Source organism: Lissotriton helveticus, chromosome 11 (genome assembly GCF_964261635.1).
Source record: "Lissotriton helveticus chromosome 11, aLisHel1.1, whole genome shotgun sequence".
NCBI lineage: Eukaryota > Metazoa > Chordata > Amphibia > Caudata > Salamandridae > Lissotriton > Lissotriton helveticus.
This window is the reverse complement of record NC_136072.1, coordinates 761,278,702-761,422,880: the sequence shown is the minus strand read 5'-3', so window position 1 is coordinate 761,422,880 and position 144,179 is coordinate 761,278,702.

Below are 144,179 nucleotides of genomic sequence, written 5' to 3'. Positions count from 1 at the left end.
GTCTTATGCCCGGGACTCCTTATCTCGTAACTACGACTGCGAAGGTCATGTGCTGTGGACACTCATTGTTCCCCAGCTCCTTTCCAAACAGGGAGGCAAGGGCATGGCCTAACTTGAAAATTACTTCTATTCCAATAGATACTTTAAGCAGAATGAAAACAGTGCTTCTTCAGACGCCGACAAGGCTCACGTCATCAAAAGAAACATATGATCTCCTAGTCGCAAGGACGACTGCAGAGATTCACTCCTTATTATCAACTAATTCCCCCATACATTTCGCAGAAATCCTGAATGAAATCTTAAATATTTCTGATACCAGTGGAGTCTCAAAAGTATTTAAGACAGTATTTTCGATGGCATTAACACCATTCAAAGCCATACTGGGTATTTTTCCAGATTTCGTCCATTCGATTTTTGGCGGATTTCCCCTCATTTTAGGACTAATTGCAGGAATCCTATTCCTAGTCCTTATATTTCGTTATGGCAAACCGTGTCACAGACAAAACACCTGCGACAAGGGAAGAAACAATCCGAGCCATTGGATACCGGGACCGGATATCAAAAATCCTGGGACTCTCCCGGCTTAGAGACCTGAACATGACTTGGTTTCTTTCATTTCGACCAATGTGGCATCGATGTGTTTTACCTGTATTAAGGTGCTTGCTATGCGGAGAAGAATGCGTGTTGGACACCTGTCTGACGCTACAATCGGATGCGCCAATGGATGCAGAAACATTGTTGAGTCCAATAAAGGCTCATGCTTTGTGCTGCCCTCAACGGCTACCAATCCTGATGACGGCATTCGTGGAAACTTCACCACTACGATTGAGGGGTAGTGAAGTTCAAGATGAAAGCAGCATCGATCAGGTACGACCTTCTGTCAGCAATATTAATCAAAACGTCAATGGAGACAATCATGCGCACGAATGCATGGTTACACCTTTTTCCGAGTTAGTGGAACTCTCCCAGGAAGCTGTTGACAGCTTTTTCGACAGTCTAAATGATATGATGTTCTCACCAGAGCAGAAATAGAGACTTTTGAGCAAGCTCGCACACGGCGTTCCCTGAATTTGGCCTTCAACTAGAATAGCAAAATACCATGAACAATTTTCCCTCCAGTTCACGGACAGCAATTTTTTCAGCAGCCCCAAAATATTTTTACGATTTTTTCGGGACACTTATCTTCTGCTTAAAGTAAGAACTATTCTTAGAGAACTAAAATTTCTATTTTTAGATACTTTATAGACATTAGCTGCCCGCTGGTATGTTCATAAATATTTTATTCTGTGATGGAATGGTCTCGAACCTTTTTTCTGTATTAAGAGCCATTTCATGTGTAAATTCTCATATACCAATTAGCAATAATGTATACAAATGCGTGATTACTTTAGCATTATTCTACAGCTTGAGTGCATATAATACATGTGACTTTATTCGTATATTAGATAATTTCAAAATGCATTTATGTATTTTGGGGTGGTAAGGTATACATAATACTCTACAGTATGTTTTACTATGCCTAGATTCGTAAATATGTCCATAGTTAGCGTGGAGAGGGTGTGATGTATTCCTATAGGTTCTGTATCGATCCCCCTATTCCTGACCCTATTTTGGTTAACAAGTTAACTAGCAGCCATCCCATGAGGCAGAAAACCCCCATGATGCAGAAACCGTTATCTGATTAAGCCACACTACGGCACAGGAACGTGTTATCTGATTAGGTCATAACGCTTGCCATCTAATTAGACAAGCGATATTCCTCCAGCCCCTGATAAGGCATACGGAGTTCTCAAAACAAATCAAACCTATGACAACCTGGGAAAAACCCTGCGGCCATTGTTTTGATTTCACAGAGAACTTCAGCAAAAGAATGTGCTAATGACCAGGTCGTATGACATCCTTATTGACGTATCTATGTCCATCCTTACGTCAATCTCGGCACCTTAAAGGTATAAATATTACCGATATTGCCCTATGCAAACACACGCGGTGGTGACGAGATCGGAGCAGCCGGACTTGCCGAAGCCCAGAGCAGAGCAGACCCCGCTGGCGCAGCCCCGCCTTCCTGACGCGCTGAGAACGAGACGCTGCTTTCTCCTGCCGAGAAATCCAGCTCCGGCGCTTCCAAGCAGCCCTCGCAGGCAGCCTGGAATATCGAGACCAGAGACGAGAGATACCATCCCTCATTCATCCTAAATTCCAGGTACAGAACTGAATAACCCCTCGCAGAGAATTCTTGAGTCAGTCACTTGGCAAAATAAACTTAACTTAAACTGCTAACTTTCTATTCCCGCCCACGTATTAGGCTTAGGTCAGGTACACTGGGGTAGGCGTAGTTAGAAACACCAGTTGAGTACGATTAGTCAAATGTATATATGTATGTATCTATTTTATCCATTTTAAACCTTCATATGGCTTAGAAACCATATAAATGTTTTTACAGTATTATTTTATACTTCTGCTTTTAATGTATGCACTGTACTTAACCATAAGTATTGCGATAATATCGATCCATTTCTCTTGTATGAGAAAAGAGACTGATCAATAAATACCATCTTTTATTGAACACGCCCGTCTCTTCCTTTTCTCTACAATCTGGTGAGACTAAGAATGCACGTACTGACTGAGTAAAATAAGTCGTCTTTTGTTTTCACACGACTCTAGAGATACACTCTTGATTAGGGGAGAGCAAAGTTGTCATGTTCTATGGTTGTCAGAAACTAAATCCCTTCTTGTCTATCCAGGGAGGTTCAACTCCTCCTTGCCTATTCGAGAAAGTTTCTAGTGAACTCTGAGCTAGCTGGCAAACCCAAAACTTTAAGTCTAATATCGACAGTAGTAGACCTAGTTAACGTCTGGTCTAGGCCTATACTACTGAAGGTATTATTCCAATGCGCAGAGCCTATTGGGATAATAGGAACTACACTACAATACAGCGCTAGCATACCGATAATTTCCAGCAATAGCCGGCGAAAAAGAAATTCACGCTAAGTACGGCCAGCGCTAATTATCGCTGCCGCTTGCCCCCAAATTAAAGAAATGCAGGTACTGAGGGCCCCATTTCGGAGACTCCTTGCGCCTCAGGACGTCACTTTTTGTGATGTTCTGTGGCCCAGAAGTCTGCTTGATATTTATCAGGCAGCACTGACCACTTTTTTTTTTGGCTTAATGCTGCCTGATAAATATCAGTCCCTTTAACGCAGTGTTCTGCGTTAAAGTAGGTTACAATGGGTGTTACTAGGGGCGTTCTCAGCAGCATCAATGGCCTCTTGACACTGCCCCAGATTTACGAGAAATCGTAAATCTGAGGCAGTGTCAAAAGCATACGCCTCCCTAGAGGAGGCGTACGGGAGTCACAACGAGGAGTAATATCTTTATTTCTCCTAGTTTGTCCTTTTTCTATTATGTACTACATTCTGCAGCACACATAGAAAAGGAAAAAAGCCTCTTGTGATTGTTTTTGTACGGGGAACATCCTTTTCAGCGCATCTTTTACCACACAGTTCTTTTACAACGCAGGCTTTACCACGAAAACCATTACAACGCATTGCAATGGGGGGCGCTCCAGGATAAGTAATAGTTTAATTTACTATCCAACACCTTCCCTACTATCCACAGGGACTGGAGTTGGAATAGTAAATTCAAATCAAATCAAACAAGCTTTATTCGATTTTCAAGAAATCATAAAAGCATACAAGTAAAATTTATACAGGCAGTATAAAAGAATATTCAGATGGGAAAAATTACAAAAATGAGTTTTTCAAGAAATTATAAAAGCGTGCAAATACAATTTCTGCAAACAGAATAGACAAAATATTAACATATGCAAAATTTCAAAGATAGATGAAACATTTCTCCGAGAATTAGAGTCTATTTCAGTACTAAAAGCACATGACCTCATTTGACCCTGGTCGATCAATGTTGGCCCTTGTTGGTTAACTCATTGTATTTCTAAGTTTCATCACTGCCATTAAAAAGCGAGAGACAACAAAGATAACGTCCACATCTTCTAGATGCAATAATTTTGAATATGCAAGTTTACATGTTCTTATTCCCCACCGTTTAAGTAAGGGTAAAAGGAATGATTTCCTCGGGGTGGTATACAGTTTGCAAAAGAACATGATGTGTATATTACTCTGTGTTGAGTGGTCATCACATGGGCATATTAATTTCAATGAGGCCCAATCATTCTGTTTTGGCAAAGTGACCAAGCGAAAAAAGATCCCTAGACGCAGCCTGGCTAAAAGCATGCGAGCATAGGTTGCTTTTTCGATCCCTAAGTAGAGTTGCAAACCTTCAGTTGGAGTTATTTGCTGATAGCTCAGGATATTACCTTTGTGTTTCTTAGTGTCCCATCTTACACTCTCTAAGTGTATGAATAATAATTTTTTAAGGGCAGATCTAGTCAGGGTTTGTGTAGACTCTGGTTCGTCATAGAATTCAGGGTGTCCAATGTTAGAAAACATCATTTGGACGTATCGCAACCATTTGACTTTTGGTGCCCCATCCAAAGCCATGCAGTCTTTAATGAGGTTTCTGTTCAAATTGCAGTGTTCTGTGGTCCAGATCTTATGCCAGAGCAAACAGGGTAATATTTTTATAATATCACTAAGGTATTTAACACCGGCCTCAATGTGGGTCATAAATGTCGACGTAGTTTTAGGCACACCTAATAGGTAGCAAATAAAAATGTTCTCACATGTTTGCATTGAGGACACATTCTCGACACCCCAAATACCTGCACCATATGTGGCCGTAGCTATACACTTTGCCTGGTAAATCTGTAACATTTCTCGAGTGGGTTTGCCCCCAATTTTGGCAGCGAAGGTTCTTAAAGCGCCTATAGCACGAGCAAAGGCAAGTTTCCTGGCTGACACTGCGTGTTTCCACCTTCCCCACCTATCGAACACAATGCCCAAATAGCAAAAAGAGTCTGTAATTGCGATCTTTTGCTGATCTAAGTATATTGAACATGCTGGTCTATTTTTCTTTTGGGAACAGGGCATGGAGAAAGTTTTAGATATGTTCACCTTTAAATTTCTTTTACCCATGATAGATGAAAATTCATTTACAGCCTTCTGCAGACCTACTTTGGTCCTGGACATGATGGCCGCGTCATCGGCATATAAAAGGATGGGTACGGGCCTTCCATTAACAGTCGGGAAATCGCTTGACAGAGTTGTTAAGCTCTCAGCGATAGAGTTTATATACAATGTGAAAAGCAAGGGGGCAAGTATGCAGCCTTGCCTTACCCCTCTGTTTATGGCGAATTTCTGTGAACATTGCCCCTGGGTCCCGAATCTTACTCTGGCCCCTGCATCTCTGTATAATTCTTTAATGAATGTGAGGATGGTAGGGTCCACCCCAATGTCTTCCAGTGTCGACCAAAGCAGCGCGTGGTCCACACAATCAAATGCGGAGCTGAGGTCGACAAAGGTAACAAAAAGGTCCCCTTTTTTGGCCTGCGTGTATTTGGAGACTAATAGGGACAAGTTTAGACATTGCTCCAATGTCCCCAGACCCTTTCGGAACCCATATTGGCACTCCGAGATGACCCTCTTCTCCTCTTCCCAGTGTTGAATCCTCTTGAGGACTATCCTTCCAGCTATTTTCATAAGGCCGTCCAATAAAGATATTGGACGGTAACAAGCCGGGTCGTCCCTATTCCCCTTTTTAAATATGGGAACTACGATCGCGTCCGACCAGGTGGAAATAAAGCCACATTTATTTCCCATATTTAATACGTTGGTTAACAAGGGGACCCAGAAGTCTGGTTCTGATTTATAAACATCCACTGGGGTTTGATCCGGGCCCGGAGCTTTACCTGATGGACTTTCTCTGAGGGCATCTTCCACTTCTAATGTGGTGAATACTAATTCAATGGGATAAGGAGATACTGGGAAGACGGTGGGCTTGTCATCCTGGTTTATACTGTCTGTGAGGGAGATCACCTTCCGAGATTTCAGGGGATTACCCTGTGTATTATTTGAATAGAGGTTACCATAATGTTCTACCCAGAGCTCAGCCGTTATGGCCACCTCTACAGAGTTATCCCTATCTTTTGAGTTATAAACAGATCTTATGACTTTCCAGAAGGCGTTACTATCCTTAGACCTAGCTGCTTCCCCCAGAGATTCCCAGGCCTCTTGCTTCAAGGTCGCCCTCCGTTGATTGATTGCCAGCTTGTAGTCATGTCTCGCTTGGCAAATTTGTACCCTATCTTTCGGATCAGCGGACAAAACTTTCTTTAAGTTTTTCAGCGTGGAAGTGCATCCAGAGTCAAACCACCCTCGGGTATGGCTCCCATTGGCTTTGCAGTTTCTTGTCAAAGCGTTTTTTATGTGGCGCTGAATATTAGTGAAAGCAGCCATAATGCTCTCTGGGTCAGTGTCTTCCTGTAAGCAGGCAAATATGTTCATAGAACAAGAGCATATAAGGTTTTGGAAGAAGGATGCTGGATTCATTTTCTCCCATTTAATTACATACCCATTGGTCTTAGTTAGAGTAATCTTGATTGGATATGGGGACCCACTGGGTTCCTTTTCCTTGCTGTCCATGAGATTTACCCCAAAAGTAATGGGATAATGATCACTCATAGGGTCTTCCCCCGTTTCCCAAAAGGTTACAAAATCAGGGTGGGTAGATGATATAAGGGCAAAGTCAATTATGGATCCACAACCTCTTCCATTAAACGTTGGGGCAAAGGGAACCGGGGGGGAACATACCTGATTAATAAAATTGAGGTCAAAGGTGAAGATAACATTATTAAGGAAGGACCCCGTAGTGGAGTGGGAGAAGTGTAAGGGACCGTCCTCCCCTAGATCTGATAGGCCGCACAAACCTAACTCAGAAAACGGACAGACGGTGCAATTAAAGTCGCCCACCCACAGTATTATGTGATTCTCAGAGCCTTGATCTCTCAATTTATGAATGTAGTGAATCATAATGTTCAAGTTTGATTCCACTTCGTTAATCGGCAAGTTATTGTAAAAATTCACAAGGATCACCTTTTGCGAAGTGCCCCATTTAAATAATATAATTTGGTAATATTGGTTAGATTTGAATTTACAAACTTTAACATCCCCCGTATTCGAGATATATGTGCACAGGCCCCCCTTATTGCGCCCCTGAGCTGATGGCGCCGCTGGTGAATGAAGGGTTCGGTAGCCTAGCATGTGTACTTCCTCTATAAGCCATGTCTCTTGTAGGCATATAATGCCATGCTTCTGCACAATCTCTAGCCAAGGTTTATGGGTGATCTTGCTACCTAGGCCTGCTACGTTCCAGGAAAGGAGAGAGTGCATTGGTTTTCCAGTTTCCTGTGGATGTGGCTGTTGCCCTCTCTTCCCCATTGTACCTTTCAGATTTTGCAAGTACGTAAGGTCTGCCTGTCGTCTGGCCTGTGCAGGGAGAGCGTGCTGTTTAGGTGATTTTAAATCTGTCCCCATATCGCTAGGAACTTGGGGTGTGGGGTTTAGGTTTTCGCTCAGAGTGCTCTCTACTAAGGGATTTAGGGCGTTGGTGTGAAGAGGAGCGACCCTGATTCCCAGTCAATCCACCTGGTCGAGGCAGTCAAACCTGTTCCTAGTGGGCGCTCCTTCCCACCAGTTATTAGTTGGTTGCCAGCCGTCCCCATATCCTTTCCATCTACGGTTGTGGACTAATGACCAGACCCTAGATGGCTCAACGGTCTGTTTTGGAGGATAGAAAAAGGTTAGGGGTCTGGTGACAATAGAGTGCTCAGTATCCTGAGTTTCCCATCTAGTGATATGTTGAGCTGTGTGGGGGTCTGCAAATGAAACCACTATGCAGTCTCCAGGGATAGACTTGTTGGTACGACCCACCCATGGCACTCTCCTAACCATTAAAACCCCTGTCCTACCGGGATTAGGGGGCTGCCTGTTTATGTTGAGCCAGTGGATCACCTTATTCTTTAGGGACCATTGAGTCTCCACAGAATGCGGATCGAGTGGTGGTACACCAGCCAATATGGCAACATAAGGGCCAGCGTCAGGAGGGAGATCGATATATCCCCCGCGAAAATTCTGGCGACCATGGTGCTGGTTGGCTATGAGCTCAGTAGGGGGGATGGTAGTCTTATTAGGCTTAGAGATAGCATTAGTGATAGATTTGGATGAAGTCTGATTGTCGGGGCGTTTTAGCATTGGTGTTGGGAGCCTTGGTATTAGTGGAGAAGGAACGTTTAACTTAGACCGTGGTTTAGGTATTGGGGTCGGTTTTGGTGGGGGTAAGGGTAGGGGCAAAACCGGAGGTATTGTTTGAGGGGCAAGGGGACTAGCATTAGATACTGGGGCCGGATAAATACCATCGTCATCATCATGGTTAATACCCTCAGTGATATCAGGATAGCTTGATTCCAGTTGTTTTAGGCTGAGGGTAGCCAGGGAGACTAGGGTCTTATCCATATCGAGTAGATTGTTCTCGATGCGTGAAAGTCTGAGTTCTAGAGGTGACAATAGCTGTTTTAATGTGGCCCAGACTTTCTTAAGGAAATCTTCGTCATCATCCCCCTTATTATTGCCCTTCCCTATCTCAGTTTGTCCTCCCTCCATTGGGCTCTCACTATGGGTGGGGGAAGGCCCTTGGGTGAGGTCAGGGAGCACGTTTAGCTCACTGTGTTCCTCGGCCCCCCCATTTGGGTTGTTATCCAAGTTGGACGCTTGTATGGTATCCCCCACAATTGGTAGTGTTCGCCTGTTATTAAAAAACTGGAGCCTTGCAATTTTAGCTTTTTTGCGGGCATAGGCAGATCTTTTACGGGCATGGACAGATCTTGCACTATTTTTCTTTTTTGAAATTGGACCGTCTATAATTTTAAGTTTTTCAGCATGGCCAAACAAGTTGGCGGGGTTAAGACTAACCGGCAAGTTAGTCGCCGTTCCTGATCCAGTTCCAGTGCCAGTTCCAGTGGGCGCTGATCCCTCAAGACTTTCAGGGGATATAGTGAAAGAAATGGGTATGGGCTCTAGCGGAGGGGAAACAGGTAGGGGAACAGGGTGAATATCAGCATGAATTAACAGTGGGTAAGGGCAGGAAGGATGTTGTGGGGATACAGCCGACGCGATTTTCCCTAGGGAAGATTTTTTAGAATTGGCAAAGGTCTGAGAAAGCCTACGTGCTGCATCAAGCTCAAGTGACACCCTGGTCTGCAATTTGGAAATTTCAGCATCAGTTGCTAAATTAGTCTTTACAAGGAAATCATCCAATGTCCCGCTGGGCTTACTCAGCCCCATTGCAGTTTTACTGCGACTCCCCCGGGTATTCATGATATATTTAGGTTTCGGTACCAGCAATGTACTTACTGCTAAAAGAGGGACGAGTCAGGGCGCACGGTCCAAGGGGGGTGGGCCAGGCCAGTCCTCTATGTCCTCGAACGGCCTCAAACGGCCCAGTCTTTGCCCTGTCTTCGCCCGTGCTGCGTCCCGCGCTGCGGGAGGCGGAGCTTATGATATAGGGGGCGTGGGGGGCGGGCCAGCAGGGAGAGCGGACCGGAAGCTCTTCCTTGGTCTTGCAGGGACTTCTGGGAAATGAAGTCCCCGCACACTCGCAGCCCCGCTGACGCCTCGCGCCCACAGCCGCCTTACCGCCTGAGTGATTGCCCCGCAGTCTCTGTGTCCTCAGCTCCCGTCGATGCGGCACCCGCGAAGCGGGTGCGGCGAGGGGTGGGAGCGCTGCTGCTGCTGGGAACGCTGATGTGGGATTTAAATAAGAGCCTGTTAAAAAAGGGGGAAGCCGCTGTGCCTCTCAAGTTGCCGCTAAACAAAGTAGGTGGACCCTAGTAAATTAAACTATTCACTATCCAGCACCCCCTAAAGCAATGTGTTGTAATGGCTTGCGTGCTAAAACTTGCGTTGTAACATCATGCGTGGTAAAAGCATGCGTTGTAACAACGTACATCCTTTTTGTACAGCAAGGTTTCCCTTCCTGTACAAAATTAATCATACCCGCAACGCAGGCACCCTTGCACCATGGTTAAAAGGTGACTGTGTTGGCACACAGCAGCCCATTGTGGGCTTGCACAGGGGACAAGACAGGAATGCGCCTTACCTTATAGATAGGGCGCATTCCTGCCCTTTTCTTTTGCTGTGGGGAAGCGCAGCAGGAAGGCCTGCTGTGCTGCTCTATGGTAAAACCTCATAAATGAGGTTCCTAGTATATGTATGTACATGCCCTCTTAAAGCGCTGGTTAAATCTGCATGCTCTCCCCTATTCTCAGATACAAAACACAGCACTGGGAGGTACAATTGAACTGGGGGCAAAATGATAAGTTTCGGTGCTTTTTTCTAGGGCATAATTTTTTGACATACTTGGGGTGATAATCCAAGTTTCAGGGTTAAAAACCTTGTTGTTGAGAAGTTCTTGTCGATGCATGCCTACACAAACTGGAATTCGCTGTGAGTAGCTCCTTTCAGTGTCCTTCACATCGGTTGCATTAAGGGCATCTACCTGGATATCAAACACTATGCAGAACAAAAAAAATTGGAAAAAGGAACCATCCGCAATTCAAGCACGAATCTTCTCACAATCATGGGTCCCAACAACATATGCAATACATTATACACCAGTTAAGAAGTTAGAATGATTGGAAAACTGACGTGCATTTAATAAAGTAATTAGTTAACTATCTCAGCAAGTATGCAGTTTAGGAAAAAGACACAGGCTACAGAGTTTAAATAAGGCAAATGACGTCCACATACCATAACAAGGACACGATAATAACAGTGAACGAAAGGCGTGTATGAAAACGTCTGTAAAATGTCTGAGTGGTGCGGTACCTCGTTGGAAATAATAAAATAAGAATAGGGTCTCCTGGCACACCTTTCAGAGAAGTCTGCCCTAGTAAAGGTACTGAGTGAAGTATGTGTCAGTGGCCTCACATCACTCAATGACTCATAGGGATTTAGGACCTAATTCCAAGGTCGTAACTTGGTCAGTAAGATGGGGGGGTGGGGGGGAGGGGCTTTTCAGATTTTGCAACAATCATGCTGGTATATAACATTAAATACATACAGCAAGCAGGGTGGGGGAAACATCCTTTGGTACGAAGCTGTAATCACGCTGTGCTTTCGCAATGCAGGCAATAGAAGGAACGTGGCATTAGCACACATTCGTTCAGCACGCAAGTCGTTACAACGGCTTGCTTTAGAAGGTGTGCACTGGTTGAATGATGTCCAACACCTTCTTTACTGTTGCGCAGACTGAAGTTGGAATAGTAAATGATACTATTCCGAAGTCATTACAATGAATTACGTGCTGAACAAATGCGTACTAATGACGCATTTGTTCTAATGACGGCATGATGAAGGCATGCGTGCTAAACGCATGCGGGATTCCGTCGTACATCCACAGGGTAGATGAAAGGAGCTTAGGACAGCAGAAAGGGAGAAGAATGCAGATTGGTAGAATTACTGAGCGAGAGAAAATATTTTGTAAAATAATCAAAAAAAATTAGGACTTTCAGAACAGAGAGGGTGAGAGTGTGTGTATGTTTTTGACTGGGTGTATGTAAAAATTATTTGGGAAATCAGACGAACACCTCCCAATACCTGACTGAAAGCACCTGTACCCTAATAGATATCAGAAAATGTATTACGGGGGTGTAACACCTCAAACACGCCTATTGAAGGTACACCCCATCTCATGTAGGCACTTGCACGGGTCTCTCAGCTCTGCGGGTCAGCAAAGGCTGTGGCCTTCAAGTCCCTGGCATAGGATGACCAACCCAATTTAGATATCTGCTTTCCTGGGAACTTTGTAGTGTAGTTATCTTTTCCCTTGAGGCCGTTGCGCTTTTATCAGTGAAACATGACAAGCATGTCAACATGTGGATGTGGCCTTCTTGGTATTCTTTTGCTTTCTAGCAGCAAATCTTTAAGAAATGAGGTTTCAAGTTGCTAGGGTATGCACCTAATCCGCCAGGTTGAACCCACCACTCTAGCCAGGGCAAGTAAGTTGCACACCAAAGATAACCTGTGCTCACCCTTTGGTAGCTTAGAGCAGAGCAGGCAGGTGACTCATCAGATGCAATGTGTAAAGCATTTGCACAGCACACTTACACCAGTAATGCAATGAGTACACCATAAAAGTGACTCCACACAAGATGATATAAAAATATATAAAATCTGTTCCACACAAAACATAGACCAGAATGACATAATCATGAAAACTGTACATATTATGCAAGTACAGTGTAGTATGTGTTATCCTGACACAACAAGAATACAAAATACATAATTTGATTTTCAGAGTTTTATATAGAGCAAACTTGACCCAAAGTTATCAGGTGTCTGAGCGCTTTTCATGAGCACCAGTAGCGTTACACAAGGACCCATTCACTTTTGTTAGGCACGGGGAGATTAAGTGATTTGCCCAGAATCACAGTATGTTGAGCGTCATTGCCAAAACTGGGACCCAGTTTTCCAGATTTGAGATCGACCGCCCTAGCTATTGGACGACATCCTCTCCCAAATTATACATTACTAGCAGCCCGTACCGACGTTGTCCGGGGGCAATGAGGCTCACTGCGCAGTCCTCCGGAGCGCAACCGCCACCTTCAGGGCCCCCAAGCAGCCACACATGGTCCGCGTGCACAGACCTCTGGCAGCATGCCGCATCCCGAATCCCCGGCCCCCAACCACCTGTGCAGCCGTGGGCCAAAGACCGGGTGACACTCACCTACCTTAGCCAACCGCGGGCGCCGCCGCTCCCCAGCCTCGCGCTCCTGGTCACTCCTCCCCACGCTCCTGGCTGCTCCTACCCCTGGGCATGTCAGACCTCTACCTTAGCCCACCGCGGGTGCCGCCGCTCCTCAGCCTCGCTGTCCTGGCCGCTCCTCCTCGCGCTCCTGGCCGTTCCTCCTCGCGCTCCTGATTACTTACTTTACTTTACCAAAATGTCTGACCGTGATGTCTGCAAAAACACAGTTGATGGACAGAATGTAGAACAATGTCATACATTCACCCCGGTACAAGGATCTGGGCCTAAATCCATCGTTTTTTTGCACTCCACACCACCCTGGGTTAGACACTGGCTATATGCAAATCAGCTCTGACCCTGTGCCTCATGGGAACAGTCCAGTCCGAACTACCAATCCATCTCCTTCCCAGACCGGAATCAAGCATCCAAGGACCGGTATCTGGCTATCAGCCTTCATCAGCCTGGATAGCTTGACTCCAGTGGTGTGGAGAGCCTGGGACTCACGTCTGAGCATACCCAGCCCACTCGGGGTGAAAATTGCAAAAAACACAGTTGATGGACAGAATGTAGAACAATGTCATACATTCACCCCAGTACAAGGATCTGGGCCTAAATCCATTGTTTTTTTGCACTCCACACCACCCTGGGTTAGACACTGGTTATATGCAAATCAGCTCTGACCCTGTGCCTCATGGGAACAGTCCAGTCCGAACTACCAAGCCATGCCTTTCCCAGACCGGAATCAAGCATCCAAGGACCGGTTTCTGGCTATCGGCCTTCATCAGCCTGGATAGCTTGACTCCAGTGGTGTGGAGAGCCTGGGACTCACATCTGAGCATACCCAGCCCACTCGCGGTGAAAATTGCAAAAAACACAGTTGATGGACAGAATGTAGAACAGTGTCATACATTCAACCCAGTACAAGGATATGGGCCTAAATCCATTGTTTTTTTGCACTCCACACCACCCTGGGTTAGACACTGGTTATATGCAAATCAGCTCTGACCCTGTGCCTCATGGGAACAGTCCAGTCCGAACTACCAAGCCATGTCTTTCCCAGACCGGAATCAAGCATCCAAGGACCGGCTTCTGGCTATCAGCCTTCATCAGCCTGGATAGCTGACTCCAGTGGTGTGGAGAGCCTGGAACTCACGTCTGAGCATACCCAGCCCACTCGGGGTGAAAATTGCAAAAAACAGTTGATGGACAGAATGTAGAACAATGTCATACATTCACCCCAGTACAAGGATTTGGGCCTAAATCCATCGTTTTTTTGCACTCCACACCACCCTGGGTTATACACTGGCTATATGCAAATCAGCTCTGACCCTGTGCCTCATGGGAACAGTCCAGTCCGAACTACCAAGCCATGTCTTTCCCAGACCGGAATCAAGCATCCAAGGACCGGTTTCTGGCTATCAGCCTTCATCAGCCTGGATAGCTTGACTCCAGTGATGTGGAGAGCCTGGGACTCACGTCTGAGCATACCCAGCCCACTCGGGGTGAAAATGACTGTGATGTCAGCACGTTCCGCACGCACGTCGTTAGCGCACTTGCCCACCTCAGACATGGCGCTTCTTCCAAAGGACTACTTTGGCAAAGAACGTACTTTGCCCTTCTAACATATATATTTTTTGTTATATAGCCCATGTCCATCTGCTTACCCTGACAATTCCAATGATGTATTGGGTGTTTGGATTAGCGCTGTGGTTCCCGAGTTTTCCCGCCTCAAAGGTTTCCAGTTCTCTCTTTATAATAGTAGTATAGATGACATCAGGGAAAAAAATGCAGCAGTATGGGATTAAGAAGCGAAACATACAAATCACCAACTCTGGGCAAATAACTGCAAACTGTTTATGGTAAAGCACATCTCATCCTATGTTACACGTAGGCACAGCATAACTGCGCTTTTATTAGTGCTTATATTGAACTTTCTAGAGTGTAGTTTATACCAGACATAGACAATAAAACTATCACCCAAGCTTGGTTCTAATCATCATAATAAATGCTTGATGGCCCTGCTTTGTGTGGGCATGCATCGTCTTCCTTGAGGGACGATAATCTCACATGGAATAAACTAAATACACAACATGCTCCCAAATACCTTCACTTCTAGCAGGCGACTTGAGGTTATTAGTTTTGGTACAATGCTCCCTGTCGGTATTAATCAAGGGACTCTGTCGGCGCAGGAGGGTGAAGCACAACACCCAAAGGTCCTGGTAGGGTAGTTCAGGTTTTGATATCTATGCTGGCAGCCAAATGCGGCACAGGAGACCTCCTTCGATCTCCCCAGACATCACAACATTGAAAAAATTGTGCTGGTGGCCTGATGGCGGGTGGGAGAGAAAATGTAAACTCTCTCATTGTATCACTGTAAGAGTACAATGGCTACAGTGTGGTGACGCACTCACCCATGTTGTTTGCTTTGGTGGGTTGGAAGCAAAATGTAAATGGCAGCTATACACACTAATGCATGACCAAGGATTGCTAAAATCTCCTATTTAGCGGTATATATGTATGTATTTTTATATGTGTTATAATATAAGGCCACCATGCTGTATGGGGCAACATTTTACCCCAACCCAGTCGAACAGCAAATTGTGTAATCACAACGATCTGTCATATCAACCATATTTACTCAATGTTACTCCAATTTTTGTCCAAAGTTTCATCATTCTTCAAGTTATGTCCACATGTAGAGTCTCATGCCATTTCACAAGCTTCAAGTGTTTAAGATGTTCTCATCCGGACCTCGCTCAAAACACGATGAATATGTATGATAGGTTCAAAGCAGTGTTCTTTTATTTAAACCCAATGCATGTCGGGCTCCTCAGGCCCTTCGTCAGGGGTAACTGCCAACAATCACTTCCGACTGATGACCTCGAAAGGGCCTGAGGAGCCCGAAATGCATTGGGTTGGGCCAGATGGCAAGGCACGTACCCAGTGAGCATGCACTCTTTGAGGACTAACAGGGATAAAAGTGGATTAATTGTGAAGAGAATGGTGTGCATTGTACTACCTTTTTTGAAAATAACATAAGGCTTGCAGCTCACCTAAAGCTGTTTCCATGCAAGACAAAAAAACAGCACTAAAAAAAAGTAGCACACTAATGAAAAAAACAATAAAAAACTATGGGTGGGCGGAATATTCCGTTTCGCCAACGGAACTGGTGAATTAAGCAGAACTCATGGAATTTGATTCAAAGGAATTCTGTGGAGTTAAAAAAAACTCAACGAGATTCCGCAGGCAAATTTCACAAATTGCCGCAGGGAGGAATTTTTTTCCCTCAAGTACGAGTGAGATTTGGCAGCACCTAGCGCGATATCCAGTCATTAGGAGGACACCCAGTGAGATTTTTTTTTAACATGGGCACAACCACTCATGGTCAGAAGGTTGCCACTCAGTAGGAAATATACTTGAGCAGCAGCACAGTCTACTCAAGTAGCTGTGCCCTCTGGCACACCAAGTGGTGCAGTTCATTTTTCAGGGCAGAACACACTACCAGCACTAACTGCAGCACGAGCAGCGCAACATGCCTGTTTCTGCCTGTTGGTGGAACACCGCAGAATCTCACTGAGGTTTTATGTAACTCCACGGAATTCCATGGAATCAAATTCCACGAGTTCCACCCTCCCATACTAATACCTGGCCACAATCTGCCAACAGGATTACATTATACAAATCATCTTATGTATGTAAATGTTTCCAAAATTCCAATTCAAAGCAGGATGCAATCCTGCTTACTTGAAGAATATTAATGAGGTAGTTGTTAACCGGATCGCCGCTAGCGTTTTTCCCGATGTGTGCGGCATTTAAAAAAAAGCCGCGTTACATGACGAGCTGAGCTCGTCATGAGCATGCGAGCGGCGCAACTCATGACGAGCTCTGCTCGTCATGAGCGTGGAAGGGGTTAAATATGACTTCCTCTGATTGGATGTCACCACAGAGATGGTGTCTTGCTTGGGTCAGCAGATAGCCATATATATCTGTGAACATATTTATATAAAGTAAAAAGAAATGTATGCAGCTTGTTTTCTTAAATATATGTGGTAGAGTTTAGGAAAAGCTTGAGTGTTTTTAAATGTTTGGTGAGAGATTGCAGTGATCCCCTGAATCACTGCCTACTCTCCCCCAAAAATGTTTTTAACAATCACAAAGAGAAGGGATCCCAAGGGGACCACTTCCCTTTCGCAAATGGATTATCATTCCAACTTTAAAGTCAGACAATGTTCAATGTTTTGCAACCAGACTTCTATCACAAAAGATCAATACATAACATACCTTTCAGTATTTGGAAGGATTGCTAAAATCACTCAGCTTACAAATACCAAATTGATATCCAACTGTCTTTCCATTTTAGGGGTTGGTAAAAACTTCCTGACTCCTCAAATATGATAATGACATTTCAGAAAAGTATTTTAAGGGTTGCAAACACCAGAACGGTGTACATTTGACAGTTAAAATGCATAGGAAATCTAGCCGTATATTACAAAAATTGTGAAAATCTATGGCAATGTTGTGCTTTGGAAAATGGCTCAAGCATACACTGCTAACTTTAGGAACTCTCGCTTTGCTATAGGCTCGGTTCACATATTAAAGTAAATGAGGCATGGATGGCATACGAAATGCTGTAATGTATAAAGACTTGTCAGTGATCCTGCTAACAAGGAAGGTGTGACAAATCAGTAGCTCAGACTCAAGGTGGCAGAGAATCTGCAAAAATAGTCCAAAACAAGAAATCACTAAAAAAACAGCATCCAAAACTAGGATGGTGTTTTGGGCATGAAAAGGGCAGGCTCCCAAAAGCACACATTTTCTCAGTGTTCTTTAACCGCTTCACTGCTAGGCCTCCCCTCCCCCCATGCTAAGCCTTTTTTGGTGACTTGGGGTAGTTAGCGTTTAGGCCCCTGTAACTTTTTGGCCACATAAGGTATCCACGCCAAATATGCGTCATTTTCTTCCAACATTATGGGGATTTAAATGGTACCCAGGGTTTGTTGATTACCCTAGAGGGGACCCAGAAATTGGCCAAAATACAGCTAATTTTCTTTTTTTTTTTAAGTGGGATAAAAGAGTTACAGATGAAAGAGTCTGTTTTTCCCTGCAAATGGTATCAACAGAGGGATTGTGGTGCTGAAATCACAAACTTCCCAACTTTCAGGCACAAGCAGACGTTTGTCAGAAAACCAAAATGTTTTACACAGTTTTGGCATTTTACTGGGACATAGCCTCTTTTTGCTTTTTTTGTGCTTTCAACCACCTTCCAGTTAATGGTAAAAATGGGTATGAAAGCATGGATCCTGGCACGCTATACATTTCTAACAAGTAGACAAAATATTGAATTCAGCAGGTGGTCACTTGTGTAGATTCTCTAAGGTTTTCTTATAGAAACTAACTGAAGTAGTGTGGCTCACTGGTTAGAGGCGGCAGACCCGAGAGCAGAGGACGGCCCGGGACCAGGGTTCGATTCCCGGCGCGGCAGGTTTCTGGACCAGGGTCAGCGGACTCGATAATTCTCTCGCCTCGGTGCCCACTCTGATCAGCGATCACACTCGGCAACTCTGGGCATTAGCTTGCCTCATCTTCACTAACGGCCCCACCAGACCGCCGGGGATGCCTGGTCTCACCCTGGAGATACCCATTAAGGGACCATCTCTCAGGGAAGCCATGAAGGGTTTCGCAGCGGTCGAAGCGCCTTGGGACCCTACGGGTAAGTAGTGCGCTATATAAATGCCTATACATTTACATTTACATTTACAACTGTTGAAAATAGGAAAAGGTGAAAATGAGTTACAAAAACAAGCCATTTGTGCCAACATTTTCACTTGTAACTTCTACTAAGTATTACAGATGTTTGAAAGCAATATTCCGTTACATCCACTAAAATCTTTTGGTTGTGGGGCTATACAGGACTTGAGGTTCACCGAGAAACCGAGGAACCCAGAGCCAATAACTGAGCAGTATCTTGCAATGATTTTTTATTTTGTACCGGGTATATAGCAATTAATATGGGAAAATATAAACAGGGAAAAATTGGTATGAAAGACAGCTATGTATTTCTGAAATGGGAGCAAAATATGGTTTAAAAACAGTAGCTATTTGCACATCTCCGAAATTGTGGGTACCCATACTAGCATATGAATTATAGGGCATTTTTCAATGTCCATGCAGGGATCCAATAGGGAAGGGTGCCTTTGGAAAGGAGGGACTCTTCCCATCCAACGGATACCTCTCCCATTTTTCGGTGCTCTGGGGCTGAGATAGCCCCACAAGCACTGAACCTGTGAAACTGAAACTAAGTTTCAGTTTTGTTTTCATTGTAATGACGACAGCATGCCATACGCACGATCATCCTTACAATGAAAACCCTAACCATGCATTGAGAGGTTGGGGAAGCTCTTTCCCACCTTCCAAAGCAAAAAAAGAAATGGAAAATCCTGCTGCTGTTTACAGCAGAGGGATTTTTTAAAGTGTGCTCATGACGGAATGGTTCCATCATGAGCACACTTGCACTTGTGCTCATGACGGAACCATTCCGTTATGAGCATGGAAGGGGTTAAAGGGGTTGTTTGTGATTTGAAAGTCAGGGTCCAGGAAACTTACATAGTTTGGGGAAAACCACTCACAAGTTCATCTGATATCAGTTTCAGTGTTCAGTGGAGGGACTACGTGGGTACTGTGGGATTCTTAACTTCACAGACTCATAAGAAAGAAATGGTCAAAATAATTTGAGATCTGCAGCTTGGAGGGCACTCACAGGGATATGGGTACCCATTGCAACCAGTGTTTCACAAGAAGCTTTCAAAAAATTTAAAGTTCCCAAAACATTAAGCTTGATCAATGCTTCAAAAAGATCTGGGATTCGGCTTATTTATGAGTCGCAGTTAACAAACAACATCCTTACATCTACAGACACAAGAACAGACTCATGTTCCTCTTGTGCTGGAAAGTGAAAGTAGGTGCTCTCCAAAGTTAGGAATGCTAGGAGGATGAAGCACGTTCAAAACTCATGGGAACCTGGAATGCTCTTGATTTGTCCTTGGCACTATCTGTGACAGCAGTGTCGTTGGCAGGAACTGTCCTGCCTAGCTACAATGCCCTGCTGGTGACTCTCTTCCTTGAGGTGATCTTCAAGTGAGCATCATTCTGCGGCACTTTGCTGGAGTCTCTTTGTCAGAGACCTACTCCTTGACATGCATTACAGAATCTTCTTCCAGGGTCCTAGGCCTGCTGTTATCCTTGGAGTCTTGGACTATCTAGCAACATCCAGAAACCTTCCTAGGGTCCTACAATTTACATGTAGCTGGCTAAATAGGGTTAGTGTTTATCCTGTTTTAAAGGTACAGGGTCAACAACTTCCTAAATTTATTTTAGGAGTCAATCTCTCCTTAATCTCAGTAGAGTGAATTTTCCCAAGCTTTCATCCAAGTCTTTTGTAGAATAGAGAAGGTCACTTGTCCTAAATTTTAAACCAATTTGTTTTATCTTCTGAGACCAGGTTCCTTGAAACATGTTGCCTTCTTCTGCTGGTGAGGCTACGCACACTATGAATGAGGGGACATCAGATTTTGTTATAGAGCAGATGTATGGGCTGGCAGGATATCTATTTATATTCCATGCCCACCAAATGCCCTACGGGTCGCTAGAGCAGAGCTTCATTTATGGCAGGATGTAGGCTGTTAGATCAACATCCTGGCCAAGAGCAAATTGAAGGAGAGCTAACATTGTGTGCAGTGTTCAGCATGACCCTCGCTCAAAGCCCATCTATTTGAAAGTACACACAAATATTTTTTACTACACATGCAATTACGCTGAACACATCACCGTTACATAGTAAGACAACCAAACACCTCACACTAGCTATCTTTCACTTCCCAATCTCTTCTTTTCTCCGTTATTATTTATCTATTTTCTCTCGGCCTCATTTTACACCACTCACACAGGCACTCTAACCCTGAGTGATTACAGAGAAATACCCCTCCAGATTCAATAATACACTCTAAATCTCACATACTGTACATACCCAGTCTGCCAACTCCCACAATCACACAATGTCATACATGGGACACACCATTAGAAAACATCACACTTTATCATACACTTCTTATCCTCCCGTATTCCCCTTCCTCCTTAATCATTCCTCATTCTTCACATGTGCCTCTCCCCTTCTATCCCTACACCACTCTCCCTACACACAGACACACACACACACACACACAAACACACACACAAACACAGATACACGCACACACGCACACGTACACAAATGAACAAACCTACCTTCAATCTCACATTATACCTACACTGCTAACTCCTTCTAAAAATAATGTAACATTTGGAACTAACAACCATGCTTTCTATTGTTGCAGTGTATCCGCTAAATACTTTCCTCCATCTCCACTCTCCTTCTTTCTATGTCCTTACATCCCCCTTCCTCTGTTCTGTATCTTTGGACCTGCTAGAACTGGGGGTCTCTAGTTGGCATAGGTATGCACTCTTGTCCAAGTATTGTCTCTTGCTTCTAGTCAGGGTAAGGGGGGATACACACTTTAGATAACCCCGCCTCATGCCCTTGGTAGCTTGGCATTAGCAGGAAGGCTTATCTCAAAGGCAATGTGTAAAGCAATTGTACTCCAAACACACAGTAATATATTTAAAACACCACAAATGGACACCACATCAGTTTAGAAGAATAAAATATCTTTATCTAAACTCAGCAAGACCAAAACAACAAAAATCCGGCATACATGTAGTAAAAGAGCACTTAAAAACAGTTATTTAAAATATATTATGTGTAGAAAACAAACAGCTCCACCTGGAGCTACTTCGACATTGTGACAGCAATAAATCTAAAGTATTGTGCAGACTGCGAGGGCCATGGCGTTGGGCACAGAGTCACATGGACCACCAAACAACCAGTACCTTGGAAAGTGCAAATGTCGAGGCTGGCTCCCTGTCTGCCATAGGGAAGGCGAGGTGGTGTGTCCGCGAGAAGGTGATGTGTCGAATCCAGGACAGGGGAAGTCAGTTGCGTCAGCGCCACGATAACAGGATGCAGGCGCTGGTGATGACAGAGTCGGTGAGAGCGCTGGTGTCAGGAAGCCCGATAGCTGCATTCCGTCTGCAGGAACTGAAGGGCATTGCAGCTGTGGTGCAGGCAGGGTAGAGCATCCTGCACTTAATCAGTGGTGCCCCTGGCCTCAGTGCAGTGCACAGTGTCACAGCGACACCGTTGTCGATGTCGGACATGGTTTTCTTTGCTTTGCAACACCAACCCACAATTCTCAGGGCCCAGGAACTGCAATTGGCACCCTTGTGAAGGCAGGAGTCTACACAGGAGTCCAAGTGCTGGTAAGGCTGCTGCAGGTGAAGTCTTTGTCTCCCTGAGGCCAGCACACACAAGTCCTTGAAGATTCTTAGATTCTTCTTTGAGCAGACTTCTTAGCAAAGTTTCAGTCTTTCTCCTTTCCTTTGCTGAAGCAGCAACTGCAGGCCAACCCAATGCAGCACACAGCAAAAGGAGCAGTACTCCTCCTCACACCTCTCCAGCTCTTCTCCTCAGCAAAGTTTACTCTTGATTTCAGAAGTGATCTAAAGTTCTGGGGTTTAAGGTCCACTACTTATACCCCATTTTGTCTTTGTTTTACTTCGTGCCGGGGTCTCTGAGCCCAGTCCAAACCAGTTCTGTCTTCACTCTGGCTGTATGACCACAGGGGGTGGAGACAGCACTGTGGAAGGGAGACAGGCCCTATTCAGGTGCAAGGAAAACTCCTCCCACTACTCGAAATGCAGCCTAGGTCTATTTAGCTCAGCTCTGAGGTATCCAGGCAGGGCCAGGCACACTTCAAATCCCCATCCCCCATTGGTTGTATACAGTGAATGCACATCCCCAGCCTCTATCACTCCAAAACCAGACAATCAATACACAAAACAGCAGAGACACACACAATGGTTAAATAAGAAAATGCCGACTTTTTAAAAGTGGCATTTTCAAACACACAATTTTAAAACTATCTCCCTAAAAAGATGTGTTATAATATTTTGAGTTCAGAGAACCTACACCCCATTCATCCATCTTGTCCCAATGGAAAGTTATACATGCAAGATGTTACAAAGTAACTCCCATGTTAGCCTATGGGACAGATAACCTATCAATAGTGTAAAACGAAATACTATTTCACTAACAGGACATGTCACACAGACCAGTGCATGTCCTACCTTTCACACACACTGCACCCTGCCGATGGGAGTACCTCGGGCCTACGTGAGGGATGCTTTACATGTAAGAAAATTGAAGGTTATGGCCTGGCAAATGGGTGCACTTGCTAGGTCGGCATGGCATCTACAAACTACAGTGGTAGGTCTGTGATACATTTACAGGGCTATTCAGGTAGGTGGCACAACCAGTGCTGCAAGCCCACTAGTGATACAAAAGGGGATGATGGTCGGAGCGTTTCAACAAATCAAACACTCACCCCCAGTCAACTGATCTGGGTTTAATCCATCACCATTCTTTAGTTCACTCAGCCACCCCAGTTCAGAAATGGCTATATGCAAATCAGTCTGACCCTGTGCCTTATGGGAACAGTCCAGCCCGAACTGCCAAGCCATGTCTTCCCTGGACCGGAAACAAGCATCCTGGGACCGGTTTCGGATTTATAATCCTCATCAGCCAGGCTATCTTGAATCCAGTGGCCAAGTGAACAAGGGACTCACGTCTGAGCATACCCTGCCACACTTAGGGCGAACAAAGCGATACAAAAGGGTATGATGGACGGAGCGTTTCAACAAATCAAACACTCACCCCCAGTCAACTGATCTGGGTTTAATCCATCACCATTCTTTAGTTCACTCAGCCACCCCAGTTCAGAAATGGCTATATGCAAATCAGTCTGACCCTGTGCCTTATGGGAACAGTCCAGCCCGAACTGCCAAGCCATGTCTTCCCTGGACCGGAAACAAGCATCCTGGGACCGGTTTCGGATTCATAATCCTCATCAGCCAGGCTATCTTGAATCCAGTGGCCAAGTGAACAAAGGACTCACGTCTGAGCATACCCTGCCACACTTAGGGCGAACAAAGCGATACAAAAGGGGATGATGGACGGAGCGTTTCAACAAATCAAACACTCACCCCCAGTCAACTGATCTGGGTTTAATCCATCACCATTCTTTAGTTCACTCAGCCACCCCAGTTCAGAAATGGCTATATGCAAATCAGTCTGACCCTGTGCCTTATGGGAACAGTCCAGCCCGAACTGCCAAGCCATATCTTCCCTGGACCGGAAACAAGCATCCTGGGACCGGTTTCGGATTCATAATCCTCATCAGCCAGGCTATCTTGAATCCAGTGGCCAAGTGAACAAGGGACTCACGTCTGAGCATACCCTGCCACACTTAGGGCGAACAAAGCGATACAAAAGGGGATGATGGACGGAGCGTTTCAACAAATCAAACACTCACCCCCAGTCAACTGATCTGGGTTTAATCCATCACCATTCTTTAGTTCACTCTTCCACCCCAGTTCAGAAATGGCTATATGCAAATCAGTCTGACCCTGTGCCTTATGGGAACAGTCCAGCCCGAACTGCCAAGCCATGTCTTCCCTGGACAGGAAACAAGCATCCTGGGACCGGTTTCGGATTCATAATCCTCATCAGCCAGGCTATCTTGAATCCAGTGGCCAAGTGAACAAGGGACTCACGTCTGAGCATACCCTGCCACACTTAGGGCGAACAAAGCGATACAAAAGGGGATGATGGACGGAGCGTTTCAACAAATCAAACACTCACCCCCAGTCAACTGATCTGGGTTTAATCCATCACCATTCTTTAGTTCACTCAGCCACCCCAGTTCAGAAATGGCTATATGCAAATCAGTCTGACCCTGTGCCTTATGGGAACAGTCCAGCCCGAACTGCCAAGCCATGTCTTCCCTGGACCGGAAACACGCATCCTGGGACCGGTTTCGGATTCATAATCCTCATCAGCCAGGCTATCTTGAATCCAGTGGCCAAGTGAACAAGGGACTCACGTCTGAGCATACCCTGCCACACTTAGGGCGAACAAAGCGATACAAAAGGGGATGATGGACGGAGCGTTTCAACAAATCAAACACTCACCCCCAGTCAACTGATCTGGGTTTAATCCATCACCATTCTTTAGTTCACTCAGCCACCCCAGTTCAGAAATGGCTATATGCAAATCAGTCAGACCCTGTGCTTTATGGGAACAGTCCAGCCCGAACTGCCAAGCCATGTCTTCCCTGGACCGGAAACAAGCATCCTGGGACCGGTTTCGGATTCATAATCCTCATCAGCCAGGCTATCTTGAATCCAGTGGCCAAGTGAACAAGGGACTCACGTCTGAGCATACCCTGCCACACTTAGGGCGAACAAAGCGATACAAAAGGGGATGATGGACGGAGCGTTTCAACAAATCAAACACTCACCCCCAGTCAACTGATCTGGGTTTAATCCATCACCATTCTTTAGTTCACTCAGCCACCCCAGTTCAGAAATGGCTATATGCAAATCAGTCTGACCCTGTGCCTTATGGGAACAGTCCAGCCCGAACTGCCAAGCCATGTCTTCCCTGGGCCGGAAACAAGCATCCTGGGACCGGTTTCGGATTCATAATCCTCATCAGCCAGGCTATCTTGAATCCAGTGGCCAAGTGAACAAGGGACTCACGTCTGAGCATACCCTGCCACACTTAGGGCGAACAAAGCGATACAAAAGGGGATGATGGACAGAGTGTTTCAACAAATCAAACACTCACCCCCAGTCAACTGATCTGGGTTTAATCCATCACCATTCTTTAGTTCACTCAGCCACCCCAGTTCAGAAATGGCTATATGCAAATCAGTCTGACCCTGTGCCTTATGGGAACAGTCCAGCCCGAACTGCCAAGCCATGTCTTCCCTGGACCGGAAACAAGCATCCTGGGACCGGTTTCGGATTCATAATCCTCATCAGCCAGGCTATCTTGAATCCAGTGGCCAAGTGAACAAGGGACTCACGTCTGAGAATACCCTGCCACACTTAGGGCGAACAAAGCGATACAAAAGGGGATGATGGACGGAGCGTTTCAACAAATCAAACACTCACCCCCAGTCAACTGATCTGGGTTTAATCCATCACCATTCTTTAGTTCACTCAGCCACCCCAGTTCAGAAATGGCTATATGCAAATCAGTCTGACCCTGTGCCTTATGGGAACAGTCCAGCCCGAACTGCCAAGCCATGTCTTCCCTGGACCGGAAACAAGCATCCTGGGACCGGTTTCGGATTCATAATCCTCATCAGCCAGGCTATCTTGAATCCAGTGGCCAAGTGAACAAGGGACTCACGTCTGAGCATACCCTGCCACACTTAGGGCGAACAAAGCGATACAAAAGGGGATGATGGACGGAGCGTTTCAACAAATCAAACACTCACCCCCAGTCAACTGATCTGGGTTTAATCCATCACCATTCTTTAGTTCACTCAGCCACCCCAGTTCAGAAATGGCTATATGCAAATCAGTCTGACCCTGTGCCTTATGGGAACAGTCCAGCCCGAACTGCCAAGCCATGTCTTCCCTGGGCCGGAAACAAGCATCCTGGGACCGGTTTCGGATTCATAATCCTCATCAGCCAGGCTATCTTGAATCCAGTGGCCAAGTGAACAAGGGACTCACGTCTGAGCATACCCTGCCACACTTAGGGCGAACAAAGCGATACAAAAGGGGATGATGGACAGAGTGTTTCAACAAATCAAACACTCACCCCCAGTCAACTGATCTGGGTTTAATCCATCACCATTCTTTAGTTCACTCAGCCACCCCAGTTCAGAAATGGCTATATGCAAATCAGTCTGACCCTGTGCCTTATGGGAACAGTCCAGCCCGAACTGCCAAGCCATGTCTTCCCTGGACCGGAAACAAGCATCCTGGGACCGGTTTCGGATTCATAATCCTCATCAGCCAGGCTATTTTGAATCCAGTGGCCAAGTGAACAAGGGACTCACGTCTGAGAATACCCTGCCACACTTAGGGCGAACAAAGCGATACAAAAGGGGATGATGGACGGAGCGTTTCAACAAATCAAACACTCACCCCCAGTCAACTGATCTGGGTTTAATCCATCACCATTCTTTAGTTCACTCAGCCACCCCAGTTCAGAAATGGCTATATGCAAATCAGTCTGACCCTGTGCCTTATGGGAACAGTCCAGCCCGAACTGCCAAGCCATGTCTTCCCTGGACCGGAAACAAGCATCCTGGGACCGGTTTCGGATTCATAATCCTCATCAGCCAGGCTATCTTGAATCCAGTGGCCAAGTGAACAAGGGACTCACGTCTGAGCATACCCTGCCACACTTAGGGCGAACAAAGCGATACAAAAGGGGATGATGGACGGAGCGTTTCAACAAATCAAACACTCACCCCCAGTCAACTGATCTGGGTTTAATCCATCACCATTCTTTAGTTCACTCAGCCACCCCAGTTCAGAAATGGCTATATGCAAATCAGTCTGACCCTGTGCCTTATGGGAACAGTCCAGCCCGAACTGCCAAGCCATGTCTTCCCTGGACAGGAAACAAGCATCCTGGGACCGGTTTTGGATTCATAATCCTCATCAGGCAGGCTATCTTGAATCCAGTGGCCAAGTGAACAAGGGACTCACGTCTGAGCATACCCTGCCACACTTAGGGCAAACAAAGCGATACAAAAGCAAGCCCACTAGTAGCATTTGATTTACAGGCCCTAGCACACTCAATGCACTTTATTAGGGACTTACTAGTAAATCAAATATGTCATGGATATCCATTATAATCATAATTTATACAAAGAGCATACGCACTTTAGCAGGAATCAGCAGTGGTAAAGTGTCCAGAGTCCTAAAGCCAACAGAAACAGGTCAGGAAAAATAGGAGGAAGAAGCTAAACGTTTGGGGGATAACCAGCCGCGGCCCGTGGAGGGAGTTACGGTGGGGCAGGGAGGTGGGGAGGGGGGGGCGGGGTGGAGGGTGCTAAAAACAGGCATATGGATAATTGCAGGTAAGGAAATATTTTAATTAATAAAACAAATTTCGTAGCGCGCACTGCATCGCATTTTGCGATGCAAGGCGCGCTACGAAATTTGTTTTATTAATTAAATTGTTTACTTACCTGCAATTATCCATATGCTGGTTTTTAGCACCCTTCACCCCGCCCCTCCCCCTCCCCGCCTCCCTGCCCCACCGTAACTCCCTCCACCCGCCGCGGCTGGGAATAACCCTGTGAAAAGGGCCATTTCCAACACAACCCTCTTCCAGCCTAAAGCCAGGGTAGACCAATCAATAACTCAATGGGCTTCCCTGCTTGGGGCTATAGAACATGGAACCTTGCCTACACCAGCAGGGGTCTATATCTGTACTATGCCTTTCTGAACTCAGTTGGATCCCTCTATCCGTATTTTCAGGGCCCACCAAGCTAACCCATGGTGAACCGTTCTCGTCACCTGTAGACACCATCAAGCAGCGCCTAAGCTTGCTTTTCTCACTAATGTGTCTCAGCAGGCAGACAGTACCCACATGGCCAACACAGTGGTGTGACCCAGTCCATCCCGGGGTGTGACTCCTGTCCCCCTCTCATGGGTAGCTCTGTCCACCAGGACGACAAGCCACATTGGCCACTGACAGCTTTAAGTGTTGAGAGCCATGCCTCATACCTCTCAGGGCTCATTAATCTCAGTGGCATGAGAGTGGGGTGGGGCAGTAGCCCCAGGTACCTGGGACCCTTTGTCCACTCTCCCTCCTGCCAAGTCAGGAATGACATCCTGACACTGGCCCTCAAGACCATGGTCTGTTCCGTGATGCTCGACAGGCAACTGTGGTGGGCTCTCTTTCTCCACCCCCTATCCTCCTCCATGGGGCTCTGCACCCTCCCACCTGGATCGGTACCCCTTGACTCCAGAATTGTCAGGGCACCTGTGGCAGGTGTCCTGCATTATTCTCCCACCTGTTCAGGGTGCTATCCTGCAACTGATACACCAGCCAGTCAAAAGATCTGGGTTAAATCCATCGTTCTTTTGCCCACTACGCCACCCCTGTTTGGACCCAGCCATATGCAAATCAGTCTTGACCCTGTGCCCCATGGGAACAGTCAAGACTGAACTACCAGGCCAGGTCCTCCCTAGACGGGAAACAAGCATCCTGGGAAGGGTTTCAGGGTATGTCACCCTTCTCCAGCCAGGCTAGCTTGAATCCAGTGGCACAGAGAGCAAGGGACCCACGTCTGGGCATACCCATCCCACTTAGGGAAAAAGTGTTACAGCAAACAAATGATGGATGGAATACTGACAATGCAAACATTCTCCCCCAGTCAAAAGATCTGGGTTAAATCCATACCCAGCCATACGTAAATCAGTCTTGACCCTGTGCCCTGTGGGAATAGTCCAGATCGAACTGCCAGGCCAGGTCCTCCCTGGACCGGAAACAAGCATCCTGGGACCGGTTTCAGGGTATGTCACCCTTCTTCAGCCGGGCTAGCTTGAATCCAGTGCACAGTGAGCAAGGGACCCACCTCTGGTATTCAAAGGATAGCAGCTAAGCTATCTTTGAGGCGGCCAAGATGATAATCTGCCTCCTTGGCCTTGTTGGAGCTACATTGGCTCCCTATACTTCAAAGAGTTAAATTTAAGTCCCTTTGTATAGTTTTCAAGGCCTTGCATGGGTCTGGATCTCTTTAATGCAGAATAAATTTACCTGGTATGCACCTATTAGTTGCCTTCGCTCCTCTCCTGCCAGAATTGTGAAGGTGCCAAGATTAAAAAACAAAGTCAGGAGGTTGGGCCTTTAGCACCTCTGCTGCCCGACTTTAGAATCATCTTCTACTCAAGCTGAGACAGCTGGAAGATCTTCTTCTATTCAGGAAGAGACTAAAGACATGGCTCCATCCTAGTGCATGACTCTACTATTCTGATGAGACCCTCCGTAGCATGAGCCCAGATAGGCACACATATGTTAGCGCCAGGATGCCTGCTGGGTGACAGTGCGCTTTATAAGTGTTAGAAATAAATATGCAAATCAGTCTTCAACCTGTGCCCCATGGGAACAGTCCAGACCGAACTGCCATGCCAGGTCCTCCTTGGACCGGAAACAAGCATCCTGGGACCGGTTTCAGGGTATGTCACCCTGCTTCAGCCAGGCTAGCTGGAATCCAGTGGCACAGTGAGCAAGGGACCCACGTCTGGACATACCCTGGGCGCAGGGACAAGACTGATTTGCATACGGCTGGGTCCAAACTAGAATAGCATGGTGAGCAAAACAACTATGCATTTAGGCCCAGATCTCTGTACTGGGGTGAATGTATGACCTTGTTCTGTATTCTGTCCATCAATTGATCTTTTTACATTTGTCACGCCGAGTGGGACGGGCATGTCCAAACGTGGGTCCCTTGCTCTCCATGCCACTGGAGTCAAGCTATCCTAGCTGATGAGGGCTGAAAGCCCGAAACCGGTCCTAGGATGCTTGTTTCCAGTCCTGGGAGGACCTGACCTGGCAGTTTGGGCTGGACTGTTCCCATTGGGCGCAGGGTCAAGACTGATTTGCATGCGGCTGGGTCTAAATTGGAATAGCATGGTGAGCAAAAAAAGATGGATATAGGCCCAGATCTCTGTACTGGGGTGAATGTATGACATTGTTCTGCATTCCGTCCATCAATTGTTCTTTTTGCATTTGTCACCCTGAGTGGGACGGGTATGTCCAGATGTGGGTCCCGTGCTCTCAGAGCCACTGGAGTCAAGCTATCCTGGGCAATGAGGGCTGAAAGCCCGAAACTGGTCCTAGGATGCTTGTCTCCAGTCCAGGAAGGACCTGGCCTGGCAGTTTGGGCTGGACTGTTCCCATTGGGCACAGGGTCAAGACTGATTTGCTTACGGCTCGGTCCAAATTGGATAGCATGGTGAGCAAATAAACGATGGATTTAGGCCCGGATCTCTGTACTGAGGTGAATGTATGACATTGTTCTGCATTCTGTCCATCAATTGCTCTTTTTGCATTTGTCACCCCGAGTGGGACGGGTGTACTCAGCCGTGAGTCCCGTGCTCTCAATGCCACTGGAGTAAATCCTGGCTGATGAGGGCTGAAAGCTCGAAACCAGTCCTAGGATGTTTGTTTACAGTCAAGGGAGGACCTGGCTTGGGAGTTCAGGCTGAACTGTTCCCATTGGGCGCAGGGTCAAGACTGATTTGCATACGGCTGGGTCCAAACTGGAATAGCATGGTGGGCACAAAAATTATGGATTTAGGCCCAGATCTCTGTACTGGGGTGAATGTATGACATTGTTCTGCATTCTGTCCATCAATTGATCTTTTTGCATTTGTCACCCCGAGTGGGATAGGTATGTCCGGATTTGGGTCCTGTGCTCTCCATGCCACTGGAGTCAAGCTATCCTGGCTGATGAGGGCTGAAAGCCCGAAACCGGTCCTAGGATTCTTGTTTCCAGTCCAGGGAGGATCTGACCAGGCAGGTCGGGCTGGACTGTTCCCATTAGGCGCAGGGTCAAGGCTGATTTGCATACGCTGGGTCCAAACTGGAATAGCATGGTGAGCACAAAAAAACTATGGATATAGGACCAGATCTCTGTACTGGGGTGAATGTATGACATTGTTCTGCATTCTGTCCATCAACTGTTCTTTTTGCATGGGAGAGGTGAGGCATTATGTTCTCGAGGAGGCGACGTGTCGAATCCAGGACAGGGAAATTTGGGTGGGTCGGCTGTGAGGAATCAGTTCAGGTGAGGCAATGCGAAGTCAGTGAGTTTGTGGAGTCACCCTCAGCGGTTATTGGTGCCATGTTAATGGGATGCAGGCACTGGTGGTGACCGAGTCAGTGTGAGTAATGTCGTCGGCAAGGCTGAAAACTGCAGGCGCCGGCAGCCCTCGAATGGTGTCAGAGCTGCAATGCAGGCAAGGCGAGCATTGTGCACTTCATGAGCAGTGCCCCTGGCCGCGGTGCAGTTTGCAGCATCACAGTGGCGTCATTGACAGCATCAGAGATGGTTTTCTTTGCTTTGCAACACCAACCACATGATTATCAGGGCCCAAGAACTGGAATTGGCACCCTTTTAAATGCAGGAGTCCAGGTGGTGGAACAGTGGATTGCAGGTAAAGTCTTTGTGTCCTTGAGACTTCAAAACTGGAGGCCAGCCCACACAGGCCCTTGGGATTCTACTTCAAGCAGGAGTCTGAGCAAAGTTCCAGTCTTTGCCCTTTGCTTGGCAGAAGCAGCAACTGCAGGCCAACCCCATACAGCACACATCAAAAGGGGCAGTACTGCTCCTCACAGCTCTCCAGCTCTTCTCCTCGGCAAAGGATCCTCTTGAGTACAGAAATGATCTAAAATCCTGGGGTATAAAGTCCACTACGTACACCCCATTTTGTCTTTTCTTTTCTGTGTGCCGGGGTCCCTGAGCTAAGTCTGAACCATTCTGTCCTCACTGGGGCAGTATGACCACAGAGGGTGGAGACAGCATTGTGCACAGGAGACAGGCCTTATTCAGGTGCACGGAAAACTCCTCCCACTATTCTGAATGGAGCTATGGTCTATTCAGTTCAGCTCCGAGTCAACCAGGAAAGTCCAGACACACCTCAACCCCGGACTGTCTATAGTGAATGCACATCCCCAGCCCCTGTCACCACAAACCAGACAGTCAATACACAAACCAGCAGAGGAACACAGAATGGTTAAATAAGGAAACGCCTTTCTGAAAGTGGTATTTTTAAACACACAATTTTTAAACCCGCTTCCTAAAAATGTGTTATTAATTTCTGAGTTCAGAGAACCTAAACACTGTATTTCTCCATCTAGACCCTATGGAAAGTTATACTTTTAAGGTGTTACAAAGTGGCTCCCTTGTTAGCCTATTGGACAGATGGCCTTTCAATAGTGAAAAACAAAATACACAGTATTTCACTACCAGGACATGTCACACACAACAGTACATGTCCTACCATTCACCCACACTGCACCCTGCCCATGGGGTACCTTGGGCCTACCTGAGGGGTGCCTTACATGTAAGAAAAAGGAGAGTTATGGCCTGGCAAGGGGTGCAACTGCCTGGTCGACATGGCATTTACAACCTGTGCACGCAGACACTACAGTGGTAGGTCTGAGACACATTAACAGGGCTACCTAGGTGGGTGGCACAACCAGTGCTACAAGCCCACTAGTATCATTTGATTTACAGGCTCTGCCTGGCACACTCAGTGTACTTTACTAGGGTCTTAATAGTAAATCAAATATGCCAATCATAGATAACCAATTATAATTATAATACACACAGAGAGCATGTGCACTTTAGCACTGATCAGCAGTGGTAAAGTGCCCAGAGTCCTAAAGCCAACAAAAACGGGTTAGGAAAAATAGGAGGAAGAATCAAAATGTTTTTAGGAGAACCCTGTGAAAATGGCCATTTCCAAAAGGACCTATCCCATGTGTTACCATCAAGGCCCAAACTACTTTCTCCCGTCTCAAGCCCCCTCTCAATTTATTCTCTCTCTCACACACACTCACACATGCATACATGTATATTGTGAATAACATTCAGAACCAGTAAAAAAGTAATGTGTCCTTTATTTATAAGTTTCTCCTCTCACCACTTTTCTGTATTGCCACTGCCTTGCTAACTCCTCACATCCCTCTCTGAACACTTCTCTATCATTCTCCCCATCGACTCTTCTGCTAATTATACCCTAAAACTACTCCCTTTCTCCTCAATTCCCTGCTCTTATAAAACAACACCCCCACCTTCCTAACTTTCCTGATCTCTCATTCCCTTTGGCCTATTCAGCTCCTCCTTATCCTTTACTTCTGAGTGTTCTCTCTCTCTCCCCAGCATACCCTTCGCCCTCAAAACTGACCTACCAAAGTTTGGGTTTCATTTACGAGGCCCTTTGCACCTCCAAAACGTCACTTTTTGTGACGTTTCGATGTGCAGGAGCCTGCTCCATATTTACGAGGCAGCACTATCCCACCATTTTTGGGTTAATGCTGGCTCGGAAATATTGTTTCCTTTAACACAGTTTTCTGCGTTAAAGGGGTGTGCAATTGGTGTTGCTGGTGGCGTTCCCAGCAACAACCAGGGCTTTTTGACACTGCCCCAGATTTACTAGAAATCATAAAACTGAGGCAGCGCCAAAAACATACGACTCCCCAAGGGGGGCGTAAGGGATATACAACGAGGAGAAATATCTTTATTTCTCCTCATTTTCCCTTTTTCTATGTGTGCTGCATTTTGCAGCACACATAGAAGAAAGAAAAAAGCCTCTTGATTGTTTTGTGCAGGAAGGTTTCCCTTCCTGCACAAAAATAATCATCCCCACAATGCAGGCACCCTTGCACCAAGGTGCAAAAGTGCCTGCATTGGCGCACAGCAGGCAATTGTGAGCCAGCGCTGGGGAAAAGGACAGGAATGAGCTGTGTCTGATAGATGTGACACATTCCTGCCCTTTTCTTTTGCCATAGGGAAGCTCAGTAGGAAGGCCTGCGGAGCTGCCTTAAGGCAAAACCTCATGAATGACACACACACACACACACACACACCACCCCCCCGGAATTCTTCTATGTTCACCAGAGAACGGTGAGACATCCAACCGAGGAGCCCAGAACAGGGATTGCAGCTACAATTCATTGCTTCCAAGGTGAAATCACTCTAGCACAGCAATAATTCTGTGTTAATGCACGTTGTTTGCTGGTCACATGCACAGAACAGGACTGCACCTGGTGCACCCACTGAGAGCGTGTGTGGGCACAAAGGGATGCCATGCTCCAAATCAGTAATCCGACACCTGGACTTTGACCATGGACTTACAACATCACTCTTCCCTGTCCACTGTTACTCACAGGCTTTACCTTTCACAGGATGTTGCACTTCATAAAATAAAAATACAAAGTATAGATTTTGACCAACCACTGTTGTACAGTACGAGGTGGCCTATCCTCGTTTCCTTCCACTTGCATGGACCTTACAAAGGGAACCGAGCTCAAAAAGCTTTACATACATATCAGCCAGCAGCTTGCCTCTGTAGTGTATGTTTATAATGACATGCTGTTAGCTTCCGGTATGTCCTGTGCAAAGAGGAAACATGTCCAAACGGCTTTGTCAGTAAGAATATGGATCCTCGAAAACAGGGCACACAATGAATGTTTCTCTTGATAAATTACTGAACAAATCCTATGTACAGCCAAGCTTTGGCAATGCCTGTGTTTTTTATGGTAATAAGCATCTTTATATTGTGGCCATGACATTTCTTGACCTGTTTTTCGTTTCTTACACATTAAATAACACTACACTGACTAAGTTTAGAACAAAGGGACATGCTGAACGCTTGCTTGTTCGTGGCAGATTTCACCTTGAATAGCGAATTGGCTGCAATTACCCTGATCCCAACTTCCCTGTTCACTATTTATTTAATATCGATTGACAGAACAAGTATCTCACGCACCCCAACAGGATACACATGTTGCTTCTACCTACACCAATTACGAAGACATGCCTCACGCAAACACAAATAAACACGTTAGGCAGAACATCTGCCATACAACAGACACAAATCAGATATGCTATACGTGTTCCTATCACTTTAATCCACACATCACCAGCCACCAAGTTAGGTACTAAAAACAGAACAGAATTTTTAAAATTCTTCACTAACTTTACTTAACAGATCACATTTAATAGAAATCTCCCTAACCTCCATCTCAGGTGAAATATGTCTTAAAGGACCACAAAGTAAGTGCCCTAGTAATTCCAAGCTGCATGTACTATGAGGTAGCTAAAATGTCTGGTGAAAACTCGGAGGGGAAATGAGGAGTAATTGCTGAATTTGGGTAAAGTATTTCAAATTCGTCCAACAATTCCTCATTTTTCAGGGGACTCCTGGGAATCACTTGTGACACTACTAAATGAATGTATTATAAACCTAGAACAAATAAAAAAATGCTACATGATTAACGCAATTTTAAATTCAACATTTCATTAATTTAGATATATATATTTTTTTTAAAGTTTGAATTAAAAAATAAATTCCCATCTAGGTTAACAATATATTTTTATGTTGCATTAATAATCAATAAAAGTGGATATAGAGTCAATTAAAAGTAACTTAAACATATTTTAATAAAACAGATTTATGTTACATGAATTTTTAAAATGAAATTGGGTAGTTAAATATATTTTAATTGAGTATTAAATATGCACTATTTTTAGATAATGTTAGCATTACTTTATATATTGTTTTATATGTTTAATTCTTTCAAATAGTTTAATTTACCGCTATTTCCCATGGAGTTTTATTTTAGGTCACTTTCTCTTTTATTTTCAATGGGAGGGTTTTGCAGCAGCAGTGGTTGTCCATGTGTGGTGATGGATGCGCTCCAGCTTTGAGACAGAGTAATTTACATTTGTTTTGGGTCCCTTTTTGGCTGTAGTAACTTTATAAGTGCAATTTACTACTTTTGTGGGTGGATGTATGTCCCTCCCTTTTACCTTCCTAACCCTGCCTAAACACTTCCATACTTCTCCCTAATCTCCTCCAATTTAGTAATAATTTATTAGTAACTATGCCCCTTTTCCAGCCACTCTTCCTGAACCCTGCCACATTTACCACAAAGGCCATCATTAAGAGTGCCTGACTGGGAAGGCAATCATTATTGCACCTTTTAAAATCTGTTTCAACGGGGATCGGAGTTTTAAAGGTGAAATCATTTTTGCATTTTGCAAGTAGTGCCCTTTCAAATGAGGCATACCACGTGGAGACAGCATTTAACACAACACATCCCATATGTTTTCCCTTTTCACAGGCCATTTTTCCTGTTACATTTCTACAGGTTTAACCTGCTAGAATTTATCAGTGGAAAACTTTGCGGCGGGATAAATATTAGGGCTGAGCGGCAAATTCCGCTCCGCGGATGAAATTAGTGGAGTTTTGCGACTCCACGCTCTGTTTATGGTGCTAAGTTTGGCAAAACTCTGACTCTGCCATGTAGCGGAGTTGTTACCACTAAACACCTAAGTCATGTCAATGTAGGCGTAGGCTGCAGTGCTTCGCGAGGACAACAACTTCCGGTCCCACCATGTCACCTGACGTCACCTCCAGTGCAGGACTCAGGAACTCAGGAACTGCAGCTGGAAACAGAGTGAAGCAGAGCATCAAGAAGAATGTGAGTGCTGCCAGCGGACAGATGACCATGCCATCTCCTGCGGCTGCCAGTGTCAGAGCCTGGACTCTCTCTCACCCAAGGGACCCTCTGGCTCATCTTTGATGGGCAGGAACAGAAAAGGTAAGGATTCAGAGCCTACTGCTGCCTCCTCAGAGTCCCTGCACTGGAGCCTCCTAATGGATAAGGAATGGGCGATCCTTCTACCCTTGGCAGTGCCTGCATCTCTGCGGCAGGGGACCACGCAGGACATACAGAAGTGCCCCAGATTAGCGGTACACTGCGACATTTATAAATCCCAGTGTCTCTGAATGTAGATTTTCCTAGTTATTATGACGGAAAGTCTTAATTTTATTAAAGACACGGAGGCGAGTATTATGCTTTCTTATCTTGCAATTTATTCCATAGCAGCCAAGATAAGTGCAAGAAACTACAGTTCCCAGAGGGCCAGGCAACAACTGGGCCATGGGAATGAGAAAAAACGAGAGTACAGTAACCAATCAGCAGTCACATTATAGATAAGAGGACACACTGACTGCGCAGCTTCCTCTTTTCGCTGAGAGACAGTCAGATAACAATTGAAAATAAAGGAAAAATAGCCATGACCAGAAAGAACGCCAAAGTCCAGGAGCAGAAATCCTTAATCACTGGAATCCAGAGCCAAAGTCCAAGGAAAGGATCCGAAGAAGCCGGAAGGACCGGAGGGGAAATCCAAGCAGGAGATGAACGGAGCCGCTGGAGAGTAAATCTTCTATGATGAGGCCGGATTTGCTGTAGGGAGGGAGAACACATATTAATAGTGTAGCGGCGGGATAATACTCGCCTCCGTGTCTTTAATAAAATTAAGACTTTCCGTCATAATAACTAGGAAAATCTACATTTTATGGCAAGACCGGAGGCTCCTATTATGCTTATTCAAAGCAAGTCAATAACATCAGAAGCAACAGAATGAATAGGCTTACAGTAAAACATGCGGAAAATACTGTCATTGGACCAATCTGCTGATCTCAGTATGTCCTCTAAACGGGAGCCAGACCAAAAGGCCTTAGAAGCCATGGCTCCTCTAGCCGAATGTGCTCCGAAAACAGAGACATCAATACCGGCAAGGGACATAACCCAGCGAACCCACCTGGCAAGGGTAGGGGAGGAAACAGGGAGGTGGGGTTTACGAAAGGAAATAAGGAGTTGAGAACAAGAGGGCGTTCTGAGATCAGCGGTCTTTTGTTCATACATTTTTAAACACTGTCCCACACAAAGTTGGGGTTGGTCGGGAAAGTAGGGATAAAAAACAGAGTCTAGATAAGTCTTCGTGCGTCTGCGAATCTGGAACAGCACACCTGTAGGGGAAAATTGGCGAGAAGAAACATCCAAAGCTCTAACATCAGAAACCCTTTTAATAGACACCAAGCAAAGAAACATAGTAAGTTTGGCTGATAACATTTTGAGAGACAAAGCAGAATTAGAGGGCCAATTCAAAAACAGTTTAAGTACAACAGAAACATCCCACAAAGAGGTATACTTAGCCAACGGTGGTTTAGGGCATCGAACACCTTTGAGGAGGCGACAAATCAGAGGATGAGCACCCACAGGTTTCCCATCAATTAGGGCGTGATTGAGGGAAATGGCAGAGCGGTAGAGGTTGATAGTGCGATAGGCCTTCCCAGCGCTGGCCTGAGAAGCTAAGAAGTTGATAATAAATCTTAGAGGGGCTGAAAAGGGATCGTGAGACCTTTCCAGACACCAGCTTGCCCAAAGAGACCAGGCGGATTTGTAGGCTTTGGAAGTGCCTGGAGCCCAGGCCTGGCTGATAAAGTGAGCAGCCTCTTGTGAAATGAGGACGTTAGAAGGGGAAGGCCAGAAACTTTCCAAGCCGACAGAGTGAGGGAGTTGTCCAAGATCAGACTGTGGCGCTCGCCTTGAGGGTTGAGAAGCAGCTCGTCGAAGGACGGCAGAAGTACAGGAAAATCCATCGCCATTTCTAGAAGAACAGGGAACCAGATTTGAGCATGCCAGAAGGGGACTATCAGTACTAGAGAAGTTTCCTGACGGCGGACTTGCGCCAGCACTCTGTTGATCATTATGAAAGGAGGAAAGGCATAATTGAGGTGACGAGACCAATCCTGGAGGAAAGCATCCATGGCTAGAGCTAGGGGGTCTGGACGCCAACTGAAAAACTGAGGCAAGTGGGAATTGAGGCGAGAAGCAAAAAGATCGATAGAAAAGGGACCCCATAAAAGAGAAAAAGAGTGGAAGACGGAGGGACAAAGCCTCCAGTCGCTGGAGTCTCGCAGGAACCTCGAGTGCCAATCCGCCACAGAATTGAGTTCCGCTTGCAAAGAGAGATGATGGGCTAGGCAATATTCCCACAGACTTTTCGCTAAGTCCGCTAAAGGCTTGGACTTGGTTCCGCCGAGATGATTTATGTAGCGAACCGCAGAAACATTGTCCATACGTAAGAGTATGGAACAGCGGATCCTGTCTTTGGAAAGACTATTGATCGCAAAGGAACCAGCAAGCATCTCTAAACAATTTATGTGCAGTCTGGACTCCTCTCTTGACCATGCTCCTCCAGTCGAGATTGGACCACAGCGGGCGCTCCAACCCGATAGACTGGCATCGGATTCTAACACAAGATCTGGGGATGTGGCGAAGATAGTGCGCCCGTTCCACGCATCTAAATGGTCTATCCACCATTGCAGTTCTGTGCGGGACTCTTGGTCTAGAGCGATGACGTCTGAGTAAGCCAGACCTTGGCGAAGGTGCCTGATCTTTACGTGTTGGAGGGCTCGATAGTGCAGGGGGGCCGGAAATATTGTCTGAATAGAAGAGGAAAGAAGACCGACAATCCTGGCCAGAGATCTGAGGGAGATGAGAGAAAGATGGAGCACAGAGGCAATCTCCGTCTTGATTTTGGAAATCTTTAAAAGGGGGAGGCGTAAAGACGCCGCTACCGTGTCCACAAGGAAACCCAGAAATTCCATGTTCTGAGAGGGAATCAGAGAAGATTTCTCGATGTTTACAAGGAACCCCAAGTCCAGAAGAAGACACTGAGTGGTTTGGAGATCTGCGAGGAGACCCTGTTTGTCTAGATTCAGAATTAGAATATCGTCTAAGTATATTATGAGTCTGATACCAAGAGAGCGAAGGAAAGCGACCACTGGCTTCAGAAGTTTTGTGAAGCACCATGGTGCAGAGGAGAGACCAAAGGGAAGAGAGGTGAAACAGTAGGTCACTCCTGACCACTGGAATTGAAGGAACTTCCAGTGAGACTGGTGGATAGGAACAGTAAGATAGGCATCCTGGAGATCCAAGCGAACCATCCAATCGTTTTGCCGAAGGGTATCCCTCAGATGGAGGATCGTCTCCCTTTTGAAATGACGATACACTACAAAGTGGTTGAACCATTTTAGGTTTATGACAGTGCGTAATTTCTTGTTCTTCTTTTGGACTAGAAAAATGGAGCTTAAAAAGCCTGTAGAGTCGTAGGGAAAAAATTGAATTGCCTGTTTCTGCAATAAGGACTTTATCTCTGTGGAGATGAGGTTTGCCATGTGTGTAGAGAACACTAGAGGAGGAGGGAAAAAGGTCCGGACAGGAGGGGAGTAAAACTCTATAAGATAGCCTTGAACTGTGTTGATGACCCACGGGTCGGCACTGATGGAATGCCATTTTGGAAGAAACAGTTTTAATCGACCCCCTACAGGAGGGAAAGAAGAAAGGCTTACCTTGTTGATTGGAGTTGGCGTTGCGATAACGTTTGCGCCCTCTGCCGCGGAAACCACGTCCTCGTTGAGGATAGAAGTGCGGCTTGTAGTTTTGGGAGTTGTCGTAAGAACCTTTGGGGCCTTGATTGTAGGGACGGCCGGAAGAGCGACCCCTGCCTCGTCCGGCCCGTCCAAAAACCCGAGGGGCGAAAGTCTTTTTTATAGATTGTTGAGCATTGTCAAGAGAGGCAAAGGTAGAGACAAAGCGACTTATATCGCGAACCAAATTCTCCCTAAAGAGGAGGCCATTAGCCTTAGAGCCGGGGTCCATGGGAGCAAGGTTGGCAAGCTTGGGGTCCAACTTGATCAAAAGACCCTTACGTCTTTCGTGGGTAATGGCTGCGTTGGCATTGCCCAAGAGGCAGAAGGCACGCTGCACCCACATGGAAACGTCTTCAGCTGAAAGATCAGAGCCTTCAAGACGGGCAGACTCTGCCATGTCAAAGATACGGGCCAAGGGACCAACAATGTCCAGCAATTTGTCCTGGCATGTGGACCATGCCTTGTCAACCCCGCGTCGAGGGTCTTTGCCAAATTTAGAAAAGAAGGTAAGGAGAGGCTGATCAATAGAAGGGACAAGGGTGATATTATCAGGGAGGGCAGGTTTGGGACACTCAGACTTTAATCTGGAACGCACCGCTGCCTCCAGAGGGAGACGAAGACGGGCAGAAATATATTCACCAACGTGATGAGAGGGAAGCCATTCCGTCGAGTTGGGATGACGGATGGAGGAAGGGTCAAACATTGGGAGACCCTCCGAGTCATAAACTGGCTCAAAATTAAAGGAATCATTTTTGGGAAGTTTGGGGGGAGGGGGATCTGTGACATCAAAGATGTCGAATAAATCGTCAGCATCAGGCATGTCGTCATCCGTGTCCAAGATGGTGGAAATTATCAATTTCTTAGGAGACTCTGTGTGCTTAGATTTCTGTTTCTTTTTGCCCTCTGAACCGACAAACCCCTCCTTAGCAGGAGGCCTTGGAGGCACAACGTCCTCATCCATAGGCGAGTAAGACTCGCTAACCATTGCTGACGCCTCTTTAGGCTTTTGCACAGAAACAGAGTGTTCCACCTTTCTTTTTCTGCTATCCCCCGCAGATTGGGCCAAAACCTTGGACAACATGCTGACCATGGAATTTTCCATATTTTTAGACATCCTCTTCATAGAGACTTCCATAGCCTGTTCAACAGAATTGTTGATAAATCTATGCAGGTCCTGTTTAAGTGACCCATTATCCAAGTGAGAGGAATTCTCCTCAGAAGAGCTCTCCATAATATGCCAAGCAAGGTAGGTAAGGGTTAATATAAAAAATAAAAAATAAAAGCACAAGTTGTAACTGTGGTGAAACCCGGGATAGAACCTGGGTCCTCTAGCACTGCAGGCGAACGCTCTCCCAACTGAGCTATTGAAGCCTGCTAGGAAGGGGCGTGAACAGAGGCGGGCCGGCTCGAGCAAAGGGAGGAGACCGGCGTGAGGCAGGCAGGAAGCAGCTCCGGGAGCCGAGAACAATGCTTCCAAAGCGGGAAGCGGAATGCGGGACACAGCCGGGAGAAGCCTGAAGAAAGGCTGAACGCAGGCTCCGGCTCCGGTGAGTGGAATGTTCGCGAACAAGCGCGAGCAGCGCGGAGCGGGCCAGACCACTGCAAGGAGCGGGGAAAGGGGGAAAGGGAGGGACGGAACCTGAAGCGCGCGAAGCGCGAGTTAAAGCAGCGCAATAGCGCTCTAATGAAACCAACAGTTAAAACCTGTAAAATATGACACAAGCAGTAAAATAACACGTTTAAGCAACAACAAACACTGTGAGCATAGATAAGAGAACACTTATCTGACTGCGAGCAGCAAGAAAAGAGGAAGCTGCGCAGTCAGTGTGTCCTCTTATCTATAATGTGACTGCTGATTGGTTACTGTACTCTCGTTTTTTCTCATTCCCATGGCCCAGTTGTTGCCTGGCCCTCTGGGAACTGTAGTTTCTTGCGCTTATCTTGGCTGCTATGGAATAAATTGCAAGATAAGAAAGCATAATAGGAGCTTCCGGTCTTGCCATAAAATTAGCAGTTTCCTCTATCCTCTCACACCGCCTTTATGCAGTACATGCTAAAGGAGTAGCTGGTAACTCTCCTGCTAGCGTAACTTCAAATAACGCTGCAGAGGTTTTTTTTCACTTTCTGCTCAGGACTCATGTTTATCACACTACTCTTAATTCCAATCCCTGTGCAAACATGTAATTGCAAAGGGATCAGAATTTAGTTTTGAATTCGTAATCAGGGTCAAAGTAGTAAACTTACATGAGTGAGGATCTCCCCATAGAAAAGAAAAGAGGAGTGGGAATGAAAATGTACCCTTGGTTTGTAAATAGCATTTTGCAGTACTTTATTAGTACTATTGTGGCACTACAAAACATACCACAATATGCAGTGTGCGAATAGGCCTCTGAGTGCACAACCTTCAAAGCACACAATAAAGGACAATAGAGTTTTAACATTGATCAGAACATAATCTCTGAAAACATATCAACATAAAGAGTATGAAAAATTGTGATTTTCTTTGTGAAATCTTGTAAATGTTTGTGAAGATTGTACAAAATTGTTAAAAATGTAATTAAAATAATTTCACAGTATCATTTATGGGATTAACTAGAGGACCTACCTTCCATACAAAAGTCATGCATTATAGCAGCAAGGAGACTTACTCAAAGAGAAAATGTCTCCTGCATGAATTTTTTTGCTCAAGTCAGTTCTGTACTGGGGAAACATGTGAAAAGTTTCACTTCTGAGGAATTCATAGAATTGTATCATTTTTGCATATAGTAAATTTTTCACAATTAAGGATTTTGAAGGTTTAATAAAACATTTTTACATCGATAATCATTATGGATGGATTCAGACTGGGGTTTGAGACAAAAATCCAAAACATACATTTTAGACAGCCCACAGACCTACGAGGTCATACTAATTATACATGAGCACAACACATTCTAATACCATCATATACCACCTTTGAAACATCTGCCACCATTAGTTCCACCACCATTGCCACTACCTTCACCATTCCCACCACCACCATCACATCAATTACAACCATCACCTGTGCGTAAGATTATTGTCTGGTGGATCGTATTGTGATTTTGTGAATGAAAATGGGTGATATGGGCATGCCCCAGAGGGTTGGCCAAATAGTCATTGTGCACTTGGAGTGGGCGAACCACTTCTCCCCTCACCCTGCCCCGAGAGCACAGCAGCCCCACCCGCCCCACAAAGCTGCACAGCAGGTACAAATACAATATTAATAACCTCGAGTTATTATCAATGTATTTGTTCTTTCACTGCTTTGCAGCAGTGGAGCGACGCTTCTCCACCTTAGAGGAGTAGCGGAGTAGCCACCACTGCTTGTATGTAACAGTAAGTGACATCTATTGGCATCCACTAAAGTGCAGGTCTCTTCACTTCAGATTTTTTCAGATTTTTTTATTTTATTTAATCTGTTTATTATTTTGTTGCCATTTTTATAGTGACCCCTAGGTGTCACCGAAAGGCAGTAAACTCGTGTTGTGTGGCTCTGTTTGCTATGCTGCTTTTGGAGCCGGAAGAATAGCGAATCTCCCAACCCTTTGGGTAGGTCAAACACAGAAAGGGAGAAAAGCAGCAAATAAGAGGAAGGCAACAGAGATTGACACAGCCACCATCTAATCTTGAGCAAGGATTGCCTTTCTGCTGCATGGTACACAATGCTGAAGCAGTCTGTAGAGAGACCATAAAAAGGTAAGACCTTTTGGCTGTGTTGATCCCTGCTTAATAAATGATTGTGATCTGTATGAGTGCTGTATTGGCCCTGGCTGGTGCTTTCAGTGAATTGCTGAGATACATATCTGCCTTTCAAGACTAGGACAAGTTCTCCTCTGTTTTTTTTTGTTTTTTATTAAACAGATTTTTATTAAGTTTTAGCCAAACATCATACAGTCATGCATCATAGGCGGATCTTCATCAACTCGGATCTTTTCAGGACAAAAATCAACATTGGTCCGCATCCCCTGTCCCTATTCGAATCACCCTCCCTCCACCCATTCTACCCCCACCCCCCCTTTTCAGTGTGCCTCCTACTGTCTCTGCTAGAGAATGGTATAAACCCTTGTGCAGCAGCGCCCAACTCCTCCTGGGACATCCACTTTCACGCCCCTCAGCTGCATAACGACCTAGAGTAAGTGCAGAACATAGCATATAATCCTAGCGGTCCTTTGTTCCTTCCAACATAAATGCGGACATCATCACATGCACAAGGGTGTGTGACAAGTTCTCCTCTGTTAAAAGTAACGGGTAGGTAGAAAGCAATCAAAGGAATCCTGTTGATTGGACGAGAGACATTTATGTAGGCTGTACTCAGACTGTGTAAATGAGTTTGGTATGTGTAAGAGTTAAACGAGGTCAGATCTGACAAGGAGGAGCCTTCCAACTTCAGAGACAGAACTAATTCAACATTGGTTCCCCTGCAGGGGCTCTCTAGCACATCCACATTTGTCTTTCCACTATACTGCCAGCCCTTGAGGAAAGGTATACGCACTTTGAAGGTTCCACGACAGTGACAGAGTGCACACTAGGGTCTGTATTACAGACAGGGTGCAATGTCCCTGTTTGCGTCATGATGCACCTAAAAACAGGGGGCAACACATTCAGTGAAATATGGAGCAGCTGTTTCTCTGTGAAGGCGTCAACACCTCCTCCACTTTAGGGAGGGGTCAGAGAGTCCCATTCCAGTGGGTGCAGTGAGGGATTGGACCCAAGTGCAGCAGAATGCCTGGTGAGTAGACATGCTCTATTACTTACCGGTAATCTTCATTACTCCGGGTCCCGTTGTCCTCGTCCCATTCATTACAAAGTGGAGATGATCATCTCCCGACAGAAAACAACAAGAGGAATGCTGGGACACTAATACTGCAGCTCCCCCCGGGAGTACATAAGCAGTACTTACCCAGCAGCCCTCCTGTACTAACAAGCCCAGACAGGAAGGCCGGCCGCCCGGGAAGGAGGGAAGGGCATATGAATGGGACGAGGACGGGACTCGGAGTAATGAAGATTACCGGTAAGTAATAGAGCATTACCCCCAGGTCCCTTATGTCCTCGTCCCATTCATTACCAAGTGGAGAATACCAATGCAGAAAAACCGGCCTTCCGCAAGCACAAGCACACCCAGGAAACCACAACAAAGCAGCAACCCAAGGGAGCACCGAGAAGGATGAAAGGAAGACCGCAGGAAACAACCGGCCCGCAACCCAGAACAGGACAGCAGGGACAAGAACCAGAGACAAAGAAAAAGCCAGGGCTCCAAAAGAAAGGAGGCCGCCAACCCGAGAAACCGGCAACCGGGACCGAGACCAGGACACAAAGGAGCCACCAAAACAACCCACTGGAGAATGCCGCCAAGCCCAGAACCCGCAGGAAGGCCCACAGGACCCAGTAGACCCACAAGGAAACCGAAACACTCCGGAAGAAAGCCAAAGAAAGACCCGGCCAACAGAGCGCAGGCACAAGCACCCAGATCAAAAAGGAAGGAGAAAGCACAGCCCAGAAACCGGCCAAACTCCCAAAAGGACTCGACCCCAAGAGACCAGAGGAGGAAACCCGGCCAAGGAGGCCCAGGAAGCAACTAGAACCCAGGAGCCAAACAGGAACGAGAACCCGTCCCGAAAGACAGGGAGGGGGAAAGAACCCCAAAAAACCCAGAACCCAGCCGAAAGCCCACCAAGCAAGGAGAGGCCAACAAGACCGGAAACCAACAACAAAGAAAACCCAACAAGGGCGGGTACAGAGACATTGACCACAACCCCAGAAAACCCCAACCCCAAAGGGAGGGAACACAAGGCAGGAGGGGAGCACAGAGCAACTGGGAAACCCCAGCAGCCGCCCAACGAGGCACAGAGGGCAGCACAAAAGAAGGCGCCCACACGGCACAGGACCGCCCAGGAACCCCACACCCAGGCCAGGTAAGCAGCAAGGGCAGGAGCAGCGGAAAAAGAAAGCCCCAGGGAGCACAGCACCCAGACCACAACCACACGGCCCTAACCCAGCAACACTGGAGAGGAGCCAAGCAAACAGCAAAAAATCAGGGCAACAAACGCCAACAGAACCGGGAAGCCATGACCAGAGCCAAGCAACCCGACCACGCAAGAGGAACAGCTGGCCCAAGCAAACCCCAGAAGGAGAGCAGAAGACCAAGCAGCAGGAAAACCACAGACAACCTGCAGCCAGGAGGGAGGGACCCGAAGAGGCAAGAGCACCACAGAACCGCACCCCAACCAGAGCGGAGGGGGGTGGGGCACCCAAACAGACCCACACCGAGAACAAACCCCGGGGAAGCAAGGGAGGAAGAAGCGAGCCAGGACCACAGAACCAGGAAAGAACCAGGAAACGTCTGGCAATAAACCCCCAGAGCAGACCAAAAAAGGACAGCACAGCCCGAAAACCCAGGATGCACAGCCCGAGGCCACACACAACCAGCAAGAAGCCAGCAGAACCGGTCTACAGAACCCCACACAGGCCCACAGCACCGGGGAAACAAGCCCGGGAAGAGAACCATCAGCAGGAGAAGGCACAGAAGGTACCACCAGGAAGCGGTCCCAACGCAGAACACCCCGCCAGGACCCAAAGGGAGACCAGCAAGGAAGCAGAGCCCAAAAAGGAGCCCAACAGGCAGGAGCAGCACACCCCAGCCGAAACCTCAGCCAGGCACCCACCAAGGGAACCAGACGAGACCAGAACAACCCAGGTAGCAAACACCCCTGTGAGCAGAAATACCAAGAAGCCAATAGCACCCAGCAGCCCCAGGAGGCCAAGCAGGCACCAACCCGGCATGACCTGGCACAACCACCGAGCAGACAACGGAGCACGGGTACAGCACACCACTCCAGAGAACAAGTGGCACAACAGGACACGGCAGCAGCCAGGAGGCCTCAGCCAGGAACAAACCAGGCAGGCACCACGGCTGAAACAGGAGGGGCGGCCAGGAAACACCAGAAGCAAGCCAAAGGCAAGCATGGGGAGAGCAAGAGCAGAAGCATCCAGGCCAAGCACACCGAAGGCCCCGGGACAACACCAGAAGCCCCAGGCCGGAGCAAAGGGAAGCCCACTGTAGCAGGAAGACCCAGATGGGCGCCCAACCAGGCACCAACCAGGCCAGACCCAGCAAAACCACGGGGTACAGATGAGAACAGGTGCAGGCAGGGCGGAACAGAACAGAACAGCCGCACCCAAGGCAGCACAAGCCACCCAAGCGCAGGTAGAGGGGACAGAGCACCGGCAAGCATCCAAGGACAGGAACCAGGCGCAGCCCAAAGGACTTGAGGAACAGGGCCAGGAACCAGGTGCCCCAAACGCCGACCAACCCTACAGAAGCCAGGAAGCGGAGGCGAAGAACCAGGGCACACAACCGGAGCAAGGCCACAACAGCCAGCCCGCGGCGGAGACAAGGCCACCCACGGAGAAGGCAGTCGCCGAAGAAGCGAGAAACGACCCAAACAGAAGAGCAGCAGAAGGCAAGGCACAAGCAAGCAGGCAGGGAGATCCCAACAACACAGAGAAAACCCCAGGAGCAAGCAAATAAGGGAGAGCCAGCAAAAAAAAGGAACCAGTCCCCACAGAGGCGACAGGAACCCACGCCAACCCCGGAGGGGAAAACCCCCAAGCTCGAGCGGCCAAGAGCTGGGTCACCACCCGAAGAAGGGAACCAAAGCGAGAAGCCCTGCGACATGCCCGCCCCCAGGGAACAGACAAGAGCCGAGGCGGGCAGACAGCAAGGCAGCAGGCCAGGTACAGAAACGTGACCCCGCAGACCAAAAAGAGGAGCACGGGAACCACAGCGCCCGACCGACCAGCACCCACCAGACACCCACGCACCACGCGGGGGGGGGGAAGCACCAGAGAACACCAGTGCGTCCGAGCACCACAAACACACAGAAGCACCCGCCACTGAGCACACACAGGAAGCAAGCAGCGCGGGTACCGGTGTCAGCAGCAGGACAACCCAAAAAAGAAGAGGGGACGAAGCACAGCGCCGAACACATGCACCCCAAGTAGGAGGCCCCGGCACAAACCATGGCACCCCCAGGAGTCAATGACGCCGGAACACGGCACATCCAGAAGGACAGCCAGCCACCACTTCCAGGACCAGCCCACGAGACACACCTAGAAGAAGAAAAGGGGGCGAAACAGCCAGAGCGGGGGCCAACAGTACAACAAGGCCCCACCGGCACAGGGAAAAAACATCACGGACCCAGAGAAGGGCGCAAGCGAAGCCACAGCCATGCTCGAGCAGCCATAGAGATCCCAGTACACCGACAGTCAAGCGAGGGACAGGGAAAGGAACAGGGTACCCCAGCGCCCAAGACCACCAGCCATAAATCCTCCCAGCAGCACGCCAAAAAAGAAAGGCATCCCTGGGACACCAACCCCTCGCAACCCAACCGACCGAGCGCGGAAAGGCCAGGGCCAAACGAACGAGTCACACAGGGACCCCAGAAGAAATGATTGTGCGGGCTCCAGCCACGTGTGTGCCCAGCAGAACCATCACCGAAGACCCCACCAACACAACCACCATGCCCAGGAACGAGCTGGGGGCCTCCCTGGAGGGCGGAGGGTCCACAGGAAACGAATCGCATGGGACACATCCACACAGAAAAGCAGCACAAGTTGTAAAGGAAACATTCACCATGAAGGGCTTCTCAGAGCTGAATAACAGATGTGCATTGTCACCCATCTCAATGGCAAACATTTTATCGTACTGAGAAGGATAAGCGGCTGAGCGGACAGGCTGGGACCCGAACCTGTGACCATGAGGTCAAATACAGGCCCTAGAGCGGACGCAAGAATCCACCGAGCCATCAGGCCCCACTAGAGAGCGCAAACATCATACAGAGGACCCAAGAAAACATCCACAGTACCTGAGCCTGAAGCCCGGACCCCAAATCAGCAGCCCCAGCAAGAACGGGACATTACATCCATAGAGCCGATGTAACCCAATTCCCAGGCGTGCCATAAACAGAGGGGCAAACCTGAACATCCAGGACGGGTCAGAGAACTCCCAGCCAAGGCAGGGGAGCTGCCAGAAGCCGCTGCTGCAGCCGCAGAAGGGCAGCGCCGCCCCCGGTCCCGAGGCAGCCCGAGAGCAGGGAGGGGCTGCAGAGGCACAGAGCCGGGCCGGTGACAGGACATAGAACAATTTAGCAAGCACAGTGCGTGGCAACAGAGCCTCGCTACACAGAAACAAGTGCCAGGCACAGGGAGAAACAACACGAACAGCGTCATCACCGAGACTCGAACACTGCTGATTGTCTCAAGTAAATGCTGTTAGAAAGTAAAACCCCGCAAGCGGGACTCACCCAGAGTGGAGGCCAACCCCAGGAACAAGGCCCCCACTCCACTGTCACCACAGCCAGGAACAGCAAGAGTCCATCCAGCGAGGCATGACTCCCCAGCCAAGCTTGGGAAGACGAGCCCGCGACCCAGGACCAACTTCCCGGGAACTCCAGCCCCAGCCGCAAAGGACCGGTAGGTGCACGAAGTGCACAGCAGATTACCGGCTCCAAGACAGACTGACTCCCAGCAAGCCCGGCAGGCCAGGAAGCAGTCCAGGGAACCCCGCGTCCGCACAGCCAGGACGTCGGGCGGGGGAAGAAGAGAAGCACCCCCACTCCAGCCCAGCAGGAGCAGCACCAGCACACCATCCAATCTGTCGACAGACAGAAAAAAGAACAGGAGGGTTGCTGGGTAAGTACTGCTTATGTACTCCCGAGGTGAGGGGCAGTATTAGTGTCTCAGCATTCCTCTTGTTTTTTTCTGTCGGGAGATGATCATCTCCACTTTGCAATGAATGGGACGAGGACATAAGGACCCTGGTGGTAATGACCCTCTTTCCCCTCCATAGAGCTGCCCTTATTGGTGGCAGTGACAAAGCACCACCTTTTATATGCGCACTATAAGTGCGCCTCCCAAGGGTCTATTTGCCTTTTAGCCTTAATCCATAATACAGCGCAGGAGCAGAGGTAAGGCAATTCCCTCATTTGCGTGATCCCAAGCTTTCATGCAAATGAGGGAATGCCTTCTCAAGTGATGGAGCGAATCATGGGCAAAATTTAAAAAATATGGTTCAACCTATCACCTCACCACCAAATACAGAGTCAAGCCCCAGTCCCACACTGGCTTCTTTGGATAAATCATCTCAGGTGGTGGATCATTGCCACCATTTTTGAGTCAGGAGCTATTTCATCAAAGCCAGTCAAATCGCATTAACAGTTTTAAGTTCAGTCAATGATGAGAGTTTGAAATTGTTTTACATCTGTATTTCTAATAATGAAATGAGTACCTATTTTATTCTTTTTATTCAGATTATTCAATAAATTCAAGTTGTTTTACAGAAAGATCATAAAAAAGAATGGTTAGAAAAAATAATCAAATAATGGATTAAGCTTGTTCCATAAAGGGCCAAAACCCCTATTGTGAACAGTGAGCAGTGTGCCGTGTGCACGAAAGAGAGCAGTGAGCCGTGCACGGAGCGAAGGGGAGCAGCGGAGGGTGCAGCGCTGAGCTGGCGGTGAGGCGAGTCAGTGAGGCGAGGCGAGGTGCGGCAAGGACGCGAGGAGCCGAAGGACGAGCTGAACCCTGAAGCCTGAAAGCCCTGAGCTCCGAGCACTGACCAGAATCTACAGAGCCCCTGAGCTGCAAGAGGAGCTGAAGATGGCGACGACGACGGTGAGCGCGGTGTGCACAGGCGGGCGGGTGTGTGCTTGTGGCTCCATTCCCCGTGGCCGCAGCCCCTGCCTGCCCTGCCGTAGCCTACAACTCCCGGCGCTCAGCGTTTGACGTGCGCTTAGAGCTGCTGCTGCTGCTGGAGTGCTGCTGCTGCTGGAGCGCGGCAGGCGGGAGGCGGCAAGCTCGGGCTGGAGAACTGCCCACGGCCTCTCCCTGCATTAGCCCCCCATCGCCCTACCTTACTGCACCACTGCAACGGACCCAGCTGGTGAGTTGGGAGAGCCGGGGAGCGCCAGGGGAGAGCGTGCTTTCTGCGCACCTGCACCAGCGCCTCTCTACTCCTTCCTTCTGGGGCTGCCCCGCCAAAAACCTCTCCCACATCCACCATCAACAGTAGACACCACCATCAACAGTAAACAGCCAACAGTAAACACAACAAAACAGCAAAACAGCAAAACTGCAAGAACCCTAGCCCCTCTCTCCCTCTCTCTTCCTTCTTTCCCTACGGAATCAGGAGACAGAGGCGGGTGAGCCAGGCCAGGCTGAGAGGAACGCACAAGGGCCGCACAAGGGAAAAAAGCCAACCATTGGGAGCTCCCTAATCCCACAAGATATATTCAAGATGCACAAGATATGTACTTGTAAGTGATAACAAGTGGATAGCAAGCGGGAAAATATTCCCTATCAACACCAAAGGTTACGGAGTGGGTGAAGACAAAGGAGATAAAGGACACAAAAGGACATAAAAAAGGGGGCGAAAAGAAAGGGAAGAAAGGGAGGGAAGCTGCAAAATGAGGTCCAGGAAGCCAAGGAACTACACGGCACCGACGAACCTCCCCAAAAAATCAAGGAAAGCAAAGAATAACCCTAAAGGGGACCTAATGGACGTTAGGAACGAAGGAAACAGGAACGGGATGGACAAGGGAAAGAACGGAGACGACGAAGGTGACCTCTTCCTGATCTCTCCTCTCCACATCAGCCACGGGGGCTCCACAGCGCGTGAGTGCTCACATAACCCATCAGGGAGTAAAGCGTGCTTTCAACCAAAAATCTACACAAAATTTTCCTTCATCAAAGATCCCAGCACGGCCCTCTTTTTAAACAAAGCTAACACAAGCAATTTACCCACACCGCTCCAACCAACCAGAACCAACAGGGCACCACCCAAAAAGAAAGAACCATTGTCGAAGGAGGAGAAGACCGAAGAGAACCATAAAACAACGGAGCACAGTGCAGAGGTGGGCACTTCGACAATCAGAGGAGAGGTGAGCAAGGGGCCTCCAGGAGATCAACCAGCGCAGACCCAGGCCCAGGCCCTCGCTCAGGGGGAAAGACAGGACAGACAGGACCGGGGAGACCCAAGTACAAAAATAAAAACAACCATAAATGGAATCGAGCAAGCCGACAAAGAGGAAGACACAAGCTTGACTGCAATCTTCAACATTTTATTACGAGCGAGTAGGGAAAGGACCCCTACAACCCCCTTAACCCCCCAAATGTAAAAAACATAATAAGACACAACATTTACCACAATTGTACTAAGGAGGAATACTCCGAAAGCTCAGTAACCAACAGGAGAAGGCAAGGCTCATTAGGAAGCCCACTGGGAAGCGACAAGGGTCAGAGGGGCCCAGACATGGCCGAAATTCGGGGGGCTTTGGACTTATCCTTGCAGGATGATATGCAGAAGAGTGACCCTACGAAGTATGCTGACCTAATAATACAAGGAGAAATACCTCCCTGCGACCACACAATGACAACACTAGCGGACAGGGGGATGAGAGAACCTATAAGAAGTGCAGACACAGCACGGCAACTAAACACTACAACTGCTCAGGTAGTAAGAGTGCAGGGTCTAAGCTCACCCCAACTCAATGCCCCTCAACGGGGGACACAACACAAATTCCAAAAGCAAGAGGAAGCTGCAGTGCAAGGGCGTGCCTCTAAACTGACCGAATCTGTACTGGTAAGCCAACCATCTGCATCTAATACTCAACACAATAGGGTAGTAACACCAACCAGGCTAACGGATCTGGAAACCACGTACCCCACCACGGAAGAGTGGGAAGAACTGGTAGCATCTTTCCCGCAGCCTTCAAGAGGGATGTGCCAGAAGAAACCACCAGCGAAAACCTGTCAAAGGAACCACCAAAGGAAAAGAAGGATATCTGGACCTCCCTTCTGCATACAATGCAATTATCGGTAAACGCTATTCAATACCAGTCGGATAAGATGGACTTACAACTCTCCATCCTCAACTCCCTGTCAATATACGTTGCCAATATTGACGGCAAGCTAGCAGAGCTGAATGGCTTGGTAAAAAGGGCGCAAGCCGAGATCCAACTAATGCAATCCAACTGCTCCTGTATCTCAATTGTGGATAAACTGGCAACACTACCAACAGCAATGGATAACTTACTCTCAGATATCAGGGACGCAGTAAAAATCAATCGGCCCAGTAACCCCGTCAACATGAGAGACGAAACGGCACTGCTTTCGCAAACTGGACTTCTGCCTCCAACCCAGGAGAACCAAAGGACAGCACTAGACTGGTCCTCGCCAAGGGGAAAAGTAAACGTAATAAACAAACCAGCCGACAATAGAAAAGTGCATAAAGGACTCCAAACCCCACCGACAGAAAGCACAGTGCAACCAGAAAAAACCTGCTAAAAAGACGGAGTGACTGCACATTATCAACAAGGAAAAATGGGAAGAAAACAGAAAAGGAAGGGAAGAAACCAAAAGAAAACGCCAGCAGTAATAGCATGGTGTAAGGGCTCTACTAGTGAGAAAGCGACAGCCAATATACCACAACATAGGCCAACTGAGACGAGTGATGCAACTGACTCTGATTACAACATGCCAAAAAATAAAAACCAAACAGGGGTAACAAAACCCGACAGAAAGTTGACACCAGAAAGAAGGCCCACACCCAGCCCACCCCCCAAAAGGGAAATAGCAGCACCAAAGTCACCACAAGTAAGGCACAATCCCAACCGATAGGGGGCACAACCCACAAGAAGCCTTAAAACTAACTGATAAGGAAAACATCGAAAGAACCCCATCTAAAGACCAAGGGCACTCCAAAAATCCTGCCAAGCCAAAGGAAGATATACAACCAGGAGTAAGCACTGAAAAGTGCGTAACAACTTCACCAAGTGCCCCCAGACAAAATCTGACGAAAAGCAGTAAAATGATCGACAAACGACACACAGTAGGAACGGAGGAACATCAAGGCCAAGTGAAAGATCGAACCGGCAAGGAAGATAACAGCCGGGCACAGGATATGGGGCAAACTGGCACGACCTCATTAAAGTTCCACCCAGAGTATCAATCAAGGGAACCAATGGATATCCTAAACAGGGGGAACATCCTATGGCTATTGAAAACCATAGATAGCCTCAAAAATATATCATCTAGCGACTTGGAATCGGTAGAATTCATAGAACCGGAGGGAATACTTGGAGCAGAATCAACGAAAACAATATGGGCCACAGCGGAAAACCCGGAGAGACTACTAAAAGAAAAAGCAACGTTCGACTCCTGGGGAATAAAGTTACAACCTTCTTCTAAACCAGGATACCCCGACCCTCTACTAAATGCCAGCCAAAAAAGGATAAGAATAAACAAACAACTGCATCAAAATACAGTTCTAAGAGGGGCACGAAGCAAGACACCAGAGATTTTAGCCTATAGAGAACAGCCAAACAAGAGAACATCGACCTTCGACAATCTCCCCGCGTATAATTGGAGCTGGATTTCAAGGACCCTAAATACAAAAGAGTTAAATCCATGACAAAGTAATGTAAAAACAGCAAAAACACTCAGCACTGTCAGCTTATGCTCTTGGAACATCAATGGGCTAGGAGACAAGTTCACGGACGCAGATCTAAACAACTACCTGAAAAGATTCACCATCATCTCACTGCAAGAAACCTGGTCCGACTCCCCTCAAGCATTGTCAGGATTTAATCTGAATTTCCTACCGTCTACGCAGAGCTCACCGTTTGGACACAAGAAAGGAGGGCTCGCCACACACAGCGCAATACAATTGATTACTGAAGCAGTTCCACTGGTTTATAAACTAGCTCCTCCAAATGCATTGCAAGCCCTGCGACTGACACTCCGTGAGCAGAACAAAAACGAGGATATAATTCTAATAAACCTCTACTTGCACCCTAACGAGAAAATCAAGAGAGCACAACAGCTGAAGGAAGAACTCGTAAAATTAATAGAAACTGAGGACACGAACAGCATAATCATTACAGGGGATTTTAACCTAAATATGCTTAGCACCGCGGCCCCTGAAAACACTGACGAGGAGGACCTGTTTTCCTGGGAGCAAAACTATCAAGACATCACCTCGGGAGGTAGAAGTACGAAAACAGCCAGGAGCCTCTTGGCCAAATTGGAAGAGCTGGGCTTCAGAGCTCTGAACGGCAGACTCCCAGGCGATCAACCGCAGTCAGCAACATTCCATAGCACCACGGCAAGCTTAACAATTGAATTCACATTCATTACTCGCAGCATGTATGAAAGGGTGAGAGATTTTCATATCTGCACGATGGACTACAGTGATCACCTCCGGATCACTGACATAATATCGAGGGACATAATATCGAGCATCAAAAATATTGGCGAAAAAAATATCGACAGACAGAATATCGACTTTGTATCTACAAACTGGTAAGTACAAAAATATCGAGTAAAAAATATCGTTTAAAAAAATATAGTTTATAAAAATATCGACTTTATTAAACACAATGTTAAATTTAATTATTATTAAAAATTAATTACTAAAATATACTTTAAAAAACTTAAATTACCTTATAATAATTAAATAATTAATGAAAGTAATAAAAAAAATGTTTACAATCATATTCGTTAAAACATATATATATATAGTAACATAATATAATTAAATAATATGCAATATTATCACAGTAGGATAGCGGAAATGTAAAAATTACTATTCCCACTCCAGAGAGTGCAACAGTAGGGAAAGCGTTGGATAGCGTAGGGGTAAAATGTACTATTCCCACTCCAGAGAGTGCAACAGTAGGGAAAGCGTTGGATAGCGTAGGGGTACAAATTACTATTCCCACACCAGAGAGTGCAACAGTAGGGAAAGCGTTGGATATCGTAGAGGTAAAAATTACTATTCCCACTCCAAAGAGTGCAACATTAGGGAAAGCGTTGGATAGCGTAGGGGTAAAAATTACTATTCCCACTCCAGTGAGCGCAACAGTAGGGAAAGCGTTGGATAGCGTAGGGGTAAGAATTACTATTCCCACTCCAGTGGGTGCAACAGTAGGGAAAGCGTTGGATAGCGTAGGGGTAAAAATTACTATTTCCACTCCAGTTAGTGCAACAGTAGGGAAAGCGTTGGATAGCGTAGGGGTAAAAATTACTATTCCCACTCCAAAGAGTGCAACAGTAGGGAAAGCATTGGATAACATAGAGGTAAAAATTACTATTCCCACTCCAGTGTGTGCGACAGTAGGGAAAGCGTTGGATAGCGTAGGGGTAAAAATTACTATTCCCACTCCAGTGAGTGCAACAGTAGGGAAAGCGTTGGGTAACGTAGAGGTAACAATTACTATTCCGACTCCAGAGAGTGCAACAGTAGGGAAAGCGTTGGATAGCGTAGGGGTAAAAATTACTATTCCCACTCCAAAAAGTGCAACAGTAGGGAAAGCGTTGGATAGCATAGAGTTAAACATTACTATTCCCACTCCTGTGGGTGCAACAGTAGGGAAAGCGTTGGATAGCGTAGGGGTAAAAATTACTATTCCCACTCCAGTGAGTGCAACAGTAGGGAAAGCTTTGGATAACGTAGGGCTAAAAATTACTATTCCCACTCCAAAGAGTGCAACAGTAGGGAAAGCGTTGGATAGCGTAGGGGTTAAAATTACTATTCTCACTCCAAAGAGTGCAACAGTCGGGAAAGCATTGGATAGCATAGGGGTTAAAATTACTATTCCCACTCCAAAGAGTGCAACAGTAGGGAAAGCGTTGGATAGCGTAGAGTTAAACATTACTATTCCCACTCCTGTGGGTGCAACAGTAGGGAAAGCGTTGGATAGCGTAGGGGTAAAAATTACTATTCCCACTCCAGTGAGTGCAACAGTAGGGAAAGCTTTGGATAACGTAGGGCTAAAAATTACTATTCCCACTCCAAAGAGTGCAACAGTAGGGAAAGCGTTGGATAGCGTAGGGGTAAAAATTACTATTCCCACTCCAGAGAGTGCAACAGTAAAGAAAGTAAATAATTTGTATATTATTTAAAAACAGTAAAAATTAATATCTATAAAAAATTAAATAAAAGTAATTACCAATTTAATATAATATACTAATTAATCAATTAAAATTACAAATTACAATTAATGTTTACTATTAGTTACCTATTCAAATTAATTACAAATTAACAATTAATTAATTAACAATTAAAAATTAATTAACAATTCATTAAAATTAAAAACAATTAAATACATTGAATTATTTAATTAATTATAAATAAATTACTTCCCACCCTATTCCCCTATAAACTCACAGCCCGCTACAGAAAATAAATTAGTAAAATTAACATAATTAGCAATTAATCAATTACACAAAATTAATTGCCAATTAAAATGTAATTATTTACCAAATATAAATTAATTAACAATTAATTAAAAATGAATATCAATATATAAATTTACATATTTAATTAGTTATAATTCAATTACTTCCCACCCTATTCCCCTATAAACCCACAACCCGCTACAGAATTACATTACGCAAAAATTAAATAAACAAATTCATTAATTAAAATTAATTATAACATAAATACACACTTTTCACACATATAATAACATAACAAACACTATAAAAAATCGATATTATTAAAAATGTATTAAAAATTCGATATTTTTAATAACCTATATTATATACTTCGATATTTTAACTTTCTATATTTTTAACATTCGATATTACATTACTTACCTTCAAAACGATATTTTTGATGTCTATATTCTGTCCATTCGATATTTTGTCCAGCCTATATTTTGGACTCGATATTATGTCCATTCGATATTTTGTAGTCGATATTATGTCTGTTTACCATGACCTCCCACAGGAAACTACGATAGATGCACTCGTAATACCAAGCCTGCCAGGCGGTAGCAAATTAGGCTCGGAGTTTACAACAAACGAGAGACGAATAAAGTGCAAAACCAATGACCCAAAAAACCTCCTATTACAAGCAAAGCAAACACCAGAAGAGGCACAACTTGCATCCCCAAACCCAATCATATGCTGGGAGGCATTCACAAAAAACTTGAGAGACAAAGCCGAACAAAAAAGATAACCAAAAAAAGATGGAAAGGGAAACAACGTGAAACACCACAGCCAACACAATTTCAGGAAAGATATCCGGCTAAAAAGGCTGAAGACGCAGATTAATAACTATATGCGAAGAGCAAAAACAGATCCCACCCCTTGCTTGGCGTTGAGACAGCTAAAAAGCAGGCGCAGGAAACTAATATGGGAATTAAAAAAAGATGCCGACGAGGCCTTTTGGGGAAAAGTTTTACACGATGCGAAAACAAACAACAGCGCACAATTCTGGCAAAAGATTAACAACTTGATTAACGTGCAAAGCCAGGGGATCGAATCCCACGTGATGGAAGAGGCCTGGACAACTTACCTCAGCACACATTTTAACGACCCCCAAGAGCCGTGGACAGAATTATGCAACGCCAAAATCTGCTGTAAAGAACAGAATCCCTCAAACAAAGAAACCGTAGTAAGTGCAGAGGAACCACTAATCACGAACGCACAAATATGCAATAGGATCTCAAAAGGGAGAAGAGAGGGAGCACCTGGCCCAAATGGCATACCGCCAATTGTATTCAAACAAGAGCCAGAATACTGGGCCGCTGTCCTAAACCAACATTTGAAAAAATATGGTGGACTTTAAGCATGAGCGTAAAATCCGTTCCGCTCGCGGAATTTGCGGATTTTCGGCAAATTCGCAATCCGCGAACTCTAGCGAATTTGCCAAAAATCCGTAAATTCGCACGCAGCGGATTTTTTTTCTTGGTGATACAATTTTGCGGCGAGCGGCATTCACTTACCGTCATTCAGCGTTTGCAGAGTTGTTTTTCTCGATATTTTGCGAGTGCTGCGCCATCTTGCTGCGGGATCCCGCGGGAGTTTGTCGACCGCGATTACGTCATCGCGCCTTGCCACCTTGCACAGCACGCATCGCGGTAGTTCGCAATTGCGAACACGTAGGTGCAACGGGCATCAACAATCTCGCACTCGCGAAATACGGATTTTGCAATTCTGCACAAGAAATCCACCAGCAAACAGCATAAACCTTCAGAAAATGATGATTTTTATCAGAATCACTCCTCAGGTTGACATTTGCCTGCACTTTTTTTAGCAAGGAGTCCATTTTGGAAGGAAGTGCCCCACAGTCTCCAACTTCCTGTTCCTGTCCAGCAGGCTCCTCCCAGTGCTTTCTTCATGTGCTGGTCACTTTCATTTGGATCTTGACCTGGAAGGATTACTCTTTGTGGATGCTGCTGGATATTTGGATTTAAGGCCTTTTTGACTTTCTTTGGATCACTTTTGGATTAGAAATCAACTTTCACAAGTAAGTTTGTTTGGGGCATTACAGTTGCTGCAACTACAATTTTGGAACTTTTTCAGAACATTAAATAAAATATATTATGGGTGCATGATACAACTGTTTTGTTGAATTTAAACATAATTGAGGCCATGGATGGGCTGGGATTGTGCTGAATTTTGTGTTTTTTGTCGATATTTTTGGGGCTGCTGTTGTGACCTTTTGCCCAGGGGTAGTGAGTGGTGCATGGACTGAGTCTGTCTGTGGGGTCTCTTTAATGTAAACATCCTGGATGGCATTGGATTGTGGTGATTTTTGTGTGTTTTTCGTTTTTTTGGGGGGTATACTGTTGATGTGGACTGGCCATGTGGGTGGTGGTGGCCATTTTGAGTGCTTGTACAGGCAGGCCCTCCACATGTGCTTGGGGTGCAAGGGGCCAATTTTGAAGACAGGCAGTGTCTGAGGCCTGCACCCATTTTGCCTCGCTTTTATCCATTATGCCCAGGGGTAGTGAGTGGTGCATGGGCCTAGTCTTTCTGTGGGGTGTCTTCTTGAATTTAAACATCATTGAGGCCATGGGTGGGCTGGGATTGTGCTGAATTTTGTGGTTTTTGTCGATTTTTTGGGGCTGCTGGTGGGGCCTTTTGCCCAGGGGTAGTGAGTGGTGCGTGGACTGAGTCTGCCTGTGGGCTCTCACTCTCTTTAATGTAAACATCCTGGATGGCATTGGATTGTGGTGATTTTTGTGTGTTTTTTCGGGGTTTTTTGGGGTGTACTGTTGATGTGGACTGGCCATGTGGGTGGTGGTGGCCATCTTGAGTGCTGGTACAGGCAACATGTGCTTGGGGTGCACCCATTTTGCATAGCTTTCATCCATTATGCCCAGGGGTAGTGAGTGGTGCATGGGCCTAGTCTTTCTGTGGGGTGTCTTCTTGAATTTAAACATCATTGAGGGCATGGGTGGGCTGGGATTGTGCTGAATTTTGTGGTTTTTGTCGATTTTTTGGGGTGTATAACTGATGTTCCTCTGTCTTCCATTGCTTTTAGGTGCACAAGAGAACCACCAGTGCCAGGAAGAAGTCCTGCTGCGGTGTGTGCAGCACAACGTCACGTGTGGCCACAGACAACTCTGCAACTTGTGCAACTGCGGCCTGCTGTTCTATTTCTATTTTCTATTTCTATTTAAAATTATTTATACAGCGCACGTACACCAGCGGTTTCATGGCGCTAGATTGACAACGAGCTAAACATGAGGGGAAAGCTCAGATTATTGGTTAGAAAGATTTAGCAAAGAGATATGCCTTGAGCTGTTTCCGAAACAGTAGGTAGGAGGTAGAAGCTCTGAGCTGCGGAGGTAGTGAGTTCCAAAAGATCGGGGCGAGGGTCGCAAATTTGGAGCCTCCCCATTTCTTTCTCCGGAACCGTGGGACCGTAAGGAGGGATTGGGTGGAAGACCGCAGTTCCCTAGCGGGGACATAGGGCACAATCTCAGATGAGATGAAAGCCGGGGCCGTGCCCAGTCGCGCTTGGAAGGTGATAGAGGCAAGCTTGAACTGGACACGGGCACAGACAGGAAGCCAGTGTAGGGACTTTAGGAGGGGAGTGACATGGTGGGACTTGGGGAGTTTAAACACCAGGCGCGCCGCCTGGTTTTGGATCTGCTGCAACCGCCGAAGGCTATATGCAGGAATACCAGCATATAGGGCGTTGCCGTAATCCAGGCGGGACACGACCATGGCCAGGGTAATCAGTTTAAGTGCGTCAAATGAAAAAAAACGGGATACCTTGCGTATGGTACGCAGTGCCAGAAAGGAAGAAGAGACCACAGAGCTGACCTGGGAGTGAAGGGTGAGTTGGGGATTAAGCTTAATGCCAAGAGTTTTAACTGAGGTAGCGGGGACAGGAGGGGGACCAAGGGAAAGGGGCCAGAAAATGGGGGACCAGGGGCTGGATGAACCACCCGTCAACACCAGCTCTGTTTTGTCTGGGTTGAGTTTAAGATGATTGTGGTTCATCCAGTCACGGATGTGAATCATGATGGTTTGAAAATTATGAGCAGAGTCGGGGGAAGAGGAAAGGTTAAAGACAAGCTGGAGGTCGTCCGCATAATTAAACACGGCGACCTCCATTTGTTGCAGTGAAAAAATAAGAGGGGAGATGTACAAGTTGAATAAAAGGGGGGAAAGGGAGGAGCCTTGGGGGACCCCGCACTGGACGTTACAGAAGTCCGCAGTGAAGTCACCCAGGCGGACGGCCTGGGTGCGGTCCCTCAGGAAGGAGGATAACCAGACCAGCGCCGTGCCCTCGATCCCCGCCGCCCTGACACGGGAAAGCAAGATGGAATGATCCACCGTGTCAAAAGCGGCTGAGAGATCGAGGAGGACAAGGGCCTGAGATTGGTTGGTATCCATACCCTCCCTGAGGTTATCAAGGACCGCTAGCACTACGGACTCCGTAGAGTGTGCGGGGCGAAACCCGGCCTGGCGAGGGGCGAGGACCCCGTTCTTCTCCACGAAAGAACTCAAGGCAGAAGTAACATGGCGCTCGAGAACTTTCGCCAAGAACGGCAGGAGGGAAATGGGGCGAAAATTGGCTGGAACTGAGGGATCAGCGCCCGGTTTTTTCAGTATGGGAACAATGATGGCGGATTTCAATGAATTGGGTACCACGCCCTGAGAAAGAGAACTGTTTAGAGCGTGGAGAGGAAGGTCGGGACAGCTGAGGAAGATGTGACGGAGAATATGGGCCGGGCAAGAATCTAGTGGGGAACCAGATTTGACGAGTGGGATTATAGCAGTCAAGGATTCTTGGGTTAGAAGTGGGAGGGCAGTGAGGCGTTCCTTAGGGGAAGGGCACTGAGGGTCCACAAAAGAGAGGGGAGGAGGGGGAATGTTGGATTTAATAGTGGCAATTTTTTGAATAAAGAAATGATTAAGGGAGTGACAAAGATCCTGGGAGGGAGTGGGTTTAAGCGAGGTTCTGTCTGAGAACGCCAAGTTGTGGATAATCGAAAAGATTTCCTTCGATTTGTTTTCCGCTGCGAGTATTTTGGAGGAAAAATAGACGGTTTTTGCCTCCAAGATGTTTTTTTTGTAGAGAGTCAAGATGTTAATAAACTCTAGTCGCAAAAAGGGGCAATAGTTCTTCCTCCAAGCTCGCTCCGCCCGGCGAACTGCCAATTTAGTGGTTTTTAGATCTTGATTGAACCACTGATTGGCATCCTTCTCTCGTTTGGTTGAGACTCGTTTCAGAGGGGCAACCGAGTCACAGCCTGCCGAGAGCCAAAGATTAATGGCCTTGACCTGAGCATGAATGGGCAGATTATTCAGGGAGGGCAGGGAAGCGGTGAGTAAGGAAGCTAGACTCTCCGGGTCTACTCGGCCCCATGCACGCACCCAGATGTTTTTCGGGAGTGGGGGCTTGACCTGAGGGTGGATAAAGAGCGAGAAAGAGATAAGATGATGGTCAGACCAAGTACAGGGCAAAACAAAGGGAGACTCTACTGGGCAATTTAGGGACCAAATCTGGTCAAGGATATGACCCTTGATGTGGGTGGGGGAATGAATATGAGAAATGAAATTGAGAGAATGGAGTGTGTCTGAGAATTCTTTGGAGGATGAACATTCCGCTGGATCGGAGGGCCAAAAATTAAAATCACCCAGAAGCAAAATGGAGGAATTATTGACTGTAGTGGTAGCAAGAACTTCAAGGAAGTCCGGAAGGAATAATGACGCGGATTGAGGGGGACGATAGATAAGTATACAAGTAAGGGGGGGCGTGATGGAGGTAGTGCGGATGGCTAGATACTCCGTAGTGGCAATGTCAGGTAAGGATAAGGTTATGAAGGGGAGGTCGGTTCGGGCAATGACTGCCACCCCGCCCCCAGGTCTGCCATTTAAGCGATCAGCACGGATAGCGTAATATGGCGATGGAAGAGTAGCTAAGAGGACGGGGAGGGAGTCCTCGCAGAACCAAGTTTCCGTTAGGAAAAGCAAGTCAGGGGCATGAAGATCCAGTAGAACCGAAAGCTCATGAGCGTGAGCTACTGCAGACCTAGTGTTTATATAAAGGGCCGTAAGGGCTCTAGGGGTAGCAGGAGTGGCGCTACCTCTGGGAGGAGGAGAGGGGGCAGGTTGGGGGAAAGGAATGGCAGGAGGGGCAGGTGGAAATAGGCCAAGAGCCTTAATGCGTGAGCAAGTAGAGGCAGGTAATGACCAGGGGCCCTGAAGACAACGTAATTGAGAGGAGGAATAGCTGGTAGGGCGAGCAGAATGACATGCCCCTGGCCCCGGACGGTCGCGGACGAGCGCAGACGAGCTTGCCTTAAGCGCGCCTTCGGCGCGCAATCGTCGCGCCCGCTGCGCTCGTCCGCTGCGCTTCCTGGGGAGGCACATACTTATGGAAGGTAAGTAGGGGGCGGTGGGCGTGGCCTCCGAGGGGGGCGTGGCCTGTCGATTTCTCGAGGCGCTGGCGTTTTGCACGCCGATGTCACCGGGGGTCCGCTTGTCAGGTCAGCGGTTTTAAGGTGAGTGCAATTGGTTAAAAGAAGAACAAACAATCTTTCAGCAGAGCAATTTTAAAAAACATGGAGCTGTCTCCCGGCTTTTCGCCTCAGGAGCAGCCAGTTGTCAGATGGGCGCGCTTGTGATCAGCGTCCCTTAAGTACTGCGGGCGGTGGGCGTGGCCTCCGAGGGGGGCGTGGCCTGTCGATTTCTCGAGGCGCTGGCGTTTTGCACGCCGATGTCACCGGGGGTCCGCTTGTCAGGTCAGCGGTTTTAAGGTGAGTGCAATTGGTTAAAAGAAGAACAAACAATCTTTCAGCAGAGCAATTTTAAAAAACATGGAGCTGTCTCCCGGCTTTTCGCCTCAGGAGCAGCCAGTTGTCGGATGGGCGCGCTTGTGATCAGCGTCCCTTAAGTACTGCGGGCGGTGGGCGTGGCCTCCGAGGGGGGCGTGGCCTGTCGATTTCTCGAGGCGCTGGCGTTTTGCACGCCGATGTCACCGGGGGTCCGCTTGTCAGGTCAGCGGTTTTAAGGTGAGTGCAATTGGTTAAAAGAAGAACAAACAATCTTTCAGCAGAGCAATTTTAAAAAACATGGAGCTGTCTCCCGGCTTTTCGCCTCAGGAGCAGCCAGTTGTCAGATGGGCGCGCTTGTGATCAGCGTCCCTTAAGTACTGCGGGCGGTGGGCGTGGCCTCCGAGGGGGGCGTGGCCTGTCGATTTCTCGAGGCGCTGGCGTTTTGCACGCCGATGTCACCGGGGGTCCGCTTGTCAGGTCAGCGGTTTTAAGGTGAGTGCAATTGGTTAAAAGAAGAACAAACAATCTTTCAGCAGAGCAATTTTAAAAAACATGGAGCTGTCTCCCGGCTTTTCGCCTCAGGAGCAGCCAGTTGTCAGATGGGCGCGCTTGTGATCAGCGTCCCTTAAGTACTGCGGGCGGTGGGCGTGGCCTCCGAGGGGGGCGTGGCCTGTCGATTTCTCGAGGCGCTGGCGTTTTGCACGCCGATGTCACCGGGGGTCCGCTTGTCAGGTCAGCGGTTTTAAGGTGAGTGCAATTGGTTAAAAGAAGAACAAACAATCTTTCAGCAGAGCAATTTTAAAAAACATGGAGCTGTCTCCCGGCTTTTCGCCTCAGGAGCAGCCAGTTGTCAGATGACATCTGAAGAAGATGGCCCCAAAAAAAGTTCCCCGTAGCTCCTCTAGCAAGAAAGATGCCAGAAAGGAGCAGAAGAAGCAAGTTACCAAGCAAACTGGTGTGCCGCCTGCCACATTTTTGGGAATAAAAAAAAAGTACGCCTGCAGCAGCAGCGGGATCTGCTGGGGACCAAGCTGGGAGCAGCACCCCCGCTCCATTGGGCTCAGTGCCACCACCCCCACGCCAACTTAAGTCCAAGCCCTTGAGTGCTGCAGAGGCAGCCAGTCTACTTGTTCAATCACCATCGACCAGTAATGTTGGCTCATCGCAAGAAAGTAGCAGCAATGTCCCTCAATTAACACAGGTTGTTGTAACTCATCTGACGAGTGTTGAACAACCACAGCCGCAACAACAACCACATGTGCAAGTACAAGCCCAAGTACATGTGGAAGGAGAGGCGGCGCAAGGAGAGGAGCAAGCAGAGGTGCATGGAGGGGCACAACAAGTGCCCACAGTAGTTGTTCCTCCAGAAGTAGGGGCACATCTGGAAATCGACAATCAAGCCGAGGTATCATTCGAGGAAGCCACTCCTCCTGATGATCATTCATTGTCTTCCACATCCCGAGCAAGGAAAATATCAAGGGTGGTGGTGTCTACATCTTCTTCAAGCCCACCTCATTCTGATGATATGGATCTTACTTGGGAACCAGCACCACTGCCGTCTGAGAGTGAGGCTGAGGCACACCATGATCTGACAAAGGTAGCTAAGCGTAAAAGGAAGGTCGTCGAAACTCTCATAGTTATGGAGTGTGATGACGCTCAACAAGAAGTGGCGTATACTCCTGCTGCTGAAGACTCTCACGACGACGACGCAGTCATCACTAACGTCACTGAAGCCCCAGCGGGCATGCAGCAAACAGACATTTTGACCCTAGCCCGACAAGCTACTGAGCGTTATGATGAAGTCGACGAGGAGGCAATGGGAACACCACAATCATTGAAGTTAACTAGTACACCACCACCTACCGCTTCCATATTTCTTCCTCGCCAGAAGGGACCTCCATCCACCTCGACCTCAATTAGTGGTGGGCAAAGTGCACAACGTAGTAAAGTTCAGCAATACACATCCTCCACTTCATCTGGCATTAGCAGCATGACCACCACCAGTATCGCCTCCTCCGGCCCCCACAGACATTTCAAGTCCGCAGTTTGGGACTTCTTTAGTGTTTGCACAAAAAAGGAAAACCGAGCCATTTGTAGCATTTGTAAGCTTGCAGTTAGTCGTGGTAAGCTTGGTACCAACTATGGGACTGGAGGCCAGAGAGGTCATCTTGAGAGACAGCACACTGTCCAATGGTTTGCGCACCTAAAGGAGATCAAGGAAGCCCGAATTGCAAGTCGAGAAAACGTTTATGTTCCATCTGATGATGACGAGGAGGAAGAAGCGTCACACGCTTCACTTACACCCAGTACCCCTGTCAGCACACCCCCTGTGAGCCACACTAAGAGTGTGGGACAGAGTGAGACACCAATGCGAAAAAGTTCATCAGCGAGCGTAACTGGGTAGAAGAAGTCATCATCATCATCCCGTAAAATGGTCCAGGGCAACATTAGAACCATGTTGTTTTCAGACGCGCCATATGAACGCAACCACCCAACGGCGCGTCTGTATAACACTAAGCTGGCTAAAATGCTAGCGCTGGATCTTCTCCCTTTTTCTTTTGTAGAAGGGGTTGGTTTTCTAGAATTAGTGGCAGCTCTCTGCCCTAAATGGAAGGTTCCTAGCCGGTTCTATTTTGCCAGAGTTGCGGTTCCAGCACTACATGAAGATGTGCTGGAGGTGATTGGCGCAGCTTTGCAGAAGAGTGCTGTTCACACTATACATCTGACAACAGACATGTGGACCAGTGGCGCAGGCACTGATTACATGTGCATCACTGCACACTGGGTCTCTTTTTCAGGGGTTAAAGCAAAGCTAAATGCAGGTGCTGACCTGGACCAAGTTTTTAAAGCTGCTCGGAAACATGCAACACTAGCCATGTTTGGCTTGGAGAAACGTCATACAGCAGAAAACATTTTGAATGAGTTTAACACAAAGGTCTTTCACTGGCTGTCCCCCAAAAAACACGAGATTGGTTATGTTTCCACGGATAATGGCGCCAATGTAGTTAAGGCCATGGATCTGGGTAACTATTTCAGAGTGCCGTGTTTGGCGCACTGTATAAACCTGGTTGTTAAAAAATTCTTGGATAAAGACAGTCCAGCATGCGAGTTAGTGGTCACCTGCCGAAAAATGTGCAACCATTTCATCCATTCTTTTAAGGCCCGGAAGCATCTGAGGCGCATGCTACATGAACGTCGAATGCCAGTGAAAGCACTCATCCAGGAGGTGCCAACACGTTGGAACTCAACCTTCTACATGCTTGAGCGTCTGTATGAGCAGTTTACGGTACTTGATCAGTATTCCTTAACACTGGGTACAGCTCAGAAGGACCTGAGGCTAGATGCGGCGGAATGGGAGCTAGTTAAAAGCCTGACAGACATGCTTTGTCCTTGTGAGGTCTTCACGCGTGCAGTCAGCAGGGAGGACTGTAATTTGGGAAAAGCTATCCCATTGTTGCGCATGCTGGAGCACAAACTGAAGGCAGTGTCTTCTAAGTTTCAAAAAGATGAAGAAAAGCAAGAAGCTTTTGTTTTGGCGGAGAAATTATTAGAGCGCCTACTTGGCGATAAACGTCTTCAAAATATCCACTCAGAACAGCATTGCATTTGTGCTACTATTCTGCATCCACGCTACAAAATGGCGCTGGCAGGCAGTGCATTATTTCCTTTTGGTGATGAAGATGTTACACAGTACAAACATTGGCTAGCCTCGTCAGCCATGAGGTTTGAAAGAGAACGGCAGCAAATTCAAGCAAGAGGCAGTACATCAGCAACAGCAGGCCATCCCCAGTCAAAAGACTCCACTTCTGCACCTGTGGCTGTGGCAGAAGTGACCTCTCAGCCGTTAAAGACACCGGCAACCGGATCATCTGCACCAGACACAACAGAAATATCAGGTGATGATAGTGAAGAGGATTGGCTAGCTGAGATTGGGTTTGGTTCTCAAAAGGTCCAAGCAAAAAGTAAGCAAAGTGGAGGAAACGTGGAGAACCTTGAGTCAATGGTGCAGGACTATCTGAATGACTCAACAGAGGTCTATGTTAATGCTGACCCATTGGCGTATTGGCATGGGACAAAAGAATTGTGGCCAGAGATCACCAACCTGGCTATACATTACTTGTCTTGCCCACTCGCAAGTGTGTCTTCTGAACGTGTTTTCAGTGCTGCTGGTGGCATTGTAACTTGCAAACGGACCCGCCTCTCGCCCAAAAACGTGGAGAGGTTAACAATGATCAAGATGAATGAGCACCTCATACCACCAGATTACAAAGTACCAGATTGCACGACGGAAGAAGACGAGGAGGACAGCAACTTAGATGAGGGAATTTCTTCTGTGTTAGGTGACACTGACCTACTCCTGCCTGAATTCGCAGAGTATGAGGACGAACTCTTCTTCCCTGACACCGAGCCCTGAAAATGAGCCAATGAATCAAAAATGTTCTTTTTCGTACTTATTCACTTTTATTTCTGTGTTTCTGTCTTTCTTTGTTTTGCACAGTTAATATAATTAAAACTTTAATCACCTGTACTTTTGCTTTTTGGCTGTTTGGGGGTCTTCTACTTGTTTTCACCTGGGTTGACGGCTCTGGGGCCATTGCTGGGAAGGTCTAATACCGGATAAAACTGGTTTGGACAACATCCATGAGGAAAAAGTTTTTGCATTTTCTGACTTTTCCCTCGTTGTAGCGTTTTTGGGGGCCTGTTTGGGGGGCTTCATGTTGTTTGTGGGTGGGTTTCGGGGTCTGGGAGCACTGCTGGGTATGGATAGTTTTGATAGCAAGAGGTTTGAAGGGAATCCATGGAGGCAGAGGGGAGTTAGGGCCTAGCTGCAGAGCGCGCACTGAGTGATTTTGGAAATTTTCAGGAAAGCGACAAAGTCCCCATTTTTGTACTTTTGCTTTTTGGCTGTTTGGGGGTCTTCTACTTGTTTTCGCCTGGGTTGACGGCTCTGGGGCCATTGCTGGGAAGGTCTAATACCGGATAAAACTGGTTTGGACAACATCCATGAGGAAAAAGTTTTTGCATTTTCTGACTTTTCGCTCAATGTAGCATTTTCGGGGGCCTGTTTGTGGGGCTTCCTGGTGTTTGTGGGTGGGTTTCGGGGTCTGGGAGCACTGCTGGGTATTGATAGTTTTGATAGCAAGAGGTTTGAAGGGAATCCATGGAGGCAGAGGGGAGTTAGGGCCTATCTGCAGAGCGCGCACTGAGTGATTTTGGACATTTTCAGAAAAGCGACAAAGTCATCATTTTTGTACTTTTGCTTTTTGGCTGTTTGGGGGTCTTCTACTTGTTTTCGCCTGGGTTGACGGCTCTGGGGCCATTGCTGGGAAGGTCTAATACCGGATAAAACTGGTTTGGACAACATCCATGAGGAAAAAGTTTTTGCATTTTCTGACTTTTCGCTCAATGTAGCGTTTCGGGAGCCTGTTTGGGGGGCTTCCTGGTGTTTGTGGGTGGGTTTCAGGGTCTGGGAGCACTGCTGGGTATGGATAGTTTTGATAGCAAGAGGTTTGAAGGAAATCCATGGAGGCAGAGGGGAGTTAGGGCCTAGCTGCAGAGCGCGCACTGAGTGATTTTGGAAATTTTCAAAAAAGTGACAGTCATCATTTTTGTACTTTTGCTTTTTGGCTGTTTGGGGGTCTTCTACTTGTTTTAGCCAGGGTTGGCGGCTTTGGGGCCATTGCTGGGAAGGTCTAATACCGGATAAAACTGGTGTGGACAACATCCATGAGGAAAACGTTTTTGCATTTTCTGAGTTTTCGCTCAATGTAGCGTTTTTGGGGGCCTGTTTGAGGGGCTTCCTGGTGTTTGTGGGTGGGTTTCGGGGTCTGGGAGCACTGCTGGGTATGGATAGTTTTGATAGCAAGAGGTTTGAAGGAAATCCATGGAGGCAGAGGGGAGTTAGGGCCTAGCTGCAGAGCGCGCACTGAGTGATTTTGGAAATTTTCAGGAAAGTGACAAAGTCATCATTTTTGTACTTTTGCTTTTTGGCTGTTTGGGGGTCTTCTACTTGTTTTCGCCTGGGTTGACTGCTCTGGGGCCATTGCTGGGAAGGTCTAATACCGGATAAAACTGGTTTGGACAACATCCATGAGAAAAAAGTTTTTGCATTTTCTGACTTTTCGCTCAATGTAGCGTTTTCGGGGGCCTGTTTGGGGGGCTTCCTGGTGTTTGTGGGTGGGTTTCGGGGTCTGGGAGCACTGCTGGGTATGGATAGTTTTGATAGCAAGAGGTTTGAAGGAAATCCATGGAGGCAGAGGGGAGTTAGGGCCTAGCTGCAGAGCGCGCACTGAGTGATTTTGGAAATTTTCAGAAAAGTAACAAAGTCATCATTTTTTTACTTTTGCTTTTTGGCTGTTTGGGGGTCTTCTACTTGTTTTCGCCTGGGTTGACGGCTCTGGGGCCATTGCTGGGAAGGTCTAATACCGGATAAAACTGGTTTGGACAACATCCATGAGGAAAAAGTTTTTGCATTTTCTGACTTTTCGCTCAATGTAGCGTTTTCGGGGGCCTGTTTGGGGGGTTTCCTGGTGTTTGTGGGTGGGTTTCGGGGTCTTGGAGCATTGCTGGGTATGGATAGTTTTGATAGTAAGAGGTTTGAAGGGAATCCATGGAGGCAGAGAAGAGTTAGGTTCTAGCTGCAGAGCGCGCACTGAGTGATTTTGAAAATTTTCAGAAAAGTGAGTCATCATTTTTGTACTTTTGCTTTTTGTCTGTTTGGGGGTCTTCTACTTGTTTTCGCCTGGGTTGACGGCTCTGGGGCCATTGCTGGGAAGGTCTAATACCGGATAAAACTGGTTTGGACAACATCCATGAGGAAAAAGTGTTTGCATTTTCTGACTTTTCGCTCAAAGTAGCATTTTCGGGGGCCTGTTTGGGGGGCTTCCTTGTGTTTGTAGGTGGGTTTCAGGGTCTGGGAGCACTGCTGGGTATGGATAGTTTTGATAGCAAGAGGTTTAAAGGGAATTCATGGAGGCAGAGGGGAGTTAGGGCCTAGCTGCAGAGCGCGCACTGAGTGATTTTGGAAATTTTCAGAAAAGTGACAGTCATCATTTTTGTACTTTTGCTTTTTGGCTGTTTGGGGGTCTTCTACTTGTTTTCGCCTGGGTTGACGGCTCTGGGGCCATTGCTGGGAAGGTCTAATACCGGATAAAACTGGTTTGGACAACATCCATAAGGAAAAAGTTTTTGCATTTTCTGACTTTTCGCTCAATGTAGCGTTTTCGGGGGCCTGTTTGGGGGGCTTCCTGGTGTTTGTGGGTGGGGTTCGGGGTCTTGGAGCACTGCTGGGTATGGATAGTTTTGATAGCAAGAGGTTTGAAGGGAATCCATGGAGGCAGAGGGGAGTTAGGGCCTAGCTGCAGAGCGCGCACTGAGTGATTTTGGAAATTTTCAGAAAAGTGACAAAGTCATCATTTTTGTACTTTTGCTTTTTGGCTGTTTGGGGGTCTTCTACTTGTTTTTGCCTGGGTTGACGGCTCTTGGGCCATTGCTGGGAAGGTCTAATACCGGATAAAACTGGTTTGGACAACATCCATGAGGAAAAGCCTTTTGGCACTTTTTGTAACTTAGGGTTCGTTAGGGTTAGCCCTAGCAGCAGGATTGCATGTGTTTCGGAGTGTTCTTGATTTTTGCAACTGAGTTCTGGGGTCTTAGAGCACTCGTGGGAATGTGTAATTTTGGTTGCAAGTGATTTGAAGAAAATCCATGGTGGGAAAGGGGGGATCACTTACTCTGTGAGAGGCACTTAGTGTTGAAAACATTTAGCCATTTACATTTAAAGGAAGAAAATGACACAGACTTAAGTTTCAGGAAAACAAACTTACTGTTAAACCCCCACCCACCAGACTCAAAAGCAGTAAAAAACAGGTATGCTCAGATAAAGTTTCAAAAAGTATATTTGTGTAGCCCTAACAAAATAATCTCCCGCAAGACCCTCCCTAACCCCAACGATTGTCCTTCAAAAGTCATAAAAAGAACCCAACTCCCAAATCCCACCCCCCAAAAGTCTCTAAAAAAGGGGCAAGGGACACTACGGCAGGATGCTGTTCACTGTAGCGGCCAGGGCATCATACTCCTTGCGGAGGGTGGCATGGTCGGAGCGGAGGCCCTCCACCAAGTTCTTATAAGTTAAGACCTCCTGCTCCAGGTAGTACACTCTGAGGAATAAGCGGCGCTGGCGTGCCTTGCAACTCCTGTGGGGGGCAGCTGATGTCTTTGCTGCTCGGCGGTGGCGGTTGGCTTTGGTGGCCCGGCTCCGTACTGCTGGAGCACTGCGCTGGCTGGCAGCCCGTGTGGGCCCGGAGGAGGATGCAGCTGTCGCAGTAGATGTACTAGTAGACTTCGTGTCCTCCTCCTCCAGGGCCAGCAGCCGCTGATATTCTGCGACAGTGGCATCCAGCCTCCGTTGCCGGGCCATTCGAGCCTGCTCCTTCCATGATGGTTTTTTGGATTTGGAAGGAGCAACTATATAAAGAAAGAAAGACATAGTCTGTAACCAATGCTCTTAAGATTAACACAAAATGATTGAGCAGAAAGTTGTGTCACAGTACAACTAGCAACTTGAAAGCACAGTACATAACTATTGAGGCCAGTATCTATCTAACCTCCCACTTCTTCATCCTTGCTCTAACATTAGTGTGAGTTTAAGGAACAAATTCTACGAGCACTATGGACTTCCATTACAGTCGACTATGACAGTACACCAGTCTTATTCTTCTTCTTCTCTCTTGTTTAGGAAAATTGGTACGTTATCTTCTGCAAGCCGGCATAATGCCAGCGCAGTGAACTTGCACCCGAGAAAAACAGACGCACACCATGATGAGTGAGACAGACTTGCGTTACTGTACCGGTACAGTACATGCAGGTGGTGAAGCTCATACTTTTCTATTACAGGTGGCACTGAGAATACTCTGTTAAAAAGGCTACTGCTTAATTAATTTAACTTCCACCCTACAGCGCAAATGAGTACTAGAGAAGGAAAAAGAAGAAACTAAATAATCTCATTATCTATCACTTCACATGGGATGTATTTGATTACATATGGGATGACTTTAGGTGCTTTGCTTTTTATTGAGTGAACAGTGATACACCCACACATGAATGACGTACTACTACTAAACTAAAATTATTAAGAGAGGTAGGGAGGGTCCACCGTAATAACCGGATATATGCTGTGCTTGCAGTTGCAATACAAACTACTGCTACTATTCAAGGTAGTATTTGGACAAAATTACAACTTCTTTTCCTTGCCTTTCCTACACTGGAACGGACGTGCGGGTGCGGTGTTACATGCTCTTCAAAGTAACACTTAGTTCATCCAGTGACCGTCTACTCTCTCTAGATACACATATGCTATCTAAGAGTCAGATAGTACCATGATCCAGGCATCCATCTATTCAAAGTATATGCACACATACAGTTTCTGTTTCACCCACCAAGGCTGTTCTCCTTCCACCCATTCTTGCTTCATCATTCACCCAGCCATGCACCATACCATATTCTTTCCTTCCCAGCCACCTCGGGGACCAAGCAAACACATATCATTCTTCTTTGCCAGTCATCATTAAATTTCTCGTTCTTCCACACTTACTTACACCCTTCTTTCCCTTTTCGTTCATCCCATCCATCAAGTTCATCTCAGATCTGATTGGCATTCTTCTCGCCAAAAACTTCACAGCTAAGTCGAAGTACATTTAGAGGAGGCTACTACCTGGTTGATTTATAATACACCCGTGCAGAAAGCACACTCTGCAGTCTTCAATCTCAATAAGTAAGGAATATATAGCTTACCTCTGCCCGCCACCACCGTGTGAACCCTCATAGGCACATTGGTGTCGTCCGGCACTTGCACCGCCTCCTCACCAGAAGTGTTGTCCTCCTCATCATCCAGCACCACCACCTCCGCGCTGGCCCCGCCACCAGATGTTCCACCTACAAAGTACATTTAAGATTGTTAGAATACACGACTCACTACTATATAATATTTGGTCTAGGAATAAAGAAATGTGAAAAAAAACAGAAAACAATGTAATAATTTGTGACTGTCTAATCTAAAATAAAAATGTTCCTTTTTCCAGGGAAGGCTCAGTGCATAGAGCTATTGCTGACTAGAATGGGAGTCCAATGGAATTGCCAAATGTGCAATCTTAGTTAGCTACATAGACAGACTAATAAGAATAATCTAGTAATACCACAGGGAGTCTTAGTCGAGGCAGGATAAGAATTTAGATACAGTCTACAAGTAGATCAAAGACGATTTAGAAAAAATCGAATGAGGAACGCTAGGAAAAAATAGTTACTCTATATTAAAATGAAAACTTACTGGGGCCAGCAAAGGAGCCTCGCCTGGCCGATCCTGGCCATCTACAGCAGCAGCAGCAACCACCTCCTCCTCTGTCCTCTTGCCCCTGGGGGGAGCTGATGTACAACATGAAAGAAAGAAAGACACGAAAACATGGATGATTGTTGTCAACCAAATCAAACATTTCAAAAGCACAATAACAAAATATTTTGGCGAAATAGCAAATAGACAACTATTCCACGGGATATATTGACCGATCCCATGTGGTCTACTACGTTATTAGTATTGCTTGATTTGCGGACCGTCGACTTGGAAAGTTCTTATGTAACTCACTAAACAAACTACTAAAAAGGTTCGCCTAGGACTGGCAGGCAGCAGTCCGCAGCACGCAAAGTGACAGACAAAGTCCATCGTGATTGCAGATCAGCGACAACACTAAAAAGTTTCCTACTACATTAACCAGTCATTAAAATACTCAAACTATCAATCCTCCACCACTATTTCTTCTTATCGCCATGTGTACAAAGGAAGGACTGGACTTGAGTCTGTAGGGGCTGATTTAGAAACCCCTTGCGGCTCTTTTGCTCCATTGTTGCGTGACTTTTGTGACGCAGCGGCAGGACAAAAGAGGTGCCATGGTGCAGTGTATATTAACAACGTGACGCATATGGGAGATGCTTCACGTTGTAAAGCCCTATGCCATCACGGGGCGTTCCGGCGCAAGGGAGGGCGTTCCTGCGCAGGAACGCATCCTAAAAGTGGCTGAGTGACATCTACAAGATTTTTTAATCTGTCACTTTGAGGACAATGATGCGTGACTCAAACCCTGCGCCTGCTTGAAGCAGACGTACGGCTTGACGCAGCATTGGGGAGATAGAGCACCCCAGAGCATTGCTGGAGCTGCACCATCGTTGCGACGCAACTCCAGCAATGCGCCGCCTTTACGGCACAGAAGCGTAACGCTTCGGTGACGTTTTGGGCACATGGTGCGCCGCATTGTAAATACGGTGCACCATGGGTGGTGGTGGCGTGGCGCACAATTACTGGCGCATCCCTGCTACTTTGCAGGGATGCGCCGGTAATTAAATATCTGATCCTTAGTGTCTAGCATTACACAGTTCTTTAAACTACACTCATGCATAATTTCACAGGCCAATGAAATGAACACAAAATCGAAAACAAATAAGCATAGTAGCAGCGCTACTGAGAAGGAGAGCAGTGCACCTGAAATGCACAGAAGATTTTGAAATATAATTTACCTACAATGTAATCAGCAGCATTATAGCTCTTGGTAAAAAACAAAAAGTTGCAAGATAATAACACACAGAGCAGGAGAAAACAGAGTAGTAAAGAAATAGCTACTACTACTCACCAAGCCCGGGGATCTCAAGGCCGAGCAGGTCCAGCAGATCGCGTTCCCGGTCCATGATATCCGTCCAACGGTGGGTGACTTGGTTGTAGGTGCGCCGGACCCGAGATTGTTGGTACATGGACCGGCACACATTCTCCCACCGCTTCCGGCGCTCCCGGAGCCCGTAACCGCTAGCGATCTTGCCGCCTGCCATGATGGTCCTGGGGAGGCGGCGCTGAACATAAAAAACTAGGGCGCCCACCTCCTCCGCGCTGAAGATCTCCCGGGCTTGGACATTCTCCCCCCTCAAATGCCCGCACGGGAGCCGGGCACGGGGTGCGGGACCCTTCCCCTTCTCAGGATGCTTCCCGGCTCCCTTTACCATGGTCTGGGCAGAAAGGAAGCTAAATAATAAAGAAGAAATAGAATAGGGAAGAAGAAAAGAAAAGAGTTTTAAAAAGTAGTTTAAAATTAACCAAAAGTAGCAGAAAACACAAAAATATAGAGCTAGAAAAATAGAGGCATAGATAATAAGTAAAATAGATTAAAAAAAACTTCAAACAAGCAAAGGATGGCAGACATTCAGAGAGGATACAGAAAGCATGCCCAGAACCATAGCAATGAATGAGAAACAAGATGGCCGCGCCCGTTCACGACCGCGTGGGTAAGTTTGCGCGAGATTTTCCTCGCGATCACACGCGAAATTGTACTAGCAAGCCGCACACTTTGCGAGATTACACATAGCGCCCGGAAACGGAATTACGTCACGCAAACAAGATGGCCGCGCCCATGTATGACCGCTAGGGTAACTTCGCAAACCTGTGATGATGAACCAGACGTAGAAACAACATAGTCGCGGCTGTTGCGAGCCGACAAGTAAGTTCGCAATTGCGAACTGGTACACAAACCTCGCTAACTGGCAGAAACCCTTGCGAACACAAAAAAAAAATGCACATTCGCGGGAGTTCGCGGATTTTGCGGATTGCGAATCCGTATATACGCAAGTTCGCGGATTGCCAATCCGCAAAATCCGCCCATGCTTAGTGGACTTCAACAATCCCTCGCTCAAGGAGGGGAGCAATTATCTCCCCAATATATAAAAAAGGAGACCGAAGCGACCCAAGAAGCTATCGTCTCATAGCCTTGCTTGATAACGAGGCAAAGTACTACGCCGGCCTCTTACTCCAAGAGCTAACATCATGGGCGGATGAAAAATTAGCAATCCCACTGAACTAAACCGGTTTTAGGAAAAATATGGGGACGACCACCAATATATTAGCCCTATCACTTTTGATTGACACAGCGCTGGAGGCAAAACAATCTTTATACCTGTGCTATATCGACTACAGCTCCGCCTTCGATCGCGTAAACAGAAAACTCCTGTGGCAAAAATTAAAGGGAATGAAAATCCCCTCAACACTGCTAAACCAAATAATTATTTTGCACAGCGATACCTGGGTCCAGGCCAAATTGGGAGCAGGAGATTTCCTAACCAAGAAAATCCCAACCAGCACAGGAGAAAAGCAAGGATGCGTGTTAGCGCCAACCCTATTCAACCTCTTTATGGCCGAACTATCAATCATTCTAAACGAAAACAACTCTCACGCGCCTAAACTAGGGGGCTTCCAGCTGTCCAATTTACTCTATGTGGACGACCTAGTGCTAATCAGCCGGACCCCGATAGGCCTACAGCGGCTCCTTGATGTCACCTCGCAATATTCCAAATCAAATAAACTCAACATCAATTATGACAAAACAAAAGTCATGTACTTCAACCACTGCAAAAAGAAATCAACACGTAGCTGGTTTATGGACAAAAAGAAATTGGATGTCACAAACAAATATCGCTACCTGGGTGTAATCATAGACCATAGGGGCAGCTTCATACCACAACGAGCGGAAATAAAAAAGAGAGGCCTAATGACAGCTGTAACATTAAGAAACCTGAGAAACAAAATTGCTGGGCCAAACCTCTCCCCACTAATAAAGCTGATCCAAGCCAAGCTGATCCCTTCCATCACCTACGGAAGTGAAGCAATGAGAGGCAGGGATGCTGAAACAGTAAATGGAGTATTAACAAGAGCGATGCGCATGATCTTTGGCCTTCCTCGGTACACTTCACCGGCGCAAATTTGTCTTGAATTTGGGCTAGTAAAAGAAGAGCTGGCACGCAAGGGAGTCTACCTCAAAAGTTGGTACAAAATCAGTAGGGGAGAGGCAAATACTCTTAATGCATTACTCTGGAAAGAACTTCAAACCAAAAGCAACAGCCCAGCAAGGCTTTTTCTGGAGGATGCAATAAAGCAGCTGGGGGCGCAACAACTGTGGGATCTTCAAGGAAACCTGAAAGGTTTTAAAAAAGCAGTAAACAACGTTGTCAGGAAAGAATCTCTTATACAGGACAAAGCTTCACTGACGGAGCGAGCTCATGGATGGCTAACCGTAAACACCTACAAAAAACCTGCACCGCAAATGTATCTTTTGACCAGTTTCACTAAAAAAACAAAAGAGCTATTCCTAAAATACCGGCTAGGAGTACTCCCCTTCACAGACCACATGGCACCCTGGCTGCGTCCTTTAAAACCAGCAAAATGCCGCCTGTGCGGGAATAACGAGGAAAACATCTTACACCTCATCACTACCTGCAAGGAGCTGCAGCCCGAACGCAGAAACTTGCTGAGACCAGTATTCAACAAAAAGGGGATTAGGTGATCCAGCGGGCTAAAGAAAATATATCATAAACAACGCTACCCAACTTCATAACCTATAAACAAAATTCTAAACTAAATATGGACCCATTTATAAACTTGATATATTTTGGGCCTACTGAATCAGGTGGTCAGAATAAATCTATATACACATTATCTACAAACTATATACATATTTATACATTTGCAGAAAGAATATTGTCATTAGAATAAAACCCAACCATTTAAACGACCACCATAGGCGACGTGATCTAGCTAATAGTAACCTACACTTCTGAATAACCAAGACCAGCTTGTTTGTCAAAAGTAAGATTTTATTTACTAAATTATGGTATATAAGTTGAAAGTTTTATGAATGAAATTTATTAGCAATATTGCAAGCATGATTATAATGAAATATGAGAAAATTACAATTTAAGTAAATGAAACAATTTTAAGGAAAAAATATAAAGTTTAGCATTTCTAAAACCTAATTCCCTAACTGAGCTAAATAGATAGAAATTAAAGTAAAGTTCTTTGAGGATTCTTACGTGCTCCACGCAAAGTCCAGCAGCACATCACCCTCATCGGAAAGTCAGAAAGCAGCAGCCAGCCCATCCCTAAGGGCATGACTTTTTATACCTTTCTACGCTAACTAAACTAGCAAAGGAAAATTTTCAGAAATCTTCGACGTCCCATTGGCTGAGAGTGACAAGTGACATGTCACCCAATTCTCAAAAAGTTCCACTAAATCATATTTCATAGAGACCATTGTTCCTTCCACGTGAAGCCAGAAGCTTCCTCATGTTGCAACAAATGTATTAAGTCATTTTGCAGCGTCCATTGACTTTCATTATACTTCCGCGGATGCCAAGTTAAGGATTGACAAAATGTTCACTTTCGACCTTGGCCATGTCCGACAGAATGATGTCAGCTCATCAGTTTTTGTTTTGTGAATGCAGCTTCAATAAACGTTTTAATTCAGAATGGGCGTCTCGTGACTTTCTGCAGAATTATATGTCAGCTCTTTTTCTGCGGTTCAAATGACTAGGCCCAAAAGCAGGCAACTTATGTTTTCTAGTATAAAACAAACACAAGAAAAGTATTAATGTAAGAAATAAAGTAGATTCTGTATCCACCCCATGGTTTACTAATTAATTAACCCACCCGATTAATCAAAATGTTACCTAGCCATTGCAAACAAATAAAGCAGCGTTTATATTTACCAGTCTCCGTTATTCCATGAGACCCATATGCACCTAGAATAGTAGAAATGACATCACACAGACAAGGAAAAGCAAAACAAGCACATGCTTCTTTTAAGTTTGCAGCAATTAGTAATGACAAAAACGAAAACAATAAATTATTTTATTATTTTGCACGAACAAAAAGATGCAACATTTATGCACGTTTATGTGCACACATGTTAGTCCCCCCACGTGTAAAGTTTAATCTAAGTTGTATTAGCACGACATATCACAAATCATTAATATTATTATTCATGTTATGGAAATGTGACTTTGCGAGTTTAAACAAAATTTTTTTTTCTATCTCGCTCCATCAACTCCCTCATCTGGTGATTAACAAATCACCACACCAGCACTCAAAATTTTGGTAAATTAAATTTTTAAGAAATCGATTCAAATTCATTTGTATCAGTAAACCTAAAAGTCTGTTTCTGCATAATCTTTGCAATTAACATGACGCTCTCTATGTAACTCCTGTAATTCGATCTCCCTTTCTTCTTCTTTTCTGAGTTTATAAATTCTTTTCTTTTCTTTCAACTGTTTCTTTCTTTTATGTAACAAACAACCTAATTTGGTCAAAATAAAAATGAATACTATTATAATCAAAGGTGAATGAATGAATGAAATATTATTTGTAACGCGCAGCTATGCCCAGTGGGCGTCAAGGCGCCTAAACCAAAAAATATAAAGCTGATAGCAGACAGAAACAGAACCTACTGGTATGCCTCAATAAAGAGCCAGGTTTTCAATGACTTCCTAAAGAGGTCAAGGGAAGGAAGTCGTTTGATTTCGAGGGGGAGTGAGTTCCAGGTGAGAGGTGCCAATATGGAAAAAGCTTTGGACCCCCATCTGGCCTTCTTGGCTCTGGGGATTACCAGTTGGTGTTGCTCGCTGGAACGTAAACATCTACTCGGAACATATCTAATAAGTAATGAACCAAGGGCATCAGCCGAGCCTGCAGTTAGAGCCTTATAGGTAAGGCAAAGGAGTTTGAAAATGATCCTTGACGGGATGGGGAGCCAGTGGAGGTTCTTCCTCGCTAGGGTCATAGAAGATAACCAGGGCAAAGCGAGAGCAAACCGCGCTGCCGCGTTCTGTATGACCTGTAGACGCTGGAGCAAGCCCTTGTTGGCCCCGGCGTACACTGCGTTACAGTAGTCGAGCCTTGAGCCAACAAGGGCAATCACCACCTGTTTCCGCGCCTGTGGGGACAGATAGTGTACAATCCTTTTCAGGGTCTTGATGACACCCCAACAGGTCGCCACCGTTCTATTCACCTGTAGCTCCATGGAGAGCTGGGTGTCAAAGATGACCCCTAGGTTTCTAGCAGATTTGGTAGGTATAGGGCAGCTACCTAGAGAAGGAGGCCACCAGTCATCTGACCATATGTCCTGGTCCTTGCCAAAGACCAGGACCTCTGTCTTGTCCCCGTTCAACTTCAGGGAGTTGGAGACCATCCACTCTGCAACAAGTTGCATGCAGGCCCTGAAGTTAGAAGCAGTTTCACTGACAGAGTGGGTCAGGGATACCATAATCTGCGTGTCGTCAGCATACGACACTACCTCCATCCCCTGAGATCTTACAAGTCTTGCAAGGGGGGCCACATAGATGTTGAACAGGGTCGGACTCAATGCCGACCCCTGTGGCACCCCACACTGCAAAGACTTGGCAGGGGAGAGGTATTCACCTAGCATGACACGCTGCTCTCGATGTTGTAGAAAGGAGCTCAGGAGACTGAGCGCTGGTCCGACTACCCCTGCCTCCCTTAACCTAGATGTTAAAGTCAAGGGAGACAGGGTGTCGAAAGCTGCTGAAAGATCAAGCAGCACCAGTACGGTGGTAAGACCCAGATCTACTTTTCTGCGGATGTTGTCCATGACTTTTGTCAAGGCAGACTCCGTGCTATGTAGCTTTCTAAAGCCATGTTGGGACCCATCCAGGAAGCCAGAGGCGTCAAGGAAGTTCGAAAGATGGAGATTCAAGTGGGTCTCCAACATCTTAGCAGGGGCTGGCAGCAGAGAGATGGGTCTAAAATTTTTCAGCACTCCAGGGTCTAAAGTGGTCTTTTTCAGAAGCGGCTTTACAATAGCTCTCTTCCAGAGTGATGGAAAAGTGCCCTGTTCCAGCGCTCCATTCATTACCTCAAGCATAGAGGGAAGAATTATCTCTCTGCAGTTTTTAAGTACCTTTAGGGGCAGAGGGTCAAGAGGGGATGAAGATTTAGTTTTATCCAGTAAGCTACTGAGATCTTCTAGCGTAAGAGCCGGGAAGTGTTCAAGGGATGGAGGGGAGTCTACATTCCAAGCTTCCAATCGTGTGATTTGCACGGAATCCTCCAAGCTGAGTAAGTTCCTCTGCGCCTTTAGGGCTATGTAGATATCGTCTATCTTATTATAGAAAAAATTCGATATATCATCACATAGCTCCTGGGAAGCAACAACTGGATCAGGAACCTGAAGAGAGCAAAGGGAGTCTACAATTTTAAAAAGCTCTTTGGAGGATGTTAACGAACAGGTTAAGTTGGAAAAATAGACCTGTTTTTCCTTGATGATTCGCTTTCTATACTCCCGTAGTAGACTCTTGTAACCTTCTCTATCTTTTAAATCCCAAGATTTACGCCAGCCACGTTCCTTCTGTCTACATTGTTGTCTGAGCAGCCTCAGATCGGCAGAGAACCAAGGGGCAGATGGCTTCTGTCTAGCTGCAAATTTCAGGGAAGGGGGGGCTAGCTCATCAGCAGCTTTGATAATGACATCAGTTAAGTCTTGAGCCGAGTCATCAACCTTCTGTTTAGTTGAAATACTGATGTTGCGGAAAAAAGGTGCAAGTGCTTCCTTAGTAAAGTTTTTGAAGCTCCTTTTAGATTGTTTTTTACCAGTGTCAGCCGTGACATCAGGACAAGGAATGTCTAGAGAAAGCGGGACTGCTAGATGATCTGACCATGTAATTGGTACCGGTAAACCGACTTCAAGTCTGGAATCGTTGGAGAAAGTCCCATCAAGGATGTGCCCCGCCTGATGGGTCGAGTGGAGAACAAGTTGGACAAGATCGCAAGCCTCCAAGGAATTAAGCAGAGAAGAGGTATCTTTAGATGCAGAATCCTCTAAATGGAAATTAATGTCACCCAGAATGGTAAAATGAGGCCTACCAAAATAAGGTTCTAAAATTCTAAAAAGTTCTGGGCAAAAATTGACTCTGGACCCGGGGGGTCTATAAAGCAGTATGCCGGAGAAAGAGCTCACCGGAGTGTGCGTAATACAAAAATAGAGTGCTTCGAAAGGATCTGTGGAGACTGATAAAGGTTTTATTATGCAGGAGAGAGTAGATTTAAAAAGAATGGCTATTCCACCTCCTCTACAACGTTCTCTGTCTAACCTTAGAAAGGAATAACCTTCAGGTATAGCCAGGAGAAGATCATGACCAGCGGACTCAGAAGCCCAAGTTTCTGTAACAAAAACCCAATCTGGATTTCTCAAGCTAACGAAGTCATGAAATTCGATCCCATGTTTAATCAGAGAACGAGCATTAACCAAAAAACCCTGTTTGGGTTGAGAAACATAACTGGTGGACTGAGGAGGGGTGGTACGCATAGGGGATTGACTAGAACAAATAAAAGAGCTGTTGCACGAGGGACAAAAACGAGCCCGGCTCAGAACTTCAGGTCTGAGCCGGTGATGGCAGCAAAGTGCACGAGGTCTCAGAGAACAAAGGGTATTGTAGAGATTCTCTGGTGGAGAGGGAGAATGAACGACGGAGAGCCCAGGGTCCAGCCCGTCCTGCAGCGCGTCCTCAGCGCGGACGGGCGCAGACGGGCTGAACTCTGGCGTAACTCCGGCGTCAGTCTGGCGTCCCCGCAGCGCGTATCCGCTGCGCGTCTGCATGACTCTCTTAAGTATCCGCCTAGCGTCCTCCTGGCGACTAGAGCGCGATACCAGCCAATCAGCGATAGTGTTAAGCCATCCCTATCCAAGATGGCGCTGAAAACGGACCTGCGCCGGGAAGCGGACCCGCCAAACAGCGGTGGGTGTCACCAAGTTAAATGCAGGTAAGGGCCAGGTGCAGCGAGCGCTATTAAAAACAGGGGATAATAAATGAGGAATAAAAATAAATGAAAAACGAGGCAATATTAAAAACGAGCAGCAGCTCGGTTCCTGCAGTGCATTAAGCGCATGCACAGTTCAACTGTCAGCTAGAAAGAGAGAGCAGAGGGTTTACCTCTCTTAAGTATCCGCCTAGCGTCCTCCTGGCGACTAGAGCGCGATACCAGCCAATCAGCGATAGTGTTAAGCCATCCCTATCCAAGATGGCGCTGAAAACGGACCTGCGCCGGGAAGCGGACCCGCCAAACAGCGGTGGGTGTCACCAAGTTAAATGCAGGTAAGGGCCAGGTGCAGCGAGCGCTATTAAAAACAGGGGATAATAAATGAGGAATAAAAATAAATGAAAAACGAGGCAATATTAAAAACGAGCAGCAGCTCGGTTCCTGCAGTGCATTAAGCGCATGCACAGTTCAACTGTCAGCTAGAAAGAGAGAGCAGAGGGTTTACCTCTCTTAAGTATCCGCCTAGCGTCCTCCTGGCGACTAGAGCGCGATACCAGCCAATCAGCGATAGTGTTAAGCCATCCCTATCCAAGATGGCGCTGAAAACGGACCTGCGCCGGGAAGCGGACCCGCCAAACAGCGGTGGGTGTCACCAAGTTAAATGCAGGTAAGGGCCAGGTGCAGCGAGCGCTATTAAAAACAGGGGATAATAAATGAGGAATAAAAATAAATGAAAAACGAGGCAATATTAAAAACGAGCAGCAGCTCGGTTCCTGCAGTGCATTAAGCGCATGCACAGTTCAACTGTCAGCTAGAAAGAGAGAGCAGAGGGTTTACCTCTCTTAAGTATCCGCCTAGCGTCCTCCTGGCGACTAGAGCGCGATACCAGCCAATCAGCGATAGTGTTAAGCCATCCCTATCCAAGATGGCGCTGAAAACGGACCTGCGCCGGGAAGCGGACCCGCCAAACAGCGGTGGGTGTCACCAAGTTAAATGCAGGTAAGGGCCAGGTGCAGCGAGCGCTATTAAAAACAGGGGATAATAAATGAGGAATAAAAATAAATGAAAAACGAGGCAATATTAAAAACGAGCAGCAGCTCGGTTCCTGCAGTGCATTAAGCGCATGCACAGTTCAACTGTCAGCTAGAAAAAAAAGGTGCCAGAATCTTGCCAAGAATTGAACTTCCGATATTATGAAACCAGTTTTTAATTGCTTGAAACCTTTTTGAAAGTTTCCCTGTAAAATCTTCTTCTTCTAAAGGAATTATCTCTGAATGCATTTGTGTAATATTCTTAATATACATTTCAATATTCTTACTTTCATCAGGTATATATGTACAGCAATGTTGGACATGTAAAATGCCACAGACTCCTCCCTCTTTTGCTAGGAGTATGTCTAAAGCAAGTCGGTCTTGAATTACCATAGATCTAATTGCAATAACTTCAACATTCACTAATTGAAATCCATCAGCAGTGTCAGTTGATAATCTATCAACTATAGTGGACAATTTTCTGATTCTCCCTGCATTTAGGGTTATACCAACAAAAGGTATTACAGCTTGAAAAATATCTCCCAGAACTTCGGTAAAAGTTTCTCTTTTAGCTCTATTTACATAATTATGAATTTTAAACAATCCTTCTGAATCTCTGTCAACATGAAACACTTTAGGAAAAACAATTCCCACATAACAAGTTCCATACCAATGGTCTGGAAGGTTGTAGTAGGCTTTGTCACCACAAACAAAATAAATCCCAGGAAAGATAGGATCTTTTCCACCTTTAAATCCCCAACCTCCCATAATCTGATAAGTATCTTCACAGTTACTTGCACCTACAAAATAATTATCAAAAAGTGTATTATCTCTTCTAATGCAAAGTTTTCCACTAACTGGTTTGTCTATGTGAATTGCAATATTTTCAAGCATTTTGCCATTTAATTTCTCATCCTCTTTTTGCCAGAAGGCTGACTTAGTCTGCTTGACTAATTCATTTCTCTTATAAATTGCTCTTCTCTCCTCAACCATATTCAAGAATTTCTTTCCTTCAGCACTTAATTTACATGTTAGATTATTCTTGTAAGCATACTCATATGTGAGTTCATTAGTAACAAGGAAATATTCTCTCATTTGTTTTGCTTTCTTATGCTTATTTAAAGCATTATCAATCTTAACATTAGCAAAAATTTCATCATAATTTGAATAGTAATATTCTAAACGACCAGTTTGATAAAATAAACTAGTTAATACACTACATGTTACAGCATAAGTGAGAGGAAGCATATTATATGTTACTCCCTCAGAAACAGAAGCAGGTAACTTAACACAGACATAACAGTCTTTTGCATCCATTACCTTGACATATTCACTCAATAGCTTTGTGAATGTATTACTTGAAAAATCACCTATAGATTTATCTTGATGAATGTTAGGCTGATGATCAATAACTTTTGCAGATGTACTATGTTTAGTTTGGCTAACCAGAGCTTTGCTTGTTATGTTAACTTTGTGTAATTCTCTATTCATTTCTAAAGGGATAATCACAGCTAGTACCAACCAGAGCAGAACTAAAATGAGCAGACATACCAGAGTCATCTTACAGCATCTTTTAAAAACAGAACACTTTGAAGTGCTCTCCTTAACATAAGGCATTTTTAGGTTAGTTTTAGCCTCTAAAATAAAAATAAATTTTAAAATTTATATACACCCCCCTTTTAAAATATATTTTTCTTTTATAACCCTAAACAAGATTTCTTCGACCTTATGTCATACATAAGTTTTCTTCAACTAAACAGTTTTTCTTCGACCTTGTGTCAACTAACAATTTTTCTTCAGCCTTTTGCCAATTTAATAATTCTGTACTTCAATCATTGTCACTAATTTCTTGGATTTCGTTTTCTTCTTCACTACTATCATATATGTCAATAACAGGTGGAATTACTAAGTAAGTCCACTCAGGAGACTTGTATTTCTGGTTTGGTCTTATTATTCTCTTCCCTTTTCTCGATATCACTTCAATTTTTCTTCCAACTCCAACTTCTTTTCCTGGACTCTTTTGACTACTTATTTCCTCTACTTGTTCTATTGGCTTTTTGATCAATCTTACTCTCAATCTTCCACCTGGCCAGTAGTCTGCTTTTCTCACGTACTTCTTCTTTGGTTCAGAATTATTTGATTCTGACTTCCAAGTCCTTTTCTTTCTCTTTTCACTTCCACCTTCCACGTCACTTTCTTCAGTTTCGTAGTCTGAAATTTCAATTGACTCAGGAACTTCTCTATTCGGCAATTTCACTCCTTCAGGAACTTCACTTTGTCTTCCATCACTGGTACTCGGTAATTCCTTCTCCTCCTCTTCCTCAATTACCTCTAACTTCCCAGATTTCGGATTTTTGTTCCTTACTTCAGAGTTTGTTCTCTGCCTTTCGATACTCTCCTGGTCTGAAACTTCTTTTGGTTCAGCTTCTTTGTCTTCAATAGAGACAACCGAATCCTCAGTTATCTTTCCTTTTAACAGATTCTCTTCACCTTCAGAATCTATTTCAATTATTTCCAAGTCTTTTCTTGTCAGATTTCCATTCACTGGTACAGTTTCCAGATGTCGACTTTCTTGTCGATCTTCAGAATCTGGAATTACTTCACCTTCTGTTCTGTCTTCTGCTTCAGAATCAGAATCATCTGTGGTATCACTTTCAACATCAGAACTCTCAGGAGTTGGTACTGGAATAGTATGACTAGGATGAATCCAACGTTTCAATCCTCTGCACTTTACAGCATTAGTAGTGATCAAGATTATCTGCCTAGGTTTCTGCCATCTAGGAGTTAGACAATTCCTTCTCCGATGTACTTTCGTTCTGACCCAATCGCCAGGTCTCAGATCATGAGTCAAAACTTTTTCATTTGATTGAGCTTCAGTTCCCACCTGATTAGACACAGAAGTTACCATATCAGATAACCTTTTACAGTAATCCAAAATTGCACTGTCATTTATGCTCAACAGTTTACCTACAGGTACAAAAGCTTGCCTCATAACTCTTCCCATTAAAATTTCATGAGGACTCAAACCTGTCTTTTTATCTGGTGTACTTCTTAATGACATCAAAACAAGTGGAAGAGCATCTGTCCACTTAATACCTGTCTCAAGACACATTTTTCCAATTCTGTTTTTGATTGTTCCATTTATTTGTTCAACTACACCTGATGCCTCTGGTCTGTATGCACAGTGTATTTTCTGCTCAATGCTCAAAGCTTCACAAATTAACTTCATCAGTTTGTTATCAAAATGGCTTCCTCCATCACTCTCAATAGTGACTGGAAAACCGTACCTTGGGATGATTTCTCTGAGCATTAGTTTTGCTACTGTAATTGAATCACAATGTCGTGTAGGGAAAGCCTCTACCCATCTTGAGAATAAGCATACAATTACAAGTACATATTTCAAACAGTTGTGTAAAGGCATTTCAATGAAATCTATTTGTAACCTGGTAAAGGGACCACCCTCTCGACCAATTGTTCCTGTCCCCACCACTGATTTTCTGTTTGGATTCATTTGTTGGCATGACAAACACCTTTGACAAAAAGATTCAGCAATGGTTCTAAATTTGGTATTGAACCATGTTTCTCTAAAAAGTCTGACCATAGAATCTCTTCCTAGATGTGCAGGACCATGATATAATCTGGCCATGTCAGCAATCAAGCAATTTGGTAAGACTACTCTGCCATCTTTGTAAACCCACACTCCATCTTCTTCACGTGGTCTACAATCTGATCTTAACCATAGGTCTTTTTCTTCATCTTCTGCTTCGTTTTGTAAATCTCTAATCTCATGCCATGTTTCTACAACAGTTGTTAGCATTAATGAATTTGAATCAGTTTCTTTACTCCTCTCCCGATTGTATGAATAATTTTTTCTTGCGCAGTACTTTGCTGTTTCGTCTGCGAAGGCATTTCCCTTGGAAATATAATCAGTTCCTCTAGTGTGCGCTGCACACTTGACAATTGCAATTTCTTTTGGCAATTGTATTGCTTCAATTAATCTTCTAATGAAAACTGCATTTTTAATTGGTGATCCTGTTGATGTCATGTATCCTCTCTGTGACCAGAGTTGTCCATAATCATGCACAACTCCGTACCCATACTGACTATCAGTAATGATGGTAACTCTTATATCCTTTGATATTTCACATGCACGAATTAAAGCAATCAATTCAGCCACTTGTGCTGAACGAACTCCTTCAAGACATGATGCTTCTTCAACATCTACAACTGTACAAACTGAGGGGTCGATCAGGATGGCGGACGGAAGAGCCACCGCGGCCCTGGAGTAGGCGGAAAAAGCCTTTTCCGTGTCCGCCTGCCGCGGATACTCCGTCCGCCATATCAGGATAGGAAAACGTGTCAAATTTCCGTCCGCGACGGAAAAACACGCTCCGCCGGCCAACTACACACGACCACGCGGCGGACGGAACACATCCGGACGCTCCGCCGTACGCACTGACGTCGAAGACCGTCCCCCAAATCAAGATGGCGGAAAACACACATAAAACCGCTGCGGAAAAACAACCTGTCTTAACACGGCGGAATCCCCACAGCGAACATAGGTGACACAGCCGAGATATCCACCGCAAGCTGACCACCACCATGGACCCGGCGCTACACGCTTTCCCGATGCTCTTCGCGATCCACCACGTCCTAGTCATGGCCTACTATGGACGACGACGCAGGTAAGGTACAAACCATTGGCTGTCTGGAGGGGAATACCAGCAAGGGACGTGACGTAGGGAGGGGGAGTGTCATGTTACCGAAACCACTGATGAGAAGCATATACGAATACACATTAGCAGTACGCAAGCAGGAATGACAACGACAGACCACGAGACTTGATAGACTACCTTTATTGTCAAATAATAGGGGTCAAATCACAGTGTATGCGTGAACATGGGCAAAGTGGGCACCAGAGCAGGTACAACATAGCAGGTAACGAGAGGGCAGCATGCAGTATCAGAGCATCAACAGGGCATTGTGCATTACAGAGCAGGTACATCAGAGGCAGGTAACGAGAGGGCAGCATGCAGTATCAGAGCATCAACAGGGCATTGTGCATTACAGAGCAGGTACATCAGAGGCAGGTAACGAGAGGGCAGTATGCAGTATCAGAGCATCAACAGGGCATTGTGCATTACAGAGCAGGTACATCAGAGGCAGGTAACGAGAGGGCAGTATGCAGTATCAGAGCATCAACAGGGCATTGTGCATTACAGAGCAGGTACATCAGAGGCAGGTAACGAGAGGGCAGTATGCAGTATCAGAGCATCAACAGGGCATTGTGCATTACAGAGCAGGTACATCAGAGGCAGGTAACGAGAGGGCAGTATGCAGTATCAGAGCATCAACAGGGCATTGTGCATTACAGAGCAGGTACATCAGAGGCAGGTAACGAGAGGGCAGTATCAGAGCATCAACAGGGCATTGTGCATTACAGAGCAGGTACATCAGAGGCAGGTAACGAGAGGGCAGTATGCAGTATCAGAGCATCAACAGGGCATTGTGCATTACAGAGCAGGTACATCATAGGCAGCACGTGAGAGGGGCAAAGTGCATCAACAGTCCATTGCACAGAACAGGCCCATCAGAGGCAGCACGTGAGAGGGGCAAAGTGCATCAACAGTCCATTGCACAGAACAGGCCCATCAGAGGCAGCACGTGAGAGGGGCAAAGTGCATCAACAGTCCATTGCACAGAACAGGCCCATCAGAGGCAGCACGTGAGAGGGCCAAAGTGCATCAACAGTCCATTGCACAGAACAGGCCCATCAGAGGCAGCACGTGAGAGGGGCAAAGTGCATCAACAGTCCATTGCACAGAACAGGCCCATCAGAGGCAGCACGTGAGAGGGGCAAAGTGCATCAACAGTCCATTGCACAGAACAGGCCCATCAGAGGCAGCACGTGAGAGGGGCAAAGTGCATCAACAGTCCATTGCACAGAACAGGCCCATCAGAGGCAGCACGTGAGAGGGGCAAAGTGCATCAACAGTCCATTGCACAGAACAGGCCCATCAGAGGCAGCACGTGAGAGGGGCAGTATGCAGTATCAGAGCATCAACAGGGCATTGTGCATTACAGAGCAGGTACATCAGAGGCAGGTAACGAGAGGGCAGTATCAGAGCATCAACAGGGCATTGTGCATTACAGAGCAGGTACATCAGAGGCAGGTAACGAGAGGGCAGTATGCAGTATCAGAGCATCAACAGGGCATTGTGCATTACAGAGCAGGTACATCAGAGGCAGGTAACGAGAGGGCAGTATGCAGTATCAGAGCATCAACAGGGCATTGTGCATTACAGAGCAGGTACATCAGAGGCAGCACAACTACGTGTCCCTACCAACCCGTCACAGGGACCACAAGAGTGCCACGCAGTTCTCAATGGACACACCATGTGAATTAACATTTGAGTGAAGTGTACAGCACGTCACATCACAGAATCAGGGGGGACTGCGTGAACTACCTGCCTCGGACACACTGGCAGCACCAGCAACAGGAGTGTGAGACACAGCCACAGCCCGAGTGACACACACATGGGCCACGGACCCAGACACACTGGCAGCACCAGCAACAGGAGTGTGAGACACAGCCACAGCCCGAGTGACACACACATGGGCCACGGACCCAGACACACTGGCAGCACCAGCAACAGGAGTGTGAGACACAGCCACAGCCCGAGTGACACACACATGGGCCACGGACCCAGACACACTGGCAGCACCAGCAACAGGAGTGTGAGACACAGCCACAGCCCGAGTGACACACACATGGGCCACGGACCCAGACACACTGGCAGCACCAGCAACAGGAGTGTGAGACACAGCCACAGATGTAGTCACTGACACGTGAGCCACTGACCCAGACAGACTGCCAGCACCAGAAACAGGAGTGTGCAACACAGCCACAGATCTTCTAACTGACACGTGAGCCATAGACCCAGATACACTGCCAGGACCTGCAACAGGAGAGGGCACAACTGACACTGTGCCACCATCTGATACATGAGAGTCAACTGCACCGGCGCCACTGGGACAACTGAAATGATGAGCCACAGGGCTGTATGGGCCAGGAGGCAGGGTGGGCCTGGGAGCTGGGGATAGCTCACCTAGAGCCAAATCGGGGTTTGCAGGTGTCAATGGTGTGTGTCTGCGTTTCTTAGGGAGGTGTGAGTGCACCCTGGACAGGACAGGACTGCCAAGTGGTGGGGACTCCAAAGAATCACCACCCAGCATAGGTGGAGCAACTGCTGCCGGGGATCTGGTTTCGGGGGACGTGCTGGAGCCTGCTTGTCGTTTGCTCTGTGCCTGCCGCCTGGACTCGGAATGATGTGTAATGGGGGATGCAACAACAGGGGACACCCTCCTCTGCTTCTGACTGGCCTGGATGGGAGTGGAGGTATGGGGGGACTCCGCCGCGGAGACATCAGTTTGGCGTTTAGTAGAAAACATCAGCCTCAGTGCAGCCAGGGGTGAAGTATGCCTGTCCTTGATTGCGCCATTGTCCATGCTAGATGCCTTGTCCGTAGGATGTGCCTTATCCTTAGGTGGAGTGTTGTCTCTGGATGTAGCCTGTGCCCTGCTCGCCGCCCTGTTCCTGCCAGCAGACTTGTCGTCTGTGGTGCACCTGCCTCCAGCAGACACCTGCTCCCTGTGTGTGTCGCTGCCCTTGGGAGTGTTCCTATCCACTGATGTGGGCCTGCTCTTGGGAGTCTCCCTGCTCTTAGTAGGTGCCTTAGTCTTCTCACTGTCCTTGGGAGTGTTCCTATCCACTGCTGTGGGCCTGCTCTTGGGAGTCTCCCTGCTCTTAGTAGGTGCCTTAGTCTTCTCACTGTCCTTGGGAGTGTTCCTATCCACTGATGTGGGCCTGCTCTTGGGAGTCTCCCTGCTCTTAGTAGGTGCCTTAGTCTTCTCACTGTCCTTGGGAGTGTTCCTATCCACTGATGTGGGCCTGCTCTTGGGAGTCTCCCTGCTCTTAGTAGGTGCCTTAGTCTTCTCACTGTCCTTGGGAGTGTTCCTATCCACTGCTGTGGGCCTGCTCTTGGGGGTCTCCCTGCTCTCAGTAGGTGCCTTAGTCTTCTCACTGTCCTTGGGAGTGTTCCTATCCACTGCTGTGGGCCTGCTCTTGGGGGTCTCCCTGCTCTCAGTAGGTGCCTTAGTCTTCTCACTGTCCTTGGGAGTGTTCCTATCCACTGCTGTGGGCCTGCTCTTGGGGGTCTCCCTGCTCTCAGTAGGTGCCTTAGTCTTCTCACTGTCCTTGGGAGTGTCCCTTACCTCTGCTGTGGGCCTGCTCTTGGGAGTCTCCCTGCTCTCAGTAGGTGCCTTTGTCTTCTGACTGGCCTTGTCCAAGGAACAGTCCATGGACATGTGAGTATCCCTTGCCTTCGGAGTACCTTTCGTGTTGAATGCCTGTGTAGCTCCGGAAGGCATGTCCCCCAACAACACTTGTGGATCCTGTGTGTGTACTCCAGTGCATCTGACGTCGTCTACCTGAACAGATTTAGCTGATCTAGGGGATGGGGTCTGTGCCCTGCGTGCCCTGACGTGCTGTCTGACGCTGCTTCTAGTGCAATAACCTGTATTTGAGTCCTGCTCTGAATAATCACTACCCCCTGAGACATCCAGCGGTGTAGATGGGGAAACAGAAGTAGCACCCTGTTCATTCGACTGTACTATTGCAGACGACACACTGCTTGCCAATGACTGCACTGTCCTGTGTAGACCTGCAAGATCGCCATGCATCCCTTCCATGAATGCCACCACCTGCCCCAACTTCCTATCATGATCCTGGAAAGCATTTGTCATATTGGTCTGACCCACACACAGCTGTCGCAGCAGATCAACGGCCTCAGCACACAGTGCATTTTGGCTCACCGTGGCAGGGGCAGCGGTGCCTGCACCGAACGCCACTCTGCTCCCCCTACTCCTTCGGCCACGAACAATACATGGTGCAGTTGGCGGAAGTGTGGGCCCTGTGTGCTGTCTTCCGACAGAAGGTGATGAGTGCCCACTCCCAGTCTGTGACAACAGTGCAGGCTCACCAAGAGTGTCCGACGAGGAGGACGATGGTGTCTCCACATGCGAGTCCTCAGGGACGGTCCTGTCCCCCTCTCCGGCGCTGGCCTCCTCCGTGTCAGTCTGCGTGTGTGCGAAGTCTGAGCCGGACTCATTTCCTCGGCTACTCTCCACCGTCTGTGGCTGAGTGTCCTCTGTCAAAGCTGAAATGCACAGAAAAGATGTGTGAGTCATGGGCACACTCACGTACAGAAGGAACAGGATAGCCAAATCACATAGCAGACAAAGGTTCATGAGCCCTCAGCCTGCACATGGCCCACCCCTACCAGTCATCCTCACATTTTCTGCCATGGGGACATGGACCACTAGGGGATGTGCTTTAACACTCAACTACTAAGCAAGTGGCGTGTCAACATGGCGGACCTGGATGTCAAATGAGTACCACCCAATGGGACCAAAATGCCATCACAGGCATACATACGCAACACGGAACTCAATAGTGTGTCTGTGCACCAATACATGCATAGCACTCACAAGTTTCCTACACAGACAGTATGCTCACCGCTAGTTTGCTGTTGATCGGCACTCAGACGTTCGGCCAGGTCAGGATGCGTCACTGCAATGATACGGTGCATGAGAGGGGTCATGGAGCGTCGGGCCAGACGGGGCGTCCTTGGAATCAGGCCCAGTGTTACTTCCGCTACATTCTTGCTCAGCCTGGAAATGTCGTCCCAGCGTTTGTGGCAGTGTGTATGTCGTCTGTTGCACACCCCCAATGCCCGTACTTCCCGTGCTATGGTCCTCCACAGGTCCTTGCGAAGGTGCAGCTTGACCTACCATGATGGGAGACAAAAGGGTTTAAGTCAGTGGACAGGTGGCCTGTCACACACATAGGGGCAAGACGTTACTGTCAGCAGCCATGCACAATCAGGAACATATGTCTAGCCCACACTACACAGCTAAGATATAAATAGGCCTGATCATTTGGCCCCCTCATGCACACCAACATGTCCCACACTGCACTTACCACCCGTCCCGGTGCGCCGTAGAGGCGTCCATAGTTGCGGAGTACACCGTCCACGAGGACATCAAGCTCCGCGGCGGTGAAGGGTCGAGACCGGATCTCTTTGCCACTCGACATGGCAAGATCACGGAGTATGGCACTAGAGCAGCAGTCGGTGGTCAGCTCAGCAGCAGCAGCAGCAGGTCGAGGTGATGGTCACAGGCAGCAGTCGGTGGTCAGCTCAGCAGCAGCAGCAGCAGGTCGAGGTGATGGTCACAGGCAGCAGTCGGTGGTCAGCTCAGCAGCAGCAGCAGCAGGTCGAGGTGATGGTCACAGGCAGCACTGGTCCCCAGGGTAGGAAGTTTCATGTTGGCCAAGACACATATATAGGGCCCTCAGCACGTGTCAGTGGCATACGTCGCCAGCAATTGGTCAGCCCTGGAAGCGTGATCGTGAAATGGGCCAATGACTGGCCCTGTTGTTGCGGTGCACAGCTTCCGCTACTTGCGATTGGCCGTATGCGGCCAGCGTCCCTCTTCCCATTGGCTGCATGTGCAGGGACCGTGACGGGCACACATCGGCAACCGCACGTGCAAGCTTCAGGCACGGATGCTTCAGTTGCAACAATGTACTATCACTGGCGCCTCCATGGCGGGGCACGTACACAGCGGGGGAGGTGCAGGCCTATACACCCTGCAGATGTACTCAATGGACATGCCAGTTCATGACCCCCCTTACAGTCACCTTGCATCATCCACCGTACACCGGCCGGAGCGGCCGGCCCATGAACATCCGCCGTGCCCGGCCATGAACACAACCGCCATGGCCGGGCACGGCCATGAACATCCGCCGTGCCCGGCCATGAACACAACCGCCATGGCCGGGACCGGCGGTTGTTCATGGCCGTGCCCGGCCATGGCGGTTGTGTTCATGGCCGGGCACGGCGGTTGTTCATGGCCGTGCCCGGCCATGGCGGTTGTGTTCATGGCCGGGCACGGCGGTTGTTCATGGCCGGGCACGGCGGTTGTTCATGGGCCGGCCGCTCCGGCCGGTGTACGGTGGATGATGCAAGGTGACTGTAAGGGGGGTCATGAACTGGCATGTCCATTGAGTACATCTGCAGGGTGTATAGGCCTGCACCTCCCCCGCTGTGTACGTGCCCCGCCATGGAGGCGCCAGTGATAGTACATTGTTGCAACTGAAGCATCCGTGCCTGAAGCTTGCACGTGCGGTTGCCGATGTGTGCCCGTCACGGTCCCTGCACATGCAGCCAATGGGAAGAGGGACGCAGGCCGCATTCTGCCTTTGGGAAGTAGCGGAAGTTGAGCACCGCCATGGCGGCGCCAAATATGTGATCTTGTCAGACGCTGCACCGTGATGTGTTGTGTGCAGTTGCGTCATGAGGGATGTGAGCGTGATTGTGAAAGGTCATATGTCATACAATATAGCATGTGTGTCCATACAATGGACATCGGTCGGCACACAATGGCCAACAGATGTGCATTCGTACGTGTTGACGTCGGGTTTGACCCTACAGACGTTGTTACATCTTCACAACTACACAGTACATCACGGCTGTGTGGCCAATTCATGCATCTGTTGTCGGTTTATTGTTGTGTCGAGGTGACTACAGTGGTGGTGGTACACATGCATTCCGTGTATGTGATTTATACGTTCTGTCACCATGCATGTCATTACCGTATGCACATCATCATTGGTGGTGGCATTTGTGCTTGATGACATGGCGTGTGTAAACTTATCGTTTGTGTGCATGCAGTTGCATGAGTGTCTGTGATGTGTCTACGATACATTAGGGTGACGACTGGAGTTATGTCAGTAAGGTACACATGTGATGGAGTTGTACACGTATGCGTCGTTTGTACGTTGACCTAAGTTACATCTCTCTCCCACACAGGAGGGCTCCAAATGTGCATCGCCCATACACTCAGCTGGAGGATATGGTAGACGAGGAGGTGATTCGGAAATTCAGGCTGGATCGACGTCGGTTGCTGGAGCTTGTGGCTCAATTGGCTCCTCATCTGCAGCCACGTAGAACGTATCCTGGCTCGTTTACACCCACTGCAAAGGTCATGGCGGTACTACATTTCTTCGCTACTGGCACATTTCAGTATACAGTTGGAGGTGCCGGGGGTATGTCACAGGCAATGTTCAGCACGGTTCTTCGGGATGTGTTAACAGCTATGATGCTGTACAAGGATGAGTACATACATTTCCCACGTCCGGAAGAGTTGCCAGCTGTCAAAGCTGGTTTCTATGCACTGGGCCACATACCTCACGTTGTGGGCTCAATTGATGGCACGCACATCGCGCTCATTCCACCACGGGCACGCGAACAAGTGTTCAGGAATCGCAAACACTTTCATTCGCTGAACGTGCAGGTGGTGTGCCAGGCGAGCAACATCATCTCCCATGTGTGTGCAAGATTTCCTGGATCCGCACATGACGCCCACATCATGCGAACCAGCAATGTCCCACGACTCATGGCAAATCTGCCACCCGGTCAAGCGTGGCTTGTTGGTGAGTGTGCAGTGGGGACTCTTGTGATCTCTGTGTTGCATGGGGTACCCACCATATCTTGTTCTGATGTTTGTCTCTGTCATCCCCCTACATAGGCGACTCGGCTTACCCAAACCGGCCCTGGCTCCTCAGTCCCCTACGTAATCCGAGGACGGCGGGTGAAATGCGGTACAATGAGGCACATGGAAGGACACGGAGAGTCATCGAACGTACCTTTGGACTGCTGAAGTCTAGGTTTCGGTGCCTCGATAAGACCGGAGGGGCACTGCCTTACTCACCAGGAAAAGTATGCAAGATCGTGATTGCCTGCTGCATGCTCCACAACCTGGCAGTACGCAATGACATTGAACTGCTGTTGGACCCTGAAGACGAAGGAGTTCCTCGGCCTCCCATCCCACCCATGTCGACTGATGAGGATAGTGGTGAGGAGGAAGGTGTGGACCAGAGGCGCCAGCTCATTGATCGCTACTTCCCTTGAATGTGAGTATCTACCTCTAGTGGCGGTTGACAATGCCTCATGTATGTTTTCTGGTGTTGTGTGGATATGGGGTTATTCAGCTGGGTGTGGTTTGTGATGGTTGCACATGTGTGTCTTCATGTCTTTGGACATAGGAGTGTCCATGATGTGTGTGCTCCCATCCCATGCTTGTGTGATGGTTGTCGTTTGTGTAATGTTGCTGTGCATTGTGTTGTGATGTGTGTGAATCTCTTTACTGACGTGTGTTTGCTGTCTCTGGTTTTCTCTAGGTCACTCCCGCAGCGCCATGATCATGTGCGACTATGATCCCTGTACCTGTTTACGTCTGTATCTGATGGCAATCATGTGAATAAACATGGAGGCAAAACATCATTGTGTGAGTAAATGCAATTTATTGACAGGTTGTGCTTTTGTGCTGGTGAATATTTACAAGTAAGTGGGAGGGAGGGAGTTGGAGTTGTAGGTAATGGCAGATGAAATTTCCGTGCTGACACCACATTGGGGGGTGTCAGGCTAGTCCAGCAGACCAGTGGCAATGATTGTCTATGTGGGACAGGATGGTTTGCAGGGTGAATGTCTGGCACAGGCAGTGGCATTGTCAAGGTCGTCCCCTCTTGGAGCGTGTGCCTGGCGCTCCAACACTGCTCTCAGCAACTTCCTGCCTCGGCCGCCCCCTCCGTCTCGGAGGTGGTACAGAGGCAGCTGGGAGGGCAGGTTGGTGATGGGCCACATCCGTCGCCAGGGGCTCAGGTGGTGGTGGCGGCGGTGGAGGCGGAGGCGGAGGTGACGGGGGAGGCGGAGGTGACGGTGGCGGTGGCGCTGACACACATGGTGGAGGGGGGGGGGGTTGTTCCGGGCAACCCATTCCCTCCACATCGTTGCCTGCTGGCCCATGATCACCAACATCTGGCCAAGGATGCCAGAGATCTCGCGCAGGCTGTTGGTGTTGTCCACTGAGTCCTCGTGAACACGATCAGCGTTTGCCTGGGACCGGTCGTATGAGGCCTGGCACCTGGCAAGAGCTTGTAGGGACTGTGCCACTGGCTCGGGTAGCTGTCCCTCCTCTGACCGGCGGTGTGTGGGTCGCCTGATTGGCAGTTGTCCCGTTGCCTGTGTTTGTGGCCCACTCACCCTGCTTGTGTGTGGGGCGGTTGGACCAGCGTTGCGCGCTGGGTCATGCTGGGTGGCACCGGCAGGAGTCGTGGTGCTCGTGGTAGTGGTGGTAGTGGTGGTAGTGGTGGTACTGGTGGTACTGGTGGTGGTGGGGACTGTGCAGATCACAGAGACGGGTGCCGCGGGAGTCACACATGCGACGTTGGTTGGTCCCGGGAGTCCCTGTGAGCCAGATGGCCCTGGCTGCGTGCTTGGTCCCGCTCCATCCTCCGCCCCGGAGCTGCCTGTGTCGTCGTCGGCAGAGAGTCCTGTAGGTGTGGGAGGCGAGGCTGGCGGCCGGGTACTGCTTTCCCCAGTCAGTTGACGATCACCTGAGGGACAAGATCGAGCAGGTCAGTAATGTGGACAGTACATGGTTACATTGATTTGTAGACATTTCTGTTTCCTGTCGCACACACCCCACCCTCCACCACCACCGCCACCCTCCCCGTGCACATGGGGGCCTGTTGGGAGTTGTAGTTTGGGCCTCTCACACACCCCACCCTCCACCACCGCCACCACCACCACCACCCTCCCCGTGAACATGGGGGCCTGTTGGGAGTTGTAGTTTGGGCCTCTCACACACCCCACCCTCCACCACCGCCACCACCACCACCACCCTCCCCGTGAACATGGGGGCCTGTTGGGAGTTGTAGTTTGGGCCTCTCACACACCCCACCCTCCACCACCACCGCCACCCTCCCCGTGCACATGGGGGCCTGTTGGGAGTTGTAGTTTGGGCCTCTCACACACCCCACCCTCCACCACCGCCACCACCACCACCACCCTCCCCGTGAACATGGGGGCCTGTTGGGAGTTGTAGTTTGGGCCTCTCACACACCCCACCCTCCACCACCGCCACCACCACCACCACCCTCCCCGTGAACATGGGGGCCTGTTGGGAGTTGTAGTTTGGGCCTCTCACACACCCCACCCTCCACCACCGCCACCCTCCACGTGCACATGGGGGCCTGTTGGGAGTTGTAGTTTGGGCCTCTCACACACCCCACCCTCCACCACCGCCACCACCACCACCACCCTCCCCGTGAACATGGGGGCCTGTTGGGAGCCATGGACATGTTAGTGTGTTGGTGTCCGACGTGCATGGGTTGGGGCGTGGGGGATGTTTCTTCTCAGTTGTGTGAGCCTGACCATGTCGTGCTGATCGTGGTGCTTGGTTTGTACTCACCAGTCTCTTCTCCTTCGTCAAGGCCGTCTAGGCTCTCTGGGTGTAGTATCACCAGCACCTTCTCCTCCCAATCGGTGTAGGGTATGGGCTCCGGGGGTGTGCCACCGCCAGTAAGATTGGCTCTGGCGTGGTTTTTCGCTCGGATGCCCTTGACCCTGGTCTTAAGGTCATGCCACCGCCTCTGAATGTCGTGCTTGGTCCTCGGCACAGTCCCCGACGCATTCACACGAGTGACGATCCTGTCCCACATGTGGTTCTTTTGCGCCACGGTCGTCTGCTGGACTTGGGCCCCGAAGATGTTGGGCTCCACACGGATAATTTCATCTACCATTACCCGCAACTCTGTCTCCGTGAATTTGGGTTTTTTTTTGGGTGCCATGGTGTGTGGTGCTCAGTGTGTGAGTTGAGTGAGTTGGGAGGTGCAGGTGTGTGGTGTGTGATGTGTAGGATTTGTGTGGTGGGTGTTTGTGTGGTAGGGTGGTGGGTGGGTGTCTTCTATGTGATTTTATGTGAGTTAGCAGTGTCTCGAATGGCCCTCTTGCTGGCAGCAATGCTGTGGTGCAAGGGATTGTGGTTGTGTGGGGGTGTCTTTTTATAGTCGTGTCTCGATGGTTGTTTGCAGTCAGGTGGTAGGTGGGCGTGTTGACTTGTGTGCATTATTGGATAATTGGGACGTGTCATGGTGGCTTGTGCTGGGGGGGGGGCCTTGTCAATGTTCGTATGTTTGCTTAGGACTTGCGGTGCACTTTCATACATTTGTTAGGCGCTAGGGATGTTGTGCGTGTTGGCCTTCCGCCCTGATGCTGTGGTTCTCGTTGCATTGTTTCCGCCGCGGACGTGGATGGCTGTGAGTTCCGTTGTACGGGCGGATTTATCCTAATTGCGGCCACGGAGTATTCTCAGGGATGGCGGTACATGTTTTATTTTCCGCGGTCATTTCCGTCCGCGGCAGTGGTTGTTCATTGGACTCCGTCCGCCGCGGACGGACTTGGTTGTGTTCCGTCCACCGCGGACGGTGTTGGTTGTGTTCCGTCCGCCGCGGTCGGAGTTTCGTGACATGAATATCCTAATCCCAACCGCGGTTTCTCCGCGGCGCAGCCGGGAGTAAAATTTCCCCCACCATGGCGGACAGTACCCATTTCCGTCCGCCATCCTAATCGGCCCCTGAGTATGAAGCTTTCAAGACACCTCCTTCGGATCTTAAGCATGAGCCATCTACAAAGTAGACAAAATCCGATTCAGACAAAGGTCTGTCTTTGATGTCTTTTCTTGGTTTAGTGCAGAATTCCATGACATCTAAACATTCATGTTCTGTTTCAATGTCATCAACAATTTCAGAATCAGGCAGTAATGTAGAAGGATTCAGATTCAAACATCTTGAAATCGAAACATTATCTGCTCCCAGTATGATTTTCTCATACTTTGTCAATCTGTTACTTGTTAAATGTTGAGTCTTACCTCTTGTCAGTAATATTTCAACTGAATGAGGCACAAAAACTTTTACAGGAAATCCCATAATGATTCCTTCACTTTGTTCGAGGCTGATACTTGTAGCTGCAACTGCTTTTAAACAACCTGGTAATGCTTTTGCAATTGGATCAAGAACTGCAGAGAAGTATGCAATAGGTTTCTTTAAATTTCCATGTCTCTGTATTAACACAGATAATGCACATCCTTCTCTCTCACTGCAGTACAGTTCAAAATCTTTCTCATAGTTTGGCATACCTAAAGCAGGAGCTTGGCATAAGCTCTTTTTCAGGTTCTCAAAAGATTCCATCTCAGCATCATTGAGAATAATTGGATCTTTTACATCTGATTTGGTCAGTCTTTGTAGTGGTTTTGCAATTACCGAAAATCCACTTATCCATTGTCGACAGTAACCTACCATTCCCAAGAACATTCTGACCTGTCTTTGTGTTCTTGGTGGTAACATTGCCTGAATCATTTTTATTCTCTCTATTGTTACTTGTCTTTTTCCTTTTGCAATTCTGTGACCAAGATATTTTACTTCTTGTTTGCAAAACTGTAGTTTTGCTGGGGACACTTTATGTCCTTCTTCTGCAAGGCGATTTAACAGAATTATTGTGTCTGTTACACAATTTTCTCTTGTCTTTGCAGCTATTAACAAATCATCAATATACTGCACTAGCGTAGACCTACCTGGTAAGTCTAAATCTTCTAATGATCTTTTTAACAATTCATTAAAGATTGAAGGACTTTCTGTATAGCCCTGAGGGATTCTTGTCCATCCAAGGGTCTTACCTTGGAATCTGAAAGCGAAGATTTCATAACTGTCTGGATGTAAGGGAACAGTAAAGAATGCATTGCAAAGGTCAATGACTGTATACCATTCAGCATCATGTGGAATCTGAAATAGAATTACTGCTGGATTTGGAACCACAGGACAACATGGAACGACAATTTGATTAACTTTTCTCAAATCTTGTACGATCCTAAATGTTCCGTTAGACTTTTTAACTCCCATAATTGGTGAATTACAAGAGCTACTCTTCATTTCCTTTAATACACCTTGCTTGATTAATTTTTCAATTATAGGTGTAATACCTTCAATTGTTTCTGTTTTCATTTTATATTGTGGAGTGTTTGGAAATTCTATTCCCTGTTTCAATGCAATTTTTACAGGATCTACGTTTTTCATCAGACCCATCTCATTTCCAGTAAAATCCCATATTTCAGATTTCACTGCTTCTTTTAGCTCTTCAGGTAAATCCTTTTCTTCAAATGCAGGAAACAATTTTGTTTCTTCTGCTTCCATCATCATCATTGTCATCCTGTATAAACCATCTTCCTCCATTGTTTGTAACTCAACTCCATCAGGAGAACAATATATTCTGCAATTCATTTTACATAGGATGTCTCTGCCTAATAGATTTACTGGACTACTATTACAAACCACAAATCTGTGTTTGTCTCTGTAGTTTCCAATTTCAACTGGTACTGGATCAGTTAAGTCTGTTTTAATTTGCTGATTACTTACTCCGACAACTTGGATGGTATCCCCAGAGAGAGGTAGGTTTTCAATTTCCACTGATCTAACAGTAGAACGGGTAGCACCAGTGTCCACTAGAAAAGTGATGTCTACATCATTAACTTTCCCGTTTACATAAGGACCAGACTGGTCAACCTCAAGAGTGGCTCCAACAACACACTCTTCCTCCTCTCTCGGGCACCGTCAGCAATAGTCCTCAGAATCACTGTCTTGACTTTCTGCTAATAAAAATTGTTGTGAAGCATTTTGCATTTGAACCCTTTGCTGCTTTTGCTGTTTTTGTGGTTTTATTACCTGTTCACTTCCCTGAAATCCCACGTTTGGATTATATTTTTGAACTCCCCCACAATTCGGAAAAGGTGGTTGTGGCAATTGGTCTTGACGATTATTCACCTGTTGTTGCTGCTGTTGCTGTAACTGTCGCTGAATATTAAATTCGTTTAACCCCTGTTGCATCTGTAGCTGTTGCTGCAGGTCAACACCATTCTGCATCTGTGGATTCAATAAGGGATTCTTTAAGTTTTTAGGAGGATGAGGACACTCGTCCCTCCAATGTCCAATTTCGCCACAATTAAAACAAGGTAATCTTTGTTTCAACTCTTCTATCTTTGGGCTAAATTTCTTTGGGAAATTATTACCTTTAAACTTTCCTTGTATCTGGTTTGTATTTCCAGTTTGAACAAAATTAGTGTTCTTATTTCCCATGCTGGCAATCTGTTGCTCAGCCACTTTTACCTGAGCCCACATGGCTTTCTCCTTCAGCTTCTTCTGTTTTACTTCTATTTCATCGCTACAATATTTTGCTTTTCTTAGAATATCATCTACAGATAGTGATTGCCATCCGACAATACTAGTTCTGATCATTTCTCCAATTTCAGGTTTTAGTCCATAAACAAATCTATAGATAAAATGACTCATGTCTTTTTCATCTAATTTTTCATAACCACTGTATTGTTTAAAGATTAACAATAGTCTTTCATAAAAAGAATGAACTGATTCTTTCGTTTCCTGTTCTGTTCTTTCTATTTTAACCCAATCAACTTCTTTGGGTGGAATTTTGTTTTTCATCCAAACAATTACTTTCTCATAAAAATCCATTACAAGTGGATTTGGAGCACCTGTTTCTTTAATTCGCTCAGGTTCTATTTTTGGCCAACTAATCGATATTTTGCATTCTGTCCAAAGATCAGATGGAACTACAATGTCAAAAAATCCATCTAAATCAATCCACAGAACTTTTGACACTTTGATAAATCTATCAACTTGTCTGTACCACTCGACTGGTTTTTCCCTCAATTTTGGAAAGTCATTTGTAAATAACAGAATGTCCTGTCTCGACCAAGGGACATGAACATATCCTCCACCTGCAACTTCTCTCATTGGAAATTGTTTTGACAATTTATCCAATCTTTCATCTTCCTTCTTTTTCATCCATTTTACTCTCCATTTATTCAGTTCTCCTAGCTTTTTGATATAGACAATCAAATCTTTAATGTGAACTATTCTTCCCATTGAGTTCAAACTCTCAATGTCGCTTTCTGAAAAATCTAATCTGTAATGCTTTGCAAAATTCTTTTGTTTACTCACATCGATTTCAAGTTCTGCAGCTAGATCCTCTAATTGATCATATTTATTTTTCGTTTTCCACTGAATGCTTTTGCAAATGAATAGTAGTTCATCATCCCGATAGTAATTTAAACTATCTGGGCCAATTGTTCCAATTATTAATTCTTCGATATTCGCTTTTAATTTGGCCACATCAAGTTTTGGTGTGGTTACCCTGACTTCAGGACTCCCTATATCTGACATAGCACCCATTGGTGTTTTTGGAGATAAATCCTCATTAAAAGTTAAATCAGGCATTCTTGATTTAGAAGTGTTTAATTCCGTTAAATCTGAATAGAATTTTTCAGCAGTCTTTTGAATTTCTGTATTTAAAGGAATAGTTAATCCATTTTTGTTTGTATCTTTATGATCAAATACAGGCTGAACAGGACCAATTGTTACTGGAACTGTGACAGCTTCCATGCCTTTTGTCATTCTTTTAATTAATTCTTCTTTAGATCTTAAATATTCATTATAATCAACATCTTCAACATTTCTTGTCTCTCTTTCATAATCTTTTGGAGGTTCCCTTGCTCTTGGAGTCATCGTAAAATGTCTACCTTCATTTCGAGCATTCTCGAATTCTGATCTTCTAGGAGTTTCAGTAATTTCACAATTATTTGGATAAAGTTTAGGAGCTTCACTAATTGGAGGTGCACTCGGTGAAGTTTCAGTAGAAACCACCGGAGTAGACCATGATCTAGGAGGTCTCAAAGGCTGATTAGGCTGATTCTTTCTAGTAGTTGTATATATTTCTTCCATAATTGCATCCTCAGATTCACTTTCCATAGATTTCCCTGTAGGAGAACCCATTACCATTTCATGAATTAAATACAATCCTTCACTCATGTTTCCCTGTCTCCACATTCGCAATCTATCTTCATGAGTTTCTCTTTTCCAAGATGGATTTTTAGAAGGTCTTTTAATTCCACTAGCTTCTCTTTGTAACTGATACATCTCGTCTTCCCACTCAACTAAAGCTTCAAATTGAGTTGGTCTCGGTTTTGGAACAAGAGCATTCATTTTCTCTCGTAAATTTCTTAAAACTCTTACATTAAATGAACCATCATCAGGCCAAGCTAAAACACCGTCGTTTTTAGTATAGCGTTTCCAACTGTCGAACCATAAGACAGTATGATATCCGTATTCACCTTCCATATACGCTGCAGGTGTTTTATACTTATGAAGTAGTTTACCACCTCGCGTTTCGATTTTCTTGTCAGGTGAAAATAAATTTTTGAATTTCTGAAATAATGTTGTCTTTTTCTCAACATTTTTAAAATGATAACTCATTTTTAAAAGTTAAATTTAATTCACAAAATCGTTCGTAAAATATTTCCGGGATGTTCCGCAAAACAACCAATCCGTGCGCGAAACACACCAACAAACCAATGACAGTTGAGCTACGTCACTTTTCTGCTCAACCAATAAATTTGGAGATTTTCTGAAGGACCAATCAGCTCACTGGCCGTCAGAGACTCAAGAGCCAATCAGAATACAGCTTGTGACGTAGGTCACCCAATCCCAGCGCGGCTCTGTGACGTACACAGCAGCTGCGGTTTCTCGCTTCTCACTCCTGGCGCTTACCCCTCCTTCACAAAATCTTTTCACAGCGCCATTTTAAGGACACTTTTCAGTGTAAATTAATTCTTAACAATGACTATAAAGACAACATCTGTTCGTTTCACTATTTAGGATAGTTTACATACATTCAAGTATCCACACTTCGGAATAGACGGCGCTATTCACACTAAGGATAATATTCAATTGTCAGTAGAGTAACCTTACCCCACCCTTCTAACACGTATAATTATGAACTCGCTTTGCTCTGAACCCACCGCGAAGTGAAAGTTCTAAGAGTTCCACTTGAACATAAAATACAATTCAAACTCGCACTTTTACACGGAAAATTCCCTAATTTCAAACACACATGAAATCCGTACAGGACTTTCACCTGTTTATAGAAATCATGCACCGTTAGCAAAATAACGACGTTATCCGTACAGGGCTTTCACCTGTTTATAGATATGAAACATGTACCCGTACAGGACTCTAACCTGTTTATAGATAATCATGCACCGACGTTAATTTTACCCTTCACTCAAGCTCGGATATAACTAATACTCTCATCACAGTGAGTTTTATGGAAGGCGCTTTGTCCCTATTCTCATGCTGCTTTGATTTCTTAGAAAACCCTCACTATACAAGATTCAGACCTAGCCCTAAAACTGTGCTGTTCGGCGACAACACTATGGTACACGGCGATACCTCTTGTGATACTCGGCGATATCACTACAAACAGAACAGATGGCTTGCGTGACTAATTTCTCGCCACACAATCTATACCGGTATAGCTTACAGATAGCACGAAAAACGAACTCAACAAGTGTTAAAACATCGATCCTATTTCCATACCATTACGTAACCCTTAGCAACCAACATATTACCTTGGTTACCCCTTAGCAACCATCAATTTCTGCTACCAGAGAATTGATCCAGCGGGCTAAAGAAAATATATCATAAACAACGCTACCCAACTTCATAACCTATAAACAAAATTCTAAACTAAATATGGACCCATTTATAAACTTGATATATTTTGGGCCTACTGAATCAGGTGGTCAGAATAAATCTATATACACATTATCTACAAACTATATACATATTTATACATTTGCAGAAAGAATATTGTCATTAGAATAAAACCCAACCATTTAAACGACCACCATAGGCGACGTGATCTAGCTAATAGTAACCTACACTTCTGAATAACCAAGACCAGCTTGTTTGTCAAAAGTAAGATTTTATTTACTAAATTATGGTATATAAGTTGAAAGTTTTATGAATGAAATTTATTAGCAATATTGCAAGCATGATTATAATGAAATATGAGAAAATTACAATTTAAGTAAATGAAACAATTTTAAGGAAAAAATATAAAGTTTAGCATTTCTAAAACCTAATTCCCTAACTGAGCTAAATAGATAGAAATTAAAGTAAAGTTCTTTGAGGATTCTTACGTGCTCCACGCAAAGTCCAGCAGCACATCACCCTCATCGGAAAGTCAGAAAGCAGCAGCCAGCCCATCCCTAAGGGCATGACTTTTTATACCTTTCTACGCTAACTAAACTAGCAAAGGAAAATTTTCAGAAATCTTCGACGTCCCATTGGCTGAGAGTGACAAGTGACATGTCACCCAATTCTCAAAAAGTTCCACTAAATCATATTTCATAGAGACCATTGTTCCTTCCACGTGAAGCCAGAAGCTTCCTCATGTTGCAACAAATGTATTAAGTCATTTTGCAGCGTCCATTGACTTTCATTATACTTCCGCGGATGCCAAGTTAAGGATTGACAAAATGTTCACTTTCGACCTTGGCCATGTCCGACAGAATGATGTCAGCTCATCAGTTTTTGTTTTGTGAATGCAGCTTCAATAAACGTTTTAATTCAGAATGGGCGTCTCGTGACTTTCTGCAGAATTATATGTCAGCTCTTTTTCTGCGGTTCAAATGACTAGGCCCAAAAGCAGGCAACTTATGTTTTCTAGTATAAAACAAACACAAGAAAAGTATTAATGTAAGAAATAAAGTAGATTCTGTATCCACCCCATGGTTTACTAATTAATTAACCCACCCGATTAATCAAAATGTTACCTAGCCATTGCAAACAAATAAAGCAGCGTTTATATTTACCAGTCTCCGTTATTCCATGAGACCCATATGCACCTAGAATAGTAGAAATGACATCACACAGACAAGGAAAAGCAAAACAAGCACATGCTTCTTTTAAGTTTGCAGCAATTAGTAATGACAAAAACGAAAACAATAAATTATTTTATTATTTTGCACGAACAAAAAGATGCAACATTTATGCACGTTTATGTGCACACATGTTAGTCCCCCCACGTGTAAAGTTTAATCTAAGTTGTATTAGCACGACATATCACAAATCATTAATATTATTATTCATGTTATGGAAATGTGACTTTGCGAGTTTAAACAAAATTTTGTTTTCTATCTCGCTCCATCATTAGGTCCTGTAGCCAAGCAGTCCTGGCTTGCTTTTCAGGTGATGATGTCCAAATGGCTTGTTGACTGGTAAAATACATCAAAGCCTTAGAAGCTAGAATTACCTTAATGAAAGAATAAATGGACAAAGAAAGCGTACACCCCACACCCCTAGAGTCAACAAATATGTGGTCCACACATAAGGCAGGAACCAGATGAGACCACCACTTAACAACAAAGGGGATCAGGCCCTGTAGGCAAGCAGCCCTGGCGTGCCTCTAAGTTGACAAAGCCAAAATGGCTTGTCGACTGGCAAAATACATTAAAGCCGTGGCAGCCAGATTTACCACAAACAAAGAATAAATGGACAATGAAAGCGCACTTTCCACACTCTTACAAGTACAACAATACTCGGTCCACACAGAGGCACAGCTGACCTATAGGTATAAAAAATGGACAGAGGAGCGAAATGCACGGACACCCGGGGAAAAGGAATGGCTTGCCCCCGATAAAGGATGCTTCCTATAAGGAACGTGGTCTGCAACGCATCCGGAAAGGGAAAGAGGGTATGGTTAATCCACCAGAAAGTACCCCGGAGGAATCGCAGAAGTGATCTAGTGGTGGACAAATATTTACTCTCAAATATCTTTTTATCACTTTTTAATTTTTCACAAGAACTATCGCCTTGGCTGCTACAAATACCTTTTTTAATTTAACTTTTTTTATTGTTTTTTGTTATCGCTGTCATGCTTTTTGTAATGGTTTTTATTAACTGTACAATAAAGTATTACTTCCCCCTATTGTGAAGAACAGGATCAGAATTTAAAGTTAGTAGAACTCTTGAAGAGTTCGAGTTCAAAGGGAAAGAGGGAGAAATTAGAGAGCATAAAGCTCAAAATCCATTTAAAGCAACATAACTTCCATGAAGAGTAGTTTATGAAACTCAGCCAAGTCTCAGCAATAGGAACAAACAGTTGCAGTAGCAATCTGTAAAAATCAAGCATTGAAAGTACAGTAAGGTCTGAACCAAAGTAGCAGTAGCCACAGCTGTCAGCAGGGTACATGGGAAAAAGGATCTGGGTCTCAGCTTCTTAGCATCTCCCTCTCAGCACTAGCCTTCCGAACTTGGAACACGCACTAGTCCAAAAAGGCACAAAATATGTTATAGACATTGTAGCAGGCTTCTGCTTCTTCATATCCAATTCAGTTATAGCACTGGTCTAAGAGCAGGTTCAGCTCTTCATTTCCCATACAATACCAAGTAGCTTGCAAAGTTTTATCACAAGTTTTGTTAAAGACATCTTACGTGTGTAGCTTCTTGATTCGTACGCCTCTCTAACCAATCGGCATTGCACACAATTTAACCATCCAATGTTAAATGTTTCATTGCGTAAACAATAAAATATGCTAAGTAATAGACACATCAACATGCAAAATACTATTTAGTATTGCATTTCATTAACAAGAACAAGAAATACTGTTCTAAAATGTACAACTATTTTATTCAAACATTATGTGAAATATGGTGTGAAAATAGGAAGTTTACTTATTTCAAATATGTTGCTTAGTAAAATAAAACATTGGTTAAAACAGAAAATTCTGCAGTTATGAAAAACCTTTCTAAGCATTTTAAATGTATGTCAATGTTCTAAATTGCATTGTGCGTAATACAGCAATATTGGGTTCCCTTCTAGTTAAAAGAAAACTTATATTTAATCATGTCTTTGGCTTATACTATTACCTATGGCTGCCTAGTGCAAATTGCACATTTAAAATGTGTGACATTTTCATTTAAATTATAAGTTTAATGTTAATCAATGCACATATAGCTGTTATTTTATTTAAATTTAATCTTTATTAAATTATATTTTTTGAAAGCTGTAATGCTATCAGAATTACAGATGAGGCTACACAAGTCTGTGCCCCCTTCTGTTATACCATAGTGCCTCGGGGTCACACACATCCAGTGTGCCCTCCAGGGCACTATGTATAATACTGCCCCAGGTATGCTCCGGGACATTATTGCCTAACGCATCTTGCCTCATTTGTTGTTTGCTGCTGAAGAGAAAAGCTGAACAAGCGATTGGTAAGCTGTTTATACCTGAAAATGGAATACTGTTGCATAATCAAGTCCTAAAAGTGATAATGCTTTCCTCTCTTAGTATTGCAGGGCTCATGGACATATTACCAAGTCTTAAGTTACAAGTTAGATATGAAAAGTGTCTCCAAGTGCTAGACAGATAGTTTAGTCAAACCATACTGTGGGCCTATGTCTGCACGCTTTGACGTGTTTCAACCTGGCATTATTAAGGACGAGCGCTCTTCAGAGAGTTCCCCTGTAGCTTCGGAAGTTTACTTAACGGATCAAAATCTACAAGGTGTGGGCGAATTGGATGCTAACTAAAGTGGGAATTGTCCCTTAAGAAGAATGATATCCCACTCAACCACATAACGGAGTATGTGATGTGTTAGATAAGCACAAGGGCTGACCTTTGGAAAAACATTGGGTCAATATGAAAATTGCAAATTACAGACTGCTTTTTTTTATTGTGCAAATGGTGTAGTCGATTGGCATAACTATTCGCCCACTAGTTTAAGTGAAACATTTATTTTGGGGGACATTTTCTTATCAAAATAGTCTTGAGTGGGTATCTCGCAAGATGTTTGAACGTAAGATATGCTCTCACTTTCAGTTTTTATGCAAGCTACTGACACATGAATTTCACATAAAAGTGGATCCTTTCTGCAAAATTTCATGAAAACATTTCTTGAGTTAGCAGACCCTACTTGAATATGTGCTTGTAAGGATATAATAAAGATATAAAATGGCCCTTGTTGAGTTCATAGGGACCATTAATAGAAACTTACATATGAGGGACGGTAGTTTTTACAGGGCCTCACTGGGGAATTGTGACAATAATTGGCATCATGAAATAATTTTCAGATGTACTGCTCAATGTTGTTTTTCTTTTATTCTCAAAAACGTGTGCACACAGGATGTGTGAGCATCCCAGTATTTGGGCACTCCCTCTGGTTCTTCATATATGAGAAGACTCCATTAGTTTCGTAAATTTCTTTATTTTCAGTATTAATGATGACTTTTTTAAGTTTTCATAATGTAGATTCAATTCATCAACATTATTTGATTGTTTTCATAATCATGATCGCTCCAATGCATTTCGGGCAGGTTGCTCTTTCTCAAGGAGCTCTAAAAACAAAAAAGAACGAACTGCATTTGCTTCAAGGTACATGGTTCATGTTACATACTTATGTGGCATGCTCACCAAATTCCCAGTGACTGTTTAAACTAATATCAATAATCAGGTTGTGCAAGCGGCATGAAAACACTTCAAAACCAAGATTACCAGGAAGAAAGTAGAAAAGTGGAGGCACCATGAGTGATAACAAAACGTGATCGTTGGCGTACTACAAAAAAGCGAGGTGAGTGAGGTACGGGTAAAAGTGTAGGGGCCCCCGGATTGAAGTAACAAGACAAGAAAAACAATTTGGACGCTTACGTGATGGCTCAGCACGCAATCGGGCTGAAAGATACACAAGTAAAGACGGACGTCAGTGTTTTAAAGTATAACGAGTGCGATCAGCATTAAACAATTCAGGCCAGATGACCGGAATGAGATTAAAACCTTACCGAGTGGAGGTTCAAGGGGGGACTCGCAAAGTCTCCGTGTGGGTTGTCGGCTAAACGCAACTCACTGGAATAACGCGATAGTATTTCACGTGTGATGGTGCAATAGACATAAACGTGGGACTCGTGAGTCGAGTATAAACACAGTGCATCAAAGAAGGACTAAATGGTGGGAGAATAGGTCGGCCATCTTAGATCGGGTGTGTAGAGGGCGAATAAGTAGGGTGAACTGTGAACAAGGTATTAATGAGGGTGAAGAAAAGTAGAGACATGAAGAAAAACATATTAAACATATAAACATATTAAAGAGGGGATACAATATACATAATGAAATAGGTGTACCATGTTTAGTAACATTAATCTTGTTAACAGATGTTATGTTAAATGCGCATCAGGGCTATGTGTCAATGAGTACCATATCAAGTACTAATCCTAATATCCAGTGGGGTAATTAAAGAAAGCAACTCAGTTCAATACGGTCATTGAGACCGAAAGGTTTGCAAGATTGCAAAAGGTAAATCCATGCTGTTTCTCTTTGTAAAAGGAACTTGTTATTGTCCCTTCCTTCTTTCTTGTCGATAATTTCAAGGACCATAAACTTTAACTGTGCTATGGTGTGGTTGTTTTCCATGAAGTGTGTGGCCACACTGGATTTTGTCTAATTAGTTCGGATGTTTGACTTGTGTTCGTTTATGCGGACCTTGATTTTTCTCTCTGTTTTTCCAACGTATACTTTCCCACAGGGACATTTTAGTAAGTATATTAGGTTTGTTGAATCACAAGTTGCGTTAACTCTCACTTTGATTTCTGTGCCTTTCATTGGGTGGTTGATTTTTTGGCCTGTAATGATGTTGTTGCAATTATTGCAGTTGAAGCATGGTCTCGTGCCTTTATAGGTGATTTGACTAGGTGTTTCTCTTGACAGAATTTCCTTTAAATTCGTAGCTCTAGTGTATGCGAATAGGGGAGGGTTCTTAAACATGTCTTTGAAATCTGGTTCGGACGCAAGGATTCTCCAATGTCCAAGTATGATCTTCTTGTATCTCCCACTCATTGTGGAGTATTTTGATACTACTACTGTTCTGTTTTCTTCGCTTTTTGTAGTCTTTTCAAGGGCCTTCTCTCGTTGGATGAGCGCAACTTTTCTCATTGCTTCATTTGTACTTTCCGGTGGGTAACCTCTTTCAGTGAATCTAAGTTTCATTTCATCCATCCTTTGTAGGTAGGTTTCTGGGTTAGATACGATGCGTTTAACACGTAACATTTGACTGAAAGGAAGGTGGCGTTTGAGTGATTGCTGGTGGAAACTTGCAAAATGCAACGTATTATTACGGTCAGTAGGTTTCCTGTAAAGATCTGTTTCAAGGCCCTCAGAGGACCTAGTGATTGATACATCCAGAAAATTTATGTTCAATTCATTCACAATCCATGTGATTTGAATGCGGTGGTCCTTAGTGTTGAGAGTGTTTAGTTCATTTTCCAACGCTGTTTTTGTACCTTTCCAGAGGAAAAAAAGGTCATCAATGTACCTTACGTACATTAGTAGGTTGTTGGTCCATTCAGGGTTGCCATAGATGTAGGTTTGTTCGAAGTCAGCCATGTAAATATTTGCGTACGCAGGCGCAGCGCAATTGCCCATGGACATGCCAGAGAGCTGTTGGAACCATTTGTCTTTGTGGCTGAAGTAACTGTGATACAGGGTAAAAATCATCAGCTCCATTAGGAGGATTTGCAAAGGTTCAGGAATTTCACTGTGTAGTAGGATTTTTTCGATTGCTTCGATCCCACCGCCATGGGGGATTGAGGTGTATAAGCTGTTCACATCAGCTGTACAAAATATGAGATCATCCTCTTTGTTGATTTTGATTTCTGAAAGTTTTAGAAGGAATTCGGTCGTATCTTTTATGTAACTCTTTAGTTCTTTCACCAGTGGTTGTAAATAGCGGTCTAGAAATTTTCCTACCGGTTCGTGTAGTGAGCCCTTAGTGGATACGATTGGTCGCATTGGAGGATCCAATAAGCATTTGTGTATTTTGGGTAAAAGAGATATGGTGGGGCTTCTGGGAAATTCAACCAGCAAGAATTTTTTGGTACGTTCATCAATAGTTCCTATGTCGTATGCTTTGTTGATGATTGATTCAAGTGTGGATTTGTATTGGGTGGTTGGGTTAGATTCAAGAGGTGTGTAAGTTTCAGACTCCCAAATATGTTCATTGATTTTATCATCATACATGCTTGAGTTCATAACGACGATAGCGCCGCCTTTATCGGCTTTTATGCATTTGATCAACTTGTTGTCAGCGATCCGTCTTAAAGTATCATGATCTTTTTGCGTTAAATTCAAAGTTCTTGTTACTGGAGGTAAGTATGAACTAGGTGGGCGTAGTCCGCGAAGTTGATCCGGTTTTTTATCAGGGGTCGGTGGAAGTCCAAGAAGGACAAAAAGAAGACAAATCGCTAGTGATTAACATTTCTGATATTAAACTATCCGAACATGAGACCAATCTTCTACAAAAGGGAACATCGTTCATTCCAACCACCTTCACCAATCAACTCGAATTGGAGACCAGCACATTTAAGCTCACACGGAAATTAAGATTACGCCATTTCTTTGAGAACGTACTTCCACCGACCCCTGATAAAAAACCGGATCAACTTCGCGGACTACGCCCACCTAGTTCATACTTACCTCCAGTAAGTCACAAAAGTATTGATACCTTTGAGACTCTAGTAAAACAAGACCTGGGAAAAATCAACTTTAAGAAAAAAACAAGAACTTTGAATTTAACGCAAAAAGATCATGATACTTTAAGACGGATCGCTGACAACAAGTTGATCAAATGCATAAAAGCCGATAAAGGCGGCGCTATCGTCGTTATGAACTCAAGCATGTATGATGATAAAATCAATGAACATATTTGGGAGTCTGAAACTTACACACCTCTTGAATCTAACCCAACCACCCAATACAAATCCACACTTGAATCAATCATCAACAAAGCATACGACATAGGAACTATTGATGAACGTACCAAAAAATTCTTGCTGGTTGAATTTCCCAGAAGCCCCACCATAACTCTTTTACCCAAAATACACAAATGCTTATTGGATCCTCCAATGCGACCAATCGTATCCACTAAGGGCTCACTACACGAACCGGTAGGAAAATTTCTAGACCGCTATTTACAACCACTGGTGAAAGAACTAAAGAGTTACATAAAAGATACGACCGAATTCCTTCTAAAACTTTCAGAAATCAAAATCAACAAAGAGGATGATCTCATATTTTGTACAGCTGATGTGAACAGCTTATACACCTCAATCCCCCATGGCGGTGGGATCGAAGCAATCGAAAAAATCCTACTACACAGTGAAATTCCTGAACCTTTGCAAATCCTCCTAATGGAGCTGATGATTTTTACCCTGTATCACAGTTACTTCAGCCACAAAGACAAATGGTTCCAACAGCTCTCTGGCATGTCCATGGGCAATTGCGCTGCGCCTGCGTACGCAAATATTTACATGGCTGACTTCGAACAAACCTACATCTATGGCAACCCTGAATGGACCAACAACCTACTAATGTACGTAAGGTACATTGATGACCTTTTTTTCCTCTGGAAAGGTACAAAAACAGCGTTGGAAAATGAACTAAACACTCTCAACACTAAGGACCACCGCATTCAAATCACATGGATTGTGAATGAATTGAACATAAATTTTCTGGATGTATCAATCACTAGGTCCTCTGAGGGCCTTGAAACAGATCTTTACAGGAAACCTACTGACCGTAATAATACGTTGCATTTTGCAAGTTTCCACCAGCAATCACTCAAACGCCACCTTCCTTTCAGTCAAATGTTACGTGTTAAACGCATCGTATCTAACCCAGAAACCTACCTACAAAGGATGGATGAAATGAAACTTAGATTCACTGAAAGAGGTTACCCACCGGAAAGTACAAATGAAGCAATGAGAAAAGTTGCGCTCATCCAACGAGAGAAGGCCCTTGAAAAGACTACAAAAAGCGAAGAAAACAGAACAGTAGTAGTATCAAAATACTCCACAATGAGTGGGAGATACTGTAGTGTAGCTCCTATTTTCCCAATAGGCTCTGCGCATTGGAATAGTACCTACAGCAGTAAAGGCCTAGGCCAGACGTTAACTAGGTCTACTACTGTCGATACTAGACTTAATTTTTGGGTTTGCCAGCTAAGCTCAGAGTTCGCTAGAAACTTTCTCGAATGTTCAAGGAAGGATTAACTTCCCTGATTAGACAAGAAGGGATTTAGTTTCTGACAACCATAGAACATGACAACTTTGCTCTCCCCTAATCAAGAGTCAATCTCAAGAGTCGTGTGAGCACAAGGCAATTATTTTACTCAGTCAGTACGTGCATTCTTAGTCTCATCAGAATGTAGAGAAAAGGAAGAGACGGGCGTGTTCAATAAAAGATGTTATTTATTGATCAGTCTCTTTTCTCGTACAAGAGAAATGGATCGATATTATTGCGATACTTATAGTTAAGTAAAGTGCATACATTAGAAGCAATAGTATAAAATAATACTGTAAAAACATTGATATGGTTTCTGAGCCATATGATGTTTAAAATGATTAAAATATATTTACATACACATATACATTTGACTAAACGTACTCAACTGGTGTTTCTAAATACGCCTACCCCGTGTACCTGACCTAAGTCTAATACGTGGGCGGGAATAGAAAGTTACAGTTTAAGTTAAGTTTGTTTTTGCCAAGTGAATAACTAAAGAATTCTCTAGGAGGGGTTATTCAGTTCTGTACCTGGAATTTAGGATGAATGAGGAATGGTATCTCTTTCTCTGCTCTCGATATTCCAGGCTGCCTGCGAGGGCTGCCCAGAAGCGCCGGTGCTGGGTCTCTCGGCTTGAGATAGCAGCGCGTCTCTCAGCGCGTCAGGAAGGCGGGGCTGCTGCCTGCGGGGTCTGCTTCGGCTCTCTGCTTCGGCAAGTATGGCTGCTCCGTCTTGTCACCACGCGTGTGTTTTGCATAGGGCAAGGTCGGCAATATTTATACCTTAAAGGTGCCGGGATTGACGTAAGGATGGACATAGGTACGTCAATAAAGATGTCATACGACTTGCTCGTTAGCACATTCTTTACTAAAGTTCTCTGTGAAATCAAAACAATGGCCGCACGGATTATCCAGGTTGTCATAGGTTTGATTTGTTATGAGAACGTCGTATGCCTTATCAGGGGCTGGAGGAATATCGCTTGTCTAATTAGATCTCAAGCGTTATGACCTAATCAGATAACACGTTCCTGTGCCGTAGTGTGACTGCGTCAGATAACGGTATCTGCATCATGGGGGATTTCCTGCCTCATGGGCTGACTGTTAGTTAACTAGCTAGTAAGTTTAACCAGAATAGGGTCAGGAATAGGGGGATCGATTCAGAACCTATAGAAATACACGACACCCACTCCACGCTAACTATGGTCATATCTACTAATCTATGCATAGTATAACATAGTACAACATACTATAGAGTATAGTGTATACCTTACCACCCCAAAATACATAAATGCATTTAGAAATTTTCAAATATACTGAAAAATTGCAGTCATATATATTGTATGCACTTAAGCTATGAATTAAATGCAAAAGTAAACACGCATTGTTATGCATTATTGCTTGTTGGTATATGAGAAATACACATGAAATGGCTCTTAATATGGCTATACAGAAAAAAAGTCGAAACCATTTCATCACATAAAATCTATTGTGAACATACCAGTGGGCAGCTAAAGTCTATATAAAGTCTATAAAGTATCTAAAAAAATAGAAATCTTAGTTCTCTAGGAATAGTTTCTTACTTTAAGCAGAAGATCAGTGTCCCGGGAAAAAATATATAGAAAAATATTTTAGGGGCTTGCTGAAAAAAGTTGCTGTCCGTGAACTGGATTGTAATTGTTCATGTGACTTTATTTTTAAAGTTGAAGGCCGAATTCAGGGAACGCCGTTTGCGAGTTTACTCAAAAGTCTCTATTTCTGTTCCGGAGAGAACATCATATCATTCAGGCTTTCGAAAAAACTGTCAACAGCTTCATGGGAAAGTTCCTCTAAGTCGGAAATAGGGGTAACCATGCATTCGTGCGCATGATTGTCTCCATTGACATTCTGATTTGCATTGCTGACAGAAGGTCGTACCTGTTCGATGCTGCTTTCATCTTGAACTTCACTACTCTTCAATCGCAGTGGTGAAGATTCCAGGAATGCCGTCATCAGAATTGGCAGCCTTTGAGGGCAGCACAGTGCGTGAACCTTGGTAGGAACCAACAGTGTATCTGCATCCACCGGCGCATCCGATTGTAGCGTCAGACAGGTGTCTAACACGCATTCTTCTCCGCATAGCAGACACCTTAGTACAGGTAAAACACACCTTTGCCACATTGGTCGAAATGATAGAAACCAAGTCATGTTTAGGTCTCTAAGCCGGGAGAGTCCCAGGATTTTTGATATCCGGTCCCGGTATCCAATGGCTAGGATCGTATCTTCCATTGTCGTGAGATTTTGTTCTGTGACATGGGTTGCCATAACGAAAAATAAGGACCAGGAATAGGATTCCTGCAATTAGTCCTAGGATCAGGGGAAGTCCGCCAAAAATCGAATGGACGAAATCTGGAAAAATACCCAGTATGGCTTTGAATGGTGTTAATGCCATCGAAAATACTGTCTTAAATACCTTTGAGACCCCAGTGGTATCAGAAATATTTAAGATTTCGCTCAGGATTTCCGCGAAATGTACGGGGGAATTGGTTGATAATAATGTATGTATCTCTGCAGTCGTCCTTGCGACTTGTAGATCATACGTTTCTTTAGATGACGTGAGCCTTGTAGGCGTCTGAAGAAGCACTGTTTTCATTCTGCTTAAAGTGTCTATTCGAATAGAAGTAATTTTCAGACCGGGCCATGCCCTTGCCTCCCTGTCTGGAAAGGAGCTGGGGAACAAAGAACGTCCACAGCACTTGACCTTCGCCGTCGTAGTGACGAGATAAGGAGTCCCGGGCATAAGACTACAGCATCTGCGGTCTACAATAAGAATGTAACTCCCATTATAGAGTCTTTGAAAGAATGGTTCTATTTCAGTTGCAGGTGCGCCTTGCTGGTGACATGAAAGGTTGTATGAATTCCCTTCACAGGCTCCGTGCAAACTAATACCGTTACACAGAAGCGTGCCGCTTAGTGACATAGCACAATTGTTGCCACTAAGAAACACTTTCTGTCCTTTGTTACTGACACATGCATGTGAATAGGGCAGGTTCCAAGTTGTTTTAAGGTACCCCTTTCCCAATTTCTCGTACATGCCAGCCTGTATATATTTTTGGCAGTATTGAAACCTGAAGGTTGAGATTGGAATATTTATGATTCCGTGGATTATCCATTCACTGACAGGTCGTTCTGACATTGTCATTGGTAATCTTTCTAGTTTTTCAATGCTCAAGATTGTATAATCAGCACCCTTCTGCGCCATACCGATTTGTCTATCAGTAAGGTTAAAGATTTGGAATAGTGACGTTGTGTTGATTAAACGCCAAGGCACGTAGCCTGAACGCAGATTTTGTAACGTCCAGCCAAGCTGTACAATAGAACGCAATTGTGACTGACCATGTTGTAATAACAGTAAGTCTTGCGATAATATATCGATTGCTGAAGACACAATGCTGTCCAATGAAAAAATTCTGGAGGACAGAGTCATTAACCCATTGTCCACTACAGAAAGTGATTTTTCCAAATTAATACGGTCAATTTCCCGTATTCTTTCTGCTGTCTCAATTTGAGTAACCTTCCAGGCCTCATTGTATGCTGCATATACAGAGGCTGCTATGAAACGCTTATGACGCTGTTTGCGTGGTCCCAGTATGAAATCACGCAAGTCAGCACCATCAGTAAGTAAAGTTAGGTGTTGCTTAATTTCAGGCAGTGTGGAAGTTTGTAGCCATTGAAGGCATAATTTGCCCACACTGTAGGTTGTTATTATCCCTGGGTGATGTCTTTGGGGATATCTAGGGTCTGGCCTGTTCATTTTGAAACCCTGTGTTTTATTCAGGAATCTATCTTGACAGTTATTTGTATCTGTGGGCCAGATCAACCATTGTTTCCAATCAGGATGTGTTCTGTTTTGGTTAAGTATATGGTTTATGTCTATATCAGAGTTATTGCTAAACATTGTTGGCTTTGGAATAGACAGGTTATTTAAATCTTTGATTTTTGCTAGGCCAAGACAGGTGGTTTGTTGAACGGTGTCATTTAAAAATATCATTTGTTCTGGGATCATGCAGGCTCTAAACAAAGCTTCTAAACCCTGTACTTGCCATTCTTTTGTACCCCAAACACTTTTCAAATCAACATTTTTGTCCCAATAATCAAATCCAAAAGTATTCATTTTTTCAAAGAAAGAATCTGAATATATCAATTTTGTGTTGGTTATCATGGTTTTCATCCCTGTCTTGTTTGACAATTTGTAATAAAATTTTTCAGCATTAGTTATGTTAAAACCTGAAAAATATGAATATTTGTCATACACGGTTCTAGAGCTCCCTTTTGGAGGTGTAGCACAATGTTCCCATTGATTATAACTTAAAACATTTCTAGGTTGTGCAGATTTATGCACGAAATGGTTACCATAATGGTTATAGCAGTACATGCTGTCATAATTTGTAGAACCCTGCAAATAATCATGTTTTGTAAATTTAGCAGACATTACTAAGTCAGACATCATATTGTTAATACTTTCAAAGTCCCAATCATCAGCAAATGAGTTTGGTTTTGCAAAGTCACTCAAAGAGATCTTAATTTGGTGTGGATATTTCAGGATCTCGACCGGACCATAAATTTCATAGTCAGTGTTGTCCCAGGCTACCCCACCAGGTATTGGAATTGCTGTGAAGTTGGCTGAAGAAAGTTCTGAAGAAAGTTCTCGTTTCTCGACGTGTGAAGATGTGTGTGGTTTGAGGACCAAGTTGATGTTCTGACTTGCTGTGTCCATTTTAGCATATTTTCCCTCAATGAAGCGTCCCAAGGTAAATACCATGATGAGCCAAAGTATGAGGATAAATGCACCAAAACCCACCCAAAATTCAATCCATGGAGAAATCAGATATGTTTCTTTTAGTTGTTTCAAAAGTTCCTTCGCTTTGTCTTTAAAGGATTTTGATGATGGCTGTGTCTTTTGTTCGCTGAAACCGTCGGAGGAATCATCGAAGTTGATGAAGTAACCGGATGCAGTTCTGTCAATTGTTCCAATTGGTTCAGGATTTTTGTTTCTTGCATTTTCACTTGGTACTTCTGTATAGATTGGTGTGTCTCTGCTAAATGTCTTTATTTGGGTTTTCAGAGGTCTTAGTTCTATTGCATTGTTGCATAGTCCTTGTTGTTCTTCTGTAGGCGTTTCAAATGTGATGAGCCTCTTTGATAGGACCTCTGTACTGGTAGCAAACCTTGGTGTTCTGCTACTTATTGGGAGTCCACTTGGCCTACCGTTGGTTATCGGCCACATGTTGTGGTTTTACCAGGTCGATGGATACAACTCGGTTCTCCTTTTTTCCAGCAAGTGGCGGTAGTACAACTGATCTTGTCCCGTTGACAGACAAGACAGGAACTGCTTTTCTGTAAGAAGGCCCAAATTCCTTCTTTACCGCGATCTTCTCCCTGACTAGATCCCCGACTTTTGGAATCCAGACAGGTCTTGCTGGGACAGGTGGTGATTCTTCAGTGGTTGTTGGCTGTTCTTTCAACTGTATGTTGCTCAGGTCTTTTCTTGTTTTGTTTAAGTCCTGCAAAATAGCCAAACGGTCTTTGACATCAAAGCTTTTTTCTGTTACCACTGAAGTCTGACTATCAAGGTCAGAGATCAACATCCTAGTTCCGAATAATAATTCGTACGGACTGAATCCCTTCAGAGAATTTCTTGGCAAGTTATTTAGACTACGTTGGACACTTATTAGATGTTTGACCCATCCAGCTCCCGAACCTAATATCCTTTCTATTATAGATTGCTTTCTGTCTTGGTTTTTTCTTTACACCATCCCATACCCTCAGGAAGGAAGTGAGAAGATTCCCGCTGGGCTGTGCTCATTTGGCCATTCTTTCCCCCCCCCAGGCTGGATTGCCTGAGAAAAAGAAAAAATTGGTCGAACGTAGCATGCTCTTAGCGTATATGCCATTTAGACTCGCAAATCTTGTATAACAGTCCGGACGTCAGCCGAGTGCTGTGGATCTACATTATAAGTGGGAACTAGCCTGTATATGTTAATCGCAAGCCATTCTTTTTACTGGTAATATTATCTGCCTTGATACGACGAGGTATTAAACTGCTTCTCTCCCCACTGCGATCTCTGTTGCAGTTTGGGCAGTTTTTTACAAAGATGGCAAGATGGAGGCTCATGCCTGGCCACCAGTACCGTGATTGTAAATCTTCCAGAGAATCTTTTAATTTAAGGTGTCTGTGACCCTCGCCCATGTGTGCGTCTGCGATTAACAAGTTTCTCCTGTCCATGTTTGGAATCACTCTATCCCCCACTCCAGGGATTCGAGCAAAAGGAATGGAGTTTGCATCTATGATGTATGTGTAATTGAGTGGATAGTTGATCGGTAACGCCGAGCAGTCGCCTTTTGATGACGTTTTTACTGCCAGCAATGTTTCGCCGTCAATGTATTTTAATGTACGCTTTTTCCGATCTACGGGAGCCGGTTTACTGGCTGCCGCTGCGGCTGTTTCAGCCAATGAATTCCCTACAACGTGAACGCCATCACGCTGGTGACTCAGTGAGTGTGTCACGTGAGTCTTTGGTAGTTCTTTTTTCAAAAGAGCTACCTGTTCCCAGAGCAGTCTCTGCTTTATTGGTGCATCCGTGTCATCTTTGTAATCGTTCTGAATCCAGGTCTGCAAATCCTTGTTATATGCTTTGACGCAGAAATATGAATCTGACACTATAAGTGTCGGGAATTCGCGATCCGCATTATCTAGCGCCATTTTCAAAGCTAATATTTCAGTTTGTAGTTCTGAATTAGTTTCTACTGAGTGTGATTTTGTTAATAGAGGTCTTAGTTTACCTCCGTGCCACACTTCTTTTGTAATCTCACATGTGGGATTGTATGCATGTTCTCCCCAAACGGAGGGTTGAGCATGTCCGTCTGTATAGATTACACAGGCGTAGTGTCGTAGAGGCAGAATGTCGATTGGCAGAGGATACGTTTTTTCACATTTTAGATTTTTTAATTCTTCTAGTTCTGGATCAAAGAAGTAATATACTTTGTCCGTTGTGATTGAATTTACCCATTGTAACCATTCTGGATCCAATGTTGTTGTTGGTAAATTACACGGTGTTGTTAATGCCTCAAAGGCTGATTCTGCTGTTCTGACTGTGATATGTCTACCGTCAGCTATGTCTTTTTCTCTAGCTATTGCGGTTTGAACTGCTTGAACAATTTTTCCTTTGTTGTTGAATCTCTGTTCAGCTTTTGTGTACAAATGTGATTTGAATGCAATTGGTACCTTATCTCCTTCATTAGAAGTTAGGTATGTGAATCCGCATCTCCCTGGGATGACTCGGATCACAAGGTTGCGTGTATTATCACGGGTTTCTAATTTTGTTTTAATTAGCATGTCTGTTTGTAAGGATCTCAAAATTTCTGTGTGTGCTTGAGTCCAACTGGATCTTTTAAAGTCTGGTTTAATTAGATCATAAAGGGGTTTGACCCTTTCTGCGTAATTTGCAATATATGTTCTTCCGAAATTTAGGAAGCCTAGAATTGACTGTAGGTTTTTTAGTGTTTTAGGAGCTTGGATTACGGCACATTTCTCTAGGAAATTGTCTGCCAGGCTTTTGCCTTCACTTGATAACTCATATCCTAAGAATAGGACCGTCAGATGGGCAATTCTGGACTTTTTGAAGTTGAATTTGTAACCCTCTGCAGCGAAACCAAGTATTATGGTGTTCACTCTTTTCAAGTGAGTCTCCAAGTCATCATCTGTTAAGTAAATGTCATCGACATAAGATAATGCTTCATCATCATATAGTTGTAGTAATTCTGTTACTCTCGCTGAGAATACCCCCGGGCTGTTCTTGTACCCCTGGGCTAACCGACAGAATTGTTTTTGAGTGCCATTTACTGAGAATGCAGTTAAATATCTGCTCTCTGGTGCTATGTTTTGACAAAAGAATCCGTTGGAGATGTCCAAGGTTGTTTTGTATTTTTTGCGCACTATGTTATTCATTAGTGCAGCACTGTGTGAGTTTTGTACTGCAAAAGTTTTGCAACATGTGTTAAGGTGTCGGTAATCCAAAACTAGACGGTACGAATTGTCTGGTTTGGAGACCGGAAACAAAGGATTGTTCATTTGTGAGGTGCAAGTTTCAATCACCCCCTGGTATTCTAGCTGATCTAGTATTTCATTTACTTGTTTTTTAGCTTCTTGCTTAATTGGGTACTGCCTTTGTGCAGTAGGTTGTGATTTTAACTGGATTTTGTGAGGAGGAGAATCCTCATCCCATCCTACATGATTTTTATATAAAGCAGGTGCTAAGGCCACTGCCCACTTTCTAGCAAGTGTATATTTTTTATGAATCGGTATTTGATTCGAGAAGGCAGGCATAATTACTTCTTCGCCATGAGGGCACTCCCTGACAAACTCTGGTGGCCAGTCTTTTTCAGCTAGAAGTATGTCATAACCCTTTGAGAGGTTATCCCAAAATAGTCCCCTTATTTTCCTAGTCTTATCTCCCTCTATACGTAATGTTATCTCGTATATTTTGTGGGGCTTGCTAACTCTGGTATCTGCAGTTTCCACTTGAAGGTATTCATTCGTGTCCACTGTCTCCAGATGATCCATAAGGACTTTGCGAGCTATGCTCACCTCTGCTGCGCTGTCTAGCATTGTCTGAGCCCATTCTCCGTTTTTCAGTTGTGTCCTCAGTATTCTCGGCATTGTTAACTACCTTGATACTGGCTACCTTCTTTTTTGGAAATTGTGATTTCTTTTTCAGTTGAGCAGGTTCCTTGTCTTTGGACTTGGTGTGCTCTTCTGATCGTCCTCTTCTTTCCGATTTCTGCGAGGAATTCTGAAAAGATTGAGAGGGACGTGTATCAATGTCTTGATATCTATCAGGTTTTTTAATATTATCCCTATTTCTAAGGTTATATCTATTCCCAGAGGGTTCACTCTGAGGTGACCTTTGTCTCGGGTTTGGAGATTTCTCTCTTCGCCTAGGAGACCTTCCTCTGGACTGGAATTTCTTTTCTTTTGGATTGGATTGTTTGTTTCCATCCCAGTTCTTTTTTGGTGAATTATTATTATTATTAAAAAACATTTTTTCTGGACTTGTAGTCAGTTGCGGTTTTACTGGTATTCCACCTAGACTATCTCTGCCTAGTTCTTCATAGGATTTTTCTATGATTCTGGCAATTTCAGCTGGTTGGTCTGCTATATCTGTCTCTTTTAACCTCTGGCGGATCGCCACGTTTGCTGCTTCACCCTTTATGTTGGCTAGTAATATAGCCGAGACCTGCTTGAAGTCTTTTAGTAATTTCATACCAAGAGTTAAAGCAGGTTCTGGACCATATTCATCTTGAATTTGTTTTAGCACATCTGGTATTACCGAAATGGATGGAACACCGTGCGTTTTTGTGTAGATGGAAGCAAAGACTGTACCCCAAGTGTCACAGTCCTCAATGTGTGGTGCGATTCCCATTGGGAGACATATAGTCAGAATCCTGTGTTTTTCTAATGGGGTGGTGTCAGGAAACACCGCCTCTATTTGGGTAATTTTCTGTGCCAACCAGAATGGTATCTGTTCCCGTTTAGCTGGAACTTTACCTAGGCAGGATTGGATGTTCTGTGGTGTAATTTTATTTGTGTTCCCCTGGTGAGGGGTCAGCTGTGGAAGTTTAATCGCTGGCTGAATTGTTGAAGTCCGCATTACATACTGAACTAATTGTCTGTGAATTTTTAGTAGTTGTTTTAGCTGTATTAACAGCTCTGCTGCAGGCATTCTTTCGATGTCTGGATATGGTGTGTATCCGGCTAAGACCGGCCACGTTGCTCCTGGTCTTCCTAAAGGACCGAGCCTTGTAATGTGATTATTATGTTTTAGGGCGCCATCAAATAAGAGCAAATGCTCTTGGAATTTGAGTGGTACTTCCACCTCCTCGAAAGGAGTGTACTCATTAGGAGGTTCCTCTACTTTGTAATAGTGGAAGTACTTTGTTACAGCATTTGCTGCTGGAAAATGTATCCATGTATAGTATACCTCTGTCTGCCGATATTCGTGTGCCTCGATTACGAATATGACTGTGCCACCTCTAGGTGTCAGTCCATTTTCTATAAGTTTTAAGGTTATAGATCTTCTTTTGGCGACCGGAATGAGTATTATATCCGCGTCTGCTGCTTGCATGGTAGCATCAGCATCTGCTATTTCAGTAGCTAATCTAATTGCCTCTCTTTCTCCATCACTGTCTCCCATTTTACTGACAGGATGGTATTATTTTTATTTGCAGATCAGGTTTCTTATGGAAACAGAGATTAGATGCACAATATTCTGGAACTGTTTTATCCTTCAACGTTGACTAGACCAAAAACCATACATAGGAGTTCCCTCCTGCGAGGTTTTGGAGGATATAATAACCTTTCACCCACTCCAGACGTCTTTGGAGTATTTGGGAAAAGGGGTCTGAGTGAGAAAGCACGACTGAGTTACTCTAAATGTCTTACGTTAGTTTTATCGCCCTTTCCAAACACGTTGGGCGCCATGTAGTGTAGCTCCTATTTTCCCAATAGGCTCTGCGCATTGGAATAGTACCTACAGCAGTAAAGGCCTAGGCCAGACGTTAACTAGGTCTACTACTGTCGATACTAGACTTAATTTTTGGGTTTGCCAGCTAAGCTCAGAGTTCGCTAGAAACTTTCTCGAATGTTCAAGGAAGGATTAACTTCCCTGATTAGACAAGAAGGGATTTAGTTTCTGACAACCATAGAACATGACAACTTTGCTCTCCCCTAATCAAGAGTCAATCTCAAGAGTCGTGTGAGCACAAGGCAAATATTTTACTCAGTCAGTACGTGCATTCTTAGTCTCATCAGAATGTAGAGAAAAGGAAGAGACGGGCGTGTTCAATAAAAGATGTTATTTATTGATCAGTCTCTTTTCTCGTACAAGAGAAATGGATCGATATTATTGCGATACTTATAGTTAAGTAAAGTGCATACATTAGAAGCAATAGTATAAAATAATACTGTAAAAACATTGATATGGTTTCTGAGCCATATGATGTTTAAAATGATTAAAATATATTTACATACACATATACATTTGACTAAACGTACTCAACTGGTGTTTCTAAATACGCCTACCCCGTGTACCTGACCTAAGTCTAATACGTGGGCGGGAATAGAAAGTTACAGTTTAAGTTAAGTTTGTTTTTGCCAAGTGAATAACTAAAGAATTCTCTAGGAGGGGTTATTCAGTTCTGTACCTGGAATTTAGGATGAATGAGGAATGGTATCTCTTTCTCTGCTCTCGATATTCCAGGCTGCCTGCGAGGGCTGCCCAGAAGCGCCGGTGCTGGGTCTCTCGGCTTGAGATAGCAGCGCGTCTCTCAGCGCGTCAGGAAGGCGGGGCTGCTGCCTGCGGGGTCTGCTTCGGCTCTCTGCTTCGGCAAGTATGGCTGCTCCGTCTTGTCACCACGCGTGTGTTTTGCATAGGGCAAGGTCGGCAATATTTATACCTTAAAGGTGCCGGGATTGACGTAAGGATGGACATAGGTACGTCAATAAAGATGTCATACGACTTGCTCGTTAGCACATTCTTTACTAAAGTTCTCTGTGAAATCAAAACAATGGCCGCACGGATTATCCAGGTTGTCATAGGTTTGATTTGTTATGAGAACGTCGTATGCCTTATCAGGGGCTGGAGGAATATCGCTTGTCTAATTAGATCTCAAGCGTTATGACCTAATCAGATAACACGTTCCTGTGCCGTAGTGTGACTGCGTCAGATAACGGTATCTGCATCATGGGGGATTTCTTGCCTCATGGGCTGACTGTTAGTTAACTAGCTAGTAAGTTTAACCAGAATAGGGTCAGGAATAGGGGGATCGATTCAGAACCTATAGAAATACACGACAATACAAGAAGATCATACTTGGACATTGGAGAATCCTTGCGTCCAAACCAGATTTCAAAGACATGTTTAAGAACCCTCCCCTATTCGCATACACTAGAGCTACGAATTTAAAGGAAATTCTGTCAAGAGAAACACCTAGTCAAATCACCTATAAAGGCACGAGACCATGCTTCAACTGCAATAATTGCAACAACATCATTACAGGCCAAAAAATCAACCACCCAATGAAAGGCACAGAAATCAAAGTGAGAGTTAACGCAACTTGTGATTCAACAAACCTAATATACTTACTAAAATGTCCCTGTGGGAAAGTATACGTTGGAAAAACAGAGAGAAAAATCAAGGTCCGCATAAACGAACACAAGTCAAACATCCGAACTAAACAGACAAAATCCAGTGTGGCCACACACTTCATGGAAAACAACCACACCATAGCACAGTTAAAGTTTATGGTCCTTGAAATTATCGACAAGAAAGAAGGAAGGGACAATAACAAGTTCCTTTTACAAAGAGAAACAGCATGGATTTACCTTTTGCAATCTTGCAAACCTTTCGGTCTCAATGACCGTATTGAACTGAGTTGCTTTCTTTAATTACCCCACTGGATATTAGGATTAGTACTTGATATGGTACTCATTGACACATAGCCCTGATGCGCATTTAACATAACATCTGTTAACAAGATTAATGTTACTAAACATGGTACACCTATTTCATTATGTATATTGTATCCCCTCTTTAATATGTTTATATGTTTAATATGTTTTTCTTCATGTCTCTACTTTTCTTCACCCTCATTAATACCTTGTTCACAGTTCACCCTACTTATTCGCCCTCTACACACCCGATCTAAGATGGCCGACCTATTCTCCCACCATTTAGTCCTTCTTTGATGCACTGTGTTTATACTCGACTCACGAGTCCCACGTTTATGTCTATTGCACCATCACACGTGAAATACTATCGCGTTATTCCAGTGAGTTGCGTTTAGCCGACAACCCACACGGAGACTTTGCGAGTCCCCCCTTGAACCTCCACTCGGTAAGGTTTTAATCTCATTCCGGTCATCTGGCCTGAATTGTTTAATGCTGATCGCACTCGTTATACTTTAAAACACTGACGTCCGTCTTTACTTGTGTATCTTTCAGCCCGATTGCGTGCTGAGCCATCACGTAAGCGTCCAAATTGTTTTTCTTGTCTTGTTACTTCAATCCGGGGGCCCCTACACTTTTACCCGTACCTCACTCACCTCGCTTTTTTGTAGTACGCCAACGATCACGTTTTGTTATCACTCATGGTGCCTCCACTTTTCTACTTTCTTCCTGGTAATCTTGGTTTTGAAGTGTTTTCATGCCGCTTGCACAACCTGATTATTGATATTAGTTTAAACAGTCACTGGGAATTTGGTGAGCATGCCACATAAGTATGTAACATGAACCATGTACCTTGAAGCAAATGCAGTTCGTTCTTTTTTGTTTTTAGAGCTCCTTGAGAAAGGGCAACCTGCCCGAAATGCATTGGAGCGATCATGATTATGAAAACAATCAAATAATGTTGATGAATTGAATCTACATTATGAAAACTTAAAAAAGTCATCATTAATACTGAAAATAAAGAAATTTACGAAACTAATGGAGTCTTCTCATATATGAAGAACCAGAGGGAGTGCCCAAATACTGGGATGCTCACACATCCTGTGTGCACACGTTTTTGAGAATCTACATTCGGCGCAAACGGACGGTTACGCCACCAGTTGGAGCACCTCTATAATCTAAACAGATTAACTATTATCAAACTCACACCATTAATCAACACGCTGTGCATTGCCCATAATAATAGTTTTTCTTTTATTCTCAGTTGGTGATCAGACTTATTTTTGAGTTAATCAGTTTATTCGTTTAATCTTAAAAACAAGGTGTGACACTGGAGAAAACATTCCCCTTGTTTCACTAAGGCCCTGCTTCCAAGTGGAATGCCAATTCTTATTTGTGCACTAACTCTATTCCCCAGGAATCAGAAAGCCGAAATTTGCTGGTATTAACGCATCTTGCAATACTGCCCTGTTGTATATTTCAAGTCAAACTTCACAAAATTTACCTTGTGAAAACAAGCAATAAATCTGATACATGCGGAAAGTACCAAATTCCGGAACTTATTTTTCTAAGTAAAACTCCAAATAGGAGGTAATAACATCATACCCTTCTTGCCCATTTGAACTCAGGGTTTAACTGAGAAGAGAAGGATGGTCCGACCACGTAATGAGCTCTCGTACCTGGGCAAGGGAGTAGGAAGCCTTGCACAGGGAATATTCTCACCACGCCTTAACCTCAGGGCACAAGTCCGAAAAAAGGCAGTGGGGGGGACTCAGCAAGTAAGGCAATATCCAAGTGATGTCATGGCGTCTGACTCCTACATGTTGAGACCCACATTGTATTTAGTAACACATCCTGTACATTGATTTACACACTTGTGTCATTTATTGTCGATGTACAGTGTGTACATGTGATGCAAAGTGCTCTGACACCCTACATTGGGATGAGTATAACAGAAATTAAGTGAGCGGATTCTTAAATGTTATTTGTGTACATACTCGTATAGACGATACATCTGACATGTTTACACTGCATGCATATTTTTTTATATACAGAGATTGAACAAAGTTTACAGCTTGCCTCCAATCATAATTTTTCTTTAGCTCTATTGAAGTACATGCTGTGCGCCTTTGCTCCCCCACTATTGCATTGGCATATAAGTTTGAGGCTCAGCTAGCTCCCAGACAGGATCATACTGGGAGAAAAGGATAGCTGATGGACCCTTAAATTTGGCCTTTGTCTTGGGCACAGCCGAAGGTGAAAATTAAAAAGTCCTCTCACTGCCTGCACGTTGCGCTGGGAAGGGACAGCAGCCAATGTGCAGGTGCTTGTAAATGTGTCCTAGTGTCTGAAAATTCCACAACTTTGGCATGTTTCCTTGGGGCTTAGCTTCTTGGTTGGAGAGACGGTGTCCACCTTCTGAAAAAGTGAGTGGACGCCACGTATCCACCTGTACCCCCGACTTGCGCCCTGATAAACCTGGTGTAATGTGATTGACTTTTAAATAGAGCACTTATTGCCATTGTGATCCCCCATAGTGCTTTGACAGTCTGTGACTCGTCAAATAGTTCTGAGGTTTTCATCACAGACCAGGATATGATTTGGCTTCTGATATGTTAGTGGTACTGTTTTGTTGTTGACCTCACAGTTTGGTGGGTATTTGTCATTCATTATATATGAGAAGGTATTAATAGGTATAGGATTTGTTAATTCAGATTTAAGGTTTTAGAGATGAGATTTTTCAGATACCTCAGGTGGGGGATGGGCCCCTTGCACAAAGGGTGGTAGCAGTCAGTTCATATGCGTGTTAGTTGTCAGACATATATAGAGGTGGACGGGCACTGAATGCTCAAGCAGTGCCTGAGACTGATGCCTGGCACTGGCTAGATTTTGGCCCTCTTGCAATCTGCTGCACCTGGCATCATTTGGTGTTGTTTTCTCTGTCTTTTTGCTTCTGGCCTCCTGTTTTTGATTGTGTGCTGGACTTTGTATTTGCTGGTGTTTAGACTCTGGGGTAGTGCTAAAGTGCAAGTGCTCTGTGTCTAAAATGTAATGGCATTTGGTTACTACATGAGTAGCATATTTGATTTACTAGTAAGCCCCTCATACAGTGCACTACATGTGCGCAGGGCCTGTAAACCAAATGCTAGTAGTGGGTCTGCAGCACTGATTGTTCCACCCACGAGCGGCCCTACAACCGTGTCTCTGGCGTGCCACTTCAGAGACTATTTGCACAGTTTTTAACTGTCATGTTGGCCTGGCACGCACACCTCTTTCTGGGCCCAAATCTTTCCTTTTTTTACATGTAAGACACCCCTAAGGTAGGCCTTAGATAGCTCCAGGTTGTGTATATTAAAGGTGGGACATGTGCTTGCTTTTAAGGTTTACATGTACTGGTAGTGAAAAGCGGCTAAATTTGCTTTTGACTGCAGCAAGGCCTATCTCTCCCAAAGGTTAGGATTGGAGCTGCCCTTTAGCATTTTATATGGGTATCTTCCTATTGTGACCTGGTAGAAAGGTTTAGTTTGGTGTCTCTGGACTCACAATTTAAAAACACATATTTTTGTGAAGTTGGTATTTAAATTGCAGATCTGAAAATGCCACTTTTAGAAAGTTGTTTTTTCTTACTTTAGCCATTTGGAGCCTCTACCTGTCCCTAAGATGCACGTCTGAGTTGGATGACAGTTGGGCGTCATGAATTCACTCTACAAATTCACACACAAAGGGAGCTGAGGTGTGCCCTGCATATCCTGATGACCCATCACCAGCCTGATGGGACTTCCTGAGCAAAAGTGGTGGGAGAAGTTGACATTTGCACCTGAGTAGGGCTATGCCTGTCTCCACACAAAGACTTGCATACCCCGTAGTGTGTCAGGAGCCAGGAAGGGCAGGGTGTTGTGCACTAAAAAGGCATCACCTTGAAATCTCCCTAATTCAAAGGCCAACATGGGTATAAGTACTGGACCTCTTACACCATAACACTGGAAACAGAAACTCTTCTGGACTGGGGACATTCTGTCAGAAAGAATAGCTGTTAGACTGCCTGGTGGTATTGCCACTTTGCTTCTTGCTTTGCTGTGTTGGCCTGCTGTCTGCTGTTTCTTGCCTGGGAGTGAGAGGACTGGACTTTGCTCTCTGCATGCTTCCTGTTCAAAAGTCTTAGGGCAATCAAATTATTCGCCTGCATCTTGCTACCAGCACCTGTCTTGACCTGCCAAGCGGTGCCAAACCCAGTCCTGGACCCTTGGAGGTGATTCCGGTGCTGCAACCAAGAAATTAATGCATCAACTCCAAACATCACTTCGGGACTGGCGCATCCATGCAAAATCAATGCATCACTGCTGTGGTCCCCGCCTACTGATTACACAATATAATGACCATGACTTACAATGTCAGCCTAGACAGTGGTGCAGTACTTCTGAAGTACTACTGCTGCGTTAGTCTCAAGCACCGCTTTACCAAAGTATGTGATGCACCGCTCCAACTCTGACGCAGCACCTGCGGCCTGGTGGAACTGGGACGCCAACATGCTGTATTTAAGGCGATTGAGCATGGTACATGCATTTGAAAATTGGATTTAAGTGGTTTCACCATATGCACAACTGAGAAATAAAATGAGAATCTTGTGAAGAAATTTGTCGTGAATTTGATTAAAGCGATGGTTATCATCACCACATGGTGGCAGCATCCTAGGACTGGTATTATGAATATCCGCAACCTCTTGATTCAGAATATAGTGCTCCAATGACGAAGTGCATTGCGGGTCAGCTCCCTTGAAAATGACAAACTCGCGAATTTGAACCAAACTGGTGTGCGGGACATACATTATTTTTTGGGTTCGACATTAATGCCATGAAATTGTGCATCGATGCATCGTTGATGCCATAGTGCCTTCAGGACCTGAGGACACACCACCTTTCCTGTGTCCCAATCATCTCCAGGCATTACTAGTTCAACGAGCAAGCACCACCCCCAGGAACAGATGCATTACTTTGCTACAGTGACGCCTCACTTCCTTTGTACAATGCATCATCCTGGAGCGCCAACATGCCAATTACCTGCATAGCAGTAAGAAAATGATTTATCACCTGCCTTCGCGAAGCCTGATCTCCTGAGCGCATCACATAGTCTTTGACTTTTTGACACATCCAAGGTACTCTACTGGAGTTCATGCTCCATGGCAGTTGGACTAAATTTGTGGATTTGTCAATTTGTCTCGGTCAAGCGCGACCAAATGACCCCAGTTTGAATTATTTTTTTCAAAATGCTATACCTGCATTTAATATTGTAGGATTTATGGGGTCGCTAGAGAGCTGGCTTGCAAAATGGCCACACTCCGGTGAGGCTCCTGCTGCCTGGGGGAACAATACACCATAATCCTGCCAATCAGGTCACCTAGATGAGCTGAAAATGCAACCCTGAATAGGGGATACTTAGCACTGACAGTGCAGAGGAGAGATTGATTGCTTCCAGAATCATCGGACATATACAACACATAACTTGACTCAAGCCACGCATTGGAGGCAAAATGGCAGCTGCATCTACACAGTAAGATCAGAGCTGGGCCCAGATTTAACCGCAATGCAGACACAAAGCTAGTGAGTACCTCTGGCTGGGCAACGGCCATGTGCTGCAGGACCTCCGTTTGCTGCCGATTGATGTATTCATGACCGTATGGCCAATAGCCTCTGCTGAAGGCATCAAGAGGAGACAGGCCAGAGTCAAGTGCTTTTGAGGCTGCAGCAAGCTGCGGAGTAAATGCGGAGTGGAGAATTGCTGCTGGTGGATGCTGCAGTGCCTGCTGCCCGGCTGGTGCCTCTCGATGTCTGCGGCAGGACGAGTGCTATTCCCCCTGTGCCACCTGAACACCGGTTTGGAGGTGAGGTGGTTACCGCTGCCTCCTAGGCCAAGGGGCGGGCTTCTACCGCTGTGTGGGCTTATGGGGGGCCTCTGCCTGGCCCGCGGGTGCTCGGCGAGCGCACTGGTGATTTTGCTCCGCACCCACGTGGCCTATTAGGTGCTCGAGGTTGGCAGGGGGACTAATTCAGCAGCGTGAGCACTAGAAAAGAGGTGTGCAGTGCTCAGGATATTGCAGGTTGCGCATCTTCAGGAACAGTTGACATAATTACAAAACATTTGCGAGGGCCCACAAAGATTCATTAGTACTGAAGTTACAAGCAACAGAATAAGTGCTTTAGGGCATGTGACTGCTCAGTGCAGAGAGAAACCCACAGCAGTGCACCATAGTGCTGGAATATTGCAAAAAGCGCCCTGAGTAAAGACCTCTAACTGGCAGCATAAACATGGGCAGAACAGAGGACAAAAAGGCAAAACTGCCCTTTGAACCACGTAAAACTCCTAGAGCCCGGGAGGGGGATGCCACCACATCAGGGGCTGAAGGCTCCCAATTGGAGGAAGGTGATGTCCGATCTCTGCTAATTACAATAAAACAAAGCCTCAACTCTATTGAATCTAAAAGGGATGCGCTGAATATAAGGATCGATTACATCACTCAAAGGCAATAGAAGCATGACGAACAGATCAGCGAAACCGAGCATAAAAAATGTTTGCAACTGGAGGACGTCACTTCCTCCGGAGGGGAGCAGATGCTAAACATGGAGCGCATACTGAAAGTCATAGCGACAAAGAATGAAGACTTGGAGGCACGATCCATCCACAATAATATCCGCATTTTGGGGGTGCCAGAGACAGCAAACAGAGGCAAAATGGAGGATTATGTAGAGCACTTGCAGATAAGCCTAATCAATGCATGCTCCTTCTCCAAGGTGCTAATAGTAGTGCATGCTCATCAAACTCTTGCTGCTAAACCACCGCCGGGCTCCCCTCCAAAGCCTATAATTGCGCGCCTCCTGAATAATAAAGACAGGGATACGGTACTTTGCTTGGTAAGGGAAAAAAGGGATCTCCATCATGACGGATACTCTATCCCAATAGTCCGGGACTTCATGCTGATGGTCCAGGAAGCGCTGAAAAGATTTTTACCTGTCGAACGCAAACCTGTCAAATAGCTATGTTACATGAGACTCATTTAGATCCTGGTTCACTGAGAGCTTTGCTGGCAAGTGGGCGATACATATATGCTTTGCTTCATACTCTACCTACTCGAGAGGCACTGCCATCTTAATTAAAAAGGGGGTCAGCTACTGTCACATTGGTACGCTGACTAATTCCCAAGGCAGATAGTGCATGAAGTGGGGCTGACTGGCTGGGCAGTCCGTTACGCTTGTCAATTGCTATGCACCGAATGTAGATGATGCACAGTTTTTTAATGCATATGGGGTCGTATATTAGATTCAACGCATCTGCTGTGGGAGAAGATTTTAACTTAGCCCTTAATCCTGAAATGGATAGATCACCTGGCACCATAGAACCCCATGCTAGAGCAGGTAAACACCTGAACAACGTAATCACAGAACAACATATGCTGGATGCCTGGAGAGTTTTACATCCCACACTCAGGGAGGGCATGTTTCACTCATCAGTACATGCAAGTTGGTCCCGAATTGACTAGTGGCTACTCTCGACTGGGCTATTCACATGGCTAAAAGAGGATAGGCATTTTACAGGAACTTACTCAGATCACTCCCCAGTACTTTTAACGCTTCGCCCCTGGCCAATTTATTTATTTATTATTTATTTTTTGCATTTGTAATGCGCGCAGATACCCACAAAGGGTTTCCCGGCGCCAGGACTAAGAACCAAACAGCACAGAAAACAGGACGGCCAGAGACCAAATTATTTATTGAAAAGCCAGGTTTTAACGCTTTTCTTAAAGCTGGCAAAGTTTTCCTCCTTTCGTATAGCTGGGGGAAGGGAGTTCCAGAGGACTGGTCCCAGATAGGAAAAGGATCTCCCTCCCACTCTGGCCAGTTTAAATCTGGGTACCGCAAAGTTTGCTGCATTTAGAGAGCGGAGATTACGTGCAGGAAAGTAGGGCCTGACTAATTTTTCCAAATACTTTGGTGCGGTTCCTGCCTTTATTTTGAACATATAGCTCAGGGCTTTGAACCGAACCCGGTTCTCCACCCTGAGCCAATGCAGGTCCTTAAGGTACTTAGAAATCCTCGCTGTCCTGGGGATTTTACACAGCAACCTGGCTGCGGAGTTCTGGACAAGCTGAAGCAGTCTGATCACGGCTAAGTTGGAACCCAGGTAAAGGATGTTACCGTAGTCAAGCCGAGATGTAATGAGGGCATTGACCACGGTCTTCTGGGTATCAGCAGGCAACATCCAGATAATCTTCCGCAGCCATTTGAGGATAGTGAAGCAAGTACCAGCCACTTTGTTGACCTGTTGTTTCATCGATAGTGTGTCATCGATGTGCACCCCTAAGTTTCTGACCTGGGTAGCTGGAATAGGGAAAGCGCCCAGGGATGGCGGCCAGTGAGTATCCTGCCAAAGGTCTCTGTTTTTACCTAAGAGAAGGATCTCAGTCTTCTCCCCATTGAGCTTCAGCTGGTTCGTAGACATCCAGCTGAAGACTTCATGAAGACCTAGTTTCAGCGCAGAAGGGGATGAAGGATCCAAATTAGTAAGAGAAAAAATAATCTGCGAATCGTCCGCATAGGTCATTAGTTCTAGACCAACTCGCTCCGCTAGATCGGCGAGAGGGCGGAGATACAGATTAAAAAATAACGGACTCAAAATTGAGCCAATGAAACTCCATATCGTTCATGGTGGCTCCAACCCTCAACACTACTGGATTCTGCATTCCAGGAGGAGTTAAGGCAGGAAATCCAAGATTTCTTCATGAGGAATATGGGCAGCCTGGCTACGCTGGCTAGCGTATGGGAGAGCTTCAATATAACCATCAGAGTGTTGTGCATAACAAAAAGCGGAGGCATACTGCGCAACATAGGAAATAATTCTGAACAGACTAGAACAGTCGATCAAAACCACTGAGCAGGCAATAGTTGAGGGTCCAACTGTACCACTACGCGCGCAGCTAAAGGAACAACTACTAGAGTACACAGACACAGCAGAACGAGAAATCCTTTTTCGGTCTAAATATGCACGCGCCCCAGCCTATGGGGAGGTGAGAGACCTGGCAAGGCCCTAGCAGAGACAATTAGAGCTCCCCCATTTATGAATAGCACATTTAGTGTGGACGATGAGGACGGTGTATCAAACACCGACCCGGCAATAATCTTAAATATCTCTGCATCCCATTACCAACGGCTGTATATTACACACATAACTGGGCAGATCAATGTAGCTGAATACTTTTCAGAGGAAGCACTTGGGTGGATAAACGACAGCCGAAGGTAATTCCTAGCCGCAGACATTGAGGAAGGCGAGGTTTGGGAGGCCATAATGCTGCTGCGCTTGGGTAGGGCCCCTGGGCCAGATGGGCTGCCAGCTGATTTTTATAAATGTTATGTCAATGACGTGGTTTCCATATTTAAAGAGGTATATTAGGAGGCCAGTGAGAGGGTCATACTTCTGCAATCGTTGCAACAAGCCTTGATAATATCTCTATCTAAACCTGGCAAAGACACTAACAAACGTGACGCTTATAGGCCACTATCCTTAATAAATTATGACTCTAAGATTCTAGCTAAAATACTAGCTAACAGGCTTAGCTCACTAATGTTGAGTCTAGTTCTGCTTGATCAGGCAGGGTTTGTTCCTGGGAGGGCAACTTCCCACAACCTGCACACAGTCTTTGCCCTATTGCAAGATTTTGATCCTGAGTCTAATGCAGTGGCAGTCTGCTTAGATGCCACCAAGGCATTCGACTTGCTGGAATGGGATTACCTGCTTGCTATATTGGGAAGAATGGGGCTTCCATAACCATATCTAAGCATGATAGCTCTGCTATATAATAGAACCACTGCAGGGGTACAGGTAAATGGGCTACAATCTGATCCTCTCCACAGTTCCATGGGCACTCGCCAGGGATGCCTGCTGTCTCCCCTGCTTTTTGCCCTTGCTATTGAGCCCTTGGCAGCAAAACTATGGCAGCCTCACCGAGAATATGCCATACCATTCCCCACGAGACATATCCTCGTCTCTCTTTATGCTGATGATATCACTCTACCTGAGTGAGCCCAGCATCAGCCTCAATCCTATTCTCGGAGAATTCATCATATTCTGAAACATTTCAGGAATACAAATCAATTGGAGCAAATCCCAGATATTTCCCCTGACCAATACACTCCTGAGATAGCACTCGTTTTCCGGCTCACATTGTGTGACTCAGAGATAAAATATCTAGGGGTGAAAATTCTTAGGGATAGAAAAGAGACGTTAAGAGCAAACTATGGAACAGCACTGGACATAATCACTGACTCGATCACCAGATGGATTTCACTGCCACTTTCCTTGTCGGGCAGGGTATCCCTGGTGAAGGTGATAGTGCTAACGAAATAACTCTATTTATTCATCAATATATCCTATCATCCAGGCCGCCCGTTCTTCAAGGAGCTTAAATTCCAACTCATAAGACTAGCTTGGGGGAGCAAGCAGCCCAGAATCATCTGGCAGACATTGACACTCCCATTCTCCTGTGGAGGTTTTCAGGCACTCGACACGGAGTTCTACTTTTTATGCGCCCAGGCGTATTATGCCATACACTGGCTTCACCCTCCGCCTTTTATGCCTCATCTAGCAATTGAACAAAGCTATATGACCCCTCTTCCCACCACTACCGTCCTTTGGGCTGCTATTCCGGAATGTAGGACTGCATACTCGACGGTATGGAAAAAACTGATCAAAAAGGCAGGCAAGTCTTGTTGTACTCTCCGCTACTCCCTCTCCCACACTCATACATTGCCCCAATCACGCAGGAAGCAGCATGCAGGAAAATGCTTAGGATACGTAACCTGTCCACCATAGGGAAGCTCTGCCAGGACCAGCAGTTTAAGGATAGCCAGAGGTTTCTAGAGGAAGATGGGGGCACTCCCCTGGAAACCATCCTATAAATCAGACTTAGACAAGAGATCAAAGCAAACACCCCCGCATATCCACAGGAATCAATCAAATGTGACACCTTACACACACTTCTAAAAATGAATGGGGCAGCATATGTGCTCTCTAGGCTATACCACTCCACCTCAATGGAACGGTCATGCACACAACAAGAGGCTAAAAGAGGATGGAAATTAGAAGATGCCGAACTTGTAGATGAGCAGTGGCAATACTGCTGCGGACAAACAGAGACCATCACTGCAAGCAGCTGGTTATGGATCATACATTTTAAGTTCTAAATTCACGCTTATTATACACCTGTGAGATTACATAAATACCAGTTATGAGATAATGCACGCTGTGATAGATGTGGGTTGGAGGAGGTAGGCTTCCTACACCTAGCTTGGCAGTGTGATGCAATCCAGAAATACTGGAAAAAGGTACTATATGTGGTTTCCCAAATGACCCAAAACCCCAATATAATGACACCATTTATTGCTCTGCTGGGATATTCTGAAATATTGTCATCATCACACTGGAAATTCTTTGTATAATGTATGCTGCTGGCCAAACGGCAGATTGCGTGCCGATGGGGTAGGGGACATGCTCCAAAATTTAAGGAATGGCTTGATGATTTAGTATACTGCAGGGATCAACTTAATACATATGCAGAGCGGCTGTCGGTCTTGTCCCGTCCCAGAGAGATATAGGACCCGTTGCTCACACACCTGCGATATAGCTCAGACCCCCAGCTCACTCACCAGGATGGTGACACAATTCATTATAAGCACAAAAGTAATGTACACGGTAGCGGTTGAATTACCTTGCCCTGTCCAGACTCAGTTAAAGTAAACACAAAATGAATGGATTAGCTCAGAAATACTGTAATGCAATGTATTAGATAATTATGACTATGATGTATGTTATGTCTAATCTTAATCTAGCTATGTGATACATTAATTATGTATGTGCTTGATGATGCATTTTGTTGGATTGTGTACTGTTCTGCTACATAAATTCAATAAAAGTCAATACAAAATATTGTAGAATTTATATCTTGACTTCTGTATGTTGGATTTGACTGGTTCTGTTCTCGTTTTACTCAGATAAATATTGGTTAGTTTTCTAAACTGGTGTGGAGTACTTTTATGGTGTCTTCACTGTGTTACTGTGTGTGTGTGCACAAATACTTTACACATTGCCTCTTTAATTTAGCCTGATTGCTCTATGCCAAGCTACCCCAAGGTGAGCACAGGTACATTTAGTGGGTACTACACTTACCCTGACTAAAGTGCGGGCCACTACTTAGACAGGGTGCAAACAACTGCCAACTAAAGACCCTATTTCTAATGGATCACTGACATAATATCGACGGACAGAATATCGACAAGCAAAAATATCGATGCCAAAATATTGACAGACAGAATATCGAGTTTGTATCTACAAACAGGTAAGTACAAAAATATCGAGTCCAAAATATCGTTTACAAAAATATAGTTTATTAAAATATCGACTTTATTAAAATCAGTGTTAAAATTGAATTAATAGTTAAAATTAATTACTAAAATATACTTAAAAATATTTAAATTAACTTATAATATTTAAATAATAAATAAAAGTTATAAAAAAAATACAATCATATTTGTTAAAACATATATATATAGTAACATAATATAATTAAATAATATCGAATATTAATACCGTACGATAGCAGAAGTGTAAAAAATACTATTCCCACTCCAGAGAGTGCAACAGTAGGGAAAGCGTTGGATAGCGTAGAGGTAATAATTACTATTCCCACTCCAGTGGGTGCAACAGTGGGAAAGCGTTGGATAGCGTAGGGGTCAAAATTACTATTCCAACTCCAAAGAGTGCAACAGTAAGGAAACCGTTGGATAGCGTAGGGGTAAAAAAATTACTATTCCCACTCCAAATAGTGCAACAGTAGGGAAAGCGCTGGATAGCGTAGGGGTTAAAATTACTATTTCCACTCCAGGGAGTGCAACAGTAGGGAAAGCGTTGGATAGCGTCGGGGTAAAAATTACTATTCCCACTCCAAATAGTGCAACAGTAGGGAAAGTGTTGGATAGCGTACGTGTTAAAATTACTATTCCCACTCCAAAGAGTGTAACAGTAGAGAAAGTGTTGGATAGTGTAGGGGTAAAAATGACTATTCCCACTCCAGTGAGTGCAACAGTAGGGAAAGCGTTGGATAGCGTAGGGGTAAAAATTACTATTCCCACTCCATTGGGTGCAACAGTAGGGAAAGCGTTGGATAGTGTAGGGGTTAAAATTACTATTCCCACTCCAGTGGGTGCAACATTAGGTAAAGCATTGGATAGCGTAGGGTTTAAATTACTATTCCCACTCCAGTGGGTGCAACAGTAGGGAACGCGTTGGATAGCGTAGGGGTAAAATGTACTATTCCCACTCCAGTGGGTGCAACAGTAGGGAAAGCGTTGGATAGCGTAGGGGTAAAAATTACTATTCCAACTCCAATGAGTGCAACAGTAGGGAAAGCGTTGGATAGCGTCGGGGTTAAAATTACTATTCCCACTCCAGTGGGTGCAACAGTAGGGAAAGTGTTGGATAGCGTAGTGGTAAAAATTACTATTCCAACTCCAAAGAGTGCAACAGTAGGGAAAGCGTTGGATAGCGTAGAGGTTAAAATTACTATTCCCACTCCAGTGGGTGCAACAGTAGGGAAAGCGTTGGATAGCGTAGGTGTAAACATTACTATTCCCACTCCAGTGGGTGCAACAGTAGAGAAAGCGTTGGATAGCGTAGGGGTAAACATTACTATTCCCACTCCAGTGGGTGCAACAGTAGGGAACGCGTTGGATAGCGTAGGGGTAAAATGTACTATTCCCACCCCAGTGGGTGCAACAGTAGGGAAAACGTTGGATAGCGTAGGGGTAAAAATTACTATTCCAACTCCAAAGAGTGCAACAGTAGGGAAAGCGTTGGATAGCGTAGGGGTTAAAATTACTTTTCCCACTCCAGTGAGTGCAACAGTAGGGAAAGCGTTGGATAGCGTAGGGGTAAAAATTACTATTCCCACTCCAGTGGGTGCAACAGTAGGGAAAGTGTTGGATAGCGTAGGTGTAAAAATTACTATTCCAACTCCAAAGAGTGCAACAGTAGGGAAAGCGTTGGATAGCGTAGGGGTTAAAATTACTATTCCCACTCCAGTGAGTGCAACAGTAGGGAAAGCGTTGGATAGCGTAGGGGTTAAAATTACTATTCCCACTCCAGTGAGTGCAACAGCAGGGAAAGCGTTGGATAGCATATGGGTAAAAATTACTATTACCACTGCAGTGGGTGCAACAGTAGGGAAAGTGTTGGATAGCGTAGAGGTAAAAATTACTATTCCAACTCC